The sequence below is a fragment of the Lolium rigidum genome, chromosome 6 (genome assembly GCF_022539505.1).
Source record: "Lolium rigidum isolate FL_2022 chromosome 6, APGP_CSIRO_Lrig_0.1, whole genome shotgun sequence".
Classification (NCBI taxonomy): domain Eukaryota; kingdom Viridiplantae; phylum Streptophyta; class Magnoliopsida; order Poales; family Poaceae; genus Lolium; species Lolium rigidum.
The window spans coordinates 149,043,255-149,187,433 of NC_061513.1; the positions used below are offsets into that span (position 1 = coordinate 149,043,255).

The 144,179-nt window shown below is 43.7% G+C and overlaps 8 protein-coding genes and 1 non-coding gene across 9 annotated transcripts; 4 read left to right on the top strand and 5 right to left on the bottom strand.

Annotated features, from left to right (window-relative positions):
- The first annotated feature begins 57,877 nt into the window (after positions 1 to 57,877).
- Positions 57,878 to 58,507, top strand: LOC124663411. The gene has a single exon (XM_047201116.1). It carries the CDS (start codon positions 57,878 to 57,880, stop codon positions 58,505 to 58,507), a length of 630 nt encoding a protein of 209 aa, XP_047057072.1.
- A 16,732-nt stretch (positions 58,508 to 75,239) lies between these two features.
- LOC124668098 lies at positions 75,240 to 76,325 on the top strand. The gene has a single exon (XM_047205295.1). It carries the CDS (start codon positions 75,348 to 75,350, stop codon positions 76,074 to 76,076), a length of 729 nt encoding a protein of 242 aa, XP_047061251.1. The 5' UTR covers positions 75,240 to 75,347; the 3' UTR covers positions 76,077 to 76,325.
- A 17,971-nt stretch (positions 76,326 to 94,296) lies between these two features.
- On the top strand, positions 94,297 to 97,894 carry LOC124661684 (C-type lectin receptor-like tyrosine-protein kinase At1g52310). The gene is made up of 4 exons (XM_047199561.1): positions 94,297 to 94,456; positions 95,064 to 95,492; positions 95,614 to 96,184; positions 96,972 to 97,894. Exons 1-4 carry the CDS (start codon positions 94,366 to 94,368, stop codon positions 97,552 to 97,554), a joined length of 1,674 nt encoding a protein of 557 aa, XP_047055517.1. The 5' UTR covers positions 94,297 to 94,365; the 3' UTR covers positions 97,555 to 97,894.
- Positions 97,895 to 98,515: 621 nt separating this feature from the next.
- LOC124661685 (phosphatidylinositol-glycan biosynthesis class X protein-like) lies at positions 98,516 to 101,625 on the bottom strand. The gene is made up of 4 exons (XM_047199562.1): positions 101,496 to 101,625; positions 100,764 to 101,130; positions 100,530 to 100,684; positions 98,516 to 98,848 (listed from the first exon to the last, which is right to left on the bottom strand). The coding sequence occupies exons 1-4, from the start codon at positions 101,580 to 101,582 to the stop codon at positions 98,594 to 98,596; spliced, it is 864 nt and encodes a 287-aa protein (XP_047055518.1). The 5' UTR covers positions 101,583 to 101,625; the 3' UTR covers positions 98,516 to 98,593.
- Positions 101,626 to 101,997: 372 nt separating this feature from the next.
- Positions 101,998 to 102,071, top strand: TRNAE-UUC. The gene has a single exon. It is a non-coding gene; the product is annotated as a tRNA-Glu (tRNA).
- Positions 102,072 to 104,509: 2,438 nt separating this feature from the next.
- Positions 104,510 to 107,453, bottom strand: LOC124667295 (AMSH-like ubiquitin thioesterase 2). Its single transcript, XM_047204599.1, has 7 exons — positions 107,172 to 107,453; positions 106,985 to 107,074; positions 106,828 to 106,890; positions 106,623 to 106,697; positions 105,907 to 105,969; positions 105,042 to 105,094; positions 104,510 to 104,828 (listed from the first exon to the last, which is right to left on the bottom strand). Exons 1-7 carry the CDS (start codon positions 107,421 to 107,423, stop codon positions 104,645 to 104,647), a joined length of 780 nt encoding a protein of 259 aa, XP_047060555.1. The 5' UTR covers positions 107,424 to 107,453; the 3' UTR covers positions 104,510 to 104,644.
- Positions 107,454 to 110,155: 2,702 nt separating this feature from the next.
- On the bottom strand, positions 110,156 to 113,648 carry LOC124667096 (putative exosome complex component rrp40). The gene is made up of 10 exons (XM_047204423.1): positions 113,548 to 113,648; positions 113,370 to 113,444; positions 113,165 to 113,251; positions 112,487 to 112,543; positions 112,101 to 112,193; positions 111,304 to 111,376; positions 111,078 to 111,153; positions 110,906 to 110,996; positions 110,674 to 110,795; positions 110,156 to 110,416 (listed from the first exon to the last, which is right to left on the bottom strand). Exons 1-9 carry the CDS (start codon positions 113,593 to 113,595, stop codon positions 110,676 to 110,678), a joined length of 720 nt encoding a protein of 239 aa, XP_047060379.1. The 5' UTR covers positions 113,596 to 113,648; the 3' UTR covers positions 110,156 to 110,416; positions 110,674 to 110,675.
- Positions 113,649 to 115,117: 1,469 nt separating this feature from the next.
- Positions 115,118 to 117,374, bottom strand: LOC124665972 (vegetative cell wall protein gp1-like). The gene is made up of 3 exons (XM_047203331.1): positions 116,356 to 117,374; positions 116,112 to 116,247; positions 115,118 to 115,433 (listed from the first exon to the last, which is right to left on the bottom strand). The coding sequence occupies exons 1-3, from the start codon at positions 117,342 to 117,344 to the stop codon at positions 115,242 to 115,244; spliced, it is 1,317 nt and encodes a 438-aa protein (XP_047059287.1). The 5' UTR covers positions 117,345 to 117,374; the 3' UTR covers positions 115,118 to 115,241.
- Positions 117,375 to 125,883: 8,509 nt separating this feature from the next.
- On the bottom strand, positions 125,884 to 127,841 carry LOC124665507. Its single transcript, XM_047202913.1, has 4 exons — positions 127,384 to 127,841; positions 127,198 to 127,279; positions 126,361 to 126,575; positions 125,884 to 126,189 (listed from the first exon to the last, which is right to left on the bottom strand). The coding sequence occupies exons 1-4, from the start codon at positions 127,824 to 127,826 to the stop codon at positions 126,069 to 126,071; spliced, it is 861 nt and encodes a 286-aa protein (XP_047058869.1). The 5' UTR covers positions 127,827 to 127,841; the 3' UTR covers positions 125,884 to 126,068.
- Between the last annotated feature and the right edge of the window lie 16,338 nt (positions 127,842 to 144,179).

Genomic DNA, 144,179 nt, shown 5'->3' on the forward strand with positions numbered 1-144,179 from the left:
CTGCTGGGATTCAGGAATGAGCCGATTGCCTACAATCGGCAACTGCCTAGAATGTAGATAGAAGAAGAAGGGTCCAGGAGACGTGTCAGTGTTCAAACGTCTAGGGCCTCTCCCATCTCGGAACAAGCCAGCTGAGTCCTCTCGGGTGGAAGATCTCGAGGAGTTGGAAGACGACGATGAAGAAGAAGAAGATAAGTACCACCAGCCAAGGTGGTGCCCTGGTGGACTCAGCCGTTCCCAAAAGCGTAGGGTTCAGCGACTACGTGGTTTGGAGGAAGCTGAAAGGTTATACCTGCACACGTTAAGGAAGGCACGGCCTGATCTGGCCGCGAAAATTCAGCGAACTCTGGACGAAGAAGGTCGGCCACAAAAGAAAGAGTGGCGCCCCGAGACAAAGGAAAGCCGATGATGAGACATCGGCTGGCACAAACATGGTGTTCATCCTTCCGGTGGAGTTTAGTGCTCCGAGATTAGACGAAGCACCTGTGGCACAACTTGGCTGCGGCCCACGGCCGGTTATCTTTGAGAAGCCGCGAGAAAGAAGCTACATACACACTGAAGGCCCTGTACTTGCGAGGTTATATCAATGGGCAGCCTGTCAACAAGATGCTTTGGTGGACACCGGAGCGGCGATCAACATTATGCCATACTCCATGCTACGTCGGTTGGGACGCTCTAGCTCGGATCTGATCAAGACCAACGTTACACTAAGCGATTTCAATGGCCAAGCATACGAAGCACAAGGTGTTACGAACGTGGATCCGACCGTAGGAAGAAAAACCATCCCTACGACGTTCTTTATTGTCGATAGCAAGAGCACCTATGCTTTGTCCTGCTAGGGAGAGATTGGATCTACGCCAAGCTGTTGCATTCCATCCACGATGCACCAATGTTTAATACGATGGGATGGAGATGAAGTAGAGGTCGTCCACGCGAGATGACTCAGCCGAGATTTCAACGGCTGGCATGAACGTTTGGGAGACGACAGGCCAAGAGCCACTCTCAGGCATCACTTTGGACGACTGCGAGCGCATCGACGTGACAAAAGACGGGGTGAGGCTGGTCTTATCCACCGGCCTGACCGTATAATAAGAGCAAAATCTATGGACGTACGTGGCAAGGCCGATCCTTGTGATCGGCCCCAAAAAATAAAAAGGGATAATCTTGTCTCAAGCATGTCACGTGGTTATAGTAAAGCAAGACCAAGATGTAAATCTTCATTGAGCAATTCAATCAACATGGAGGCCGATTCCAGCAATCGGCCAAAATTATCCTCGCCATACGTCCTGCCTGTGTTCAACGTCGATCTAACGGGCGACGGAAAGCTGGGATACGGGTTTACGTCGGCTGATGAGCTGGAAGAAGTCAACATTGGTCCTGACGGAGCCGATGTTCAAGTACAGTGCCTTGGCTAACTACAGAGCCGATATCTGCAGTTACCTGGCAGATTCGGCTCGGGGGCACCTAACCAGATGAACATGTGCGATAAACATGCGCGATACATGGGCAGTGAAATATTGGGGGCCGATAGAAAAATTGGCCAGTAAAAAAAAATTCATGATGTACAGCCGATGCACAGACATCGACTTTAGAACTAAGAAACAAAGCCGATGCACAGCCATCGACTCTAGTACAAATTATACAGGGAGACTCTACTAAAGGAACATTTCGAGGGCATGGAGGGCATCGGCACGAACACGGTCTACCTCCGCGATTTCCAGAGGGCCCGAAGGGCGTCACAAGCCACCGACCAGTGAAAAAGCAACAAGAAAACGTCAGGAGACAGCAAGGGAGTAAGGTAGAGCTAAATGGAAGGATCGCACCTCTCCTAAGACCAGAGGAACAACCGATGAAGAGGTGATCGGCTCTGGTGTTTCTGCTGTCGGTTTGGCCAAGTTGGCCCGACTTCCCCACTGGAGGTATCATCAGTCTACAAAGGGAAAGGTTAGCCGATGCGAATGACAAGGGGTCGACATGCAAAATGAGCCGAGGAGAGGATGGAGTTACGTTTGATATCTCCTGGTTTGATGGAGAGGCTTGCGCTTCCTTGCGAGCTCTCTGGATGCATCGGCTCTTTGTGCGTAGGCTGCCCTGCCCCGCTTTGATGGAAGTTTGGGAAACGGCAGGTTCAGGGGCTGACCTTTTCTGGGAAGCCGACGGTGGCAAGTCTGGCTGGCTTTGCGTGGTGATTTTCTCAGAATTGCCCGAGCTCGAGTCCCTTCGACTGGGCTGTGTGTCCTCACTAGAGTTTTCTTTAGTAAAGGTTTGTAGAAGAAATACAAGTATGCTGCAGAAGCCTAGAAGGATGAATGGAATCAGCCAAAGCGCGGGCGAAACTTACGTGCGAGCCTTCTTCCCCTGGAGTATGGCTTTGGTGTTTCAGAGCCTTCCTGGCAGCTACTTGCCTCACCGCTGTTCTCGCCTTGACTGAGGCTCGGGGGGCAGCTGACCTAGTAGACACTCTGCTTTTTGAAGCCGATTGGGGTGTCATCGGCTGGCCCTGCATCACAACCTTCTTCAAAGGTGGTGAGTTGTTGCAGAAGAGGACCACCGGAGCTGCCGGGAGGAATGCGAAAGGGGAGCCGTCATCATCTACGGGGTCGGGACCGTCCTGTTGCTGCGAAAAGATAGAGCAAGGTTATAAAGGGAATTCTATTTGCCTCGCATGAAATCAGATGGGCAGGACTCTCGGTAGAACGAGGGCCAAGACAGGGAGAATTCGGAAGAGAAGGATGGGCAGTAGAATGTCTGATACCTAGAAACTAATGATGGAACGAAGCATTAATTCAGATGTTTATTGTTGATTCTGGCGCTATGTTCGGACAGCGAGGAGCGGTTAAGGATTACCTTCAGGCCGGAGACCATAGCGTTGACATTGGATGATTCCGCCATTGGGTCCGTTGCAGGTGCGAACCTGCGCGATTGAGATCTGAGGTTCGTATGGCCGTGGGTTGGATCTGTTCGAGCGGCGATTTGGGGATCTGAGTGTTGCTCTTTCGGATAAGTCGCAGGTTACCATTTGAATAGACAATAGAGCTGGCCTTGCTCGCGTTTTATGGCAAGGGCCGATGCGCTGCCATCGGCTCTTGCTGTGTTGACTTACTTTAACAATCGGCAAAACTGGAAAAAGGACAGAATCGGCTTAGAGATGTTTTCTTCATTAATAAAAGTGCTTTTACAGAGAGGAGCCGATTGCTCAAAGAAGAAAGAACAAAAGAAAGGTCTATTGACCAATCTGCCACTACTACTACTAGTCCTATGCTGGTAGTCCCTGATCTACGGGCCGTTGCTGCCCTCGTCGTCGTCGTCGCTGCCGCCGGCGCAGCTGCTGGTGGGCTCCTCGTCGCTGCTCCCGTAGCCCTCTACGGGAGCCTCGTCCTCCTCGTCGTCGTCGGAGTCGTCGTCGTCCCACCAGGCGCGGAGGCGCTTCGCCGGCGGGTAACCCTCGAGGGAGTTGTCGTCATCGTCTTCCTCCTCCTCTGTAATATCCTAGGTTTAGAGGCCATAAAATGAGAGAACACCAAAGTGTGCATTGCATTCATGCATAGAAAATCCGGGGAATTTTCGCGCTTTCAAACAAAACTTACCACGATGATCGAAGTTTCACTTGACTTGCTTGGGACCGAAGTAGATCATCAAGTCAAGTGCTATAAACTTCACTGTGATCTTTGTTAAAACCTTGTTTATCCAAACCTTAGAGTAACCCTAGCTAGCCAATAAAACATAATCAAAGCTTATGTTCATATCTTAATTATTGGTTGTGTATCAATTGAGTAATCACAACTAAAACCCTAGATCACCTTTGCATTTCAATCCAAGTATCACTTTGGATTATAAGTAAAACCCTGCCATGCCTCATGCCTATTTTATACTTCAATTAATGAAGCATCATCAAATTCTTAAACCCTAAGAACCATTATTCACATAAAATCATGAACCAATCACATTTCCTTTACCATTTGCTAAACCCTAGTCATAATTAAAATATGTAAACAATTCATATTACTAAGTATTAGTAAAACCTAATCATGAGTTTATCATGCAGAGGTTGTAAATTTTCAAACCATTGGAATATATTTGGTTTCTAAATAAAAGTAATTGAGACAAACACTTAACCAATATAAACTTGAAATATTGAATACCTTTCACAACAACACAAATTAAATCCTAAACTAAATATTTGTTTAAACAACAAGACTATGCAGATAGGCATTATCATCAAGTTATATTGACAATCAAATATTTTAGAAACTGCAAAATAGAACAAATTCAAATTTGAATTCAACTAGCAAATTCAAATCATAAAAATAAAACAGAAAATAAATAGAAAAGAGAAGAGAGAGAGGACTTAGCTTACTTGGACCGCAGCAGCCCACACAGCAGCCCAAGTCGAAGCCCAGCCCACGAAGCAAATCGACCCACGACCACCGTACCGTTTCGGGTGCATCAAAATTCGTGCGAAGAGATACACTCTTTTCTTCTTCTTCTCCGCAGACGACACGGCGACGGCGAGCCACTGCCACCTCCTCTCCGCGGATAGGGATGATCCCGGACGCCAGAGATCATCTCAGAGCCTCGCCAAATCTTCTCGCGTCCGTCTCATCCACTTCTCGCCAAGATTCGCGCCCAGAGACCTCCATTGTCGGCGAGGCATCCCGGCCATTGCCGCCGGTGAAATGCCGATACGGACCTCGCCCTAGGCTATAAATAGGAGCTAAAGAACCGCCGTGATCTCCTTGTTCCTCGCCGCCCTTCGGTTATCTCTCTAGCCCTCTCTATCTCTCACTAGAACCACTCGCATGTCCGGCCAGTTCTCCGGCTAACCGTCGACTGGAGCCACCCCGGAGGCTATCGCATGGACGTGGAGAAGCGCATCGTCGAGGAGAGCATCTGGGCGAAGCCGAGCATCCAAGGGAGGTCTGAGTGCGGCCAATTTCAAGATCTTCTTCTGCTGCACATCGCCGGAATCGGCGAAGTTGAAGTCGATTCCGTCTCCAATCGACATCGGCGACCATCTAGGAAGCACCAGGGTGAGCATGCACATCTCCTAAGCCCTTTAGATCATCCTCGCATGCCCTGTAACTCGCGTTCGATTCTTCACCGGAGTGCGCCGCCGCAGCACATGGTTGCCGGCGATGCTCCGACGAGTTTCTCGCCAAACCAACACCACCATCGTGTCCGGTAGCTCGAGGGGAGTCGGAATATCCTAGTCGCGCGTCCGGGAAGTCATAAATCGGCGGCGTCGTCCTCGGCGAGCCGCCGGCGGTTAAGCGCCGGTGAGGTCAAACCCGTGGTCAAGGTTGACCGGACCTTGCCGCGTGGCTGCTGAGGTGGACACACAGGTCCCACCAGTCAGTCTCTGCGGGTTAGGACCGAACGGGTATGTTTAGTGTTTTCGTTTTATTTCAAATTCCAGTAAAATACTAAAACTTTGAAAAATTATATCAAATCCATTTCAACTCAGAAAATTATGAATAATATATCAAAATTCTCACAAAAACAAACTCTACCCAAATAAAATATAAAACAAAAATGTGTGTCAAAATAAAAATTCACTTATTTTTATCTTTATTAATTATGTCTTTCTAATTGTTTAAAATGCAAATTGAATTCAATAAATAATTAAGTTCCAAACTTAAATTTTAACTATTCAGTTACTAAGTAAAATGTTAAGATTAATTTTATTTACCATATTTGCATTAACTTAATTATTAGTGGTAATTCATAAACCCTAATTTGCAAATTACTATTTTCTATTTTCTTTAAATAGTAATAACTCAAGAAAATATTATAAGTCAATATTATTTTGGTAAATCAAAACTTATTTACTTAAACATCTTTAGTTAACAAGTTAATTATTTTAAACCCTAATAACAATTATTAAACCCTGATTCATAATTAAACCAAAATAGGAGTACTCTAATTATTAAATCTTGTGAAGAGTAATAAAATATCAAACCATCACTAATTTTGATTCGAAGTAATTAGTAACCACAACTCTATTACCAATCATCATTTTAGGAGTTATACCATAGCTTAGAATCCCTAGTTTCAATTTGAGTAAGACCTTGATCCCATTATTTCATGTGATCATTCCACCTTAGAACCAACTCTAAAACCCTAGATATGTGTCACATATGATCATGGGAGATTTACTTGACATATAGAACCCTAATTAACAACAATTGAATACATGCTTAGGATCCACTAGCATAAACCAAGTCACATGAGATTATCAATTCATGTTCTTATTCTTAATTAAAACCTATATGATTCACTAGTATCATTCAGGAGCAAACCCTAACGTGTTAATTAGAGTAGTTTAATTGATGACCACTCCTATATACCATACCATTAAGATCAACCTCAATCATTAAACCCTAGTAGAACCATAATGATAAACCCTAGTATCAACTTTGTGTAGCAAATCACATCACATGTTCCTATCCAACTAAACCTTACTTAGGAAATGATAAACCACTTAGCTTAGAAACTATTAGAGATTATTTGGGAAAGAAAATATGAAGTCATAGTAAACCCTAACTCATAGCAACACCTTGATAACCATCCTTTGATATGATGCTTAGGAGAAACCATAGTAATAAACCTACTAATACTTGCTACATGTAGATCACTTCTACTTAAGCACCAACCAGTCCTATTAGTAAACCCTAATAGCACTTAGCTCCTATGTATAGTAGTTCATATTCTTATTTAACCTGTTCTTCAAAAGTTATTCTTTTGAAGTACAAATGTCAATCAAACCATAGAAGCCATAGTTCTTATTTGGAATACTTCTTATTTCTTAAACAACATGTTCTTGAAAAGTTATTCTTTTGAAGTATAGTATAAGTACTCATCAACCATGTTCTGCAGAACTTAAAATTGACAACTGTTCTTTACATACTATTCCATTACTATTCTTTATGTGTATGATTGTTATGATGTCTTATATCACTTGATTATGATGCTAATATAACCAAACCCTAATAAGAACCTTGTTTGAGAACCATTCTAAAAGTGCAACCAACCCTAAAGAAATCTTTACAACTCATACATCCTAAATCATCGAGGTTAGGTTACGCTCGGGACGATTGCATCTCATATTATGCATTATAGCATCTTTGCCAGTTCTTTAAACATTGTCCTTACCGGACGATGATGGTATTTCAGCATTTGGAGTTATCACGTATCGAAGCTTTTGCCCGCATAATCTTGCAGTCAAGAAAGGCAAGTTCATCGCTTGCTCATGTCATTTGATTATTTGTATCAAACTATATGCAAAGTACTATACTTATCACTCATGCATTGAAAAGCAAAGTATTATTTTACAATTATGAATATGACTATGTGGTGGGCAATGGAACCATGGTATGTGTTGATATGGTGGAGGTTCCATTGCATGGGTACTACTCATCTAGGACTAAGTACCAATGCCGTTCGGTGATTCTAGCGCCGTACATATCGCGTTATCCATAAGATCTATAATGGCTGCGGGAAGTCAGCTGTATCTTTTCCCTTCGCACGCCAACGGATCCGTAGAGCCGGTGGGGTGCTTGGAGGCACTGCCGCAATAGGTTGGGATATCCTTTTAAATCCCCATCCATTAGTGATGATAAGCTCTACGATCTATGATGGATTGTCCGGAGTACACCGTGAGTAAAGCCGTATTATCGGGAGAAGTCTACTGGGGGTGTACGGTCGGACAAAAGGGTGGGTTTGCAGGGTCGCGGAGAAGGCAGTGATTGGCTTGGATCTTATATTGGGCCTCACACCCAAGGAAGTGTGGACGGGGACATACTCTCGGCCGGCAACAAAGTTAAGATCTCTTGTGGGGTAAAGTAACGCACCTCTGCAGAGGGTATCAAGAATTGTGACTCGTCACTCCCTGTTCCGGGAAGGGAACTGCGAACGCGGCAGGAAAGGAACTCCACGAAGTTCTAGTCAACTCGTGAAGACTGACGGGCATAGTTTTCAGAATAAAATAAACCTTTTGAAGAAATGTTTACAAAAACTTGCATTGGCCTATGACTTTCTGGTCTGTGGCTGTAGCTAGTGCATGATACACCTATTTCCTAATATGAACTTGCTGAGTACGCTCGTACTCATTCTATCCCATTTGAACCCCCTTCTTAGATCAAGGCACCAAAGGAGAAACTACCGTGGAACTCGAAGACAAAGGAGTCAACTGCAACAAGATGAAGAATCCAATCAAAGAAGTCAATGGAGTCAACTTCTGCATCAGCTATAATGGAAACCTAGACTAGTAATAGAAGGGAACATTTCCCTAATCATAGCACCTAAGTAGCTAGATTTCTATAGCAAGCCAAGTAGCTCTTGAACTTGAGTTAGCAATAAGATAGACTACGAGTCGTTCTTCTGGAGCTTTATTGAAGTTTTACCTCACTGTAAAGTAGGAGGTTGTGTTGATCTTATGTAAACGAGCTCGTGTGTACTTCTATAGACATACCTTGGACTCGCATATGTTTCTGTTGTACCACTCTGATAGATGTAATATGAGTGGAACGGTGTTTCACTTGTGTTATGTCGACGACTTGTGTACTACACCATGCAGTGGTACGCTGGGTCACCACAGCTAGTATCAGAGCAAATGCTTTGACCCTAGGATTAAAACCCTTTAAAGGAGAACTATAGGTTTGGTAGTGTCTATAGGAAGTATCTTAGTTAAGCCAACTATGCTAAACCAACTATTCTTTTGACTGGAGATGGGTATTCACTTGAGAATAATCCTGACACACTTGAGTCAATCTTTCTTATCTATCTTTCTTTAGTAAAGTGAATTAGTTATCTTGCTTCATTCCAAAATAAATAGAACACCATTGAAGCTTAAGATAATGGGTGGTAGTAGACCACCGTTGGTATACAATACATGGTAGTCCAAAGAGAGGATACAACCATAAGGAAGATATCCTATTGGAAGAAGTATACCAATACAAGTATGGTTAAGTAAGAGTCATTTAAAATGTCAAATGACTGATGTTAAGTAAGGGAGATAAGTTATATAATGTAGTATATGTCTATGATAAGTCAATCATAGAAGGTAAGGAAGAGTGATAGGAGTATTTAAGTCTACTTTTCATGGTAGAGTTGGTAATCATATATGATTCACTTGAGAATCATGATGTGAGGGAGTAGAACATCACAAGTGAATTACAAGAGTGTGATAAGGAGTAGGATTTAGGGAATAGTTCGAAAGCTTAGGCCTTAAAATCCTAATCACTGTACCAAGTATGTTAGAACCATAGTCCTTAATTTGAGGAAGGCTTATTTAGAGCATATCACATAGAGAAATCCTAGAGTTATAGGTGGTATATTCTAAACAATCATGTATTTAGAATAGACATGTTAGAATAAATTGTATTATACGAAGTAGTCCTCAATAGCACATATATATGGTATACTATTCTGTTAGTACTTCTAAAGAAAACTAGGTTAACTTCAACTATCCCAGGCCATTTTGTTTCAAGTTTGTCTCATTGCAAATGTGCAATTAAGATAAATGTTGAGACAAATAGTAGAAATTCACGTATTCGTGCTAAGTATCACGACCTAAACCTATCTTATGTGGTGTTATATACTACACATCTGAACCTGATGTTTAGGGATGTCTTACCCAACTATTCTATTCAGGCATATCAGGATGTGTATTATGAACACAAAGCTGAATCTTCTTGGATTTTATTGGATTTTCATTGTTTGACTAGATCTATACATGAAGTTTGACTTTGATATGCAAATGCATGTTGCAATATCAAGCTCTTACTTGATGTTATAGGTCTAGAGGGTAAAGGTATTCGTGTGAGGAAGTGACGAATTCTGGAGATTTTGAAGAAAAGATGAAGGTTCACTGGAAGAAAGAAGTCAAATTGTGGGAAGCAACCACAATACTCTAAAGGAAAGACCAATCAAAACTCACTTTTATCCTTAACCAAGGAGTACTTCAACATGAAGTACCATGAAAGTGAGAAAAATAGTGAATATGGAGCAGTAGAAGTAGAGCCATATTCATTATGGAAGAAGGGAATGCAAGTGAAGTCACTTACAATACTATTTTCATAGTGTCAACAAGTGGTTATCTTGTAAAACAGACCTTAGAAGAAGGAAAATAGACAAGTGAAGTCGCAATTGGTATCATCGGACCGCGACTGATATAGGATAACCATGAAGAGAAAGAATGTAAAGTGAGGTATATCTTAACTAAAGCTATGTAAGTAGCCACAGCTGGTAGGGAGATATTGACAACCACAACATAGCCACAGTTGGTATCCAATAAGCTACATCTGGTACTAGGTAGTCTGCAACTGGTACCAGATAGCCACAGCCTGAACATTTCTTTACCTAAAATAAAGAGGGATTCCGCAGCTAGTATTTCACAGCTGGTATCTAGTAGCTGGTAAAAAAAAAATTGGAGGATTCATAATGGATACCCACAACTGAGTGGATACACAACAAAGAATTCTTCGTGAGACTCTAGAAAAGTACAAACTACAAGTTAGACCAAGATGAAACTTCTAACCTTGGAGTTTAATGATTAGAAGAAAGGAAGTTTGAAGATCATTAGTAAACTCCAAGGGGGAGAGGAAGGTTGAAGGAGAAGTATTAAAATATGATTTGGAGTATGATAGACGGAGAAAAAGGTCTAAACTGAGAGGAAGTCCGATCTTATTTTTATAAGGTTGTTGGGAAGTACCCATATAACAGTACTCTCAGGAGATTGTCAGACCAGAAGCCGAGGTTTATATCTCGAAGAAGTAAGGGTTGGACCTTAACTTAAGTGGGTAATTGTAATTACTCAAAACCAAGAGAACTTAAGTAAGTATTAGAAAATGAAGTTGGATGAAGAAGATATCGGAGGACAATCAAAGCCTAAGAAAACAAAAGATCGAAGGGTTTGACTATACCAAAACTAATGATTATTAGACAGATTCCTTTCATGGAACCTAAAGAACCCAAAAGGAAGATAACAAGCTTAAAACTAGAAGCCATGATTGGATGGACTAAATGAGTCTAATCCATTCGTAGGACTAAACAACCAGGACCATGCCTATCGTAATACCTTACCAAGTACCATTACTTTCGTTATGGTAGTAAGGGAAAACAATACCCTACCTTCAATAAATCTTTTAAAATTAAGGTTTGAGTATCGCAGCTGGTAAATCGTAGTGCCATATTACACAGCAGCTGGATTACCGCAGCTGGTAGAACCAAGCTTTGAGTACCCAAATAGGAGGATGTCACCACCACCATTAGGAAAGTCCATTAACACAATAAGATGTCCTAATCCAAGAATCTTTGGAGAGTAAGCCTATAAGCTTAGAGTGGGTTGGAAGAAATCATAGAATTGAAGAAACTATCAGTGCCAGACATCAGAAGACTTCATAAAGGATCTGGACAAGGGATATATTCAATTATATCTAATGAGATCACTAGGGAGTTTGAAAGGATGGTGATCTGTTCAAGACATTTCCACGTTCCGAAACATGAGAGCGTTCGAACTTCGGGACGAAGTTCAGTTTAAGGGGGAGAGGCTGTAATATCCCAGGTTTAGAGGCCATAAAATGAGAGAACACCAAAGTGTGCATTGCATTCATGCATAGAAAATCCGGGGAATTTTCGCGCTTTCAAACAAAACTTACCACAGTAACTGAAGTTTCACTTGACTTGCTGGAACTGAAGTAGATCATCAAGTCAAGTGCTATAAACTTCACTGTGATCTTTGTTAAAACCTTGTTTATCCAAACCTTAGAGTAACCCTAGCTAGCCAATAAAACATAATCAAAGCTTATGTTCATATCTTAATTATTGGTTGTGTATCAATTGAGTAATCACAACTAAAACCCTAGATCACCTTTGCATTTCAATCCAAGTATCACTTTGGATTATAAGTAAAACCCTGCCATGCCTCATGCCTATTCTATACTTCAATTAATGAAGCATCATCAAATTCTTAAACCCTAAGAACCATTATTCACATAAAATCATGAACCAATCACATTTCCTTTACCATTTGCTAAACCCTAGTCATAATTAAAATATGTAAACAATTCATATTACTAAGTATTAGTAAAACCTAATCATGAGTTTATCATGCAGAGGTTGTAAATTTTCAAACCATTGGAATATATTTGGTTTCTAAATAAAAGTAATTGAGACAAACACTTAACCAATATAAACTTGAAATATTGAATACCTTTCACAACAACACAAATTAAATCCTAAACTAAATATTTGTTTAAACAACAAGACTATGCAGTAGGCATTATCATCAAGTTATATTGACAATCAAATATTTTAGAAACTGCAAAATAGAACAAATTCAAATTTGAATTCAACTAGCAAATTCAAATCAGAAAAATAAAACAGAAAATAAATAGAAAAGAGAAGAGAGAGAGGACTTAGCTTACCTGGACCGCAGCAACCCACACAGCAGCCCAAGTCGAAGCCCAGCCCACGAAGCAAATCGACCCACGACCACCGTACCGTTTCGGGTGCATCAAAATTCGTGCGAAGAGATACACTCTTTTCTTCTTCTTCTCCGCAGACGACACGGCGACGGCGAGCCACTGCCACCTCCTCTCTCGCGGATAGGGATGATCCCGGACGCCAGAGATCATCTCAGAGCCTCGCCAAATCTTCTCGCGTCCGTCTCATACACTTCTCGCCAAGATTCGCGCCCCAGAGACCTCCATTGTCGGCGAGGCATCCCGGCCATTGCCGCCGGTGAAATGCCGATACGGACCTCGCCCTAGGCTATAAATAGGAGCTAAAGAACCGCCGTGATCTCCTTGTTCCTCGCCGCCCTTCGGTTATCTCTCTAGCCCTCTCTATCTCTCACTAGAACCACTCGCATGTCCGGCCAGTTCTCCGGCTAACCGTCGACTGGAGCCACCCCGGAGGCTATCGCATGGACGTGGAGAAGCGCATCGTCGAGGAGAGCATCTGGGCGAAGCCGAGCATCCAAGGGAGGTCTGAGTAAGGCCAATTTCAAGATCTTCTTCCGCTGCACATCGCCGGAATCAGCGAAGTTGAAGTCGATTCCATCTCCAATCGACATCGGCGACCATCTAGGAAGCACCAGGGTGAGCATGCGCATCTCCTAAGCCCTTTAGATCATCCTCGCATGCCCTGTAACTCGCGTTTGATTCTTCACCGGAGTGCGCCGCCGCAGCACATGGTTGCCGGCGATGCTCCGACGAGTTTCTCGCCAAACCAACACCACCATCGTGTCCAGTAGCTCGAGGGGAGTCGGAATATCCTAGTCGCGCTTCCCGGGAAGTCATAAATCGGCGGCGTCGTCCTCAGCAGGCCGCCGGCGGTTAAACGCCGGTGAGGTCAAACCCGTGGTCAAGGTTGACCGGACCTTGCCGCGTGGCTGCTGAGGTGGACACACAGGTCCCACCAGTCAGTCTCTGCGGGTTAGGACCGAACGGGTATGTTTAGTGTTTTCGTTTTATTTCAAATTCCCAGTAAAATACTAAAACTTTGAAAAATTATATCAAATCCATTTCAACTCAGAAAATTATGAATAATATATCAAAATTCTCACAAAAATAAACTCTACCCAAATAAAATATAAAACAAAAATGTGTGTCAAAATAAAAATTCACTTATTTTTATCTTTATTAATTATGTCTTTCTAATTGTTTAAAATGCAAATTGAATTCAATAAATAATTAAGTTCCAAACTTAAATTTTAACTATTCAGTTACTAAGTAAAATGTTAAGATTAATTTTATTTACCATATTTGCATTAACTTAATTATTAGTGGTAATTCATAAACCCTAATTTGCAAATTACTATTTTCTATTTTCTTTAAATAGTAATAACTCAAGAAAATATTATAAGTCAATATTATTTTGGTAAATCAAAACTTATTTACTTAAACATCTTTAGTTAACAAGTTAATTATTTTAAACCCTAATAACAATTATTAAACCCTGATTCATAATTAAACCAAAATAGGAGTACTCTAATTATTAAATCTTGTGAAGAGTAATAAAATATCAAACCATCACTAATTTTGATTCGAAGTAATTAGTAACCACAACTCTATTACCAATCATCATTTTAGGATTTATACAATAGCTTAGAATCCCTAGTTTCAATTTGAGTAAGACCTTGATCCCATTATTTCATGTGATCATTCCACCTTAGAACCAACTCTAAAACCCTAGATATGTGTCACATATGATCATGGGAGATTTACTTGACATATAGAACCCTAATTAACAACAATTGAATACATGCTTAGGATCCACTAGCATAAACCAAGTCACATGAGATTATCAATTCATGTTCTTATTCTTAATTAAAACCTATATGATTCACTAGTATCATTCAGGAGCAAACCCTAACGTGTTAATTAGAGTAGTTTAATTGATGACCACTCCTATATACCATACCATTAAGATCAACCTCAATCATTAAACCCTAGTAGAACCATAATGATAAACCCTAGTATCAACTTTGTGTAGCAAATCACATCACATGTTCCTATCCAACTAAACCTTACTTAGGAAATGATAAACCACTTAGCTTAGAAACTATTGGAGATTATTTGGGAAAGCAAATATGAAGTCATAGTAAACCCTAACTCATAGCAACACCTTGATAACCATCCTTTGATATGATGCTTAGGAGAAACCATAGTAATAAACCTACTAATACTTGCTACATGTAGATCACTTCTACTTAAGCACCAACCGGTCCTATTAGTAAACCCTAATAGCACTTAGCTCCTATGTATAGTAGTTCATATTCTTATTTAACCTCGTTCTTCAAAAGTTATTCTTTTGAAGTACAAATGTCAATCAAACCATAGAAGCCATAGTTCTTATTTGGAATACTTCTTATTTCTTAAACAACATGTTCTTCAAAAGTTATTCTTTTGAAGTATAGTATAAGTACTCATCAACCATGTTCTGCAGAACTTAAAATTGACAACTGTTCTTTACATACTATTCCATTACTATTCTTTATGTGTATGATTGTTATGATGTCTTATATCACTTGATTATGATGCTAATATAACCAAACCCTAATAAGAACCTTGTTTGAGAACCATTCTAAAAGTGCAACCAACCCTAAAGAAATCTTTACAACTCATACATCCTAAATCATCGAGGTTAGGTTACGCTCGGGACGATTGCATCTCATATTATGCATTATAGCATCTTTGCCAGTTCTTTAAACATTGTCCTTACCGGACGATGATGGTATTTCAGCATTTGGAGTTATCACGTATCGAAGCTTTTGCCTGCATAATCTTGCAGTCAAGAAAGGCAAGTTCATCGCTTGCTCATGTCATTTGATTATTTGTATCAAACTATATGCAAAGTACTATACTTATCACTCATGCATTGAAAAGCAAAGTATTATTTTACAATTATGAATATGACTATGTGGTGGGCAATGGAACCATGGTATGTGTTGATATGGTGGAGGTTCCATTGCATGGGTACTACTCATCTAGGACTAAGTACCAATGCCGTTCAGTGATTCTAGCGCCGTACATATCGCGTTATCCATAAGATCTATAATGGCTCTGGGGAAGTCAGCCGTATCAAGAATTGTGACTGTCACTCCCTGTTCCGGGAAGGGAACTGCGAACGCGGCAGGAAAGGAACTCCACGAAGTTCTAGTCAACCTGTGAAGACTGACGGGCATAGTTTTCAGAATAAAATAAACCTTTTGAAGAAATGTTTACAAAAACTTGCATTGGCCTATGACTTTCCGGTACGTAGGCTGTAGCTAGTGCATGATACACCTATTTCCTAATATGAACTTGCTGAGTACGCTCGTACTCATTCTATCCCATTTGAACCCCCTTCTTAGATCAAGGCACCGAAGGAGAAACTACCGTGGAACTCGAAGACAAAGGAGTCAACTGCAACAAGATGAAGAATCCAATCAAAGAAGTCAATGGAGTCAACTTCTGCATCAGCTATAATGGAAACCTAGATTAGTAATAGAAGGGAACATTTCCCTAATCATAGCACCTAAGTAGCTAGATTTCTATAGCAAGCCAAGTAGCTCTTGAACTTGAGTTAGCAATAAGATAGACTACGAGTCGTTCTTCTGGAGCTTTATTGAAGTTTTACCTCACTGTAAAGTAGGAGGTTGTGTTGATCTTATGTAAACAGCTCGTGTGTACTTCTATAGACATACCTTGGACTCGCATATGTTTCTGTTGTACCACTCTGATAGATGTAATATGAGTGGAACGGTGTTTCACTTGTGTTATGTCGACGACTTGTGTACTACACCATGCAGTGGTACGCTGGGTCACCACATCCTCCTCTTCCTCGGAGAAGGTGTAATCGTCCCAGGAGAATGAGTCGTCCTCGCTCTCCGGTTCCAGTTCCCCATCAGCAAGGAACTGGAGGTCTTCATCTCCGCTGGTCAAGGATTGGTCGTCCTCGGACCGGCACGGAGGAGGCGTGGTCCTCCTGGTCCCACTCCTCTGGGGCGTGCTCGTCGTGCGCCGCCATCAGAGCCGCCATTGGGTCCCACTCTGGCGTGGGTTCGCGGGAGGAGGAGGAGGAGGAGGAGAAGGACTGCGAGGAGAGATCCGACGAGGCGGAGGAGGAAGAGGAGGAAGACATTGCTCTGAGATTGGGGTTTCTTGGTGCCGATGGCTAGAACAGAGCAAGGGGATGAAGTGGCGAACTGTTTGGAGCGGTTAAATAAAAGGGGATATAGTGGAGATTCAATGCCACAGCAGTTTCCGAGGAGGTGGTGCCCAAAGAAAAAAAAATTGCCAGGTCACGCGGAGAAGTTGAGAAGGCAAGTCATCATGATGAAGGGTACTGTGACGGTTCTGCTCTGCCACGACATGACCCGACGAAGAAAAAACAGAGTGATTTTGGAATTATCATTTCCAAAACCAGGGGGGCATGTGTTATCACCAGAATTTGACCGGATCAGAGGTGGGCCGCGATTAAGATGGGCTTGAAGGATATACATGGAACGAATACATGAATCGGCCTTGTATACAAAGTTTGGGCTAGTTTGCCCGTGTATCTGTAAATATAGTAGGATACGTGTCGGTTAGATAGAATTTGGCTCGTGCACGGTTGGGATTATTCCCACGTTAGAAAGTCTACGGACTATAAATATGTATCTAGGGTTATTGACAAAAACAACAATCACGTTCATCACAAACCAATCTAGGCGCATCGCCAACCCCTTGTTTCGAGGGTTTCTTCCGGGTAAGCATCATGTTGCCTAGATCGCATCTTGCGATCTAGGCAGTATACGTTTATTCGTTGTTCATGCGTTGCTCGTGCTGAAGCCTTGTTGATGGCAAGCAACATAGTTATCATAGATGTGTTAGGGTTAGCATTGTTTCATCATGTCACATGCTTTTGTCCATGCAACCCTTAGACGTCTAGCCGCCCTTACACCTATCTTAGGTGTAAGGGCGGCACCTTGCTTGATCATTGTTTAGTAGATCCGATCTGTTATGATTGCTCCTTGTTCTTCAAGGATTAGTTTAATATCTGCATAGTTAGGCCTTGCAAACGGGTTGAAGGATCCAGTAGCACGTAGGGTGTAGTTTGCTAGCCCTAGATAAGATGTTCCGGGGATCAACTTCATGTTGGTTTTTAGGCCTTGTCTAGGGTCGGTTTATTATCACCGTGCGTGGCTGCCAGGCTCAATCACGCGTAGGATGTTCCGATTATGTGGTGAAAACCCTAAATCATCGTAGGTCGTTTTAGCTTTATATTGATCAAGCAGGACCACCATGTGATCGTAGACCTCATACGAACCATGGGTGGATCGGCTCCTTGAGCCGATTCACGAGACAACTCGAGAGCCGATCGAGGCTCGTATTTAATGTTTACGTGTATGCCATGCATGAAACTAAGCGAAGCAAATCCATCACCTTCCTGACTAGGTATAGGTCAGGTGGCACGCCCTTGCACCAGCATCGGACGTGCGTGCCGAGGCTTTGCGGGCCGTCGCTCGAGGGACCAGGGCCAGCCGCAGTCCTGGGAGCCTCCCGGCTCTACTGTGTTGCCCGTCGTTGCTCGCCGGTGGGTTTCTGACCGCAACACATATGCCAAGAATCTGGATTTCATTTCTTTAATCGAAAGGTTAGAGTCGTCATCCAGACCCTCGAATAGTTTTTCCATCTCACTCTTAAGGCTGTGAAGCCCTTAATAAGAGTCCAGGCTCTGATACCAATTGAAAGTTCAGAGATGGTAAACCTAGAGGGGGGGGTGAATAGGTTTCTACAGATTTTGAGATGTCACGTGTTACACACCCACAAATTTATTTCATTAAAAAGTTGACTTATGGTGCGGCATGTGTAAAAAAATCATGCTAAAAATAAGGTTTTTCACAACATAGACCTTCTCTTTTTCACATAGATCATAAATAGTATCGTTTTTTCGCGAAATTTGACGAACACACATATTGTGCTGATGTATATGTAGAATTTTTTGTCATAAATTTTTGACGCTTCAACATATGTGTTTTTCTTGGTAGAGCGAGCATATGCTCATAAATTTTAAAAAAATATGTGGTTCCTTTATAAAAACGGAAATTACCACTAAAGACGATTTGCTGAAGCAAAATTGGCATGGATGTATTAAGTGTTGCTTTTTGTGTTGAGATTAAACAATACATGTCCTTTTGCTAAGATTTGACGGTGCAAATAATTTCCAACATAAACCCACCAGGAAACCTAACAAATTTATTTGGCAATTGGATGAATGGTGTGCACAAGAAAGAAAAGGCTCACACTAGTGTAGGTGTATGTGCATTGTTATGGGCCATTTGGGGAATGCGGAATGATTTTATCTTTAGCGAGCTTCCCATCATTTATGCAGATTATTCTATGGCTATCTACTGAATCTATATGTGGTCCTATCTTCAACCGCCAGATGAACACCGAGGCATGGATTTTATGTGCAACCATTTGACAACGGTAGCATGGGATATGTACAGCCAATACGGATGGCGGCTTAATCGAAGGATAACATGTTGATGCACATGTGCATCGTGTTATTGCAGTTCTTTAGATGGTGCATCCATGTCTATAGTCTAGCTGGTCCATGTTTTGTAATAATCTTTGATACTATTTACCTCTTCTTCTAAGATTTTGAATATTTTCGATTGATGTAGAAGTTAGGGCTGCCACATTTCAAAAGAGGGGGGCGGGGGTCATAGGGGCAATTGTATGCGTGCATTTGTGAGTCTGTGTGGAAGTTCAGAGATGGTAAACCTAGAGGGGGGGTGAATAGGTTTCTACACATTTTAATTCTTTCTTTGCAATATTAGGCTTTGCGGAATATAAAGATGAGCCTAATGCAAACTAGGTGAAACAACCTATATGAGGATACAAGTAACTCAAGCACAAAGGCTCTCACAGGCAGTTATATCACAAGTAAGGAGTTCGGTTAGAGATAATCGATAGCACGCGGAGACGAGGATGTATTCTGATGTCTACGCACGCTTCTATTCCTGTAGACAGTGTTGGGCCTCCAAGAGCAGAGGTTTGTAGAACAGCAACAAGTTTCCCTTAAGTGAATCACCCAAGGTTTATCGAACTCAGGGAGGTAGAGGTCAAAGATATCCCTCTCAAGCAACCCTGCAATTAAGATAGAAGAAGTCTCTTGTGTCCCCAACACACCTAATACACTTGTCAGATGTATAGGTGCACTAGTTCGGCGAAGAGATAGTGAAATACAAGTGATATGGATGAATATGAGTGGCAATAACAATCTGAATAAAATATGGCAGCAAGTAAACATGTAACAGAACTTGTTGGAAACGGTGTTTCAATGCTTAGAAACAAGGCCCAGGGATCATACTTTCACTAGTGGACACTCTCAACATTGATCACATAACTGAATAAATATATGCTACTTCCTACACTCTCTTGTTGGATAACAAACACCATTCATTGTGTAGGGCTACAAGAGCTCCCTCAAGCCGGAGAGATACTGGGCGTTGATTTCGTCCAATTCCGAGAATATTTCCTTTGTAGGATTTCTGAAACCAAAAACAGCAGAAAACAGGAACTGGCACTTCGGCATCTTGTTAATAGGTTAGTTCCGAAAAATGCATATAAATGATGTAAAGTGTGTATAAAACATATGTGTATCATCATAAAAGTAGCATGGAACATAAGAAATTATAGATACGTTGGAGACGTATCAGCATCCCCAAGCTTAGTTCCTACTCGCCCTCGAGTAGGTAAATGATAACAAAGATAATTTCTTAAGTGACATGCTATCATAATCTTGATCAATACTATTGTAAAGCATATGAGATGAATGAAGTGATTCAAAGCAATGGTAAAGACAATGAGTAAACAACTGAATCATATAGCAAAGACTTTTCATGAATAGTACATTCAAGACAAGCATCAATAAGTCTTGCATAGGAGTTAACTCATAAAGCAATAAATTCAAAGTAAAAGTTTTGAAGCAACACAAAGGATGATTAAGTTTCAGCAATTGCTTTCAACTTGTAACATGTATATCTCATGGATAGTTGTCATCATAAAGCAATATAACAAGTGCAATAGGTAAACATGTAAGAATCAATGCACGCAATTGACACAAGTGTTTGCTTCTAAGATAGAAAGAAGTAGGTAAACTGACTCAACATAAAGTAAAAGAATGGCCCTTCGAAGAGGGAAGCATGGATTGCTATATTTGTGCTAGAGCTTTTATTTTGAAAACAAGAAATAATTTTGTCAACGGTAGTAATAAAGCATATGTGTTATGTATAAGATATCCTATAAGTTGCAAGCCTCATGCATAGTATACCAATAGTGCCCGCACCTTGTCCTAATTAGCTTGGATTTACATGGATTATCATTGCATAACATATGTTTCAACCAAGTGTCACAAAGGGGTACCTCTATGCCGCCTGTACAAAGGTCTAAGGAGAAAGCTCGCATTGGATTTCTCGCTTTTGATTATTCTCAACTTAGACATCCATACCGGGACAACATAGACAACAGATAATGGACTCCTCTTTAATGCATAAGCATTCAGCAACAGATAATATTCTCATAAGAGATTGAGGATTGTTGTCCAAACTGAAACTTCCACCATGGATCATGGCTTTAGTTAGCGGCCCAATGTTCTTCTCTAACAATATGCATACTCAAACCATTTGATCATGATAAATCACCCTTACTTCGGACAAGACGAACATGCATAGCAACTCACATGATATTCAACAAAGGTGAAATAGTTGATGGCGTCCCCAGGAACATGGTTATCGCTCAACAAGCAACTTATAAGAAATAAGATACATAAGTACATATTCAATACCACAATAGTTTTTAAGCTATTTTTCCCATGAGCTATGTATTGCAAAGACAAAGAATGGAATTTTAAAGGTAGAACTCAAGCAATTTACTTTGGAATGGCAGAAAAATACCATGTAGTAGGTAGGTATGGTGGACACAAATGGCATAGTTTTTGGCTCAAGGATTTTGGATGCACGAGAAGTAATCCCTCTCAATACAAGGCTTAGGCTAGCAAGGTTGTTTGAAGCAAACACAAGTATGAACCGGTACAGAAAAACTTACATAAGAACATATTGCAAGCATTATAAGACTCTACACTGTCTTCCTTGTTGTTCAAACCCTCACCAGAAATATCTAGACTTTAGAGAGACCAATCATGCAAACCAAATGTCAACAAGCTCTACAGTATTTCTTCATTAATAGGTGCAAAGCACATGATGTAAGAGCTTAAACATGATCTATATGAGCAAAACAATTGCCAAGTATCAAATTATTCAAGACATTATACCAATTACCACATGCAGCATTTTCTGTTTCCAACCATATAACAATTAACGAAGCAGTTTCAACCTTCGCCATGAACATTAAGAGTAAAGCTAAGAACACCAGTGTTCATATGAACGAGCAGAGCGTGTCTCTCTCCCACACAAGCATGAATTTATTTAGAGAAAATGAAAATAAAAGCACACAGACGCTCCAAGTAAAGCACATAAGATGTGACGGAATAAAAATATAGTTTCACTAGAGGTGACCTGATAAGTTGTCGATGAAGAAGGGGATGCCTTGGGCATCCCCAAGCTTAGATGCTTGAGTATTCTTGAAATATGCGGGGATGAACCACGGGGGCATCCCCAAGCTTAGACTTTTCACTCTTCTTGATCATATTGTATCATCCTCCTCTCTTGATCCTTGAAAACTTCCTCCACACCAAACTCAAAACAAACTCATTAGAGGGTTAGTGCATAATCAAAAATTCACATATTCAGAGGTGACACAATCATTCTTAACACTTCTGGACATTGCTCAAAGCTACTGAAAGTTAATGGAACAAAGAAATCCATCAAACATAGCAAAACAGGCAATGCGAAATAAAAGGCAGAATCTGTCAAAACAGAACAGTCCGTAAAGACGAATTTTTCAGGGGCACTTAACTTGCTCAGATGAAAAAGCTCAAATTGAATGAAAGTTGCGTACATATCTGATAATCACGCACGTAAATTGGCAGATTTTTCTAAATTACCTACAGAAGGGGCTGCTCAATTTCGTGACAGTAAGAAATCTGTTTCAGCGCAGTAATCCAAATCTAGTATTGACTTTACTATCAAAGACTTTACTTGGCACAACAATGCAATAAAATAAAGATAAGGAGAGGTTGCTACAGTAATAACAACTTCCAAGACACAACAAAACAGTATCAAAATAAAGACATGGGTTATCTCCCAAGAAGTGCTTTCTTTATAGCCATTAAGATGGGCTCAACAATTTTAATGATGCACTCGCAAGAAATAAGAGTTGAAGCAAAGAGAGCATCAAAAAGCAAGTTCAAAACTCATTTAAGTCTAACCCACTTCCTATGCATAGGAATCTTGTACACAAATAAATTCATGAGGAGCAAAGTGACAAGCATAGGAAGATAAAACACAAGTAACTTCAAAATTTTCAGCATATAGAGAGGTGTTTTAGTACCATGAAAATTTCTACAACCATATTTTCCTCTCTCATAATAATTTCCAGTAGCATCATGAACAAACTCAACAATATAACTATCACATAAAGCATTCTTATCATGAGTCTCATGCATAAAATAATTACTACTCCCAACATAAGCATAGTCATTCTTATTAATTGTAGTGGGAGCAAATTCAACAAAGTAGCTATCATTATTATTCTCATCATCAAATATAGGAGGCATAGTATAATCATAATAAACTTTATCCTCCATAGTAGGTGGCACCAAAATACCACCATCATTATAATCATCATAAATGGGAGGCAAAGTATCATCAAAGAAAATTTTCTCCTCCATGCTTGGGGGACTAAAAATATCATGCTCATCAAAACCAGCTTCCCCAAGCTTAAAATTTTCCATAGCATTAGCAACAATGGTGTTCAAAGCATTCATACTAATAACATTGGCATTAGCATGCAAATAAGGTTCCATAGGTTTTTAATTTTCGCATCACACAATTTATGTCTTAACTCAGGAAATAGATAAAAAAGCTCACTGTTATTTTCCATTATGCCTAACTAGTGAACAAGAAACAAAAAGATGCAATTGCAGGATCTAAAGGAAATAGCTTCGAGCACTCACACACCGGCAACAATGCTAGGAGATAGCTTAGTAGTCGGAGGATGTGAATACCTTTTACCTTACCTCCCCGGCAACGGCGCCGTGAAAATAGCTTGATGTCTACACACGCTTCTATTCATGTAGACGGTGTTGGGCCTCCAAGAGCGAGAGGTTTGTAGAACAGCATCAAGTTTCCCTTAAGTGAATCACCCAAGGTTTATCGAACTCAGGGAGGTAGAGGTCAAAGATATCCCTCTCAAGCAACCCTGCAATTAAGATGCAAGAAGTCTCTTGTGTCCCCAATACACCTAATACACTTGTCAGATGTATAGGTGCACTAGTTCGGCGAAGAGATAGTGAAATACAGGTGATATGGATGAATATGAGTGGTAATAACAATCTGAATAAAATATGGCAGCAAGTAAACATGTAACAGAACTTGTTGGAAACGGTGTTTCAATGCTTAGAAACAAGGCCTAGGGATCATACTTTCACTAGTGGACACTCTCAACATTGATCACATAACTGAATAAATAAATGCTACTTCCTACACTCTCTTGTTGGATAACAAACACCATTCATTGTGTAGGGCTACAAGAGCTCCCTCAAGCCGGAGTTAACAAGCTCCACAACATTCGGTGTTCATATTTAAGTAACCTTAGAGTGCATAATAGACCATTGCAATTATACCGAGTACTAACATAGCATGCACACTTGTCACCGTCAGGCTATGAAAGGGGGAATAGATCGCATCAATACTATCATAGTAATAGTTAACTTCATAATCTACAAGAGATCACAATCATAGCTTATACCAAGTACCACATGATGCACACACTGTCAACATTACATCATGGAGGAGGAATAGACTACTTTAATAACATCACTAGAGTAGCACATAGATTATATTCAACTAGATCACAAAGCTCATGATCACATAAAGATCACATGGGAGAGAGAGATGAACCACATAGCTACGGTACAGCCCTTAGCCTCGGGGGAGAACTACTCCCTCCTCATCATAGGAGACAACAGCGTCGATGAAGATGGCGGTGGTGTCGATGGAGATGTCTTCCGGGGCACTTCCCCGTCCCGGCGGCGTGCCGGAACGGAGACTTCTGTCCCCCGAATCTTGGCTTCGCGATGGCGGCGGCTCTGGAACTTTTCTCGTATCGTGGCTTATTCTTTTAGGGTTTTCGCGACGGAGGCTTTAAGTAGGCGGAAGGGCAGCCTCGGAGGAGTTCTGGTGCAGCCACACCATAGGGGGGCGCGCCCCCCTTGGCCGCGCCGCCTTGTGGGGTGGGGCCCCCCTTGCTCCCCTCTGGCGCCTCTTCGGTGCTCTGGAAGCTTCCGGGAAAAATAAGATACTGGGCGTTGATTTTGTCCAATTCCGAGAATATTTCCTTTGTAGGATTTCTGAAACCAAAAACAGCAGAAAACGAGAACCGGCACTTCGGCATCTTGTTAATAGGTTAGTTCCGGAAAATGCATATAAATGATGTAAAGTGTGTATAAAACATATGTGTATCATCATAAAAGTAGCATGGAACATAAGAAATTATAGATACGTTGGAGACGTATCATATTCCCGTGTTCCCTTCCTTTGCAAGAAGGTACGTCATGTTTGGAGGGGTGGAGGTCCCACGAAGGATTCCCCACGCCACGAAGGCTCACCCTATTCTCCGGAGCCTATCCCGCGAAGGAATAGCTCTCTCACTTGTGGTAGACTTTGAGGTAGCCTCCAAACCTTCACAATCTTGTCAGGAGCAAATCCACAGCCCGGATGCTTCCGGACCACTCTTGCCCACCTAGGGTTTTCAAGGAACCCTAGAGAGCAAACATCTTGATGAATACAAGGTGGAATGAGATTTGGCTTGGTAGAACAGTAGATCGGGTCCTCCTCTATCGTTTCCCCGGAGGGATTTGAGTTTGGGTGGAGGAGGAGGGAGATCTGAGGCTTTTGGTGTTTCTAGCAATGGAGTATGAGAGAGAGAGCTCAAGAACAGCTTGTAGTGTAGTGCCTACCCCTTCAGAGGTAGGAGAAGGGGTATTTATAGTGTTTCTTGAATTCTGGCCGTTGCTCACTTGCCATGTCAGCAGATTCCCCGAGAAACCCGGTCAACCGGATTTGGCGCCGGACAGGCCGGCGCACGGGCCAGCGACCGGACCGGCCGGTTTCAACCGGAGCTGGGATCGGGTCTCGACCGGGCGGGCTTCTGAGGCGTACTGGACTACGCCCGGTTGGCTCAAGCGCGGAGGCCGGTTGGTCGCCGGGGCGCCCGGTCCGGAACCCGGTCTAACCGGGCAAGGGATCGGATCGGCCGGTCCAAACCGGGTTGGCGACCGGACATTGACCGGGTGCGCTCCCACCTTTACTGGACTCTGCCCAGTTGGCACAAGCGCTGGGACCGGCCAAACACTGAAAATCCTTTGTTGATTTTTCATCGAAGTGGGGGGTCTCCCATTGCCTTCTTGTTCCATTGATACACCATTATACCTCTTTGGCTAATACCTGGGAATCATCTTGTAGACATGTATTAGTCCAAATACTCTAGCACGGTGTCATAGTTACCAAAATAATGGATAAGGGTAAAATACCCTTACACTGTGACGTATTGTGTGTCACAATAAAAAATAACCTAGAACGAAACTAGAATTTTTATTAATTTGAAACAGAGCCAATATTTCTCTTGAAAAAAGAGAGTATACATATGTGGTAATGGATTGTGCCAGTGACCAGCCCACTGATATAGTGCTTCAGACCATGTTGCGTTCCCTCCCACATCTATGGGGGCTCTTATTCCCAGCTTTAAGGGTATGTACAGTGGTGATATCTTAGCAGTGTCACGTAGGATAAATGCTTAGGTGAAGAAGAGAGAATGTTAGAAAAAAGGTCTCTCTCAGCACAAATATAGGATATCTGATCACTATATATAAGACTAAAAAATAACCTATTGTACATCATGTTTGTTGTTATATCTAAATTACGTAGCGACGCTAAGATAAGACAGTCTTATCAACCATTGCAATTGCCCTAAGTGGGCTCGGTAATGGTTGCAGTGATTTCAACCCGGTAACATGTAAGGATTCTCCTTTTCTCTTCTTTTCGTTTAGATTAAATAAAATAAAATTATAATGTTTAAAATTCAAACATAAAAATAGGTTACAGTAAAAATGCTCATATTTGTAAAAAATGGTGATATTTGAAAAAAATTCAAAATAAAAAAATGTTGAAAATAAAAAATATTCAAATATTTAATAAGTTGAATAAAACTTAAATCTAAAAAAATCAAACGTGAAAAAATCTGAATTGAACAATATTCCAAATTTTCAAATTTTAAAAAACTGACTCGCAAAAAGGAAAAATCAGCAGAAACATAAGAAAACCCGAAAGAAACGAAAAAAAAAAACAGCAGTAAACCCCAAAACACAGCTGAAAACCGGTCAAACCGCACCAAAAACAAAAAATAGAAAGTGCCCCAGTTCCCGCTCATGGGCCTGGCCCAGCCGGTGTTTGTTTCAGGCGGCCCCGATCATTGGGGCCGTAACGAGCGGCAAATAAGTTCCACCCATCTATGCATGGACTACGAGATATATCATCCGCGCGAGAGGCCCGTGCCGTCCTGCGCAGTTCATCAGCAGCGCGAGCCCAACAATTATCATCACGCACTGGCAAGCAGCCCAGCTTCACGGAAGGAGCGCCATGTACCAACGAACGAGCCCATGGGGTGGAAACAAAAAACCGAGGTGGGCACCAGGTCCCGATCCCAAGATCATTGTGAGCTCGTGGCCGTGCCATGGCTCTTCTCAGTGGCGGTGCGCGAGCGGCGGTGGCGGTGTTGCCATGGCTCTTCTCAGTGTTGCACGAGCATCTTCGCCACACGAGCTCTGGCAATGGCAAGGCCGTCGCCGGAGGCCCGAATGCTCGAACTCAACCGCTCGCACCTGCTGTCCAGATTCCGCCGGCACGTCTCCCCATCAAATCAAACCCATAATCTAAGCTCCGTGGTCTTGCGCCCTTACCGATCAGGAACGGCCAAGCTAACGTCTTTACCGATCTGCAGCAGCCAAGTATAGGTACGTAGCTTCATTTTTATATGGTCGACTTGGGAAGATTAGCTCATCTAGCTCCGATCGATCGGTCCAGCGTCGCTTTCTGCTCAGAGTTCACGCGCGGTGCTTCACGGATACATACACATAGGGCCCTCGGTTCGTTCTCCACCATTACAATACTGAGCTCGCGACATGACCTGTAGTCTAAACAGACAACACGCTCCACCTGCAGGCGTGGAGTCGGTGCACGTACCTACGTGTTATATTCTGCCCTGACGTCTACGTTCTTGTCTCCACGTCGTTTAGGTGCAACAAAAACCGACACCGTCAGCGAGACGTAGTGTGTAACAATATAAGATGGGGGCGTCGCTTAGTTGTGACGAGCGAGCAGTCATCGTGTTTTGGTGCATAAGTCCAGATATGCACACAAAGTTTTACGGAAAAATAACATTTTATGTGGCGGTGTGACAAAAACAAAATCTCGTGAAGAGGTACCGTTCAGCACCACAAATTATCCTTTTTACATAGGCCAGAATTTTTTTTTCTTTTCGTGAAATTTCGCGAGTGAACATACAATGTCTAGATTTACACCCAAATAATTTTTTATGAAATGTTTAGACATATTTTTTGAAGTGGTTGCATCTACACCTATATGAGTCAAAATGGATTTGCGTGAGCAACCATATTTTGGTCCTTTCTTCATGGATAATCTACCTCCACTTCTAATCCGTGTTTAATCATATATTGTCCAATGATCATTCAGTTCTCTATTGGCCAGCTGGTTTTTCTAATTTCTGTCTCCCACGTAATCCTAATAGTTGTGTAATGACTTCCTTGAATAAGGGAATGATTCTCGTTATCCAGTTTGTTCTTTTGCCACCGATGCTGACCTATGAACTAACTGACTAATGAACTATGCATGTATTGTACTTGTTTCTTTCGAGAGTGAATTAATGTGTACGAATTCTTACAATGATATATATTCCTATCCACTTATAAAAAGATCTTTCTTGCGTGCCCGAGCTACAGTTTTTGCAAATACAAGTGTACTCTATTGTGTTGCTTTAGTAGAAGACGATCGCCTTTATAAAATTGACAAACAGGTATACTTCTTTGCTCTTTGCCCTTTCATCGACTGCGACAGCCAGACACTCTCTTGATATCCTGTCATTATCTTCTTGAGTTTAAAAATGAAAGAGCAACCAATCTCCGAGCCTGCTCGATTTGAGTATCACTCAATTGAGTATATATCAAAAGGGCAAATGACGGTTTCGTGCGTGTCTAACGCCATACGATCTGGAACAGAAGAAGACAAAATAATCTTTGTACAGGACATTAAACTATTTTTAGTTGATGACGTACATGTTCAAAGTTGACTTCACCATTATTGTGGATCAATCAACAACTTCACCAAGTTCTAGTTACGCTCTTGCTCGCAGCTACTAACGGGTCTCGGTTGTTTTTCTTTCCTTTAGGCTTTAGCTACTCATATGTTTTAGTTCTCTATGTTTAAAAAGTCTTGGACAATCGTGTTCAAAAAGCGCCTTGGATACGGTTTCCGTGGAATGCCGGAATCCCAAGTTTTGTGACCATGCGTGTTGTTTACTTTCAGTGTTTGTTTATTATGAACAGCTAGATCGAGCTCAGTTGAGAGTGTCATGCTCTGTCAATAAGTTGTCGTTCTCTGTTACTGGAGTGTTACTGTAGTTGTCAATCTCAGATGGAGTAGTTGTTTTAGCCATTCTCGCTGTGTCAAAGCCTGTGACTTGAGTTGTATATCACTCTTCACACTGGCTGATAGAAATGCAGAGCTGTAGCTAGTAAAACTAGAGCTGGTGTGGTAATTGTTAATGTAGGTCAACATATATGCTTCTCGGGGTGACATACACCACATGGTGTACCATACCAATCATACATAAACAAGAAAGTGGGTCAAGGAGAAGATAAACTGCCTGCTGGACACCTCAGCTAAATAATCATCTGAAATCACGCACACATATCCTAGCGAAACCCACGTGGTGCTGCCGCGGCAACCTCTAGCAGAACACATTGGATTAACTCAAAGTCGGAGAGGTTCACACCCCCTGCACTGTAGTTCACTGTGCAGCCAGCCCAGCAGCATTTGACCATGTTTCTAGCTGCGCCTGCGCACATGAACTGCAGTCCGCAAACCTTTCCGTCGATCTGTCAGACAGTACCACACCTGGAATCTGAGATCTGGGAGCTCATGAAACCAACAAAGGCAATCTATCTGTCTAACCCGTAACTGAATTCCACCGTTTCCGGTTAGTAGAATCTCTCGCTGGCTGATCCTAATGGCAACATTACCAAAGCAGATTCTGAAGTTACTCCAGGTAGATTGCGTGAAGAAATTTAAATGGGGAAACTGTCTGCCCTGTCTCATGGTCTCATCTTCCTCGTCGTCCATTCTTCACTGAACCTCTTCGCAGAGGGCAGTGGGCAGAGGCCGAGCGCACGAACACACAGTGCACAACATACTCGCGGGCGCGCACATGCCAGCATACGACAAGGTGACCTGCTGCTATAAACAACTCGTGCAGCGCGTTAAAGACGAAGCGATGTGATGTGATCGCTGAGAAGATGTGCACTGCACAGCCACGTACTGAAAGGAAAACTGCTACTACGCCGTAGGTCCACGCTGATTGATCCTTTTGTTTGTACCGACAAGCCCTGACTAGACGTGATCTTTTTTATACTCGTAGAAATCTTTATGAAAGATAAGGGGATTTATTTAACCGCATTGCGGACGTCGAAATTGTCCGTTCGTGTCCGTTTCCGTCACCTGGCGGACGCTAAAAAAACCGCGAGACGAAATGTCCGTTTGCGTGGGGGTTACCTCCAGCGGTCCGACGCATTTTGGACATGCAAGTGTTTTTTTTTTGTGCTACTTCTTTTCAATTTTGTTGAATGATCAAGTTTTAAACGCGGAAAAGTTGTACTCATAATGTCATGTTGGTCCAATAGAATAGATTAACCGGATACTTCAATCGACTAGATTCAAACATATTTAACATACTAAGAAGAAGAAATTTAAAAACATATAAATTAAAACTATTTTTTGGCCTTCTTGTTAGAAGGCCCTTCCTCGCCGTCGTCGTCGAAACTCCTGCATCTTTTGCTTGTCACCTCCTCGTCGGAACTGGAGGACGACGCGCTCGTCGAGGAGTTGAAACCGGAAGAAATGGCGTCTTCGTCGTCGTCGTCGGTGAACGGACGACGACGCGCCGCCCGCGCCAGCGCCCTGGACTTCTTCCTTGCCGCCGCCTTGTCGTCCGCCGCCTCCTGCGCCTCCAACCGGGCAAACTTGTTGTCGGAGTCCTCCTCCTGGCCCTCCTCCTCGTCCTCGGCGTCGCAGGCAGCGCCGCCTCCGTCCTCCTCCTGGCCTTCGCTGCCATTGCCGCCTCCGTCCTTCTCGTCCTCACTCGGCGTGGAGGCAGGGTAGCTGGGCGTGGAGCCCGGATCGCTTGGCGTCGCAGGGGATTCCCACCAATGCAGAAATCCGGGAGACTTGCCCTCGCTCTCCGAGTCGGACGGCAGCGTGTAGTCGCTCATGACGTGCCGGTGTTGGAGAAGAAGAAGAAGAGGAAGAAGAAGGAGGCGGTTGAACTTGAATTACCGTAGACGCGGGGGTCATAATGTGCGCGGATTAACGGTGGCGCGTATAACGAAGAGGTCGGCGGTTGCTCTTCCGTGGCGGTTCGGCGCTCCATTGCGGCGGTTGGTCGCCGCGGTTGCCACACCGGCGCGCGTTGTGAATTCGAGGCCGATCGAACCTAGGTCGCTGCCATGAGGGCCCGTGGGGACGCGAGCGGACGCTCCGCGTGACCGCCGAGCGTCCGCGGAGACGCAAACCTGGCGCATATTTGGGCCAGGTTTGCGTCTCCGCGGATGGCCCGGTCACTTTGCGTCGCCCCACTGGAGGTGGTGCCAAACGCATTTCCGATCCTCGCGGACGCAAACGGTCGCTCAGCGTCCGTTTGCGTCGCGCCGCTGGAGATGCCCTAACCTATGAAGAACTATTTCAAATGTTATAATCCTTAATAACTCATGCTACGACATAAAACCCATAATAACTTGTTTTACTTCCTCCAGTGTATAGTAAGTGTCAGTTTTTTTTTTGCGCAAACATAACTGATATGATTAACCAAGAGTTTTACAAATAAAAATAAGCCCAAAAATAAAGAAAATTACAACAAGGTATCTTAGTCCCAGTGTCGTCTTCGTCGAGCATCACGTCACGCTAGCGAATCCCGCCGCCACTCCTCCAATTATTATAAATCACACAGAGTAGCTTGTTGTTTCTCGCCATTGTATATAGGGATTTCTAGTTTCGTGCCCCTGCTTCGTTAGTTGTACTCAGTTTTCCCCAGCTCGTTAGTTTTTCCTCAGTTTTCCCCTCCCTCTAGTTTGAAACCCCTCGAAGACGCGGGTTGCCGTCAGGTCGAGGCCTTACCGTTACCGTGAGGTCGGTTCCTCGCCGACCGTCTCGTGCCGACGGGTGGATCCATCTACCGCCGACGCGTGGGCCGTTTTATTTCCTCGATTGTATACGCGGTGTCGCCAATGACAAATGGGGCCGCTCTATGGGGCTGCCGCAGCCAATGACCGGTGGGTCGTCTATTTATTTATAGAAAATTATATATTGCCGCTCCGTGGGGCCTCCGCAGCCAATGACCACTGTGGTCGTCTATTTTATTTAGAGAATATAATATAGAGCCGCTCTGTAGGGGTCGCCTCAGCCCATGGCACGTGACTATTTTCGCAGCTTAATCTAAAGTGACTCTTATGCTAAACATTGTGCATCCCGACGTTGACTTAGCAGTGGCGGCGAGCATAGCCGTTCTGACCATGCCGATATCGGCATCGGCATCGGCATCGTTTGGAGGATGTGGTGCTCGAATAATAGTGGAAAGGGATGCGATATTATTTTTTACATGCATAATATATAGAAAATAGCTAGATCTCTAAATCGATGCATATGAAGCTACATATATATTCTTGGTCATAATCCCCTTAATTATCTAAAGGGGATGGATGCATGGCTTCACGTCGTCGTCGCTTTCATCGTCGGCATCTTCGTCGTCTGAGTAGTAGTACCTCCTGCACATTGTTCCGTCGAACACCTTCACTGTGAGCACATCATCGCCTTCATATTTGAACTGTACGAACCATCCGAAATCCACACCGTGCGCGATGGCGAATTTCTCCCAGCCCTTGTCGAGGTACATCCGGCCTTGTCCGTCAAATAGGACCTCCACGGTCCAGAGACGAGGACCGCAGATCGGCTGCTCGCAGATACACCTTAGCCGGCTCCTTGCCGTCAAGATAGTCCGCAATTTTTTTTGGGAGTTCCTGCAAAGAGATCGAGCGCCGATCGTTTGAAATTAGGGAACCCTTGAAATTAAAGGTTTTTTAGAACATGCCCATAATTAATCACATGCATCATATATGTGGGAACGCGTACGTACCTTCTTGACCAAAGGGTCTTCATAGACGACGATGAAGAACTCCTCTATGATCAATGGCAGTGTTGACGGTGGTGGTGGCAATGATGATGATCCACTTCCCCTTCCCCTTCCCCTTCCCCTTCCGGTCCGCGTCCGAGACGTGGAAGCCATGGCAATGGATAAAGTGTATGTGAACGAAAAGAAGAGAGAGGCGAGAACCTATTGACACAAGGGATGGTCGTGTGGGTGTTTATAAGGGAGAGATGACCGTTGTAGGGTTTACACAATAAAATAAGGAGGAGATGACCGTTGTGGGGGTTTATACACAATAAATTAAGGAGGAGACGACCGTTGTGGGGGTATAGTTTATCATTTTACCGTGAAAAGTAATGCCTAAAAGGAAAGTAATGGCTACAAGAAATCGGTGATGGTTTATCGTTTTTTGTGTGAAAAGTAATGGGTACAAGAAATGGGTGATGGTGTATCATTTTTTGCGTGAAAAGTAATGGCTACACGAAATGGGTGATGGTGTATCATTTTTGTGCGTGAAAAGTAATGGCTACAACAAATCGGTGATGGTTTATCATTTTTGTGCGTGAAAAGTAATGGCTACAACAAAATCGGTGATGGTTTATCATTTTTTGCGTGAAAAGTAATGGGTACACGAAATGGGTGATGGTGTATCATTTTTGTGCGTGAAAAGTAATGGCTACAACAAATCGGTGATGGTTTATCGTTTTTTGCGTGAAAAGTAATGGCTACAAGAAATGGGTGATGGTGTATCATTTTTTGCGTGAAAAGTAATGGCTACAACAAATCGGTGATGATTTATCGTTTTTTGCGTGAAAAGTAATGGGTACAAGAAATGGGTGATGGTGTATCATTTTTTTTGCGTGAAAAGTAATGGCTACAACAAATCGGTGATGGTTTATCATTTTTTGCGTGAAAAGTAATGCCTAAAAAGAGTTTATAATTTAGCTCGTGAAAAATAATGCAGAAAACCAAACTTTGCGTGAAGCTAACCGAAGACAGAGAGAGAGAGGGTGGTGGCCCCGACCAGAGAGAGAGATAGGGGTTATCCTGCCCATTAGATCATACGATCAACGGTCGTCGGGCACGATCCGCGTGACATGGGCTAGACCAATCAGGGCAATGTTGGGCGTCTGTGAGAGTTTGTGAAGGGAGAGGGCAAAACCGAGTAGTATCAAGAAACCAAGGGCAAGTGAGTAGTAAACGGACTAAGGGATTCAAATATGAGATTTAAAAAATGGAAAATGCGTGTTTTGTACAATGAAACCCATCTTGGCCTACCTCAAACTATTTGCAATACAAATCTACATGAGTGTGAAAATTATGGTCTCATTCAGACAAAGTATGTTTTGGGGAAAGCTGTTTTGGGTAGGGCTTATTATGGAAAACCATGCACCTTCATAGCTACTAGGTGATTTGAGAAGTGGAAATTTGTGGTGAAACTTGATTTATCTACGATTTATCTATGATTTGAGAAGTGGAAATTTGTGGTAAAGACTCCATGAGTAAGTGCCACTCTTTTTCGGAATTTTTGCACATTAAATAACTCATTTAACTAGTTAATCCCATTTGTTGACTCTCTCGTTGACCAGCCACTTGAGGGTAAAACCGAGTATATTGCACTAGCCAGTATTAGCACTCAAGGTGAAAACCGAGCATACAAAAAATGCTAGTATATGACTCGAGGGTATACCTGAGTATATCTAAATTTCCGGGGTTAGACTCGAGGACGCGTGTTGCGGTGCGAAGTGGAAGACGTGCCATTGTTGACGCGTGTCGCGGTGCGGACGTGGAAGACGTGCCATTGTTGATGCGGGTCGCATTTAGGACGCGTAAGCCCCTCTCTCCCTCCCTCTCGCACACGATACGTCTCATTATCGCTCACGCACGAAACCACCCCTCTCACGTCCCATCAACTTCTCCAAAAAACCCCAACCGCCGTACGAGCCCTCCCCCGCCGGCGATGGAGAAGAAGAATGCGCCGGCGGCCATCGCCCCGAGCCCGTCGCCTCCGAGCCCGTCGCCGCCGAGCCCGTCGCCGCCGAGCCCGTCGCCTCCGAGGGCGGCGCATCCGAGGGCGGCGCATCCAAGCGCGGCGCCTCCGTGAACCGGGCCGGTCTCACGGCCGACGGACCACTTCACAAGATCGGCGAATGCTTATTGGCGAAAGAGGAGTACGTGGACAGCTACTCGCTATGAGGCAAGTCCGTAGAAATTGGCGCTCGGGTTTACCCGATCCCGACGTGCACCCGCACGAATGGATCATGCTACACCACGCCCTTCCACGCGCCGCTGAGTTCACCTTCCTCCATCTCGGCACATCCCGCTACGTCACCATAGATCTATCTCGCAGTTCGTGCAAGGTTCAAATTCCTCGGCTTTTCCCGTGGCGTCACCATAGATCTTATTTTCAATCTTAGTGCTGAATGTTATCTTTTCAATATATTTTAGATTCTACTTCGTCGGCTTTTCCCGTGGCGTCATCGTGCTTGTCCAGAAGAACCCGCCGCACAAGATACGGCTGCTGAACCCACTCACAAAGAAATCGAACACTATGTTTGAGGCGCAGATGCCATCTCGTTTTTCTGAAATCGGCCGTCGTTATCAAATCCCCGACTATGGTCTTCGTTGCCGCACATTACCCGCCGGAAATTGGTTGGGTCGATGAGAGCACTCCAACTAAGGATATAAATGAAGATGGGGATTGGGGAGAAGGAAGATTTTCGATCAAGAACCATTGTTTGCGTTGCATTACCCCGTTCAATGGTGAACCGTATGCGATAGCTGCGGACAATTTTGAGATCGGAAGAATAGTGTGCACCAATGTACGAGTTGCAGCAGCGCGCGAGCACCTGTCAAGATGGAGACACTAATTTCATTTCCGAACTTGGACGTCGAAGTTCTACCTTGTGAAGTCGGATGGTGATCCGCTGCTTGTGTTGTTGGTCGGCGCGGCTTTGGCGGGCAAACCATTGGTGTACCGTGTGGACACTCGGAGCCGCTCTCTCCATCCGGTCGGTAACATTGGCAGTAATGCCTTCTTCGTGAATTATATCCGGTGTATCTCCGTCGACACCGTGAGTGTACCCGACACTTCAACCCGGCAGACATCTACTACACGGATTTGGGTTATATCAGAGAGTACTCTCATGATACAAATGCCTGGGATGAGTGGCCACTACGTGTGGATAGAATATGACTCTACGGTTTGAGAAATGAACACATGCCATACCGTTTGGAGGATGTATTGGCCTCACACTCGCGGACGGAAGGAGTTCAATGAATATTTCCTTGGGGAAATGCACGAATGGAGCGACGAAGAAATATATGGGGAGGAATGAAGAACAAATTCATTCATCCTAATCTTCTTGTTGTCCATACATTGCGTGCGTGATCTTGTATATTTTTGCAGCTTAGTTTGTCGTGAACATTAACAATGTTATTGGCTGCTTTTGGCTGCTGTATGCAGTTTACCTATGTATTATACTTAGTTTTCTCGATTATGCTGTCGTGAATTTATCATATAATAGCTTCTAGATTTGCTACTAGATTTGCTGCCATATTGGGCAAAAAACGAGGGCCAAAAGGCATAAATTACCCCAGAGATTTGCTACTAGATTTGCTCCATATTGAAGAAAGACAGAAATAGAAGCTTCTCTAGATTTGATACTAATTTGGTGAAAAAGACAGAGAGAGAAAGAGGGGAAAAGGTGCTCTTAAAAATGCCAATTTGGGCCGAGAGAGACAAAACCCGGCTCCCGCTCACGTGCAACCAAACGCTTCTCGTCCCGTCCCACACGGTCCCTTTCTACCAGCCCCACGCGACGCGGCCCCACACGACGCGGCCCCACGTACGACGCGGCGCAACACGTCGGCACGTAACGTCCAAATAAACGGATTCCTTCCGTCTGAGCTCCTTCTGCAGGTCTTCAGACAAAGGCTAGGGTAAAACTGAGGAAAAACTAAGGGGCTGGGGAAAACTGAGCACAACTAAGGAACCGAGGGCACGAAAATAGAAATCCCTTGTATATATGCTCATGCTTATGCTTGGGCTATCACTTTTCTCCGAAGAAACATAATGTTCTCTTCCTGACCTACTAAGAGCATCTCGAAAATGGCTCGAACCGGCACGCCTCAAACGGAGTAGGCAAATTTTTGAGCTCAATAGAAGCGCCGGCAACCCCGTGCCGACCGCTTAGCCAAGGACGCGAATCGGGCGCGCCGGTGCCTTGCGAGGCTGAAAATTTTGGGCGTGGGAGCCACCTGTCAGCCACACATCGACAAAATATACATCTTCTCCCCCAAAACCCCGTCCCCTCCGCCGCTCATTTCTCCCGCCAGCCGCTCCATCTCCCATCCAGCCTCCAACCCGAAAAACCCTCGCCGCCGTGCCATGCCATCAAAGAGAAAGGCTCCGGTGAAGGCAGCGAAGCCGCCGACGAATGCGCTGCCGAAGACGCGCACCGTCGCGCTGAAGGAGAATCCGGCGACCATGTCGCAGGAGGAGTGGGACAAGGAGATGGAATGCCGCTCCTTCATCACGCCCGACCGCAGAAGGCGCCGCATCGCCGCCCTCGATGCAGCGAAAGCGGTGGCCACTGCGGAAGCGTGCCTCAGTTTGGGCGGCATCCTCAACACCATCTCGAGCTCACCTTCCTCGCCGAGTTACTACGCGGGGTACAACGCCGACGCACCATCGATCTCGCAGATGCGGCTGTCACAGATGGACGGCCGCGCCCGCTACTCCCCCGAATACGGGGACATCAACATGACCGTCGACAACAACGCGTCGTTCTCGCCGGATTCAGCGGCGAGGGGCAGCGGCGCCTTTCGCTTCCCTGACCTGAACTCGTCGCCTGACCTGCGCCGCACCGAGGGCCACGTGACAGACGACACCGACATTCCCTGCCACCTCTTCCCCGATGACGGCAGGCACACCCACCAGGTGTTCGGCAGCGCGTCCGGCGTGTCCATAGGCGAGAATGAGGTGTGTTTCCTTACTTTTTATGTGTTGTGTGCATCGTAGATACCGGCGGCGACTGAAAGTAGGTAACTTTATGGGAAACGACTAGGACGCGCGCGCTCTGCGCTACGCGTCAGCGTGCGGGATGCGGGATAGCACGCAGGGCCGCTCCGCGCTTGACACGTGGTTGCGCAGCAAACAACATGTCCCCCCATCCAACTACCCACCATTTAAACAGTCTCCACGTCTACCTACCCCCGTCATTAAAAAAGAGAAAAAATAGTGCACCGCGAAATAACATTGCGTGAACATCGCACGGTGCAAAAAACGTCCAAGTCAGTCCATCGTGATAAAAAAGACAGCGGGTGAGCAATACACTGCCAGGATACCCCGCGGTGCAAAAATAATCCAAGGCAGTGCAAAACCGTACAAAAAGGCAGTGCACAGGCGGGGAACTCCGAGAACCATGTGCGGTGCAAAGCGATCCAAGGCAGTGCAAGACCGTACAACAAGGCAGTGTACGGGCGGTGCAGTTCAACACACAGTGCAACAACGATCCAAGGCAGTGCAACGCTGTTGAATAAGGCAGTGCACGCATGGTGCACTGCCAGGATACCGCGCGGTGCAAAAACGGCTCAAGGTAGTGCAACGTGGTACAAAAAAGAAAATGCACGGGCGATGCACTGCCAGGACACCGCGCGGTGCAATATGATCCAAGGCAGCGCAACATGGTACAACAAAGCAGTGCACGGTGGTGCATTTCCACGACACTGTACGGTGCAACAGCGACCTAAGGTAGTGCGACACCATACAGCAAGGCAGTGCACGGTTGGTGCACTACCAGGACACCACGCGGTGTAAAAGCGACTCAAGGCAGTACAAAAATGGTACAAAAAAGCAAATGCACGGGTGATGAATTGCTAGGACACCGGACGGTGCAAAGCGATCCAAGGCAGTGCAAATTGGTACAACAAAGCTGTGCACGACGGTGCACTTCCACGACACTGTGCGGTGCAAAAGCGACCCAAGATAGTGCAATTGAGGCATGAAAGGCAGTCCAAAAAAGGTTCGTCCAAACCTATCAAGATGGGATCTAATTTTGTAGATCTCGACGCGACTAGCACATATATGAAAACGAAACTTTATTTGGATACTCGTTTTGCTAGATATTTCAGTTTTCGTATTCGAATCTACGGAAAAAAAAGGGAAAAGCCACGCAGCGACCTACTCCGCGCCCGCCATGTGTCGCGCTGGGAATGATCCGCGTGGAGCTACAAACGAAGCTGAGCGCTCTCCCCTAGAGGGCGCCCTTGTTCTAGTAAAAATGAACTTTATGCGTATATTGCCGCCGAGGAGGAGATCCTCAACGACATCATACGCGGCCATGCCTGCGAACCCCCCATCGATGAATATGAAGAAGAGGCCGACGAGGACTAAGGTGAGGAGGAGGTCCAGGAGGAGATGATCGACGCCGACACCGGCGTGACCACGACGACGACGCGCAGGCGTTCCGCTGGCTCTCGTGGTCCGAGGTGGAGGTCTTTGGAGGATGAATGTATCATCCAGGCGTGGAAGCAATTGAGCTTTTGCCCCATCACCGGCGCAAACCAAACCGGAGGCAAGTACTACAAGCGCATCCTCAATTGCTTCATGTGGTGACACAGCGTACCACTGCATGGTGTAGTACACAAGTCGTTGATATAACACAAGTGAAACACCGTTCCACTCATATTACATCCCTCAGAGTGGTACAACGGAAACATATGCGAGTCCAAGGTATGTCTATGGAAGTACACACAAACTGTTTACATAAGATCAACACAGCCTCCTACTTTACAGTGAGGTAAAACTTCAAATAAAGCTCCAGAAGAACGACTCGTAGTCTGTCTTATAGCTATCACTATCTCTAGAGATGCTAGGCTGGCTATAGAATTCTAGCTACTTAGGTGCTAGGATTAGGGAAAAGTTCCCTTCTATTACTAGTATAAGCTTCCACTCTAACTGATGCAGAAGTTGACTCCATTGACTTCTTTGATTGGATTCTTCATCTTGTTGCACTTGACTCCTTTGTCTTCGAGTTCCACGGTAGTTTCTCCTTCGGTGCCTTGATCTAAGAAGGGGGTTCAAATGGGAGGGAATGAGTACGAGCGTACTCAGCAAGTTCATATTAGGAAATATGTGTATCATGCACTAGCTAAAGTCATAGGCAAATGCAAGTTTTCATAAACATTTCTTCAAAAGGTTTATTTTATTCTGAAAACTATGCCCGTCAGTCTTCACAGGTTGAACAGAACTTCGTGGAGTTCCTTTCCTGCCGCGTTCGTAGTTCCCTTCCCGGAACAGGGAGTGACAGCCACAATTTCATACCCTCTGCAGAGGTGCGTTACTTTACCTCATAAGAGAACTTATCCTTGTTGCCGGCCAGGAGTATATCCCCGTCCACACTTCCTTTGGTGTGAGGCCCAGTATAAGAACCAAGCCAATCACTGCCTTTTCCGCGACCTTGCATACCCACCCTTTTGTCCACCCATACATCCCCGGTAGACATCTCCCGATCATACGGCTTTACCCCCGATGTACGTCGGACAATCCATCATAGACGATAGAGCCTCTCATCCACACGGATGGGGATTTTAAAGGATTTCCCAACCTACTGCAGTGTTATCTCCAACACCCAGCCAGGCTCCACCGAGTCCGTTGATATGCAAGAGGGAAAAGATACGACTGACTTCCCGCGAGCATTTATAGATCTTATGGTTAACGCGATATGTACGGCGCTAGAATCACTGGACGACATTGGTACTTAGTCCTAGATGAGTAGTACCCATGCAATGGAACCTCCACCAATCAACACATACCATGGTTCCATTGCCCACCACATAGTCATATTCATAATTATAAAATAATACTTTGCTTTTCAATGCAAGAGTGATAAGTATAGTACTTTGCATATAGATTGATAAAAATAATCAAATGACATGAGCAAGCGATGAACTTGCCTTTCTTGACTGCAAGATTATGCAGGCAAAAGCTTCGATACGTGAGAACTCCAAATTCTGAAATACCATCATCGTCCGGTAAGGACAATGTTTAAAGAACTGGCAAAGATGCTATAATGCATAGTATGAGATGCAATCGTCTCGAGCGTAACCTAACCTCGATGATTTAGGATGGATGAGTTGTAAAGATTTCTTTAGGGTGTGTTGCACTTTTAGGGTGGTTCTCAAACAAGGTTCTTATTAGGGTTTGGTTATATTAGCATCATAACCAAGTGATATAAGACATCATAATAATCATACACACAAAGGATAGTAGTGGAATAATATGTAAAGAACAGTTGTCAGTTTTAAGTCCTATAGTGCATGGTTGATGATATTTGTTTTGTACTTCAAAAGAATAACTTTTGAAGAACAAGTTAATTAAGAAATGAGTAGTTTCAATAAGAAATATTACTTGCATGGTTTACTTGTGCAATTGCTTCAAAAGAATAACTTTTGAAGAACAGGTTATATAAAGAACAAGAATTACTACAAATAGGAGCTAAGTAATTATAGGGTTTACTATTGGATTCATTTAGTTTCACTAATAGGAACTAGTTGGTTCTTAACTTGGAATGGGTTTCTATATAGTAAGTATTGGTAGGTTTATTGCTATGGTTTCTTCTAAGCATCATATCAAAGGATGGTTGTCAAGATGGTTCTATAAGTTAGCTATTAGGGTTTACTATGGTTTCACATTTGCTTCACTAAGTAACCTCTAATGGCTTCTAAACTAGATGGTTTATTATTTCTTCAATAGGGTTTAGTTGGATAGGAGCATGTGTTGTGAATTTCTACACATGGTTGGCACTAGGGTTCATCATTATGGTTCTACTAGGGTTTGATGGTTGAGGTTGATTCTAATGGTGTGGTATATAGGAGTGGTGATCAATAGCACTACTCTAATTAACAAGCTAGGGTTTGCATCTAGGTGGCACTAGTGGATCCTATAGGTGTTAACCAAAAATAAAGACATGAAATGATGGTATCATGTGAATTGTACCTAGTTTTATTTTAGTGGATCATGAGTATGCACTCATTGGTTGTTTATTAAGGTTCTACATGTAAAGTTGAAGTGGATATGATCACATGGGCTAAACCCCTAGGGTTTTAGGGTTGCACTAATTTAGGGTGATCACATGAAATAATGAGATCAAGGTCCATGTTTATGTTAGAATTAGCGTTTCTAAATTATGGTACAACTCTTAAAATGATAATTGAAAATAGAGATGTGGTCACTAATTACTTTGAAACAAAATTAATAATGGTTTTAGCATTTATTAACTTTCACAAGAATTAATAATTAGGGCAACTCTTATTTAGGTTTAATTAAGAATTAGGGTTTAACAGTTTCTATTAGGTTTTAAAATACTTAACTTGTTAACTAAAGATGTTTAAATAAACAAGTTTTGAATTACCAAAATAATATTAGCCTTTAGTATTTTCTTACTTAATTATCAATTAAAGAAAAAATGGAAGATAGTAATTTGTAAATTAGGGTTTATGAAATACCACTAATATTTAAGTGGATACAATTATGATACAGCAAATTAATCTTAACATTTTACTTAGTTGCTGAATAGTTAAAATTTAATTTTTGATATTTAACTATTTGTTGAATTCAAATTGTATTTAAAACAAATGGAAACACATAATTAATAGGGTTTTCTATTTTCGTGCCCTCGGTTCCTTAGTTGTGCTCAGTTTTCCCCAGCTCCTTAGTTTTTCCTCAGTTTTCGCCAAGTCCTTGTTTGAAACCCGCAGAAGCAGCTCAGACGGCAGGAATCCGTTAAGTTGACCGTTCCGTGCTGACGAGTGGGGTCGTGTCGTTTGTGGGGTCGCGTCGTGTGGGGCTGGTAGGAAGGAACCGCGTGGGACAGGACGAGACCATGTTTGTGTGGCCGTAGCGTGTGGAGCCGTGTGGGTCCGGGACGTGGGCACGAGTGGTTTCTGTCTCTTTCGCCCAGATTAGCGTTTTCAATGTACCTTTTTCCTCTCTCTCGCTCGATCTCATTCATATTTGATAGCCCAAATTGGTAGCAAATCTAGAGCAGCTTCTCCTTCTGTTTTTTAACGCCATTCATTTCTTTATGCCTTCGTTTTTACCCAATCAGGTATAAAATCTATGGCACAAATCCAGAGAAAATATAGGATAAGCTGCATACAGCAGCCAACATAGCATAGATATATTCACGACAGATCCAACAGTAGTACCGATAGAGCCCTACAACATAAGCTACATTTTACATGAATTTAAGCTGCTCTACGTATAGAGCGAGTCACATACGAGAGTGCAGTGTAGGCATGTTCAACGCCTCCGGGTTGCGCCCGTGACTCGCCTCGGAGGTTGCGCGAGTGAATCCCAAGTGCTTTGTGTTTGGCCATGAACGCATGCACGTTCACCGTCGTTCCAACTCTAGCGCCGCATCCGCCAATGGATTCAGCATGGTTCACCGAGCGAGTTGAAGTCGGTGGCGCGGAGCTTCTGTTGCGCGAAGGGGCACTTGTAAATGCCTCGAGCAAAGGGGCCATCGTAGTGGCCGGATTGCAGCCTCCCGAGGACGTGACGAGTCTTGGTGTGGAAGGACTCGTCGTCGTCGTCGACGTCGCTGCTCCGCACCTGTCACGTAGCACCAAATATCGTGCAAAAAACACGGAGTCAATTGCAACGATGATGGAACAGAGAGTGAACAAAGATCATGCATGATAATATGGGCTCGAAAAAAAGAGGTAGCCTCAGTTACATTGGACACACTTATATCCAGGATTTGAGTGAGTAAACAAAAGATCATGCACAACAAATTTGTACACACCAATTGTTTACTGACCATACCCTGAATCAATTTATGCCCAAATATTCATCATCACCGGCACAAATCTTAAACAAGAGCAAATCACAAGCACTAATAACGCAAGATCTAACACAAAAGGATTGAACTAGGAACAGACGCACCCTAATAACGCAAGATCTAACACAAATGGATTGAACTAGGAACAGACGAACCCTAATAACACTAGATCTAACACAAAAGGATTGAAATGGGATAAGAACAAGGGAGCAAAGGGTTACCTCCGGCTCGTCGTCGATGATACTGGTGTCGTAGGGGTTCTCCGGCCCGACGTACGACACTGGTTCGTACGGGTCCCAAGCGACGGGGGCCGGCCTGGACGAGGGCCTGGACGGTGGCGGCGGCCGATGCGCCGGCGGCTGATGCGCCGGCTGCTACGTTGGAAGCAGCGAAAGGGGCCTCGACGGGGGCAGCGGCCGATGCGCCGGCGGCCGATGCGCCGGCAATGGGCATCTCATTCTTGTCCATCGCCGGCGGTTTTCTTCGGGGTTTTTTCTTCGGTTGTGGAGAAGATGATGGGACAGGAGAGGCGGTTGCAGTGAGAACGTGCGTCGAGGGAGAGAAAGAGGGGCTCTATAAAGACGAAGGTGGCATGTACCGCAACACGTGTCCGCTATGCACGGCTGCAGCGTGCACCGCGACACGAGTCTAACCCTGGGACGTTTGGTGTACTCAGTTATAACCTCGGGCCTTATACAGAAATTTTATCTATACTCAGTTTTCCCCTCGAGTACTTAGACTGGCAAGTGCAATATACTCAGTTTTACCCTCAAGTAGCTGGTCAACAGAGAGTCAACAAATGAGATTAACATATCTAATTGAGTCATTTCATGCGAAAAAAAATCCAAAAAATAAAAACATAGTGGCACCTACTCATGGAGTCTTCCTACGCAAACTGCCACCTAGAAAACCTTAACAAACATATATAAATCAAGTTTTACCCCAAATTGCCACTTCTCAGAATCACTAGTGTAGCTATGAAGATGCATGGTTTTCCACTCAAACCCCTTTGCAAAACATCTTCCCCAAAAACATAGTTTGTCTAAATGATGCCATAATTGTCACACTCATGTATATTTGAATTGCAAATAATTTGATGTATCCCAATATGAATTATATTGTACAAAACACGCATTTTTCATTTTGTAATTCTTTTTGTTTGAATCCCTTAGTCTATTTACTATTTATGTGCCCTTGGATTGTTAGTACTACTCAGTTTTGCCCTCAAGTTCTGTCACAAATTCTCTCGAAGCCCAAACTTATCTCGATTGGTTGAGCCGTTGTCACACGGATCGACTCCACGAACCGTTGATCAACCGATCTAACAGGCGTATACCCCTCCCCGTCTCTTCGTGGCCACACCTCTCTCTCTCTCTTCGTGGCCACCCCTCTCTCTCTCGTCGGTGGATGCATTATTGTCACCCCTCTAACAATTATCAACTATCTTTCGCTTTCCTTTTCTTTTAGGGGATATAGTTTGGGATATAGTTTCGGTAATTTGAAACGGCCCAAAAGTGGTATAATTTTGGTACAAACATGAGGCATACATATTTGCGGATTTCGGTGAATGCATTATTGTCACCCCTCTAACAATTATCAACTATCTTTCGCTTTCCTTTTCTTTTAGGGGATATAGTTTTGGCATATAGTTTTGGTAATTTGAAACGGCCCAAAAGTGGTATAATTTTGGTATAAACATGAGGCATACATATTTGCGGATTACGGTGAATGCATTATTGTCACCCCTCTAACAATTATCAACTATCTTTCGCTTTCCTTTTCTTTTAGGGGATATAGTTTTGGCATATAGTTTTGGTAATTTGAAACGGCCCAAAAGTGGTATAATTTTGGTATAAACATGAGGCATACATATTTGCGGATTTCGGTGAATGCATTATTGTCACCCCTCTAACAATTATCAACTATCTTTCGCTTTCCTTTTCTTTTAGGGGATATAGTTTTGGCATATAGTTTTGGTAATTTGAAATGGCCCAAAAGTGGTATAATTTTGGTATAAACATGAGGCATACATATTTGCGGATTTCGGTGAATGCATTATTGTCACCCCTCTAACAATTATCAACTATCTTTCGCTTTCCTTTTCTTTTAGGGGATATAGTTTTGGCATATTTGGGGGATTTCGGTGAATAAATTATTGGGATTATTTGTCACCCCTCTAACAATTATCAACTTTCTTTAGCATTCCAATATAGTTGGTAATTTCGGTGAAAGCACACACTAACTATTAAAACAACTACAAGTACATGTAACTGAATAATGGATTTGTTACAAGGTATCCATTGTAACAACTTCTAGCGCCTGGTGAGCAATGATAAGAATCCGATCGCAATTATACAACAGAAAAAACAACCAGCCATCAGATTAGCTTGCTTCTTCAACTCGATCAGCTGCCTTAACTGCTTGTTCATTTTCTTCAGTTCTCCCTTCACTTCCACCAGTCCTGCATTGGGAGCATTAGGCATAATCGGAACGACTCCTCTCTCCGCCGCATTCTCTACAACAAGCCTCCCCCTCCCAAATTGCGCTCCCCAATAGCGCCAATTGATTCTTGCAATTGAAGCCTCTGAACGTACACATCGATCCACTCGAAATGCCTGCATTTCTCCAGGATCTGAAAACAACAACGTGAACCCTAAATCCCAAATTCGAGGGAATAACAAGAAAATCGAGAGAAAACAGAGAAATTGGAGCGAGATCTAACCTTATCCCCCTCTCTATATGGCAAGCTCTCGCATGCAAGGAACTCACGTCCACGGTTGCCGTTATCGTCCGTCTTACAGATCGACCGCTTCAGAGGCTCCTGGCGTGGGCAGTCAGGGCATCTTGTCAAAGGCACGGGTCCATACTACGGCCATGAAGAACGGGAGTTCGAAGAGAAACTAGACATCACCCGCCTGCCGGAGAAAGGTTGCCGTTGGCGGAGAAGAAGAACAATGGGGCGCGGGGAAAGAAAGGGGAAGCAATGGCACGGGCACGGGCGCGGGGCTGGCTCGGGCTCCCATTTTGCAACGGTCACCTGGGTAAGCTGTGGGTCCGGCGCACTAACGAGGACAGAGTTGTGGGTCCCACGATGATCTGGATAAGTGAAGACGTGTCCACTGCGGGGCACCAACAGCGGCCCCACTTGCCAGCACCAACCAACGTCAACTAAACGGGAATCCTCCGTCCGAGCTCCTTCTGCGGGTTTCAGCCAAGGTCTTGGGGGAAACTGAGGAAAAACTAAGGGGCTGGGGAAAACTGAGCACAACTAAGGAGCCAAGGGCAGGAAAATAGAAATCCCTAATTAATAAAGTTAAAAATAAGTGAATTTTTATTTTGACACACATTTTTATTTTATATTTTATTTGATAGAGTTTATTTTTGTGAGCATTTTGATTTATTATTTATATTTTTCTGAGTTAAAATGAATTTTATATGATTTTGCAAAGTTTTAGCTATTTACTAGTTTTTGAAATAAATGGAAAACACTAAACACACCGATCTGGATCTAACCCTAGGGACCGACAGGTGGGTCATTTGACAAGGTCAAATGCCACGAGGGCAAAGACCAGTCAAAGCAGCTGAGGTGGCGGTGCCACGTTGATCTCGCCGGAGAGGACGCCGGTGATGCTCCGGCGAGCGACGGAAATGGTGCTAGAAACCCCCAGAGACTACCTAACCTAGCGCGTTCGAACCAGGGTTCGATACTGAGCACGCGAGCATCAACGCCACCACCCAAAGGTCACCGGAGCATCGCCGGTGAACTCGTCTGCGGCGGCACGACTCGGCCAAAATGGAAAACGAGGCTAGGATGCATGCTAGGAAGCGAGAGCTGGCCCTACAGACGCGCAAACTCACCCTGAATATGATGGAGTGGTCGGCGACGATGATTGCTGACAGAGACGAGCTCGATTTCACCATTACCGGCGAGGTACTGCAAAAGGGAATCTTCAAATTTGCGATTGCTCGACCTCCCCTTGATGCTGGGCTCCTCCCAGATGATCTACACGCCAAGGCGCACCTCCTCGACCATGCGCCGGAGGCTGAGGTGGCTCCTACCGCCGTGTTCTTGCTCGACGCCGGCGACAGAGAGTGGAAGATTGCGAGAGATAGAGGATGACTGAGAGAACGAGAAGTGGCGGAGGGGTTCTAGGGTTTCACTGCGAAGCTCCAAGCATACTTATAGAGTTCGGCGAGGCTTGTATCGTAACTTCACCGGCGGCAGTGGCTCGGATGCGTTGTCGACGGTGAGGTGTTCTAGGGCACGAATCTTAGTGCTAATGGATAGGACGGACGCGAGAGGTATAGGGGAGGGTTCTGGAAGCTTCTGCGGCTTCCGAGGCCATCCCAATCCTTGATGAGGGACGTGGCCAGCGAGCTCGTCGCGCTGTCGCCTGGGAAGAAGAAGACGACGACCTCCTTTTGTTTCCTGCCAGCGACGAAACGGTACGTGGTGGTGGGCTGGTTTGCTCGTGGGATGGGCTTCGACGTGGGCTAGACTTCTGGGCTGCTGCGGTCCACCAGGTAAGTCCTCTCTCTCTTCTCTTTTCTATTTTATTTTTTGTTTTCTATTTGTGATTTGAATTCAAATTTTGATTCTGGTTTTGCTTTACAGGTTCAAAAATATTTGAATTATAAGTATAACTTGATAATCATACTTACTGCATAGCTTTGTTGTTTAAACAAATACTTAATATGTGATTAACTTGGTGTTCTTGTGAGGTGCATTTAAAGGTTAAAATGGATATGTACTTAAGGGTTTATCTCAATTCCTATTTAATTTAGGAATCAAATTTGTTTGATTATTTGAATATTATAACAGATGCATGGTAAACATAACATTTTATTTTGCTAATACTTAACAATATGGATTGTTCACAGATAATCTTCATTATGATTAGAGTTTCATATAATTGGTCATGAGGTTGGAATTGTGTTATGATTTTATGTGGATAGTTATTTCCAAGGGTTTAGAGTTTTGCATACTCTTCATTAAGTTGCAATATAAGTAGGCATGAGGCAAGGCAGGGTTCTACTTATCATCCCAATGGGACTTGGATTGAAATTCAAATATGATCTAGGGTTTTAATAGTGATCACCCATGTGATACACAACTAGGATTAGGATATGGGCATAAGCTTTGATCATGTTTTATTGGCTAGCTAGGGTTACTCCTCCATACAAGGCATGAGGATTGGTCTGGGGTTAACGACTAGTGATATACTTATTATTTTATGTGGTAGATGATATCTATTAATCATATAGGTTTATCTTATCATGTATATCTACAAAGCATGATCGTGCATTAGACATGATCAACTTATTCCACACTAATCTCTCTTTATTATTCCTCTAATAACACTCCTCCTAGATCCTTAGGGTTTATAAATAATACCAAGTTGTGATGATTATGGAATTTGTTTCCTAAGGTATTGCTATTGGAATAGGGTTCTCACCTCCAAGATTAAATATTGACTTGAACAACTAGGATTAGTACTTCTCTAATATTTTTGTATGAACATGGCTATGGTTAGTATTATAACTTCTCTCACTTCTCAATGTCCTGAAATATCCTAAGGTTCTACTTAAGAGATGATGATATGATCCTCTAAATATATGGTTTGCCTAGGAATTCTACCTTGATATCTTATGTAGCTTGTTCTTCAGGAAATCTGATAAACCTGCATCTTGCGGTATGCCTCCACCTCCTAGCTTCTTCACCTTGATCCTAGCTAATGTATGGAGTGGCTCTATGTGTGTGTTTCCTTGTATCATATGCTACAAGATGACCAAATGGATGGAGAGTGTGGCTCTATTTATAGGCTTGGGCAAGCTCTAGCATCATGACACATAGGTGGTGACTCTTGTGTTGGTTTGATGAGTAAGGTGCTTATAATTTAAATAAGAATGTGTGGCTTTTATGCACTTAGACCCTGTGATTTACCTTATTTGGTAATAAGTTTGGAAGTGAATTAAATTACACACAAAGGTAGTTGCTAACCTTTAAGTGTTGTGTAATAGTTCTAGTTCCTTTTGATCCAACATATGGATCAAATTATGTCTACCCAAAATAAGGTTTTAGCGAAGATCACAGTGAAGTTTATAGCGCTTGACTTGATGATCTACTTCAATTCCAGCAAGTCAATTGAAACTTCAGTTACTGTGGTAAGTTTTATTTGAAAGCGCGAAAATTCCCCAGATTTTCTATGCATGAATGCAATGCACACTTTGGTTTTCTCTCATTTTATAGCCTCTAAACCTGGGATATTACACTTCAACGAGAAGAAGAACTATGGTGAGTACGCCAACATGTAGATGAACCGGAACGAGGGCGCCCTCTCTCACCGTTGGAACTTGATCAAGGCGGAGTGTAGCAAGTTCCATGGCTACTATGAGAAGATCAAGGCACATAAGGAGAGCGGCAAGACGATGGTGGACTGGGTATGATCTACGCCCATCTTATTTGATGATCCATCTTGTTACATATCTATTTGATGATCCATCTTGTTACATATCAAATGATGATCCAACTTGTTCTATATCTATTTAATGATCGATCTTGTTACATATCTATTTTATGATCCATCTTGTTACATATGAAATGATGATCCATCTATCTATTGTTAGATGCTCCAAACCCTCGATATGTACAAGCACCAACACGAGGACAAAGACTTTCCCTTCATGCATTGCTACAACAAGCTACAAGGTTGCAAGAAATGGGACAACCTCCTCCACACTCTATTGAAGGACGGGGTAGATGGGCCGGTCATCCAGCCGGTGCCTCCACCGTGCGCCCCATTGGCAACAAGAAAGCCAAGGCCGATAGGAATGCGGTGCCGCTATTGGCAGCCATGGACGCCTCCATCGAGAAGATGATCACCTCATTCTCGGTGGAGAACAAGGAAGCAGCGGATAGGGCCGCTGTCGTGTGGAAGGCAATCCTCGACAAGCAAGACATGAATATCGAGTTGGAGAGGGAGAGGGTGGAGGCGGCAAAGATGGAAGCTCACGCCGCTGCCATGAAGGCCACCAACGAAGAGACGCAGCTATCGTTGGCCAAGATGTCTCAAGAATCCAAGATCTTGATGGCCGACATGAAGAAGATGCACCCGTTGACGCGGGCATGGCACGAGATGTACCGCGAGCGCATCTGCCAAGAGGTGATGGCGGCGCGAGCTGCGTCGGCGTCTCCCCCGGCACCCTCCATGTTCATGTCTCCCCCGGCACCGTCGATGTTCATGCCTCCTCCGGCGACCGTGGATCCTGTTGCAGCGACGGAGCTGCCGCCGGGGCTCGCCGCCGATGAGGAAGTCGTCGAGGTTTAGCCGCCCGTGACCTCGTTCATCTGATCATCTGGCTTGGAAGCCTTTTTTTCCGCACCGGAGATGACGATCTGGTGGCCGTGTGTTGGCCTAAACTTCATATTCGAAACCTATTCGAATTTGGTGGCCGTATGTTGGCTCAAACTTTAAATTCGTAAACTTATTCGAATTTCTATGCTTTTGTTTGAGTTTTCAAATTCAAATTATCTATTGGGGCTGTCATATGAGGCGCGCCGGTGTGGGAGCAGCTCCCCCAAATGGACGATGTTGTGCCGGAGTCCCCCATACGACAGTGCCGGTGCCCCTGCCGACGACTATTTGGGGGCGCCGGTGGAGATGCTCTAACTCCAACGTTGAGCAATACTAGCAAACTGGCATGCTGGCCATGACCCTGTATGCCCGTTGTGCCTCCATGCGCCGGAAACAGCTGCCGACTCTACAAAGACTTTCCTTTCACCATTGCTATATGGCAGTTGGCGAAATCATGTGACAATGACCACACGGCGTCCTCTGGTTAGAATTTCCAATCCACCTCCGATTGGTGGGACTCCTTGATCGCTGGAAAGCCTAACAAGGAGCAAAGGCGCATCAGGGGTCGCTTCCTTTATGTTCTTTGGAACACTTGGAAGGAACGAAATCGCCAGATCTTAACGAGACAAAGGCTAACTTAACTTGAGGTGGTAGGCAGTGCGAGAGAAGACATCCTGCAACGCGAGCGTGCTTTCTCCTGCGGGGGGCCAGCCATCCCTGTTATGGTGATTTCTGGCATATTTTACTTTAATATAAATATGTCATCTATGTACAGTTTGATCGGGGTTTTCCCTCTTACTTAATGAAAAGGAAGTGCTCCTGTCGGCTGCTCTAAAAACACGATAGATAGAACATGAACATGACATGCATTTGGTTGGCGTTCAAGATTGATGCTGGATGTTGTGTTGCTGCTATATATGGCATGGCATTTCGTTTCAACGGTTCCTTACATAAGTTGGTTGCGTGTATATTGAACTAGCTCTTGATGTTACCTTGTTGCAAAGCTGTAATTAACAATTTCCTGTTAGCTTGATGTATTACCATAGGTTTTCTAGCAGAAACATGCAATGCAACATGGACGTTGCATCGACCGTGGCCATGGGATGTGCTGATCCTGTGAGACTTAGTGCTTTCGCAACGAAGAATGCAAGGACAGCCCTTTTGATCTTGATCCAAGAGTCCAGAAGTTCAGGTGATTTGCATTTATGCCGTCTTTGTTTGAAGCAAACACACCTCGTTCTCTAAGAAAAAGCAGGAAAATTAGACAAACCATTGTGGCCTGGCATAATTTCATAATATTCCCCATCCAAACAAAACTATTCAATCAATCTTATAATCTTCCAGAACGGTTTCACTTGGACCGTTTGACCGTGCAAAAATTAAAACAAATTGCCTCCAGTTTGGAATTTTCCCGGGCTGCCGTTACTGCATTTGACTTGTTTGTCGTTCACGGTATCACCGCGAGGAGATCGCACATGGATCTTGTGCAAGCTGAAATAAAATAAGGAAAGAGATGATACGTGGCGCCTAGTTTCCCTGAGATGATGTGCCTCCTAGTTAAAAAGAAGGCCAGCTCCTGACCGGCCCGAGGAGGAGAGAGGTCAAACAAGATTCTCCATTTCTCCCTGTTTTGGTAATGAAATACGTATAGTCCTTTCACTCGCATCCTCCAGCTCCACAGATTCTCAGTCCAGGCCTGGCCACGAGTAGTTGGTGACGGTATCGGCAAAAGATTAGTCTTTGGTCCCAGCTCCCAAGCCGAACTGAGATGCTGATACATTTTGCACGGTGGTGAAATTATAGTCTTCTGCATGCACTTGAGCTGGTAGAATGACTGCCCGCAAAACGCCATCGCTTTCTTCCCCGCTAACATTTCCGATGCAGCGCAACACCAGTCGCCGCTACCTAGCGTAGTTAGTTGGCTGCAGTATATAAAGTCCCGAGGGTGTGAGCCGCGGGGCAACGGAGCCCTCCTGTTTCCCTAGCTCCGCTCAAATCAAGTGGCCACCACCCACACCAGCCACGCCGCCAGCTCAAACTCCAGTCCGCCGGCCCGCGCGCCGGAGAAGCTCCTTCCCACCCGCCGCTGCTTCGATCGATCTATCGCCATGTCTGCCGTGGAGGTCGCCGCATCCGGGGCGCGGGTGGTAGGTCGTCACTGACCCGCCCAACGCCGGCTCACACCGTCACACCTTCACCGCAAGTAAGCTTTGCTGCCCTTCCCCCTCCACGGTTAACCGTTGAACATGGCGCTCTAGTCCTTGGTTGACGTTGCTTTTCTCCCTAGATTGGCCGCAATCGATCCGCTCATACGCTTTGCTAGCTTGCTAGTAGTTCATTCTTTCTGATGCTCCATTTCGTGTTCATCCGTTCCTGAATCATATCGTACTACGGGATGCCATGCCATCCGTGCCCATTTTTTTCTTAGGATCGAGTGTTTTGACGGTGCTTTTATCGGTAGACTGGCCGCGAAACGCAGCTCTTGAGAATCGCATGGCAGTAAATTTACAGCGGCGAAAACACGAGAGATGACAGGTTTGATCAGCGCGCCAAGCACACTACTACCATGGCTGCCGAAAACTCCAAAACACAATGTAGCTGCAGTTTTCACATCGGAAAAAAGAGGTAGATGCACATGCAGCTCTTTAAATGCGTGCTACGAACAATACAGCAGTAAGCCAGCACCAACTGCAGGTCTGCAGTACAAGTAGTCAAGTCAAGTAGCTATAGCACATTATCATTGTATATATGCAGGGGTGAAAATAAAAATAAAAATAAAGATAAAAACAAAAGCTTATGGGCGATGCTCCTCGGCAAGGGTGGCATCCTAGGAAACCTAGCCGCTACTCTGCAGACTGCAGCGATGCCAGGGCTGCTGCACACACCCATGCACGAAGAAGTCAGGAAACCTCGGCTAGCTCCGTAGCGCTGACACCACCTACGCAATCATCGCTTGTGCTGTCGCAAAAATATATTTCTCCTGGTTAAAACTACTCCTTGTAGCATGAATACGTTTTTGTCCTCTTTCGATCTCTAGGGAATGGTTGAGCCCGAGCTTTTGACTTCCACGACCGGTCATGCTTGCGTACGTAGCCTTGCCTATTTTCTATATGCCGCCAGGAATCTTTCCATGTCTTCGTTCATGGCAAGAGGCCAACGCATATACGGATAATTCCACTAGACCATTGAAATTCTTGAAATGAAACTTTAGAGCCATGTCATTTTTATGTGTATGTGTGTCTGCATTGCTTTTAGCCAAAGCACGCCCATAAAAATACGAGGCATGTAGCTTGTTGCGGCGGTGCGGTGCCAACAAATATCCAATCTATTGCTGAGATCACTCGGATGGCAAAGCACTTAAAAAATCCAGACGGCGAAGCTTTCGCCGCTTCCTAATCATGCCAACTTTTACACGGCAGATTATGCACAAAATTATAATATAGTAGACCTGTTCCCGTTCATCTATGTCATAGTATAGAGGGATTGGATCAGTGGAGAGTTTCATGATGGAGACAGTTTCTTTCCACACACGAAAAAGCTACCGATCAACGATTGTTTTAACTGAAATTAAGAATTCAGACAGGGTGATGTGGACCAAAGCTATGCAAGTACTGCTGAAACTAAACCGATGGCATTAAAATTCAGCTTGCTTTGCTTAACCACCGGATGTAGTACATTAAACATGAACGGAGCGTGCAACTCGGTCGTCTCTCTCGCAATAATCATCGTGTACCACCTGCAATGATTTGGGGACAAGGACACGGCAGGTTTTTTTCTCTGCATCTTATTTAATTGTCGTATGATGTGAAGCACAGTGGGTTGATGGCGACCCTTGTAAAGCTTTAGGTGAACTTAAGTTTAATGAAATCGAGTTGGTACTATTATTCCTAGACTAGATTATCGATTGAGCTGCTTTTCTTCTCCGAAAAGGACCCTCTATCTATTATTAATCATTAATATCAGTATAAAGAACATCGACGGTAGTAAAAAATATAGATAGGTTTTTGAGTTATCTAACAACGATACAAGCGTTGAAGTGAGTCGAAGGCGCGCCGCCATCCTCGTGCCTCCATCAACGTAGCCGGACGGAGCTTGTCAAAGAAGAGATTATTGTAATACACAGAAGAAAAGTCATCGTGCTAAGGCCAAAAAAAAATCCTGCGCACCAGAGAGCAGCAACAATCGTCAATGATGAATACGGTACATCGAAAGAACCAAACTTGTAACCACACCGACAAATATGAAGACAAACAAAATCCCAGAAAATCCGCCTGGCACACAATTCCACGTGCCCTTCGTTGGGGCTAGCTGCACCACCCCAGAAGCGAGGATAACACCGAAAAGACTGTATTCTGCCTTCAGAATTTCGCTCTTATTTCGCCATCCCAAAGAAGACGCTAGAACTACCTAAAAGAACAGAAACCCACCCGTAGTCGAGGGGTCATGGTCCGCTGAAGGCGGGACAGACCACCTGCGTCCATGGTGAGGTGGATCGTGCCAAGTGCTCATGTGTTTCTAGGAACAATTACGACGAAAAAGTAAAGAAAATTATAGTGAGCTAACCGTCAAATTTTAGCACTTCAAGCGAACGAGTTGTCACAGATTGAAATTTTCGACCGATGGTGAATGTTAAGTGTCAGGCTGGACCATTGCAATTTCGACCGATGGTGAATGTTAAGTGTCAGGCTGGACCATTGCCACGTGGCTACTCCTAGATGCGTTCGTTCCATAGACACAATTGTAGATCGGGAGAACCAAACCTATAACTGCACCGACGAAGATGAACCAAATCCTAGGAAATCGGTCGGACACACAATTACACGCGTCCTCTGTTGATGCTAGGCAGACCACCATAGTGATGATGAGGCAATGAGGACCTTATTCTATTTTCATCATGTCGCCACCGCCTCACCTCTCCAAAAAGCATACGGTACAAATGTATGAAAACACGAAAACCCACCTGTCATTGAGGGACCGTGATCCACCAGAGGTGAGACAGATTGCTGACAACGCCGACGAGGGGGGGGGATGTCAAATGCTTATGTGTTTATGGAAACAATTAAGAAAATATAAATAAATAAATATCGAGCATGTCAGTCATTAAATTTTTTGACCGTCGGTGAACGTAGCATGCTGGACATGTGGCAACTCGTGGATACGTTCGCTCCACAAGACGTCCAAACCACAACAAAATAATACAGTAGCAGCATATACCATGTGTATATGTGTTGAGATTCCTCCTATCCCGACATGTTCCATCGAATGGCCACTCACACGCCTGTCGCTCCCCAGCTCAGCTGAAGCCTCGTCGTCCAATGATGAAAGAAATGAAAAGCCAGGAAGAAAAAAACATAGAAACCTGGTGCATTATTGTCCTTTTCATCATCGATCTCTGGTGGTGTACTTGTCACGAGCAGAGCAATGTATCCAATCCAACCCAAGGAGAGGGAGGGGCCGACCGACCCCGTGCCTTTGAATGGCCAAGTTATTTGAAGTTAAACGTCGGGAAAGGCCGGCAGTTACTGCGGGGCGGCCCCCCCACGGCACGGCGCTGCAGGCAGAAATCGGGCAAGAGATCCACGGCGCGTCGGGCGGTGATGGCTGCTACAGTTTCCGGCTGTACCCGTCCGACGTGGTTGCACAGTAGCTTCACCCCCACACCACGCACTTGCCTCTGCCTTCCTCCCCGCCTAAAAGCAGGCACCTCACCACAGGTAGGGAATTCATTTTGAAAACTGACCAGGCACTTCTTGTTTCCTTTCACGCCCGTACCCATAGGCCATAGGCGTATTTGCCTTGCCTAGACTAGGTATCTTCCTCTTCCTTCTGTCCTCGCCGATCAACTTCTGCCTGCCCTCCCTCACTTGCCTTCTTCATCATCCTGGTTTCTCTAAAGATTATTAGGCTGGTGTTAGTATCATGCATCCTAGCCCCATCAAAAATGCTGATATGACAGGTAATTATGGATGAGAGAGGAGATTACAGTATCATAGGTAGATACTGTATCACACATCGCGAGAAAAGTTCGTATCAAATAAATCTTGTACACAAATTTGTATTAGGATTCTACAAATCAATTAATATAGCAAAACTATGATATTATGCATTATGGATCTAGTATCGTAGAAAAGTATCATATACATGATACTACTATATGATACTACCCACTATGGCATTGTTAAGCCATTTTTGATTTCTCTTTTATTTTATTTGGCGAGATTAGAATAGGCCATTTGTTTGGTTTCCTTGCCAGCCGCCAAACCTTCCATATCAGGGTGGTGCTTGTGCATTTACTGGCATGTGTCCATGTCCACACGGCTCCCTTAATTTACAGCCGCATCTGCTCTCTCTACATTTGCCTCTTTGCTCGCTGCCTTTTTATTTCTTCCCAAACGCCACCGCTAGCTTCTCCTCTCTCCGCTACCTCCGTCGTCTAGTCTCGCGCAAAAACTCGGCTTTGAATCAATTGCAGCGAGCGAGTAAACCTCTGTGATGCCATGACAATTTCTCCACACAGTCTAGCTGACCTCTCGCAATGGACAGGCTGCAGCAGCGCCCGCATGACGCGTTGACCGGCCGTCGGAGCGGCGGCGGCGGCGGCGGCGGCTCCTCGATGTCGCGGCGCCACGGCCGGTTCCACCACGGCGGCACCGACAGCGACGACGACGGCGGCAGCGGCCCGTCTTCGTCGTCCTCTTCCGCGCCGGTGGTCGACCACGCGGAGTGCACGGCGCGGTCGTGCCGGTCGTGCGTGGCTGTCTCCCTCGCGGACTGCATCGCGCTGGGCTGCTGCCCGTGCGCGGTCGTCAGCCTGCTGGGGCTGGCGCTCGTCAAGGCCCCGCTCGCCCTCGGCCGACGCTGCGTGCGGCGCCTGCTCCGGCGGCGCGGGAGGCTGCGGCAGAAGAAGCGCGTGCGCGACGACATGGTGGACCACCTGGCGCTCGCGGCGGACGGCAAGCGCGCGGGCCACGCGGCGCCTGCCGGCGAGGACGACGACGTGGCGGTTGCAGCGGCGGCGGCGGCGGAGGCTGCGGCCGCGAGCGACGCGGACAGGGTGTGGCTGGAGATGTACCAGGTGGGGCAGTGGGGGTTCGGCCGCTTGTCTTTCTCCGTGAACCCGCCCCCGAAGAACGGCGACGGCGACGGCTGCGAGAGCCACGTGTGACGACGAGCTGGCCAAACTGCCAGGGCTCGTGCGAGTCCCGTTTGGTCTGTACTGTCTGTCGCTGCCACGGCAGCACGGACGGCGGCGACAATTCACAATTCAGTTGTCCCGGCAGCTCACCGGGGCGGGAGATGTTTCTCAAGGCTCGCGGAACCCCAGCACATGATCCAATGCCAAATTGGTTGGGGATGCTCGGGAGAAGCGGCATCGTCTTGACTGCTTGGAAAGCCTCGTGTTCATGTGCCCCCAAACTAGAACACCTCAATGCGCAATGGAGAAACCAGGAGCTGGCCTGATGTTCGTCTCTCTTCTTCTTTGTTCACTGGTTTGGGGGAGTACTGTAGCCAATTGTACATAATTTATGCCTTCGAGGTCCCTGGATTCCTCTTCTGGGAATCTGTGTATATATTTCCCCCTGGGCATGATTAACAGGTTTGGCTCGTAGCATCTCAGATTTCTGCGGCATTGCCGCTACGTGATTCACCGGGAAATGTTGTGGTTACGGAGAAACAGGAACTGAATCCGCCAAGAACTCGACGGAATCCGATGCACCGCCGTCTGTTCACCGCTGCTGAACCTGAAATGGTTCAGGGTTCATGGAAGTCTGTAGGCGCTGCATGCATGCGCCGGCACTGCGCAACGCGCACGACCCGGTCAACTTGGATGGTGGCACTCTCCTGCACCTGCAGCCCAGCAGGCTTTAGTAACCATCAAATTGAACGGCTTCGGCATTCAGAGATTAGTGCTATGTTCAGTTTGGAAATTGCAGCAGTGGAATTTATAATCATGCGGAGTAGTACCAAAAGTGTAACTCTTGATTTATATATCCTGTCAAATGCCTCTCACGAGTATTAGCAGTACAAGTCAGCAATTAGAATACATGACAGTCCGTCCTGTATTGCTGGCTTGTTGATGAGCAACCTTTTTTTCGCTAGCAAAAAGGAAAAAAAAAACGATGATAAATACAGAGTAGAAACCATGTCGTGAAGCTAATTTTGAGGTCTGCTTAAGAAAAAACTAATTTTGAGGAAAATGTGAGGCCGGTGTTCTGGCAACTCTCCATATATTGGCCTTGTAATAAAGAAGGCCCAAAGGCTTTTCGACAAACACGTTAGTTTGTGGCCCACGATAAATGAACGTTTGTTTTTTCTCTTTTCCTGTAAAGAAGAAAAATAAAAGGCAAAACCTATACACCGACCAGGTCGGTGGCTACCGGCCACCGCACACCCCCTGGTCGGGTATGGGCCAAGCCCATTTGTGTCTGTTTAGCTTGTAGTAGTTCGATTTTCTTTTTTTCTTTTCTGGTTTCTTTTTCTGTTTTTTTTTCTATTTTCTGTTTTCGGTTTTGTTTATATTTTTTCAGATTCGAAAATTTTAATTTTTAAAATTGTTCAAATTGAGAAAATGTTTAAATTCAAAAAATGTTCTAATTTGAAAACCGTTCAAATCTGAAAACCGTTCAAATTTGAAAACCGTTTAAATTTGAAAATCGTTCAAATTTGAAATTTGTTCAAAATATTTTCAAATGCGAAAATATTTAAATTCGAAAAATATTCAGATTCTAAATTTTTTCAAATTTTTAGAAAGTTTAGATTCAAATTTTGTTCATATTCAGTAAAACATAAATGAAATAGCAGAAGAAAAAAGAAATAAAGGACAGAAAAGTTACTGGGCCGGCCCAGTGCCACCCGCCTGGGATGTGCGGACGATCAAACTTAATGGGCCGAGCCCATATACGCCCGGGGCGGGTGTGCGGTGGGTTCGCTCCCACCGACCCGGTGAATAGGAGCCCCCAAAATAAAACGTTTCATGTTAGACTTTCCCCTCCGTGAAGCATCATATAGATTTTCATAAACAGAGAAGTTTGAGGAATACAAAGGGCGTACATCACATCGTGATTCTTGACGGTCACAACGGGATCAAGAACCGATTCGTGTAGTACTGATTCTCGTCAAGTGGATGCAACAACTGCTGAGTTCCGCAGAAGAAAACAAAAAATTCCTAATTAAACGTGAACCCTAATATGCTCAAGAGACCAAGATCTATCCATGTAGTAATGCAGTAATGGGATGATATCGGTGACGTACCCTCGTAGACCTATAGAGGCTAACGTTCCGCTATAAGAGCATCTCCACTCGTCCCCCCGAACAGGCCCCCGGCGAGCGTTTTTTACATCCGGACGGCGTAAATCGGCCCAGTCGCGCCCCCGGTCCCTCGTTTTCGTCCGGATTTGGCCCTTCATCCATCCAGCGAGCCCACGCTACCCCCGGCCCCCCGGGGAGCGCTCGGGGACTCCGGACGAAACGAAAGCGCGCGAAACGTTCCCGCGCGTCTGGTGGCCCCAACTTGTCGGCGAGAGACACCGATCGTCGTCCTCATCGCATCGTCTTCCGCGCGCCGTAAAGCCTGCCGCCGGTCGGCATTCGCCGGACGCGTAGCTTCCACGCGGCGAGTTAATGCCGTCGCCTCGGTTTCATGCGCGCCTACCGCTATTTATCGCCGAACTACCCCGGCTGCCCCGCATTCACCTCCTCGCTCGTCTTCCCCAAATCATCCCCGAACTCGAAGGAACCGGCAATGGCGAACGACGGTGCGGCCAACAACGGCTTCGGCCGCCGCTCTCTCCACCAATGGGAGGGGCGACTCCTGCACGCGGCGGGGTACCCTGCGCCGCCGGACTTCCGCGCGCCGGGAGGCCGGAGGCCGAGCGCGGCGGCGTGCCGATCCCGCCGCCGCCAACGGGTGGCGGCGCACTCGAAGCGGCGATCGACGAGGTGCTCGTCACTCTCAGTGACGAGCAGCGCGCGGATCCGCGCTTCTTCCCCGACAACCACGAAGCGTGGATCGCGTTCTTCCGGCGAAGGTACGAACGCGAACTCGCCTCTTACGACGGCCCTCCTCCTCCTCCGGCAAGGAACAACGCCGCCGGCCGCCGCCGATGGTGGAGCGCGCCCAACCGCACCCTCGAGAATGTGCTCGCGCACATCGAGGACGGGAACTCCCTGTCCCGGGGATGCCGCCGCCGGTGGCGGCTACCGTGTCGCGCCGGCACGGTAGTTCCCGGATACCGAGGAGGATGGCGCCGTCCTCTTCGTCGTCGGGCTCGAGATCGGCGTCCGGGTCCGGCGGGTCGACGCCGGCCACCGTCAAGAAGGAGTGGGCGACCGTCAAGAAGGAGCCGGCGTCGCCACCGCCGACCGGAGGGCGCAGCAGCCGGCGCCCTCGTCATCCGCGACCAGCCTTCCGCTCCGCAGAGCGGGCGGAAGAAGACGAAGAAAGAGGCCGGCGCAAACAAGCTCGCCGCAAACCAGCTCGCCGAGGAGGAGGCGAGGCGCGCGGAGGAGGCCGCGGTGGCGGAGGCGATCGCAAGATCGCTGAAGGACATGGAGGAGGTGAAGCGCGCGGACGACGCCGCACTGGACTGGTCCAGGCGCGACTGGGAGCGCCAGGAGGCTGAGCAGCGGCGGCGGCTACTGGATCTGGCCGCCGCGCGTCAACTCGCCGCTCACGCCGCCACACCATCCGCCGCTAGGAACGCCGCGCCCAGGGAGGTGGTGAAGCTCGAGGAGAGCAGCGACGACGACATGTACCTTCCGTCGCCGCCACGCACCGGCGACGCTGGCCAGGGCACGAGCCGTTGGTACGAGGCTCCGCCGCCCCAGGACAACGCCGACTCGAGCGACGACGACGACGACGACGGCGACTACACGTCATTCTACCGCCATTTCGGCATGTAGTAGGCCGCTATTTAGTTTAAGTTTAGTTTGCCAATCGCCGAATTCAAATATATGTACGAATTCGGCCTATTTATGTACGAACTCGCCTCTATATGTTAAATATCATTAAATTTCGCTTATGTTTGAACGAATTCGCCTATTTTGTCCGAATTCGTCGTATTACGTTGCATCCATCCTGGGCTCGCGGCTGGGAAAATGGGCCTCCCCACGCTAAATCTTCCTCCAATCCGGACGAAAATATCGCCGGATTTGGGCGTGGGGAGCCCAAACGAGTGGGGATGCTCTAACATGGTTGATGTAGACGATAGGTCATTGCCGACCTCAGGGTCGTGAAGAAGTCCTCTGCCCGATGTCGAGTGTCGTAGGTGCAACACGTCAAAGTTTCGCAGACGTTCGGTGCTCAACAACACTCCCGGCTCCGATCCAGCGAAGTTGCGGAAGTACATCTTTTCGACAAAATAAATGAGGGGGAGTTGGGGAGCCGACCGGCCTAGCCAGGCACGCGCAGAGCACCCATCCCCCACCCGATTGGCCCAAGTGGTCCGACCGGCCTCCTCCCCTAATGGGCCCATTGGCACATGGCCCCCAATAGAGGTGGGACTTGGGAGTGCTTTTTAATTAAATAAAAATCATATTTTTATTAAATTAAATATATTTTAATATATTAATTCATTTAATTAACATATTAAATCTTTTAATTGCCATTTTTCCGAGAAACCTCCCGAACTATTCCGAACAACTTTCGGATATCTCCAGAACCCTATTCCGAATATATATCTCAACTCCAATAAATGCAAAACTATCTCGAGTTTCGATGAACCCTTAAGTGTGTTACCCTACGGTTTGGGAATAAAATAGCCATGATCCGGGACTGGTTCTCTGGCCATAATGATCACTAGGGGGGTCTCGATAACCATTGCGATCGCTATGTATTCCATGAAGATATGATCGTCATTTGAACCTTTGCATTGAGTCTTATTCCTCTTGATCATTAGATACCAGCACTCATATGAGACCTGATCATCGGTATCTTGATACCTAGTTCGGTCTCGCTACCGACAATGCTATTTCGGTCGTTCACATTTGATTACATCCCCATGACCTATTCATACGCTGTGCAGCTATCATGGATGTAATCTCACCGAGTGGGCCCTTATATGTATCTTTCCGTCACGTGGATGAACAAATCCCACTCTTGATCCATATGCTTCAATCCTTCCATTGATATACCTAACTACACATTTATGATCACCATGTTACAGAATCACGTTTGATGCAGCCAAGGTAACCTCCGGAGACGATGATTAGATATGATCTCATGGTCCAAGGATTAAGTCCCTATACACTAATAATAAACATTGTAACATTGAACTTGATGTGACTTGAACGTGTTACAAACTTACAATACTTATGTTATGGGTATGTTCATTATACCATTCATCCAATCGATATGATCTCATTGTCAATGACATGTGTGTCCATGATCGGGAAAACCTCGATCAACGATTGACCTCAATGAATTAGCTATGCACTTGTGTGCTTACTAGGGACTCATGTTTGTTTATAATACCACACGTGTATTAATATTTTCCTCTTAATACGGTTATAGCATGGCATGAAACTAATTATGAACATTTTGAAAAATAATAAATATTATTATTATTTGTCTCTAGAGCACTATCTCCAACAACAACATAGGGTCACTTTGTTTTTGTGGTACTACTTAAGTACCGAGTTTCAGTTTCGGTATGCAATTTCGAGTTTTGAACCTAAATTTTGGTAGTAGAAATGAATGGCTGAAAGAGGCAAACACTAAGTTTCAAAATCGTGGATGTTTTGATGTATGAGGACTTCAAGTTGAACATGTGTATATCTATATCGTGATGTAGGCTGGTTTGTAACGATGAACTTGATATTGGACCGTGATGTAATATTTTGGTACCGTTGGATTATGTTTCCATTATTATAATGACCGGTACTTGATGATGTATTTATTGTGGAATCTGTTTTGTTTTGTTTCATATGCTCTTAGATGAAATATTTACACTTCATATTCTTTGCTAGAAAATCGTACCACTCACTTACATTTGACAAAGATGACAGTTCATAAAATGACGAGAATATGCCACACGGTTACTATTGTTTGAAATTGAATACACACCTATGTTAATGGTCGGGAAATGAAACTTTGACCCATCTAAACAGACAATACAAGAGTGACTTGTCAGTGTAATTTTCATTCTTATTTGTTGGACAATTTTTTTAGCACACCATGCATCATATATATTTTCATTGTTCTCTCTACTCTCTATTTTTTATCCCACCTGTAGGTCGCGCCACCAGGTGTCTTTCCGCCCTCCGGACTCCGTTGCACCTCCATTTCAACTCCAACTATTCGTCTTACCCTAAAAATCATCAATATATACCCATTCTGCCGATCTAGTCTCGCACAGAGTCTTTTTGAGTCAAACATTGTTTTTACGTCCTGACCTTTCAGCTTTTAGCCATGGCAAGCTCTAGACCCAACCTAGGAGGAGATGACTCCAAGAAGAAGGGCGTGGTATAATACCTCAACTATGTGGTGTATCCTTTGAAGACCTTAAGTTTCAAGGACGGGGTTCTGCTCGTGGAGGAAGTGAATGCCCCGAAGACTAGAGGCACCATGGAAGAGAGGCTGCAGGCTTTGGAGGACACCACTTTCAGGTATGGTACTATGGTTGAGCGCAGTCTTGATGCTCACCACTTCATGAATCTTGAGCTGGAGAAAAAGGTTGAGTCTTATGAGGCAAGGATGAAGGATTTGGAGGAGAAGTATACACAAACCCTCTCACAGCTGGATACGTTCCAAGCCCTCATGTGGGATGTGGAGAACCAAAACTATGAGTATTAAGAAGTATGAAGATCGTTTCAAGAAGATTGTTGGAGCTGCATCCACCAAGTTCAACGATCCACCTCTGTCCTTGTATAATGGGAGGCCATATCCCTGGAAGCTCAAGGAGTGGTAAGCTCACTATGAGGAAAGCGGACCTAAAGAGGAAGAGAAGAAGGGAAGATCTACACCAACAACTTAAACTTGGGGGAGTTTCACCTAATGTTTAATGCTTTTTAGTTTATCATATTGCATCTAGTCATGTTTTCTTAGGTTCGGTATGCTTCTATATGTTAGTCATCAATTATCATAGTGCTTGAAAAGCTTTTAGAGCATCAACATGTATCCCTTATCGAGTGCTTTTTCAATGAATATAAATATGGTGCCATCCATGGTTCTCTTGTTTGGATATTTATGGGTAACACTCATGTATATGAACGCGTCATATCTAGAAGTTTTAGTTACATCTTGCTTTGAAATAAATTAACTTGAGCATTTTGGACAATAATAGAGTATATCTCAATAATCAAGAATGGCAATAAACAAAGAAAGGAAGAAGATCAAGGTAAATGGTTAATTAATATGGAGTTTGGAATAGAGATGTGGTTCTGTAGGATAAAGAGTTAGGAACTGATGATAACAAGGGGACATGAGATACTCTTGGTCAACTTAGTAATCAATGAGTAAACTGACGAGGATCATGGATATTTGAATACATATGCTCTACTAAAAATTGATTGAAAGGTAGGCACCTGAACATTCGGTTAGCCATGGAAAGTGTGAGATAAAGGTTGAGTAGACCATGTAACATGATTGAAAGATTCATGAATAAAGTTTACACTGGTTAGCCTTCAATAAAAAAATTTACACTCATTAATAAGAAACAAGAACGTTAACTGATACCATCAAAAGTGGTGAAAGTGTTCAACAGTATTGAACTTCATGTTTATCTTGTCATTAAAACTCTCTTCTTTTAACTAGTAATCCCATGGGAGTTTATCTCTTTTGTGAATTCAATAATAACATCAAGATAATTATAATGGATAAATGCAAAACCGAGGATGGTTCAATTGTCCAACGTACATTAGTTGCTAGAGCATTTATGTATGTTTTCCTCATTTGCATGGTTGATACTTTATAAATATCTTAAGATAAGTGAACATGCATAAGTTGATGATACAATGCTCGTATTTAGTTGATAAACCATAAGCTCATTGATGCATGATATCACCTATTCGTTTTTTTTTTTTGCTCGAGGACGAGCAAATGTTTGAACTTGGGGGATTTGATACGTGTATTTTGTATCATCATAATAGCAACATCTATAATCACTTTAGAATGATATTTTCATTAATATACCATTTTTATGCATTTTTAGATGATTTACGAGACTTTTCTACAAAGTCCCCTTCATCGTTATTTACTTTATGAGAGGGAGGAAACCTCATTTTTCGTATTTTGTTGTTTCAGGGACCTTCTAGAATCCAAATAATTCGAGGAAAATACCACAAAAGTTTTCCATCAGGAGAAGGACCGTAGACAAAAGAAGCACGTGAGAGGAGCCATGAGGGCCAAAAGAGACCAGATGGCGCGTCAACCTTGCTAGGCCGTGCCACCTAGGCCCGTACGGGCCTCGAGCATCGTGTCGGCTCAAAGCCTCCCTTTCGCCAGAAAACCTACACCATATATTTCCCATGAATAACAGAGGCGGCGGCGGATGCGAAAGTCCTCTGGGAGAAGGCAGATTCTGCTGCTCTGGAGCCTCGGAGAAGGAGAATTGAAGCCATCACCATCACCACTCCTCCTTGGTGTAGAGGGGTGCCTCTCCATCAACATCAGCACCATATCCATCTCCAAGATCCACCTCGACCCCCTCATAGTTTGTGATTGATTGAACTCCAAATATTGTTTGAGTGCTTGTTGCATGATTGTGATTGGAAACTTGTCTTTATTTGGTGGAGATATTATATTTTTAGATTGTGTTGTAATTCATATGCCACTGATACTACCATGTTTCATCGTTTTTATTAGATCCCCATGTTCCCGATGGCAGAGGATGAATTGTCAATGATTTCTATATAATATGCAATAAGTATTTGGCCAAATTTTCATCTTAATATGTGGTTCTATGATGGTGGTATGCGAACTTCGACTGTATACTACTTCACCAATTTAGGCTCATAGGGCTGCACTTTAATGCAATGAAGAGGGTTGAAAGGGGAAGAATGATAGAAACTATATTCCAATAATTTAAGTTGCATTGGAGGAATTAATATCAGGGACCCATTGGTGAGACATTTATGTCTTAATGATTCCTATGTTTGCTCCTGTAAATGACCATAGGACCCATTATAAGGGGTTTAATTGCTTATTTATTTGGATGCACCTAATTTAGGCTATGTCCAATAAGAACAAGACTTGACAAGATACTTACCATATTGTTAGAAATCTTCTTGCTAAGTAATCCATGCCGCCCTTGGAAATGCTTGTCACATATAAGAACACAAACACTTGAGCTTGTCCTCTTGTTGCATTAAGGATTGAGCTTTCTCTGAAAAGAGCATTTACTTTATTGCAATTTACTTTCAGTAATTTACTTTTCTTGCAAACAATACACCCAAAATACAAAACCACGACATATTTAATTGTTTTACATGTCAAACTTGCTAATCAATACCTTCAACTCCTCTTGGGTTAGAAAACCTTTTCTTATGGAACGGTAGCACAATTGATCTACTGCACTTGGCAGATATCAGGCGCGACCTAGTTTTCAAGCGGAGCTGGTGTAGCTGGAGCGATCATTCACAATGACCACGGCTAGGCCATTGCCGGCGGTGCAGAAACTATGAAATATGCTTGATTTGGAAAGAACATAAATTTAAAAAAACATGATGCTCACATATATTTATTAAAGACAATAATACAAAATTACATATTAGTGTCATGTTAACGTCGGTCTTGCTACATTTTACACTTTTTAGGGTGTAGTGGAATGAGACATAGAAACCTTTTTTGTGCGAGGCTACGACTCTTGAGCTGAGACACCACTTAGGAGAGATAGGGGTGCGATCTATGGCTCTTGGTGGATACAACGGAGTGTTGCGAGATCTAGGGTTCGTCGATAGAGGGTGTTGAGAGATCTAAATTGTGTAGTGAAAAGAGGGAAGTACGCAGCATGGTTAGACAAATTGTTCTCCGTACTATTTTAAGATGTTGTAACAACATCTAGGATTAATTTTATGGGCTCTTGATTAATTGACCGACAACTATTGGACAAGCTTCGCTTGGTCAAACGTCTCATAGAAGCGGAGGGAGGCTTTAGAAAGTTAGCTGCGTTGATTAATTGCGACAAGAGGAGTAGGAAATACTAGCAAATTCGTTAAAACCTTGATTGATCCAATATTTTTTTTATAACTCGGATGCATGAGATATGTACTAGATGGACCATGCGCGTCTTGCCGCGCCGACTTCCGATCCCGCGATTAGATTATTTGCCGTGGTTTTAGATCTGATTCAGCCATCTCGTCCACCATTGGCGAGAAGTTTAAGCATATTGCACATTTATTGATTTATTGCAAAAGTATCGAGCCGATAACATAGTAAGCATGCATGTTGTATCATTTGAATGCAGGAGACCATCCTTGACCTCACCGTACCTTATAAGCAGACACATTACAGATAGACCGTCTACATTGGCGTTGCTTCTGCAACCTCAAAATTCTTTTTGAGTTAAATGGCATCTGATTGAGGGAGTACAACCCTGGGCGAGATATCTTCAGTGGTGAGGAGTGAGTGCGCCAAGACTGAGTTTTTGGCTGGTGCATTTACGCACGTGTAGCTTTTGTGTTGTTCCTGCAGTTTTGTGAAAGAGGAGGTGGTGCACAGCTGTTTGTAATGTGTTTATTTGTACGTGTAGCTCTTGCTGGTGGGCGCGCGTATATTTGGTTTTTGTGTTTTAGTTAATTTCTGGATGCGGGTGTTGAGTTTGGCCCGTCCAAGAAATAAGTTGCGCTTTTTTCAAAATGTGATAACCTAATGCTTTAGGATTTTCTTCGTTTACGGAGGTAATCACAGAATATATACAGAAGTGATTATATAGCAGGTTCTTCTGCAATGGATACACACTTTGCGTGCGGTCCCATTGACTTGGAGTGGCGGCTTTGATCCTTTTTAAGTATGAAAATACATTGACAGTGCACTAAAATCTAATGAATGGCTTTGGAATGCACTTCAATCAACTCATCATAGTATATGAATACCATTTAACCCAAAAAGAATTGGATTTGCATCCAAAATATGTCCATCATACATATTGACTGCTAAAGAAAATGCAGGTATGAAACAACTTTTGGTAATTAGGCACAAAACATTTAACTGCCTACAAAATGTATCGAGTAACTTTAGTACGATAGCGGTGGTTTGAGCTCCTCGTGATAGGCGAGATAAAGCACTCATATTTACCAATTTGCATATCATGTAAGTGATGTTTTTTGAAAGAGAAGTGATAATCCAACAAAAAGAACATACATAGGTGACCTACATAAGTCCATAAAACAAATTGTTGTTGTTATAAAACAAAGTAGCAAATTGCATGGGAAAGTAAAAAAAATGTAATTGGAATCAGTCAGAGGGGGCTACAAAAGGCTACAGTGGTCTAGCATAAAATTAAACAGACTAATTTAATAGGCAACAAACTGGTTCAAGTGTGTTATCAGCAAAACTAACCAATGACATAAGTTGAAACGAAAATAAAGATGTGGAGTGTAATATATTGCTTAAAAGGTGCACAACACATTTAAACAGAATTTCACTGGCAAGTAATAGTGTTGGGAACTTGGATCGAGCACCCGGAACCTTGATACCAGATCTTAGTGCTTATATTCATGGGCCTATCCAAAATCCTGAGGAACATATCGTCACTAAGATTAACCAGGAATATATGCACCTATTAATTCGTACTTCACATGCCTTGGTTGAAATTAAAGAAATACCTTTTCCTTTGTGCATTCTTCATTTAACAAAATGAAAATAGTTTCAACTTAAATATACTACTAAGTAAGAGGTTCCTTAACAAATGATCTACAAAGTATTACATAGTTGCAATGGTTAGGTCATCATATATAGCCAAGAACAGGGATCAATGCTACTGTATGTTGATTTCTACATGATACATAGTAGGACACACAATTTACCATTATTCTTATAAATAAAAACGCGGAAGAAACCCACTAAATACTTCCGTATGTTGATTTTCTACATGATCCATGTGTCTGATTAAGCAAAGACTTATGTGTAAAGCCCTCAGTTCAACTTTCCTACCATGTGGAGCTGAAATCTACCCTTTCAAATGACGAACATTGAGTATATTCGAAGTTTTCACCCTCTACAACTTAACAATACAACTCATGAGTACCATATGAGCAAGAGCTTTTCATATATCCAGACGGTAAAGGTAGATAGTGTGCACATTCGTTATTATCACCACATTGTTAGAAGTTTTAACTTTTCTTGTATTCTATTACCCTCACCCTTGATGGTAATTTTCTTATCAAAGAAAGGGTTCATTTCCTCTTGAGTTGCACTTTAAAAAAATATTGAAGAATAACTTGGTAGTCTTCCTATTTAATATTCTCAGAAACATCTGGCTCTGAACCTAGGTGTTCTTTCGTTTGAAGTAACAATATTTGCTAGTGTAGCTGGAGTACCCCACATTCTCTCGCGAGAAGCTACATTTTTAGTCACTGAGATAGCACGGACCACATGTGGAGGCATCTAAAAATCATACATAGTCCCTGGGAAGAATATATATAACTCATTTTAGTTCAATCAAACAAGCATAAATATTGATATTGCACAGTTGCACTTATATCCATGTCATCTGAACTTCTAAGAGTGAGTTCAAAAAAAAAAAGATGTCACCTCTCCTATGCTAGAGTTCTTAATTTCTTGTGTGTATATTGAATCTAACATGGATGAATGAATTATAAGTTTAGTGCAAAACAAAAAAACATCACTATGCCTATTGTTGGCAAGTAAAAAAAGGCAGGTACATACGGATATGGCATATCAAAATCTGTCTAAACTTGCCTAAATAAGTTTTATGGAGTAAACTTATGAAGGTACAGCAAGTAGATATCTGTCTTGAAGCATATTTACTTTTCTTTTTGAGAGACAAAAACTTGCTCACATAAACAGATAGATTACAATTCTCATACGCTTGAGAGGTTATTCAATGAAAACTAAAACTAATAGTTCTGCCGGTCCAGAAGAGGCAAGATAACATTTAGCATTACTTAAGTACTGGTCATAGAACCACTTGCCAACACGGTCTGAATCTGAGCATCAAACCAAAGAAATACCAACACTAAATCATACCAAACATCCTCTCAGCTGCCCAGAACATAGTAGATGCAATATCCCTCATCTGACGAACTGTAGATGTGTGGATGATTGAAAGAACATTGAGAGCTACATGGTACAAATTAGAGGAAGGTACACCTGATCGAAAAATATATTCAGCAAGCATCTCATGTCACTCCGAATGGTGCCATTGGATCCATAGGATATAAATATTCACCAGTGCGTAGAAAAAGACACCCATCAGATCCCTGTTCGCTAGAGATAATTTTTAAGATGAGTTGGTTCGTAAAAGTTAAAATAATATGTTAAACTATGATCTTATGTGGCACATCCGTTTTATTGATAGTATCCTTTTACTTCTGGATGGTTCTGTCAAAATCTAGTATGTTGTCCATCCACTTGATCACTATCTGATTTTATTTTGCTTCAACTATAAATTTCCTAGGTTCCCATTGTTTCTTCTGTTCTAGGCTAACCAAATTTATGCGTCACAAATTTCTTCTTGTATCGGACTTGAAGGCTGTATTGGTCATCAGAGTAAATCTATGGTCTGCAGGTAAGTAATTTTTTTAGATTGGTTAATATCAATGTTGGATAATCTCCCTAGAAGAAAACATTATCTATCTGAACTTCATGGACAAATTAATAGCAACAACGTATATATGCCTTCGTGTGATAGTTCTCGGCGTTTTCTCTCTGGCTACTGGAAGTTGCTTCATCACTGCAAAGATTCCTCTACGGAGGATATTGTCAAAGGAAAGAAACTGATGGTTGAAGATGGGGCATTGCCTTCTCCTCAGGTGGTAAAAATGGGACCTGATAAACCTTGGATCAAGCCCCCAGTAGGCTGGGTGAAACTCTCCATTGATGGATCCTTCAGTGCTGCTGATCATAGCGCCGGGGCTGGCATGGTGCTTCGCGATACTACTGGAACAACGATCTTCACTGCATGCAAATTCATGGATGATTGTGATGGTCCTTTTGAGGCAGAAATTCGAGCTTGTGTGGAGGGTTTGGACCTGGCGATTCACCGCAGTCCCTATCCTATAATAGTAGAGACTGACTGCGCCCAGTTGGTAGAGGCCATTAATTCTTCTGTGCAGGATAGATCACCCTTTCTTCATTGGGTGTCGGAGATTAGAACTTTTTGTAATCAAGAGCATGAGTGTGTTTTTGTAAAAGTGGAACGATCACAGGTTAGGGTTAGTCATGATCTTGCAAATTATGCAAGATTGGAACGCATTACTGATCTTTGGTTAGGTTCGGGTCCTGATGTTGTGCTACAGGCCCTAGAACATGATCAACTTGTAACCCCACCTGCTTAATAAAGTTCCTTTTTACTCGCAAAAAAAAAACAACGTATATATGCTTTTCCCTATTGTTTTCATTAGACCAAAAAAAATACTTTTACTTATGACAACCCTAAATAAAAAATTATTGCGCACTCTGCGACTTATAAAAGGAAGTAACTTCTTCTAAATAAATTGGTGAAGAAAAAAATATCAAAATGTAGGAGAAAGAAACTGGGCCTTGGTCCCACAAAAGCAAGTAAAAGATAGAAGGATAAAAGGCCAACATACCCGTACATCGAAGCCCACCAGCGTGATCCGCCCGCACAAGTTCTGAGGCCACCCAACCACTCAACAAGATGTCGATGACACCCCAGCGGCACACGCAGCCACCACCCGCCACGCTGCTCGCCAATTCCACCCACTGACCAATCTCACAGAAGAAAGAAAATTCATAAAATGTTTCATTAGACCGACACATAGGATCTAGCTACTCCTGAACTACAGAAATTTTGAACTGAAGCTTCTAATATTGAAAGAACAGAATAATAATAATATTGTACATAACTGCTAAATAATTCCAATGATGCACAAGAAGTCATGTACAGTTAAATTCATAAGTTAATTGGTAAGTTTCTACTAAAGGTTCAAAACTTTTGTGATTCAAACATTAGAAAACTTGGAAGAAACTAAAGAGTGCTTACTTTGCCACAAACCAAACGAACTGCAGAATGTTGTTTGAGATATTGCGGCCATAGGAATACAAAGTTTACCACATCTATTCTTGCACAAGTAGCACATATTCAAATATAAAAGCATGTATCACCAATTAAGTCTTTCCACAAGGACTATGAACCCCAACATGTGGTGCACCTCTAATTTTCATTCAGTATCAAGGCGTGAGGCACTTCCCTTTAATATCTTAAACATCAGTAGACGTTCAGCGAATGGATAGAGAATTAGTGTACATAAGAGTCAGAAAACTGAACATAATTTCCAACCAAAGAATCGCCTTTGGAAAGAAGTAAATCATTACAATTATATGATCTCTACATGAGCAAAAGTATATTTTCTTCCGCATTATGATCAGTACAGTTAAACAGGTTTAGAAGCTACAAGGTAGTCAGATTCTATGATCCCAAATTCATCTTGAGGATAAGCAATCGAGTGTATATGCACACATAAGTAGGTACATGCTCTAGCTTAAGAGAAGATCATGGAAAAATTGTCAGGCTACCATACTTGCTTGATATCATGTGAATCAGAGTCCAGATGTACTTATTTTTGTGATTTAATTTCTCTGATGCCATACACAAGAAATTCTCTCTAATGTTTGCTCAGTTTTTTTTAGAATGCTACGGGAGTACTTCAGAAATACAAAATTCACCAAAACAATTACATCAAAATCGAGACAGTGATAGAACAATTTTGTAAGTTACTTACAAAGCAAAAACATAGGCAAGCATAGCCAAAGAAAGAGAACACAATCCTTAAAACACAAACAACCATGCAGCTTCACCAGGCGGTGATACAAATGAGAGCAGGAGCATACATTTCAGACATCCACGGAGCAGCAGCAGAAACGGTGTAGATACATTTCAGACATCCATGATGCACACAAGAAACAAAGCAGATCGCCAACTGTCAATAAAAAATACGAACAGGAATAGCCACCATGCCTTCCGTTGGATCCCACCGCCCGCCTTGACCCCTCAGTCCCCCAGCTGCTCACCACGGTGGAGATGCCACCCGCAGTGCCGCCTGAAGCCACCAGTCCCCAGATTACCTGACACCCAAATAGATGCGGCGAAGTTCACCGACGATGCTGTCGTCGATTCAGCCCACTGAGACCGCCCACCTCTGACCTCTCGCCTAGCCACCGGGGCCGCCCGCCACAAATCATGCCTCAGTTGGCCAAATCTGCGGCTGCCGCCGCTCGCCGTAGACGGCCGGCCGCTACCGGCGACCAGTTGGGGACGAAGACAGTGAGACGCGGGATCTGGTGCCTAGGGATAAGAGGAGGAACTACGATGGAGCAGCGAATCAAGAATTCTCTTTAGTCTTTATACATCGGCTGATTGGCCCGCTTGACCCAGGAACCGCCTTAGCGCCCAGTCCACGAACCGTCATGCAAAGTGGGCCCAGCGAAAGGGACCTGCCGATCGACCAGAAGGGCTGGGAACCCTGGGAGCTTAGAGCTCTTTAGGGATGGCTTCAACTTCCATTCACTTTGCGTTTCTCCTTTTAGAACTCGCTCACTCACACCTTACCGCGCGGCGACACGTGTCCCACGCCGCCAACCAAACGCAGAGTCCAGGCTAGCTACCGCCTCAACCATCCGTTCGGGTCCTGCGCACTGACGCGTGGTCACCAAAGCGCGGTACGGCCCACCAGTCAGCTTCCAGCTGCGCTCCCTCTTATCTGCATCGCGCGCAGCTGCCACATCGCCCTCCGCTCACTTCCCGCCGCCGCCGGCTCAGGCCGATACAAACAACGAACCCCGACCCAGGCCAGCCAAGTAAAAGGAAAGCCACCGATCAAATTATCTAGCCATCCTTCAAACCGCAAAAGGCGAGGAGAGAGTCATGGAGGACAGAGACCACCAGAACCTCCCGGAATCTTGGGATGACTACGTCGCCGTCGTCGACGAGGAGGAGGGAGATGAAGACGGCGGCGGGTTCACCTTCCCGGCCCTGCCGTTCGCGGCGGACGGGAGCATCGTGCCCGTGTACCCCATCTTCGGCCGGCCCCCGTCCCCGCCGTCCCCGCCGGCGCCGGAGACGGCCACCGTGCGGCTGCCGCTGGGGCGGCTCCTGCTGGAGGAGCGCGACTTCCGCGCGAGGCAGAGGGACGCGGAACGGCCGCCGCCGGCGCCGCCGGACGAGGAGGGCGGCGAGCTGGAGGGCGTGGCGCCGGAGAGCTACTGCCTCTGGGCGCCCGGGCAGTCCGCTCCGGCGTCCCCACGGGTGTGCCGGAAGAGCGGCTCCACGGGGTCGGTCCTCCGGTGGCGCAGCATCAGCGACCGCTTCGTGGGCCGGAGCCACAGCGACGGCAAGGAGAAATTCGTCTTCTTGAGCGCTGGCTCAGGGTCAGGGCCTCCCAAGCAGGACGAGAAAGGAGATAGCGGCAGGAAAGACGACGGCGCTGTCAGCGTCGGTGACCGTGGACGGAGTTATTACAGCAAAGGTGCAGGAGGAGGAGGCGGCGGCGGCGGCGCTGCTGGCCGGAGGAGATCGTATCTACCGTACAAGCAAGAACTTGTCGGGCTGTTCGCCAACGTCAGTGGGTTACGGCGGAGCTATCCCCCGTTTTAATGCGTTTCTTTCCTTTTTCTTCTTCTCTCTTGTCCGTACTGTCTTGTCTGTTTTCGTGTGCATAGTGGATACTGTGTTTCCGTAGGGCTAGAAATATATTTTGTGTGTTTATAAATTATAGAATGGCATAGTATTTGAAACGAACTTTGGCATCTCAAATAGTACTGATAGTAGGAGAGAATATAGTTATAGGTTGTCTGATTGCTTCATGCTTCAGTCAGAGCTGCCGTTCTTTTAGGCTGTTCTAACAACAATGTTTCTATTCCCGCAAAAAAAAACAACAACAATGTTTCTAGTACATGTTCAAATAATGATTATATCGAGAGAATTTTGTATGTCGTTAGGGCATGCCCAATGCATAGCCCCAGGGGTGCTGCCTCATAGCTTTATCTTGGTTCGGGTGGTCCAAATTAGGTTCGGATAAGGAGGCAGCCTCTTCATCAGGAGGCAACCTCTTCAGCCATAAAGTAAAAAATGTGAGAGAGAAAGAGAAAACCCAAATCAGCTTTTGAGAAAAAGACATATTAATGGGACCATAACATGGCATGCATATGTCAAAAGTTTTATCCAAGCCTAGTTGGACAGCTGCCTCCATTGCTCATGCCCTTAGATTTCGGTGAATCCAGATCCTCTTGTTTTGTGTCAGCGTGTTACTTTGGGCAAATCTCTGGGTGACAGCGAAAGGTGTGCAGTATTTGATACCATGATGTCGCACTAGTTTTTTTAAATATTCATAATAAGTGTATAAATAATTTCATGCCTCGATGTCTCGTGATTCTTCATCTTCATGTCGTGAAGAGAAGAGCGTCTCTACATCGACCGAAATGGTCAAAATCAACCATGCGTCTGATGGCTCCAGCGGCACGATGTATTTTTTGCTCGAATTATTTTTTTATAACATGAAAACATAATTTATATAGTCTAACACATGAAAATAAACTCTAAACCCCTGCGCCTACTGCTTCTCCTCATCGTTGTCGAGTACTGTACGATGAGCTCTGGTACCGTCCACGGCCAGTTGGGAACCGGCAGAACGTACGTCGGGCGCGCCGACGGTGCTGGAGGTGGAGGCGCCCAGGGTTGTGGTTGTGGCGGAGGTGGAGGCGCCCAGGGCTGTGGCGGCGGTGGAGGCGCCCAGGGATTTGGCGGTGGTGGAGGAGCCCAGGGGTTGTACGGCGGCGGTTGTAGCGCCAGTCGTAGGGCTTCATCCTCCGACAGTCCCGGCGGCATGAAGCCGATGGCGTACCGGGGCAGCGGCGACTGCACAGGTGGGTCGTTCTCGGAGACGAGGACGCCGAGCTTCGCCATCTCGTCGTCTGTCATGTTGTCCGGGAACTCAAACTTGCGGCCCTCCACCATGGCCAGCTGCCAATCCTGGAAGACGACCGCGACGTAGTCGTCACTGTCGTCCTTGACCTCCTCGTTGTGATACGCCAGCGCCTCGATGTAGTCATCGGCGTCGTCGTATTCGTCGTCGTCGTCGCCATACTGCACAAACGTCGGCACCTGCTGCGCACACGTCGACGCCTGCTGTCTTCGAGGACGAGGCGCCGGTGGACGGTCGAAAGGGAAGTCCTTGTCGCCCACGAAGCCCGCCCTCCTCCTCCGATCCATCTCGGTCACGAGATACGTGCGCCAGCTATCGGAGTCGATGGCGTACGCCGGATCGGTACAGAGGTCCGGCGGCAGGTACCGCCTCCTTCGTCGGATCTCGGCGGTCCTATCTAGCTCGCGCGCAGGCACCGGAGGGACAGGCACCCGGCGGTAACTGAGCCGCCAGCCGCCAGACATGTGCACGTCCCTCCAGGTGTCGCACGGCGTCCAGTGCGCGTGCATCAGCCTCCCCATGCTGACGGGCAGTGGCACCCTGCCCCGCCGCTCCTCCTTCTTGGTGCCGCTGCCGGACGCCTCGAAGTCGTTCTTCTTCTTCCCCGTGGTGCTGCGGCGGTGGTGGTGCGAGTGGAGGCGTGGGCGATGGAGGAACGGTGCCGCTGGATTTTTAAGGCCGGCCACGCGCGGGAAACAATGCCATTGAAGACGGCGCAGAAGCCCAGCCGCCGCCCGCCAGTGCGCGGCAGGCGCGACATTAATGACGAAGGCTGCGGCGCAGACGCGGAAGCGCTGACCGCGGAAGCGATGGCCGCGGTAGCGATGCCCTCCATACAGGCTCGCTGCTAGGCGGGCCCAGTGGAGAGCAAGCGAACATTTTGCGCGTCCGCGTCCGCCGCGACGCATTTCAGACACAAATATGCGCCGGGTTTGCGTCACAGCGAACGGCCCGGTCACGATGCGTCGCGTTGCTGGAGGTGGTACCAGACGCATTTTTCGATCCGGCGAACGTAAACAAAAGCTCGCGCCACTGGAGATGCTCTAAGGTTGAGACCGTTTCAGTGATGTCCACGAAAATCCGTAGTAGTACGATATAGTATGAAGTATAGAACAGTTCATCCCGTTTACGTGTACAACACTACAAACGTGCGATTCTCCGTTTCTTTATATTACTATACTTCAACTAATGCACCTACGATAAGAGAGAATTTTGCTGGTGTATCCAAATACCCGGTCGCCTCTACGTGCTACGTACTTGAGTTCCCCAAATTTCACTCTTTGGAGCTGGGTTTGATGGGTTTCCTTGTCACGGCTCCCATCCATCCGTCAAGTAGGCCAACAAGCAGGGCAACGCGTAGCAGCTCTCGAATGCGACTGCCGCTGCGCGCGCTAGGCTGCTAACCGAACCCAACCAGCAAAAACATACGTAGAGATGAGGTCACTGCCACTCGTACCTAACTTCAGTTTGGGCGATTTGATTCCTTTTGATTTCAATTTTAAGAATCAAAACAGATGTAACCATCTACCCTGATTCCCAAAGGTTAAAAGAAGTTGCACTTTCGGACGGCAAAGCTAGCTAGCGCGAGCACCGGCACGACACTTATTGCTGCTATGCTAAGCAACACTCTATCTTTGCTAAGCTAGGACGCACAAAAGGCCACTACGAGCATTTAGCTGGTGCGTGCGTCTAGTGCGGTGGCCACGTCATGATGCGCGCGCTAGGCTAGCTGGGCAAAATTAAGCCGACTAGCCATACGTGAACGTGATCCGTCGAGTCGGTCGGCCGTGGAAGAAGAGGAGTGGCGACACAAGGCGCGGCGGAGGTCTCTTCGGTTCCACGACATGTCCTTTGCCGGCCGCGCGTGCGCGAGGCAGCCATGATTGGGGATTGTCTGGGCTGGCCAATTCGTGTCAAATAGGGGACTAGTGCTTTGATCGAAGTTGACATGTGGAGTAATTTGAAATCAGGACAGTAGAGAGTGGTGATAGATTTTCTTTGAGGGGAAGAGCAGCGATAGATTTGATTTTAACCAATATCACGATTTTAGAATCGGTTGTTGGGACAATTGACGAGGCAATTGAGAGAGAGAGAGAGAGAGAGAGAGAGGTGTGTGTGATTAGCTAGGCATTGGTGGCCCGATTGGAGATCCAAAATTGGTTGTCCTCTACGCCATCTGATCCCCATCCAAGGGCCAGAATTAGACGCAACATACTTTTGCATTTTTAGGTCCTAGTATTTGAAAAAATCAAATTGTTGCCGTAACCTTCTCCATTTAAACGAAAAGGGTATCTCCCTCCCCCCCCCTCTAACATTTGTACTATTTATAGCAAAATGCCACCGTAGGTCAGGCAAGTGTAAGTCATCCGGAGTATTGCAACAAAATAAGTCACTCCGCTTGCAAAAAGATATACTATTGCATCAAATCGTCGCACAATTTTTTTCAAATTGCTACAAAAAGTGGTTAGACAACAAAAAAATTAGTTGACACTAAAATCACCAATAAATAGGAAAAAGTCAATAACCTTTACAACAACTAAAAACATGTGTTTGTTGCAAGTAAAAAGTTGGTAAGCAAATTTTTTCTTTGCGGGTTAATTTGCAACAATAGTAACCATCTATTTCAATTAAAATCACGCCTGCAACATTTTGAAGTTTTTGAGAAAACACAACTTCTAGGAAACGCCCGGATAAACATCGCAACATCTCACCTCTACTTTCACAAAACTCACACAATTTCGTTACATTTTGAAACCACTAAAATAAAACTAAGAAAAATAAAACTTGTAGTAAACACATATATAACATTGTAACATCTCTCACATGTACTTTCACAATAAAATGCATATGAGTTTGTTACAATTTAGCGTGCATATGCAACATAGAAATTTTCATGAGAAAACTTACATGCATCATCGTCCATAGCGACCTAGTCTCACTAATTCTTCACCGCCAACCATGAATTTGTCTCGTTGTAGCACTATAGAGAAGGCGACCCCAAACTCGTGCACACTCTTCACATGGATTTCGTGGTTGAAGACCTCCAATTTGTAAGCTCCACTGTCTCTATGGACATGGCTTCCATACAGTAGAAAAGGCAGTAGTAGTAGAGGGCTCCACTGTCTCTGTGGTGGTAGCACTCACATAACTCTATTTCTAGAGGGTCCAAGCCACCAAAATGATCAAAGTGTCTAGCCTTCTTCTATCTGATCTCTTGACCCTTTTCCGTGCTTCAGTCCATCCCCTCTCCACATTTGCATTTTGTTGAGTTGCAAGTCGACTCTTCTCAAGCACCAAAACCAAACATGCGTGGCATATGAGCTTTGGGCCAGGATGTGATCAACCCTCCTCTTGAAGACACGTGAAGCAAACATCTGGATGGTCTTGTAGCCCGTGTCTCGCCCTGTGATATGAGGTCCATAGTTTGTACCGAATCGCAAGCCAACTAAAGATTTTGCATTTCAACGGCGCAAAGGAATCCCATATTGGGTTGTACATACTCCAATCTGCTACCATGACATAACATCTAACTTTTGTTTTAGCAGAATATTCCCAGGATGCAGATCATTTCCAAGTTATGCGATTTGGGGCATGCACATCTCTGTTTACTCCACCAATTTCCTCCCAAAGACGTATGCATATAGTTATCATATAGTAGTATCATGCATATGATACTTGTGTATGATACTATCCCTATAGTGCGCAGTATCATGGAGTAGTATCATAGTTATGCTATATTTATTGCTATTTAGAATCTCAGTGCAAATTGATGTACAAGATTTGTTTGGCATTAATTTTTCTCGTGATATGCGCTATGATACAGTATCTACCTATGATACTCTAAACTCATCTCTCCTCCTTAATTAGCTGCCACATCAGCATTTCTGTGAGACCAATGTGCATGATACTAGCTAAAATACTACCACTATGGCTAGCCTAAGAGTTTTCCTAGTAGTGGCATGATGAATACGAGTACCCGGGACACGATTGACCAATACTCTTGTGTTTGCCATGTACAGTAGCAAGGTAATCCACTTGATAAACCTCTCTCCAATACCCCATGCTTCTCAGCACCTCAAACAAAAATCCCTAAGAGATCGAGCCAAACACGTGCATGAGGTCGAGTTTCAATAACATACATGTCCGCCTCCTTAGATTAATCTTCCTTGCAACGTGTCTGATTAGTACAAAATTATCATGAAAGCTCCTTTTCTTCACGAACACCGATTGGTCTGTACTAACCAACTCTACCAGTCTTGCTCTCAAGCAATTTTCCACCAACTTAGAAGACAGTTTTGTGAAACCGTGAACCAGACCAATGGGCGTTATTACTTAATTTCTAAAGCATCCTACTTCTTGGGTATAAGTGTAATGAGAGTGCGGTTCAACCTTGCGAAACATCTGCCATATCCTACTTCAAGATTCATCAAGGCCTTCCATCATATGTAGCTTGATAACAACCCATGCACGCTGATAAGAGGCTCTGATAAATCCATCAGGCCTCGGTGCCCTGTCCAGATGCAAATGTTTGATAGTGCTCCAGACTTCCTCCTCTGAGAAGATATTTTTTAACTCCTGCAGTTGTGCCCTAGGCATATACAGTGCATGCAAATAAATGTTATGCTCTCTAACTTGGATGTTCCCTAGCAAGTTTGAAATGGCTTGCGTGAAAACCTCGTTTTTCCTCTCTTGATCAGTCACTATTTGACTACCCACTTTAACTGAAGGGGTGAAGTTCTTGGTTCTTCTTTCGTTGGCTATCGCATGGAAGAACTTGATTTTGGCATCTCCCTCCTTGAGCCATCGAACTCAAGAATATTTAATTTTGAAAAGAAAGAAACTGTGCATTCTCATGTTACTATTAGGCGCTACACACTTTATGAAGAAAATGAAGACAATTGAGTGATTTGGAGCAAACCAAGCAACTTCCTAAATTAAAGAAACTCCACGAGGCACAGATGATAACTTAAGGACCACTAGTACGATCGAAAGTGACCATATCAGCTAGCCGTGTCGTGTGCCTCCTCCTGATCAAATAGATCAAATTTTGTGAAGAGGCAGGGATGTAAAAACATTCACAGTCACTGCCACACACTGTAGAACAAAGCAGAGAGATCTAGAGAATAATACCCCATCTTAGATCCATTCCAAATCCCCTGCAGCAAGATCCTTAAATCCGCCATCACCATCACCGCCGAGAGAAGAGAGAGATTCATTCTTGTAAGATCAGGGTTGTATACTCTATTCGTACTTGGATCTAAGGATTTTATTTTGCTAATTTTATTATTGTGGATTTTGTAGTGAGCTGAATTAATTGAAGGTACAACTTTTTATAAAATATATAATCAAACACACAAACAACGTACTTGTTCAACCAGATAAACAACAAGTACACATAGAATGTTCAAACACACAAACAACATAACACATACCATGATCACAACAGACAACCACTTTTGGTGCACATCTTTGCCTATAATTTAAAGGAATCTAAAGGTATAATAGATGCCCCCCCATGGGGAGCTCACATCGATTTCAGCTTCTTAACCACAGGATATTGTCAACTGAAGCATCTCATCCGTCCATTTCAGTTAAGATTTTTTCACAGCCCACTAGATCAAGACATGAAATGGTGAGGTTCTACCCACCTGTCACTGCACGCGGGCCCTTCTTCTAAATGGACCATCTTGTCAGTTGCCTGGGTGGATGCAGTGAGGACACATCCCTGTGGGTGAAAATCCTAGCTGGCCCTGATTGGGCAGTACCACACCCAATCCCACGATCTCATCTCTTCCCCTCACTCTTTCCTCTCCCCAATCCTCTCCTCTCTCATCTCCCCCAACCCCCTCCTCTCTCTCCTCTCCCCAATCCCTACGCATCCTCCTCCAAATCCCATAGCGCCTCCAGCGGATCTTGCGCTCGGCCTCGCCGGCGAGTAGCCCATCGCGCCGCCTGCGGGTCTCCTCCACATGCCGGCCGCCTCGCTGGGCGAGCAGCAGAAGAACGCCATGGGGTGAGCGCTTGACGAGCGGGAGCTCCTGGTGAGCAGCGGCCGCTGCATCTGGTCGGCGGCGCGGCTGCACCGGCGGGTGAAAACCCTAGCGCGCCGCCTCACAATCCCGAACATCCATCCTCGTCACCTTTGTCCTCAGCATCCAGTGTGCAAGTGGAAGATGAGGCGGAGACCAAGAAGTAGAACCCGACTGCAGGATAAAGAGGAGACAAAAAGTGAGAGCTCTCCAACATCTGTACTAGATAATTGGTTGTTTGATATTTCAAAGCTAAATCAAATTATTGGTATACTTATACAGGTGACTTCGAAGCTAATCAATTTCAGCCAGAAGAAACTCAAAAATAGTGTTGGCAGGGGATATTACCATAATGCAAAAATATGCTGCAAGTCAATTCAGGTTTTCCAGGTCATTTATAATTTACAAACCAGGTAAGAAATAGTGACTGTGTGTCCTTTAGTAGCATCGTATGATATCTTCAACATAGGAATACTTGTAGATTCTCCCATACTCTGTCAAAAGATGTATGGTTCCATTTTACTTATTAACTGTATTTCAGATTCCGGTAGTATTAAATATGGCAGAAGACATAGCAGGAGAAGACCTTTGTCTGAAGAAAAAGATGAAAACCGATGGGCATGGCCAACATTTTCCTACAAAGAAAACAAATAAGGTTGTGGTGCAAGGTGCAGAGGTCCCCTGCAGCGTGTGGAGGTGGTTGGCCTTGGCCAGGTCAAGTTGTCGATGCCGGTGACCTCTCTATATCCACTCCGTAGGTATATGAGATCCTTACCTTGCCTCTTCACCATCAGCTTTGAACTACATATCTTTTAAACTCCACATTTCTATCTTGATGTATGATTCTCTATGTTTTTATTGTCAGAGTTGGTGTTCCTCGTTCCCTTATCTGAAAATTCATTTAGAATAAGGCCACTTGCGCATCCAAGTAAACCTCCTGGTTCACATTTTATCTCTTTACACTTTCTTGACGCAGTTTACTGCTATTTCTATACGAAAAGTTTGTTATAACTGATTTGTTTCAGTGGTTTGCTAAATAGCGTGTTTAGTTATTCACAAAACAGAGACATATGGACATTTTTCCATAATGTACTTGGTATTTCAATCCACCTAGAACTACTGTATGTCATGAGCCTGTAAATATCCTCGCAAGGTCTACTTTGCTTATGGTGCTTATAAAATCTAGAAAGTAATATGTTAAATACCATAGGAAAACTGAAATTCCACCCAGAGATAACATCATCCAACTATTTTATTTTAGCAATTGATACTGATTTTGAACTCTGAATTTGAAATCTACATGTTTACATGTATGCCCACATGGCCTTTTGTAGTCTGGCCTGTCTACTGGTTCACGTTGTCCACAAAGAGGGTTTGCCTTATTAGCCGACTTCAGTTATGAGAAAATGGCAGCTTATCTGGAGTTAACAGGGTGATAGTTGTGTTTAATGTACATACCCTGCTTTTTTCCTCGCTTCCATATGTCAACTAATGGTTTTCATACTTATGCGCTGATATTAAGTGGATCACTCTTTATGCTTTAACATGATTGGTAGCTCTGGACACTGATGTGTACTGTTTACCACCGTTCTCCTTTTCTTTATAGTTTTATGAAGGATTGTCAAGCTAAAAATAAAGGATGGAGGCCATGGATATCTCTACTAAAAGTATTGCATGGCGTCATGACATCTTCCTCTTCTCGTATGGCACCTGCAGATGGCGTAACCTTCAGGTGAGATCCTCCTCCACTTGAAGTGTTCGCTATTTTCTCATGAAAACATTCACATTTCGAGTAGTTTTTCATCCCTTTTATTATAAATCACGGAGATGGAGATACATATTAGGGAGTAAATTTGTTAATATACTTCTGAAGGTTGCAGCATGCACAAAAGAATTCGGTGGTAAGCTTCCATAGTTTTTTTTATAGAAGAACAATATTTAGTTATATCATCCTACTGGCATAATGATATGTTGTGTGTGTTGATGGAATTGATCATCAAGCTGGAGAGGCTCTTTAACCAGCAATACATATATCGCCTGACACCATGGGGTATATCTATTTTTATTCCTGATTTATTTGTGGTTGCAGCAAGGTAGATTATGTCTTCCTGGTCTACCTATTAATCTTTGCCTACTACCACTGTTGTGGATTGGAAGTCCATTTTTCTTACACTGAAGCCTAATTGTGTGAGATTTAAGAGATTGATTAATGACATATGATGTGCACTTTTGTAGCTGTGAGGGAGGATTGAAGTGAAGTTACATCATTAAACTTCGCAATGCTTCTAAATATCTGCTAATTATCACCCTTTATTGGTTGCTTTTCTTGATGAATAGCTTCAACGATGACAATTTGATTTATAAATGACAAGTCAGTGCTTAATTTTGAAAACCGTAATTTCTTACTTACCTTCTTGATCATTACAGGGCACCTGCAAGCAAGCTCCACCAGAATCTCTGTTTCCATTACAGGTCGGTCACCTTCTCCAAAGTATTGAAATGTTATGGTGATGTGAGTGGCTCAACAGGCCATTGCGATGTTCTTGCATTGGTTTATTATTTTATATACCTCTAGCAAATTAACTCAATTCGATGTGCTCTGCAGTTGTAGGCGAAGTCTAAAATAGCTTCGAGGCATTCTGCTCTATATGAGTATTGCAAAGCACTCCAAGAGGTCTTTGTTTTCTTTGCTGGAGTTATTCTTTGCTAAATTTAGCAAATATGTATCATTTAAAATAAATTTAGGATGATTGGAATGCAAAAGTGGTTCTTCTGGCTATAGTTCCTACTTGTGCTGGTATGGAGTTCAGTTCACCATTATTTTGTTCATTTGAATGACCACAGAGTGTACTATTTTACCATCTCTGATAAATCAAAATAGTCTCTATAATTCTCCTATATGCTTTTCCCATTTCGGCTGTCAGGTTGCAGGCTTGCAGCTTTTTTTTTGTTACTTTGTCATCGTAATTGGAGAGGTTTCCTGTGTAGCTCATTAAAACAAGATATCCCATGCCTTTTTTCATTAATGTTTCTATGGTTTGGGAAAGTCCAGTCTTTGGCTTTGGCTTTGGCTTTGGCTTTGCCTTGCATGCCACATTGAATCTCTATTTTCTCTATATCTCATTATCGTCAATCGATTTCTTATCATTAATTTCTGATGTGTACAGTTGGTTTAATCTCGGTGATGAAAACTAAAAAAGAACTACCTTTTGCAATACATGCATGTTTGCTAGAAAGGGTACAAATCACTGCTTCGCTCTTGAGTTATTCGTTTCATTGTATACTCTGTTTCATGGCTGCTGCATATTTTTAATTGAAGCTTCCAATTATTTGACAGTAAAGTAATGTTTCATCTAATTTCATAAATACTAGAAACATTGTTTCTAAGCGGCAAATTCTTAATTGATCTATTTTCATCGCTCATCACAATTATATCTTATATTCATACTGGGCCTTTGGCACCCATGTCAGGGTCAAAGCTACATACAAGACTGTTTACCCCCGCGGGAGACCGAATATCTTAGAAACAACATCCTAAAAATTTGGCGCCCATGTTGTACCAACAACCGGTAGAAGCTTTCCCTGGCAGGGCCTGTACGTAGCTGAGACCCTGTGTGCTTTACTCAGGTTACCCCAAGTTGTGAACCAAAGGAAGACGATATAGGGTTATTTCTTGGTCCTTTGTGGGCATGATTTAGTTTAGTTTTTGTGGTACATGCTTGGGACTTGGACAAAAAATCTGGAGCTAATAGTTTACCCAAGCTACTTCATTAACGCCTTTTCTTTTGTTAGATTCAGATTTACTATATGATTTATGTAAGTGTGCTGTCATGTTGCAGGTTTGCAAAGAGGAATTTAGATGAGTATGTATTTCTTGGCAATCAGCTGCAGGTGTATATGCACCTTAGTTTGAGAGATTTTTGGATACCAAGAAGAAACTGAAGGTCGGGAGAAATGAAGTCCTCAACTAAATAAGATGTATGGTTTCACCATTCTAAAAAATATCTGCATCTTATAATTTAGTGTTGTGATGATAAGAATAAGAAGAATTTGCAGTTAGGGAAGGAGGTCCAGGTTGAAGGACAATAAAAAATGATGTAGTGTAGCATGTCTAATTTTTCAATTCAAAGCATTTAAATGTAGATTCATTTGTATTGTTTCCTTATCATTGTTTTAAAGAAATTCCAATGGTACTTGAGCACTCCTTGATATTTTTTACCATACACCCTCATATGTCTATATCTTTTTTGTATCCTTCTGTGACGTGGATGTTGATACAAAACATGGATAAATTGGTGGCAGCCATATATCGTACTGCACATGATTAGCTCCAAAGTTGAGTTACTCAACTATATTTACCTGTATGGAAAACAATATCGAGCAAATTTTTTAAAAAATAATTTTCATGTGTTATGTTATTTGTCAACATAACCCCTGATATTGCGTCGTCGTCCTCACCGGAAGCAGCACCGCCTCCGCCCCGTGCGGCGTTGTCGTCCCCATCAAGCCGCACCAGAGGGAGATGCTTAGCTGTGGCCACACAAACGGATGGGGACGTCAAGCCAAGCTGGTGGCTGGCGGCCTACCATCGCGTCAACTTACACAGGATAGGAGAGCCCTCGAAAAAAAAACACAGGATAGGAGCAGAGGAATCTTGAGCGCGGCGTCCAGACCTGGAGTGGAGGACATGGGTCGCCATGAAGGTTGCAGGCCACAATACTGATTTTTTGTGCTTTTTTCCCTCACATCCTTCCTTGAACATCTCTTTCTGACTCCAACCTCGATCTGCAGCAATTGCCCCTTCGTTGTGAAGTTACAGGTGTGTATAGAAGCTTTTTGTGTAAATGCCTACGAGCAAAGACCGCTCCTGGAAGAATGCTCACAACTCAGCTTGAATTTGTAAGTTAATTGTCCTCTCAGATGCACCCCTCTTGATGCTTTATATGTTTCAACATGGATTCTTGGTTCCTATAAATTTACAGGTTATGATGTTGTGATGAACTTGCAGCAATGAAGTGATTTGGGTAACATCTTGCTTTTTAAAATGACTTTCATTTACTTCTGTGGCATTGAAGGAGCGACGCAATTCCTCCCAACTACATAATTTGCAGCAGCTGAAGATGCTAGAAGTACAGGTTATATTGTCTTATGAATTGTCTAAGGAAGTCTTAAATCATTTATCTGTTGCTTGACCAATGGTTTGTCGAACTGAAACAGTATGGCCATGTGCCCATGTTATTTCTTTGTTTGCCAAAATAAATTTAACTTCCGATCACAAAATAAAAGAATGTCCACGGATATCTCTTCGCATTGGTTTAATTCGGTATCCTGAAACAACTACTGACAATGACTATTGATAAAGCTGTTATGAACACCCTCTTAGTTACAATCATATTTTGTGAAACTGCTTTTACACCAACTTTCCTAGAACTGATAATGAGTATATATTCTTAACACTTAATGCAATGCAGATTTGTAGGGTATCAAAAAAGAAAGGTATTGTTAGTTGTATTCTGTTTGTAGTAATGTAGTGCCCGGAATTAGATGTATCATATTCTCATTAGCTTTGCCCTAAATAAGAACTATTAGAAAGGTTTGGGTGTTACTTCAGTTACAATTTACACTGTCTTCCTTTATTAAATAGGTATCTTATGTCTTGCACTATTGTTCCTTTCTTCAGAGATAAAATGCTTCATGTGATGAGTGGTGTAATTAAATTGGAGAGAAACATGAAGAAGTTTGATGGCACCCATTCTTAGGTTGAAAATTGAATGTCCGATCCATTATTTGCTCTTTTTTTGCTTTATCACTTTATTATGTAGTTCCTGATTTTGGAAGATGTAGTATCTGGTCATCGCTTGCATTTGACTACATTTGTGCGATTTGTAATGTAATTCATCCAGTATACGGGTTATACATTTGGTAGCAAATTTGAATTTTCTCGGATATACATATATTTTATTTATTCATTTGGTTTAGAGTCCAATCGTGCTATATGGGATGTACTTAAACACCCAAAAGGGTCTTATGTTGGTGGGCTGGTGGCCGACAATCTGTTCTTGTACTTGTGAGTATTGTAGAGTGCTACAGGTGTGCCCTCAGATTAATAGTATACATTCAGTATATTTAGCTTTCTTTCAAATTGCGCATATATTTAGCTTTCTTTCAAATTGCGCATTTGTTTCAGTGCTCAATAGGTACACCAATGTAACACGATACCTGAATATTGTACTAACGATGTGGCCTGCCTGCCTAACACCAACCAATAATGATACTAGAATCGTGTTGTAGTGTAGTAGGAGATATTTCGTACAAGTTTAACTAACCCAAGAGGGTATAAAAACAATAGCCAAAAGTTGAAAAGCTGGAAAATACATTCTGCATGTTTAGAAATTCTTCTGGAATCTTTCTTTTTCTAGAAGTGCCTTCTGAAATGAACAGAAAATTTCAGGAATTCTTCAGAAAATACTTTTGCATGCCATGGTGAAGGGATCTTTTTACAGGCTCGTTTTACCAATTTCAGTATTCCGGTCAGCCTGAATTTCACTCCGATGAAGGAAGCAAGCTGGACCGCATCACTATCACTTCCGTGCACAGCGAACATAGCCAAGTGCGTGCGCACACTCACAGCAGCAGCATTAACTAATTAAGCTAAGGTAGGAATCAGTCACTGACCTGTGCATTCCTCTGGCGAGCTCGAGCAGCGCCCTGACCGCGGCCGTCCGCGCGCCTCCTCCACCCTCCCCCGCGCGTTCACAAGCATGGACAGAGCATCGGTACGACACCGATCTCCAGGAGCACCTGCTTCGTCCGCTCTTGGAGCACGCCAGCCTCCCGATCTCCGCCGCCGCCTCCTCCTTGTCGTCCCACGACCCCCCGAAAGTTCAGCCGCCTCACCGCCCTCCTCCTCGTCGCCCCATCGCTTCCTGCCGCGGAAGCCATCACTAACGTGCGTGATGAGATGTTGGCACCAATCGATCAAGGAGGTGAACGAGTTTGGGGGCCGAGGGTTGTGGTGTTGGGTAATGATTTCTTTGGCTTGAAGAACGATGTGTTGGGTTAGGTTCGTGTCATTTCCGTCGACGTGTAGACACCTAGGCTAGGCACGAGATTACCTGTACGCGGCCGTGTTTGTCGTTCTCGATAAGGGACGAATCTGTTTGCGTCGGCCCGACGCATAATGATCGGGTCGTTCGCGGAGACGGAAACGCGGTGTATATTTGCGCTTTAGATATGTCGCGGCGGACGTTATGCAGACGTGCCAAGTGACCGCTCGTTTTTCTAACGGGCAAGTGACCGCTCGTTTTTCTAACGGGCCCGCCTGACAGCGAGTCATAGGGCTATACCGAGCGCATCGCTTTCGCGGCCACCGCTTCGGGTTATCACTTCCGCGTCTGCACCACAGCCTTCGCCATCAATGTCACGGCTTCCTCTTCTGCACGCGTACTGGCGGGCGGTGGCTGGACTTCTACGCCGCCATCAATGGCATCGTGACTCGCGCGCGCCCGGCCTTTAAAAGTCGATCATCATCGTCCCTGCCATCGCCCACACCACCGACACCTCCGCTCCCACCCTACCACCGCGCGCAGCCGCACCGCCATGGGGACGAAGAAGCATGACTCCGAGGCGTCCGACAGCGACACCAAAAAGGCCATCGCCGCCTCGTTGTCGAACACTACAGCCGCCTCCACAGGACGACGACTACGACGCGCTGGCCTACCACAACGAGGAAGACAAGGACGAGCCAGATGACCTTTTCGCATGCATCTTCCACGAATGGCAGGCGGCCAAGACGGAGGTCCGCCAGTTCGACCTCCCGCCGGCGATAACTGACGAGGAGATCGAGAAGCTCGGTCTCCTCGTGTCGCAGGTGGACCAACCGGTTCGCCACCGACATCATGTCGCCGGACCTCACGGAGGAAGAGGCCCTACAACGGGTGCTGCATAACTCAGCCCTGCAACCGCCACCTCCACCTCCATCGTTCAGCCCGTGGGCTGCTCCACCTCCACCACCGGCGTTCAATCAGTGGGCTGATCCACCTCCACATCCACAGCCGGTGGCACATGCGTTCAACCCGTGGGCTGCTCCACCCCCACCGCTGGCGGCACCGGCGTATGTTCCACCGGTAGCCAACTGGTTGTGGCAGATACTGGAGTTCGTTGTGCTCAACGACGACGAGGAGGAGTAGGCGCAGGCGTTACATGCGCCTTTTAGTTTATATTTTTATTTTCCTTTATTCACTATTTAAATTATGTTTTATGTTGAAAAAAGTCAAAATCAAAAAAAGGTACATGAGTGCATCTTTATTGTATTGAACTTGAGTCAATCTTCAACTTTTTTCATTTCTTTTATTTGTTAATTTATCTTTTTATTTGCGGTGGTGTTCACTCTAAGTGATGCAAGCCCTAATTAGATTTACATTTTCTTTGTTCTATCATCATATTGACTATTGGTTAATTTATCTTTTCATTTTTAGTGGTGTTGATATAAGTCTAATTAGATTTACATTTCCTTTGTGTCGTCACTTTGAAATACCATGATGGCATACCGCACTGTGTATGTCGACGCTGATTTTGGCGTCACTTCCTTGCTTTATTTGCTCTTAGGCTCTCAGCAGGATCAATAACTATAAGTTGCTATACTATATTTTCCCGAGTGTATATAAATGTTTGTAATTTTACTATGATTTGCTAATTTTGTAAATTCTAAAAAGATTAGTATCATTTTCATATCTATACATGAGTCTCACGGGGTCGTGCGCCAAGGCGCACATCTAAATCTAGTTTACATAAACTTCACGAGGACAAGAAAGTCTTGTAGGTAGCAGACCCAACATTACCTATTTCTCTTTGTTCACGTGAGGGGTTTCATACCCATTTTCTCCTCCATGGTCCATTACTTTAATCATGCATGCATGTAGAGTTAGGAAAATCCTATTGAACTTAGGAACTTCATATTCATCAAACTCTTCATGCACACCTTCAGTAAGATCTTCTAGAGTTTTAGGGCTCCTTGTATATGTTAAAGATTGTATAGAGATGATAACCCCTAGATCAAGCGCATTCAAATCTAGACTGTTTGCTAATTGTTGAATCAGATTTTGATGACCAATCCAATATTGGCAACAACTTCTACAAATGCTTGGTCATTAGGAAGAATGTGATGCCTAGAGTTGCCTTGATGGATGAGAATTGTTGGTCCATCATTTTCTACATGACAAACAACTTGAATAGCTGGCAGAACCTTGTTAATGAGAAACTCTCTCACGATATCCCTTTTATCTTTGATAAACTTTCTCCAATATCTCTTTTGGTCTATTTTCACTTCTTGCAACTGGAATATCCTTGACAAACCGCCATACACCTATTTTTCATGAAAATGTAATTCTTTGCACTATCAAACCTTGGTCTACCAATTACAGTTAGGAACATAACTTTTTCAATACATTTTTTTTGCTTTGAAGTTTGAACAACTCTTATAAGACCATCTTCTTCTGGTACCTGGTAATAATTCCATTTTTTCTCGTCATGTTGAACCATTTTCATCAATATGCACAATATTGTGCATATTTCTGAAACGTGGAGCTGCATCTCTTGTAATCGTCTCAGAATTAAAGCATTGAGATGTAAAATTGTATCATGGCCCTGGAATTTGAGTGCCTACTTATGTACTTGAGTTTGCATCGTCTATACAGTTAGGGCTTATTCCTAATTGTCAAGAAAGGGATCTTATAGTTTATCTCTTGTACAGTGGGATAGCGGGAATAATGGAAAGATCAACATTAATTTGCTTTCCACATCGTCCTTTCTTCTTGTTAGAAACATCCACCTCCAAACCATCGACAATTTTTTTCATAGTAGTATTCCATATTCTTTCTATAATTTGTCTCATATAAGAAGAAAGATGTCGAGTCAAAGGGTAGCCCCTCCACCATCATCATCTCGTCGGACTATGAGTTGTTGGACTCAGTCTTCTGGAATAGGTTTGGCACCTCCGACAACGACTGCGATGATCTAGTGTAGGGTGTGTAGTGTGTTGGAGTCAAGGATTAGTCTTCATCAAAGTCGATGATTAGTGTTCATAGGAGTCTAGGTCTAATGTTTGTTAGAGTCGATGATTAGTGTTCATCGGAGTCTAGGAAATGTATGTCAATCTATGTATCGTTGGAGTCAAGTTTCAGTGAAATGGAATTTTGAATTGTTGAATTCGAAGTTTGAAGTGTCGAAAAAGGTTCGAAGTGGTGCACAAGTCATGTTGTAAACCAAAAAACTACATAGTGAGTAGAAGCCACTGTTTAATAATGTATAATTTATGCATCACATGTATTTTTAGAGTGGCTAAACGGAGGTCAAGCTACATGTAGCCCTTTATTTTTAAAAAAGATTAAAAATATAGTATTTCACAATTTTAGAAAATTCTGAAAAAATCGTAGTGATAGCCAATAATGTATACAAAGGTGAAATCTCAATACTAACTATTTTATAGATTTTGTTATTTTTGTGTAGCCTAGAATACAAATAGGTTCGCATTGAGATTTTGCATGTATGTATTAGGGAGTACATGTCATTGGCTACCACTAGAATTTTGTTTCAGATTTTTTAAAATTTTGAAATACGAATTATAAGTGTTTGAAGATAAATGACCACATGTAACTCGTCCTCTGTTTAAGTTTCTCTTTTTTCCGCTGTTATAGTTCATCGGTTGAGATGCTCTTGCAGAGTAGATATTCGGAATTCTAAAGCACAAAAAAAAATGTTGAAAACTAGAGGTAGGCACAAGAATTAATGGCGAGTAGTCAAGGCGGTGGGCCCGCCCCTCTGTCTTCCTCCTCCTTCCCCATCCATCCCAGACTCCCAGTGAGAACAGAACAGGAAGAAACGCCACTAGTGACCGACGAGACCTGAGCAGAGCAGAGCAAGGGAGGCGGCGGCCATGGCCATGGCACTCGCCCTCGCCGTCTTCCCCCTCGCCTCCCTGCTCCTCTTGGCCGCCGCCGCCGCCGCGCCCGCTCTGGCTCAAACCCGTGAGTATCCAACCTTCTCCCTTCCCCTCTTCCCTCGCTCGCTCCTCGAGATAGATAGATCCATGTCTCCCGCAGGAATGCGCTCCTGCTTGTGGCCCGTTTGGAATCAAAATGTTCTCATCTCGTCTGTATGGCCCCGATTGGTATTGCCTGGCATGATAGTATCTCTGCTGCAACGGCCACCATAGAAACAGCAAAACTTTGACGCTTTGTTACAGGCCCTCTTTGATATGCTGGTTGTGCTGTAGCTACCGGTCGACCAACTATGAAGTGTCACCGTGCTCTCCTTTCGCTTCACCTGCACATCCATAGATAGTATAATGTTTCCTAATCGTTTATTTTGTAGTGCTGCATCTCGCACAGAACTTACACTGTAGATTCTTGTTATCAAGGCAGCTACAGCCCCAGTATGGTAAAGCCTTTTGAGAGGATAAGTTGGTCATGCCTTGCAAAAGAAAGAAAGAGAGATTTGGTAAATAGTATTTCAGACTTGTATGTTGCACCCCCAACATGTAATCTAACTGTCCAAAGTGCCTCTAGAATCTAGATGCCAACCCAATCATGTTCCCCAATAGGTAATTAACATCAATAATTCCCATTCCTGCAGCGTCATGCCCCAACGGCTGGCAGATCACTCCGGACAATGCCAAATGCTTCAGGCACATACCGAGCTCCCTTTCGTGGGATGGATCCGAAGCCCTCTGCCGCAACTTCAGCGCCCACCTGGCCGCGCTATCATCAGCTCAGGACCTAAACTTCGCAAAGTCTCTCTGTGGAGCCGGCTCCTCCTGGGGGTGCTGGGTTGGAGGGCGTCGCTACAACACCAGCAGTGTCGCGGGCTGGAAATGGTCTGATGGTTCGTCTTCTTGGAACGAGACTGTCTTTCCTGGTGAGCCGTCGCGTGCCAACTGCAGCGGTGCTCGGTGCGGTGAGGCCACCAGCGGCGATATGTGCTCTTTGGTGACTAGTAAGCATGCCGCGCTTGCTGGGAAGAAGTGTGGTGAGTCCCATGGACTGATCTGCATGATCAATCACGGTGAGTCTTCTTTTGGTTATACTATTGTAGTCGGGTTTTTTTTTTTTGCGGGGAGTAGTTTGTTTTTAAGGTATGCAAATCTAGTTGCACTAACGGTCTCGCACCCGCTGCTTTGTATCAGAGGATAGATGCTACCACGATCACTGCCACAAGGAGTATTTCATAGTCCTTATTGTTGTGAGCGGCTTGATCCTTTCAACCACTCTAGCTGTCGTGGTCTGGCTGCTTGTCTTCAGGCGAAGCAAGAAAAGGAAAAGATCGCGGGAAGCTTCCGGCACTTCAGCCACCGCATTAGTGCCACCGCTTTGGAAAGTGTTCACCAGTGAAGAACTTCGATCAATCACAAAGAACTTCAGTGAGGGAAACCGGCTTCCTGGAAATGCAAAGACGGGTGGCACCTACAGTGGGATCTTGCCAGATGGATCCAAATTGGCAATTAAGAGATTAAAGAGATCCAGCCTACAGAGGAAGAAGGATTTCTACTCTGAGATTAGTAGAGTCGCAAAGCTTTATCACCCTAATTTAGTGGCTGTAAAAGGGTGTTGTTATGATCATGGTGATCGCTTTATTGTCTATGAGTTTGTCGCCAATGGGCCGTTGGACGTGTGGCTGCATCATATTCCCAGAGGAGGGCGGAGCCTTGATTGGGCAACGAGAATGATAGTTGCCACAACGCTTGCTCAGGGGATTGCGTAAGTCATCCTAGACACACATACACGTATTTAGTGTCTTATCTGTTCCACTCTTGAAAACATTATTTCTTAATTATTTTGGGAGTAATAATTGGTAAAGCATAAAGCTCGTATGGTCTAAGCTGCAAGTGTTTTTGCTAATTCAGATTCTTCTTTCATAATATCGATGCATGTTGTTGTGCTTGCCAAACTAGGCTTAGCTAAAAGAGCAAATCGACAGTCAATGTCTGAAATTTACACGGAAACATGCATAAACTTGTTCTGGCTATGGACTGGTGTGCATGCAGAAAAGATATATCACATGGATTCCAAAGTAGATATTAGAAGTTCCAATGTATTTATTTATCATTTGCAGCTTAAGAGATATGATCGTATTTTTGGGTCCTCATTAAGTGCCAGCTGTACTGCAACAGTGCAAATGTTCTATGGGTGGGAAACTATTTGGAGCGCTTATGCTTTAGTTAGGTTATAAATAAAGCATAAAAATTGCATAAGTCAACAGGGTTCTACCCTTCTAATGTTGGAAGTTCTCTCAGATTAATTTATTAATTTCAGATTCGTTAGAATGATTGTTAAAGCCTTATATAGATTGCAGCAATATTGATTGCCATGTGTTTTTTGTCGAGAGAATGTGTTTTTTGTGTTGTGCTAAAACATGATGACTTCAAATTGTATCCTAACGTTAATTCTAAGACATTTTTTCCGTGTTACCCTTGCCCCTTACAGCCTTATATTTAATTCGCTACCATTAATTATTAAAAACTTACTGGTGCTGTTTTCGTTCCAGATTTTTGCATGACAAGGTGAAGCCCCAGGTAGTCCACCGTGATATCCGTGCATGCAATGTGCTTCTTGACGAGGAATTCGGTTCCCATCTGATGGGAGTTGGCCTGTCCAAGTTTGTGCCATGGGAAGTAATGCACGAGAGGACTGTCAAGGCCGCCACATATGGATACCTTGCTCCTGAGTTCATCTACAGGAATGAGCTCACAACAAAGAGTGACGTCTACAGCTTTGGCGTGCTGCTTCTAGAAATCATCAGTGGTCGCCGGCCAGCGCAGTCTGTAGAATCTGTTGGATGGCAGACCATATTCGAATGGGCTACGCCTCTAGTCCAATCACACCGGCATCTAGAGCTGCTAGACCCGCTCATCAATGACTTACCAGAGATAGGGGTGATCCAGAAAGTGGTGGACCTTGTCTATGCCTGCACCCAGCATGTCCCCTCGGTGCGGCCAAGGATGTCTCATGTCGTTCATCAACTACAGCAGCTTGAGCTGAAGTCAGCAGCATCCGAGCAACTGAGAAGCGGGACCAGCACCAGCGCTACATCTCCAATGCTACCATTGGAGGTACGAACACCTCGCTGAAACCATCCGCCATCAGAAGTCAAGAACCACTGTTGTTCTTCTCATCATCAGCTTTTAAGTAGGACATTCCTTGAACCGTGGAGTGACCCAAAGAGCCTCCTGTAACTGTAAGCGCGACGGTTCCCTCTGCGCAAGTACTTAGGGAGAGAATTAGATTCCTGGAGGCCTAAGCTTTGTAGTGTCATTAGAAGTTCTTGACATCGTCGTCACTAGCCATTTGTACCTCAGCTGATTTCTGCTTTAGATCTCAATATGTCAGTTTACTGAGCAACATTGTTCGATGTCTGTACTATGTCAAAGCTGCTTATCTATGTATTACCTGGATGCTGATCTTCATATTTACAGTTGAGAACAAAGTTGTGTTGGGATCATCGGGCTTGAGATTTATTCATGAACAACTAGTGGAGTAGAAGTGGTTCTTGAGCTGCACGGCACAGCTTACTGAAGCTAACCACTGGGCTTTCGCCTTAGCCTATTGAAGGTAGATTTCAATGGCTAGCTAGCGCTGGGTTCAAATGGAATCAGCAACTTCTTGATCTGCGTGCTACTGGCACCACCACTGTTGGACGCTGACGCCGTCATGGTTTTGGCCTTTTGGGTGGACCTCTGCTTCTTGGCTTTCGGGGCTTCTTGGTTCGGGAGCTTTTTCTCCTCAGGTTGGCTTGGAACCTTGTCTCTCCGAGCTCGAAACGATGATGTATGTGGCTCGCTAAACTCATGAATATGGTCAGCATCTCCAGCCTTCTCCTTTTGGCTCGTGAACATAGTTTCCCTGGACCCTGCAGTGCTGGTACTTGTGGTTCACCGAACAAGTCTGAGATGGCTAACATCCTTCTCCACATAGGCAATCGACCTGCAAAAATTGTTATCACAGTGCAGTGCAGTTTCTGATCCAGATCACCTCTCGAATATGAAAAAACCGTGACTGTTTTCGCATACACAATGGCTTGTAAAAACCTGCTAGGAATAATTCAATTATCGCCGATTTCTGAAGTAGATACCAGTACATTGTGTCTCGTGTTAAGTTTCAGTACTTGCATCAGGAAATTAGGGAGGCTGCTAGGACTACAGACATGGAGCAAACCAAGGCCGAAATGAAAGTGAGGCTAGATACAAATCCTGCATGGGCTCCGTCTCCACAGGGTACGCGCCACACGGCTTTATCCACAGGCTCAGCGTCGAGATTCTTCAAGACCCATATGCAGGAATCAGGATGGGTGTCCTTTTTCCGGTAACGGAGAAGCAGGTCTGGGCTGCCAAACTCAACTGTGGCGTAACCGCTGGAATCGAGAGGCTGCAAATAAAAATGGCAGTCAGTAGTCCGCTAGGAGTTTCTTCAATAGTGTTATGAAAATTGCTTAGACCAAGTATACACATGTGAAATTGACCATAAAGACATGGTATTTTTAAAATAGGACTAGATTATAGAATATTAAACACAATGATTAATACTAATTTGCTAAGAGTGGGTTTACGAAATGACCTGCTACGAATTATATCAGAAACATAATGATAAAACAGCAAATACTAAGATCCACATTTTTTTAACAAACCCTGCAATGGTTTATGCTAAATCTACATATGAGAAGTTGACCATGATAAGACCTAAAAAGGACTAGATATAGATCTAAAACTACAAGTCCCACTGCCGTTTAAATCCATCCACCTTCCAGAACAAGTGAGGAGCATCAGAAGATAAACAACCATGTCATCCTTCATAGCACCATGTGCATTTTAGGCATGCCTGCAGCAAATACCCACCAAATTTTCAAGTGAAACGGATTTAGATTTCTTCATTATTCTCTGGTTATTGCAGAAAATAACCACCAATTTTTCCAACAGACAAGAGCATTTCAGGTGCAAGATTCCATTACATATCTACTCTGCCAATGAGATCGACCCCCTGATGCTGTTGGACTGAAGCTGATTAGTGTCAGGTGGCTTGTGTTAAGGCCTCTGACGGTTTCTTAAGCTTAGGTGTTGTTTTTTTTTTGGCAAAGCTGTAGGCCTCAGCAGTTGTATCGCTAAACTATGTTGAATCTCTCCAGGCTTTATTAATTTAAAGTCGGGCACTTCGATGCCTTTTATCTAAAAAAAAGATTCCATTACATATCTAAAGTTAGCATTTCCTAGAAAATTAAATCAAACACACTCCTATAACTTTCCTTTTCACCATAAGCATGCAGTGTCCCTTGTTTCACTCAATCTGTTGATACATAACTTTGTGAAATTTCATAAAATCATGTAAAATTTAGGTAACCAGGGATCCAGTCTGGGAAAATCTAGAATCCAAACTACAGAGGTGGCTTTAAACACACAAATATACAATAAACAGTAATTTTATGCAATTTAGTTATTAGCATTCATCTTAAGGTTTGTCTTTCTGATTTCCAAGTCTCTTGATTGACTGTCCAGTTGAAGAGTTGTTTTTGCATGGCTTGGTTCATCACAAATTTCAGTTCGCTACATGTAGCCCATCTCCTATACTGTTCACTAGCTTCAATATTATTCTCGACTCTTTTAGAAACCTTTAGTGGTAGGATGCTCTACCATAAATAAAAGGATACAAGTGAGATGTGACCTAAAGCGAAACTAGACAGATATTACTAATTTGCAAGATTTTTTGCTGATCTCTACTCAATATTTATTAGTTACATATTCTGCAAACAATCATGCTAACCATGTATTATTTGTCATTTTGTGCATCAAGTCGCTAACCTGACCTGCAATAAGTGTTTCCTGTGTTATCAGGATGCATTGTTCAATACCCAACAGGGGTCAATAATATGCATGTAACCACCAAAACGTTGATTCACATAGCTCATATCTCAAATTGAGAAGGCAAACTTGAGTGATATCACTCTTATTAACACTTCCTATATAATAAGCATGTATATCAGCAGACCGCATGAACTAAATAAATCAAGTTGACAGTCTGTTACCACACATGGTTTATTTCAAAATTAGAAACTTACCGGGTATCTAGCATGGAGAGGAAGCTCTACTACAAGGTTCCAGCCCATTGTTGTGCTTGGCTTGAAATCAAAATGAATCTCAACAGCTGACCGGTTGGACAGAGCCGAGGGTAGTTCAAGGTTTGTGTCTCCAAAAACAGCAACATCGAGAAAAACTGCAAGATAAAAAGGAAATAAACATAACGCTAATGAGTGCTGATATAGTTAACTGGCCAGCTCAGAGTTCGGTTTCACCTTTCCGCTCAACAAAGTGCTGTAGCTCAAATGGGTCAGCAAATACCCCACTCGGGAGCTTTTCAATTATCACCAGGTTGGCATCATAGCCATCAAGGAATTTTACTGCATCATCTTCACAGTTACCAAATTTCACAGAATAGACTAAGCGTCGGTGGGAACCTTCACCAACCAGTTGCCGATGCACTTCTGAAAGCACAGGCACATCAAGGTCATCATCAAGTCCTTTACACAAGTCAGCAGTCTCAGGTACTTCAGTTAAGTCACGATGTTGAGCAAGCTGTCCCGTCAACGCGTCGAGATATGCATCAGCAACGTATGTTGTAGAGCAACGCATACAATTGAAAGATTTCTGGCTGTTGTCTACCTTTTCAGAACCGGAATTAAAACTTGTTAGCAAAATATCAAACAAACTGTTAAGGAAACAGTAGCATACTAAAATTCAAAGTAGTGCCTAAATGTATGGCATATCCTAATGCGCAAACAATTTTACGTAAAAGAAGTGAAAAAAAAAGGTGCAGTGAGTTAATTACAACCAGAACACTGAGCTCACAGACAGCAAACTTAGTCTAACCTTACCGAGTTTTGTGAATTATTACCACTAACCTTACCGGTGATTTTTCTGCATTCTATCTGAATTACTCATAGCATGGAAGCAACAACAGTATGAACTTTTTTTAACCGAAAAACAACAAATGCCTACAGAAAGAAATCAAGTCCACCAACACGCACCTTCTGAGGCACCGAAGACGCACCGGAGACCCAAGAGACGGCGAAGAATGCCACGGCGAGCAAGCACGGCCGGATCCTCACGGCCATGGGTTCCAACAGCGGCGCGCCCGGTCTCCACTCGTCACTTTGCCGCCGTTCGGCTGGTCGGCGGTGGAGCCGCGCAGCGCCGGCCCGTGTGTAGTCAGTAGTCACCGCCCGTGGTCACCGGAGAGATGCGCCGCCCGTGGTCGGGATTTGATCTGATCGATCGATTGGGTTGGTTCGGTCCAGACAGGTAGAGAGAAGTGTTGAGAAATATGGGCCACCAACGGTCCACGTGGAAAATTTGGGCAAGAAATATGGCTGATGATAATAAATAAATGAACCAATATACGGAGTGACATACGCCAAATGATCAAATTTCCCATTGCAAACAAAGATCTATGAGTAGGGCAAATTAAACATGAAGAAGCAAGCAGTTCTTACATGTATAAATTACCAAAGTATGAATAGCAGTCAACAATCCATCATCGTCCAGCCCGGTTAGGATACCTGGCTTTCACCCAGGCGACCCGGGTTCAAATCCCGGTGATGGAGATTTTTGCTCTATTTTTCTTTTGCTCTCCCCTCTGTCCCGCGGTATGCCCTCCTTGTATTTGTTATTTTGGTGCGGGTTTCATGGTTGATGCTCTGGAAAAATATATCTACAAACCGTGAAACAGCAGAAACCTGAAATAAACTATGAATGATACATGGAGCGCTTTAGTGTCATATGTACATAGATGCATGAAAAAAAACTCTGAATTTGGACCCTTAACATATGTTTTCGCCAATACGCAAAAGCCTTAATTTTCGATGCATTGATAGAAAAAGAAAGTTATAGTACAAGTTTAAACAAGGACCAACACTGCGTCATACAACTCGACCCAAAAGACCTAATCTAGAGGAGTAGTTGGCGAAGACATGTAGCCCCGCAACGAGAATGCACTTATGCGGTTGGCGAGGGCCGGTCCGCACCGCCAGCGACCACCACTCCGCGAATTCACTTGCAACTGTTGGTGGCCCTGAGGACACCGAGCATAATGACATATGTTACATGGAAACATCAAAAAAAAAAAAAATAACAAGCTCTTGTGATTATGCTACAGTAAAATGCTTTCGAGATCTGGTCAGCCATATGATGACGATTTCTTGTTGCCACAATAGTATGAGAAGGGATATGAGCAGAGGAGTAGTTCTTCAGTTATTCAGGTCCTAGTACAAGCTCCTCATTCCAGCAGCAGCTGTTCTAACTTCTAACTCATCAAAGCCCTCATTTTCTTCATGGAATTCTCCTGATTCGTTGTCCCCAACGACCGCCAGTTCATCATCGGGAGATACACCAGTTATTTGGTAGAACTCTTCCTTGTGGGCATTCCACTCTTTTTACGATCTCCTCTACCTTGTCACCCAGCAGTTTGTCATTCTGAAGGATGTGCTTGACATCTTTCACATCAACACTTTGGCTTGCCTCTGTCAAGAAAAAAAGGACAGAAGCATGGCGGTTTGGTCAATGATAAATTCAGGGCTGATATATTTCCAGATAATATAAGATGATGCAAATAGATAAGCACCTGTGAGCGCTAATTCTTTTACTTTAGCGTAGTCCATCTATAATTTCTTGATGTTATCAAGTTCAAGCTCCACACCCTAGATGCAGATTGATGTGTCAGTAGCAGAAAAGAATATGAGTATCATTGCTAACAACACAGCAGTTTGAGGATATGCACGGAGGTGAAACAAAATAAATGATAACATTAACCCTATCTGGTAATGTCCCAAGTATGTGTGTATAAATGAAACTAAAAATACGGCTTGAAACGAATAGAAGTAATGATATATGTAAAGCGACTAAAGTCACCAAGTATGTGTGTATAACTGCCTTCATAAATATAAGAGAACTTCTTGGTCATCCACACTCTCTTAAAGTCGGTGAATGACGTGCAATTTCCCTGCCAAATAGAGCAAGGATGGTACTTAACATTAATGAATATGAAACAGCTAGATGAACTGCATGAAAGATAAAAGTTACCTTGGTATAACCATCTAGCAGCTCGTCATTATCCAGCTTGAAAGGAGCAATGCTGGTTTAGACCAAATGTCAATCCGAAACCAGAAACAGCTATTCAACAAAGAACAAAATATGTAATATACTGAAGCAGGCATTGTCTGTCATAGAATACCGCGGCAAGATAGAAAGAGCCTAAATCATGCAGCTACCTTTCTGCAGTTTGGCTGTTCTCTACCTATTGCCACTACATTTCTTTCTTATCAATCCAGCGGCATCATCCGCTCTTTTTTGGCATTCCGGGGGCTTTCAAAAAGAGAGGCAATTTACTAGAAACTGCATTATGCTCCTTTTGATTATAGGGTAGGAAAAGCATACGAATATGAGAGACATAGGATTGGGATGCCATGTGTAGTTGAATCTGGTTCGCTAGAAATGGTGGCTTCGGAGATATTAGGCTGGTTACAAGCAGTGGTGTAGCCACACTTGAGCTGTGTAGTCATATTACTACACAGTTTTTCGACAATACAAAGTAAAAACGTGCAAACATTTATTAAAAATTATAAAAAATACATGTATTTGGTCACACAACATTACTCTGACAACACAGGATTGTTGTCCTGGCTCCGCCACTGGTTACAAGATGCATTCAAGTATTCGTTAGAAATTATTCAAGTGAAACGGTGCATTTTACATACTAGACGTTTTGTACAAACTGATAAGAGAACTCCATAGTACTGAAGCTTGAGAAAGAGCCTCGTGGAATCAACTCTAGTTGCATATTGTTGCTCAGAAGGTGATCTCATTTTGTCCACAGAAAGCATCACATTCCGGTAACCGTCTACTTGTTCTACTCATTCAAAAGTACAATTAAGAAAGCACAGTTGTATTCTAACATACATATAGTTAAGTTTGTAAAAATAAAGTTGTGCTAGTACAGTAGTATTCTAAAAGTTCAGTTGACACTACAAGTCAGTGTAACCCAAACTTTGCAACTAGGCATCAAACTGATAAACAGTAACCTGTAACAACTATCATCTAGTCTATATGTGTCATATTTACATAGTATGCTCGAAAGGAGGAGTCCATACGAGTCACAAGCAGGTACACCCCATTACATTGCTCATGCACCAGAACGCAGATCGACTATCTCAAACCGCAAATTAGGATTGAAGTGCACCCTGGAGCAGGTTTCATATATTGGACCCCCGTCCGCTGTCTCTCGGTGAGTATGGAACCCGCTTTCACTGCACTCCCTGAGGACATCCATTCCTCCTGGGTCTGTCAACCTGAATATTCCATAGCTCCTGAAGTATTTGAAAACAGCAGCAAGATGTTCAGATTTCAGTCTACAATGTATTGTAACTGTTAGCCGACCGGTATGTTTCTTTCAAAAAAGAAGATATTGTTAGCTACTAGGTCGTATCACCGAAAGCAACTATGTACAATAAAAAAAATTAAAATACATGGATGCATAGTTTGTTTTTAACTACCATAATGTTCAGCAAAAAAACACCTACCTAGTAGGATCTGTCGGAGCAGCAACAATTGCAACGGCTTCTGGTAACATAACCTGCATAAAGTTCATATTTTCATGTACCAACATTAAACTGGCAAAGTAGGTCACGTAAAATACATCGTTGTATCAAGTATGAGTTACAGAAGGCCAGCAATTCTGAGGTAGACAGGTTTTATCAGTTCCCTTTTAGAGAAGTTGAATTGTTCGTAGCACAAACAAGGAAGGAGAACACAATTGTATTGACTTTCCCTGAGAAAAACTAGATGCATTAACTCAGTTTGGTCATGCTTCTGCAGTTTTGCTGATCTGCATCAATTTGGCTGATCAATCCTGTTATGAAGTTCAGAAACTAGGTATTACCAAGCGTAACTTCCCGAAAACTGAAGCATCACTGCAACCTAAACCCCCTAATGGCCTTCCTTTGCCCTTATGTGTACTGGGCTATCAGCTCTCAGGCCTAACAGGTAACAAGAATTCAACAAGTGTGCAGCCAAGGATGGACCATGTGTTCAGATGCAACAAAGATAGTTTATTTTAGAGTTAATATTAGCAAACTTTCTATTTAATTCATTTAACGCACTAGCAGCTTATGGTACAGCATATTAATAATTCAGGAACTCCCCATGCACGCTATTGCATACGAACTAAAAATATCTGTGTTAGCTACTCAATTGAAAATTGGAGGCTTCAACGAATAAATGTTTAACATACTCCTTCTGATTCAAATTGATTGACTCAACTTTGTCAAGATACGGATGTATCTAGAGTAGTTTTTACATGGAGGATATCTGATTAATGATTTTTATATAAAAAAGGATTAATAAAGCCAAATATCCCTAATTCAGAACGTCAACAGAACTTATTACCTGGTAAGAATACTGAGTGTGCAAATCGATCGATGATAGAAAGCATGTTTGTGAAGGGTGAGTCTGGAAAAGACAAAAAAGAATTTCAGAAATAGAGAAATTGCGGTGATCGCTGCATCCTAGAACTGATAAAGCATGTACTAATTAAGACTATTTGCATCGCACATTAAGTAAAAAAATAATGTTCCGTCTAGAGACATGATGCTATGTTCAGTGTGTGTACTCAAAGATAAAGGAAAATAAAAGGTGTCAATCTTTATGCCATTCTTACAATAGTTATATATTGGATGCAACAAAGGCCACAATCGTGGTATATCATTAAGTAGTGAAAATAACAAGGACAGTGTTAATTAAGCGGGTGAATGCAATGGCATGTTTGAGGCTGCATTCAAGTATTTAGTAACAGCAATAGTTCAATGCAATCATTCTGAATATCATCATCTTCAGAGATCTATGCTATTTACCTTATGTGATAATAAAATCTATTCTGTTATAAGTTTGTAAAGAATAATGCAAAACACTACTTTTAAGTCAGAGGACAAGCAAGTGAAACTACACAACCTAAATCATCATACTATCTTCGGTGGCCATGTGAGGCAGGTTACTGGTATGTGTTTGTTCATTCGAAAGTATGAACCAGTAATTGAATTCGATAAAGTACAGAAATATTTCCAGTAATTAAATTCGATAAAGTACAGAAATATTTGAATATATACATGTATCCAGCCTGCAGGGTAAAGTGACTGCTCTGATAGTATAGCATGTATCTCCTCCTCATTAGAAGCTTGGCACTGCAAAGAAACAGGCACATCATCAGCATGTCAAACTAAGACAAATGGAAACAATATATATTAAAACGAACGGCGATAAAGTAGGTTAATAAACAAATTATTTTCTCAAACCATTCAGTTACTGACATACTGAGTGAGCAGTTGCTTCTTGCTTTGGAATGACCAGCGTTGTCACATAGTAAGCTCCATCCCTCTACAAACGAACGTAAAATAATTCAAGATCCAAATCTGGACATAGCATGATTATGAGCGGCACAATCGTAAATTATTCTCGCAACCGCACGTACAAATGAAGCACCGAGAATTCCGCAGGTCTCTAGATTATTGCTCGTGTTCTCCTTTGCCAGTTCCATGAATTCATCTGTCAATCTCACCGACTGAAAAATACAGAGAATACAGTTGTTTTAACAAAAACTTCAATGTCTTCAGATGCCCCTAGAAAGAGCACATATTCAGGGATCAAACAAAACGTACTATTTGCATGTCACGCAAATTGCTAGATGCAGAAGACTGCCCGACCGAAGGCCTTGACTGCTCATCCACATACTCAGTTTCATGACTAAAAGGAGCACTGCCAAAGCTCGAAAGGTCCTCTATCCAAGAAACTATAGGCGATGGGTAGTGATGCTTCACGGCGCAGGAACCACCGACATCGTGATCTATCGTTGTTGGGTGAATAACCTGGCAGTGGGTGATCTTCTGAACATCGGCAGTACCTAGATACATCGTTGTACCTCCTGCCGAATGTGTCCCACATTTTCTTTGACCGTTTTCAAATCTGCCATTCAGCATCATCATACGTTAAGATGTCATGAACTCAAGATCAGTAGCAGATATTACAGTAGAAATGCAGAAAGGAAACGAGGCTGCAACAGTACAGTATACCTTCTGTTGCTCATGGCTGGTGGCGCTCAGAAGACCCAACTTCAACCTGAAATCTAACCAAATTAGAAACGAGCATTTTTTACTGAAGCATTGTCAGCAGAGCTGAATAACACCATTAGTCCAGCACGCGGCAGTACTAATGATAGGTTGGGCAAAGAAAGATTTTATTTCCCAATCCCAATAAAGGATGATCAGCATCTAGACATAGTACCGACATAATAAGCCCATAACCCCCCTGTCATCTTTGCTCCACTACTCAAAGCCTCAATCTCGTGATCAATGGGATAATGATGGTAGTACCGAGTTGGCTCAGAGAAGGAAAAAAAAACTTGACCATCAACGGTGATCAAACAAGCATCGCGGACTCTAGGGACGAATTAAAGATCGTCTCAGCTCAACACACCAGCAACCAACGAACTACCTACCAGTCTAAGACAGGACACCACCTTGGGGTACAGTAAACTGTAAACCATTCCCCATCTTCCCCAGCTGGGGCTGAGAGATTTTCCAGGTAATAAATCACAGAAGCGCAATCTAATCCCCCGTACAGCCGAGCCACTGCCCACTGGCCCGAAGTCTGAAAATTTACCAGGGAGGGGGGAGAGTGAAAGGGGGGAGCTCACCGGGGGAAATCTTGGAGGAGTTGAGCCGTCCGCCTGAGCTGCTGCAGCGAAGGAGCGCGAAGGAGAAGAAGAGGGGAGGGGAAAGGCAAGCGAGCGATGGGCGTGTGTGCAGTGCTGCTGTTATTCTCCTCCGACGCGAACCGAAATCAGCGGCCCAGCTTGAGATTCTGCGTGCACACACACACGTCGCCGTCAGGGGCCGTGCATGCCAGACACATCGCCGCGCAGAAAGAGTGGAGTTTAAAGCGAGATGGGGAATTTGGGATAAGGACGAAAGGTCGGAGCTGACGACGGGCGACGAGGGCCGGACGGGGAAAACTCGGAAAGAGAGCGTCGTGTGTGTGCGAGCTTGCCGACGTGCCCGGTGCGAAGCGCAGGAAGGAGAGGGCGGACAGTTTCGTAGGGAATCGGGAGCGGGCACGTTTGTGAGCCGTCGACCCACGCGCGGCATGGGAACAGGGAACGCATGTCGGCCCAGGCGGGCTTCACCTATGGCTATGTGTTCGCTTGTGGATTTTTTGGGGAGAAATACCCAAATCTATTCTATGAATTCTTCTTAATGAGAATCACACGTCATCCTAGACACACTAAAATTACATAAAGTTTTTAGACCACCAAATGACTACTACTGCTGCCAAAGCGTGCCGCTGTTGCCGCTCCTTTACTGGAGCCGGCCGGCCAGGCCTTGTTGATGACAGTCAGAAAGCCTAGAACTAGCACCGTAGAGACAAGGCCAACGCCATTAGACCTTGAATTGTTTCGAAGCTTGTAACACCAAATCTATCACACACGTAGATTGGACGAGATCCACCACTTCATGAAACCAACAACTAGATGAGTCCCTACCATCGGCGAGATAGCCGCCGACGAGGTGGAAAACGAGGCGGATATACTTTACTCTTGTCCTGCAAAACATCAACATAGCCGCCATAACGATGATGCCAGACTCTGACTTTAGGAATCTTTCTACAACGCCAAGCACGAGTCCAAGATCCCAACCTCCTCTAGCCACCGGAGCGCCGAACACGGGTCCAAAATCCCCACCTCTCTAGCCACGGGAGTGGCAAGCAGCAGAGGCGGCGACCCGTCAACTCACAAAGATGGCGATTGCTAGGGTTTTCACCCTAGCCGCCACCCCCAAATTTCGTCAAAGGAGGTTACGTCTAATAAATTCAGGGTTTATGGTGTTAGAATTGGGTTTCACGAGTCCGCTCTGGGATTTGTGCCATCAAGATGCCATTACGAGCACAGTATGCATGAGCAGTGACACGCTCCATACTATTCCCTCCATCAGCATAAGTGTAATTTTTTCTTTTTTGAAAATTAAGTACTTATAAATTTAACCATATTTTTACACAAAAATAGCAACATAACATCAAATTACTGTATTATTATTGAACTGAGATGCCCTCACCACGTCCTGAGGAGACGAGCAGCCTCCCGCCACCGCAGCAAATTACTATAGTATTACTGAATTACATATCCAGGCAGATGACGACATCAATACGGGGAGAGACGTCGAAGGGAGAATATCAATTAGTTTGGACAATCTTACTTCTACAAGAAAGCAAATGATGACTCTAGTAGATCAGCAAGGTTGCAAAAAGAACCCATAGAAAACAGCTCTAGAAGCTGATGCCTGAATATTTTCCACACCTGTTGCCACGAATAGACGCCGCCGGACAAAGCCAGGAAACGTGGCGTCGGGAACTAAAGCGAAGCTCTCCCTGCTGTCAGATAGAAGTATCATCCAGAGTCCATTGCCGGATCAGTACAAGCCAATTCTGCTACGTTTGTCGTGTGAATAATGTAAAACACCGCGTCATCTCATTGAGCAGGAGTTCAGCTGATCTTTGCTTGCAGTGTTGAGTGTAACAGTTTCACACGCTACGGATCTGAAATATAATATCACCAACCATCTTTCCACTGAGTAGCAAACATTTTACAAACCATCTTTCCACTGAGTAGCAAACATTTTACAAAGCCAACTAACCATGTATCCGAAAGTACAAAGTACACACTCGAGTTTCCAATGTTTACCAGTCTACCGGTTACTTTGGCCCTACATCATCAAAACAGCCAACTCCTTCAATGCACCGATTCCATCTACTATTCCCTGCTAAGGTACATGATAATGACTACCCATCTTTTCGGTTGCAGAATCGTCCTGATGTTCACCATACGCAGTTAGCGGATGCATCACAACAACAACTGGGAAATCAAGGAACAAAAAGATGCATTATTGACTTTGTGGGAGAAAGCAAACGCAGAAGGCTCAGTATGAACTGCAGCAGTTAAAGCATTTAGCACTTTGTGGCACACTTTTCAACGAGAAAGAACCGGTTAGTAAATATTTGCCAATACATACTACCGACGAGAATGGCGTGCCACACCACATTACAAGTAGGGAACATGCATCATGGAGTTATCTTTCTACTTTAAGTTTGAACCAAAATGTGCTGACGTACCATCATGCCAGCTTAGCCAGGAGTTTTTCCACCATGCTTCTTTGTTGTATGCGGTTAAAAGATTCCGACTGTTTAATTGCTTCTGATACAAGAATGACATTACTTGGCGATGGAGCATTCACCTGCAGGATATAAATAGAGTATTTAACAAATAGCAAGCGCAGCATGCATTAGTATTTTCCAAGTAATGAAGAAACTATAAACGAACTAATGGTACAGATCAGAAGCATACCCATACACGACCGTTCAGTCCAACAGCTATCTCAAATGATAATTTCTTCCCAAGGGCTTCTAGAAGTGGACATGTTGGGGAGCTTAAGAGCCTATAAGCAACCAACATAAGTATGGAAGGGAGAATTAACACTACTACATTACTGAAAATTTATGGCATGCATTCTTCTCACATTCTTGCCAGGCCAGTTGATGTTTCAAATGTATAACCATTTTTCAGTTGACCGAATTCAGCGGCTTTACCAATTGCTGCAAAAGATACTCCTTAATGAGCAAAGATTCCCAAGGAAACATGATCTTACAGCCAATGTGTTAGTGGAGATTCACAATATGATATATTTTTAACTTATAATATTTAAAACAAATAAGAACACTGCAATATAAACTTAAAAAAGTTACCATCCATGCATGAAAGCTCTGGATTCATGATGCTATTTGCTTTCACTACTCGGGCATATATTAATGTACCAATCTGCAGGAGAAAACACACCGTAAGTCCATACAATAACCATACATCAAGCTCAAGGGAGGAAACTGAATATTAGGCGCTGACACTGCAAGCTATTGGAATCATGACAAGCTGGGAACACATTTAATATACTCTCTAACATGAGAAATAACACCCAGGTCCAGTATTTGACAAATTCATTGTAATGCAAACGCTGTTGAGTACCAGGTTACTGAATCTGAAACTAAATCAGGAAGGTCTACTGACTATTTCACTAAAACGACTGAGGACAGATCAGACTCAACGAAACTAGTGAATTGACAGATCAAAATGGTGAAAATGTATCACAAACAAAATTCAACACTTCCAGAAATTTAATGATAACACTATAGTTTGCATAGAGTCAATTAAAAATGTATTCACTCCATACAAGATAGACAAAAACTGTAAAGTACCCTGTAAATATTTAGTATCTAGTAAGGTATTAGATAATTTGATCCAATGAATGAATTATCATGAAATCATGTAAATTTCATGAACAGGGTCAATAAACAAATGATATGCTGAATAGCTACTCAAAGCAAGATAATTGTATATTAAATGCCTAACAGAAAAAAATGGTGGATAACTAATAATAATGGTTCCTTCTTTGATGAAGAATAATTGCCAAACACCACTGTGTGCTTCATCAAAACAACCTATAATGGGATCCCAAATATTTGACAACCATTGATGACCCAATGCATACCTCAAACTTCGGTATGTTCCTCCTGGTACCACCTTCGAATGAAAGAACTGGTAAAAAGGCCACACTGGGTCCCTTTATGTCCACCAAGAAGTTCTGGAATAAGCAAATTCAGCTTAGCAAAAAGGAAAGAATCCTTAAGAACACATCATGTAGGTGTAGAACACATCATATAGGTGCAGAACACATTCATTAATCTAAATTTTAAAATTAAGCTTTTAATTAGTCCTCTATGGTGAAATTTGTGAACGCTCATTTTGAGTTCAGATATATAATTCAACTGTACAAACAGGGGAGATATCATCAGAACTACATAAAGATGGTTATAAGAGAGATCATATGACTAAATGTAAGCTAGATAGTACTTCTAAAGGTGAATGTAGACTTACATCTGGTTTGGTGTCAACTACAATTCCAAGAACTGTATCTTCTACCGAAGGTATATACTGCCAAAAGGTAACAAACATTGCATGAGGCAGCCATTGAAACAAAACGCAAGCAGAGTGAACACTGAAGAAAGTACTATGCACAATCTCATATACAGATATACTGCAATTTAGCAGATATATGAAGGTAACGATTTGAAGTTCACCAAACTGGTTAGTTGTGCTTGGAAGAGCTGAAGAGAAACCAACATGTTCAAGCAATGAAGAACCGAAACTTGATTCAAAACAAAGTCCAAAACAACGAGTAGGGTGTTGCAATATGCAAAGCATGCATCAGCACCAGAAATATCATTGCATCAACGTAGCCAATCGGCAATAGTAGCACCTTAAGCTTACACGCTAGTTTAGTAATACCGGTAGCAAGGATCGCACATAGGAATAGCAACAGAAGTATCCTTCAGTTCAACCATGAAGTGTGAAAAAAAATTAAGCTCGCGGCAGCTACAACACGTGAAGTGAGCATACCAGATCAAGGGTTTCACATTCTGATCATAGCAACAGTCTACAAATCGCAAAAGGATATGTTTCAAGCAAGATAAAATTCACATATAGGATCTCCAGACAGAGTAACACAATGTCTACGATGTTAAAGCATATATGAGGGCAAAGCAGAGGACTCACCCTCTTCTGGGAGTTCTCCACCCAGTACTTGTTGGGCTTGGACAGCCGAAGCCTCCCAGCACTGGTCACCTGGATGGTATCACAATCCTGCGAGCCGCACCGCATAAATCGTAAGCCTCGTGACCCAAATGAACCCCAGTTAAACCCTAATCCCTAAATCTCAAGCAGAACAGCCGTCCCCACTTCACAACAGCGGATGATTTACCTGGCGCAGGCCGGCGCCGAGCTTGATGGTCTGGTTGGTCATATCGGCGAGGTCCAGGATGACGTCGCCGGGGACCTGCGCGCCGACGGCGAGGCGAGGCGGGGGAGTTAGCCGAAATCCCAGAGGTAGCGAGCGAGATGCTTGGGGGGATAACCAAGGAAGGGATGGGGGGCCTCACCACGTAGTCGTCGACGAAGGCGGAGCGCAGCGGCTTCTTCGACTCCATTGCTCAGGGACGGCGGACGGCGGGACGGCGGGGAGGCTGGAGAAAGGTGCTGTGTGCGCGGCGCGGCTGCGGCTTCTTCGTTCCGGTGTGCGTGCCGTCTAGAGGAGTAAGATGGGCCTGGGCCTCAAAATGTTGGCGCTGTTTTGGTTTGGTGGCCTTTGGACCCAAGTTCGCTTTAAACAGCGAGGTCTCGTCCCCTAGAAAAAAAAATGTGAAGATGAACTGTCGCTGAACGGCTGAAGCGTGGAATGTTCGAGGAGTTTCTGAGTTCTGGTACTAGCTAGCTTGGGCACGAGAAGTGCGAGTTCAATTCTGAATTTCTGATGCATCCTCTGGAAATTATATGTATTCTTATGAATGTTAGTACAATGCTCCATTTTACACTTTCAAAAAGTGTTGAATGTATCACCACACAGGGAGAAGATTGACACTTATTAGTCAAATGGACACAGAAAGTTCAGAGATGAACCTGACAAATTTGATATTTTTGGAATCCAAAAACTGAAAAACCATGAACGATAGTTCTCTTAGTGGAACCATGAATGATAGCTCAGGGAACATGTGAGCAGTTTCCTCTCTTTCCTCTCTTTTTTGGGCGCAAAAGCCAAGCCAAAGTTTGCAAGACTGATATTTCTTACTGAAGTTTTGGTATTTAATCTGAACTATGTATACAACTTCACCATGGAATACTCCTCTTCCAAACAGGCTCTGAAGGTGAAGAGATTTAAGTTTCCAGATGGTGTTACAATGTATTGTACCTCTAACCCTAAGTAACATAACTTTCAGCACTTAACCTCGACAAAAAGGTCACAATGCTTCGGAAATTCAATTCGGCTCCCGGGTGCATATGCTCCCTCTGTCAAAAAGTTATATTTCGAAATGTCGAAAAATTTTGATAAAAAATTCTACATGTACATCTCCACAATATACGTACGTTCGTTAAGTTTCGCGGGGAATAAATATGTTTTGTGGTCTGTGTAAAAAAGAGAAAATTTATCTCTTGAAAAGCCTTATTTTCAGCATTGAATTTTGTCTTTTTTACACACGTCACACGACAAATCGGATTTTTATGAAACAACTTTGTGAGCGTGTAGCACGTGAAGATGTAAGTTCGAATTTTTCGTTTCAATTTTTTGAAATTTCAAAATATATGTAACATGCATTTCAAAATAAAGGGAGCATATGCTCCCATGTGCCAAAACACCATTCCCACAATGCTTTGCTTATAATTCCCTCTTTAGTACCGCAGCCTCCGCACCAACCTGAGCTGCAGCTTACTGAACATACATATTCACATAGACAACTTCACCACATATAGGAACATATTACTGGCACCCAATTTCCACCCCAAAATGCATTTTAATACCGCATATGCCTTTATAACAGTGTTATTATTACATAATCTTAGGTCCTCAACCTCAGGTTGCTATTTTCCACGTTAAAAATGACCTGCTTGTATAATTGGTACATCCAACAGTGTTCAAGGAGCCTGTGTTGAGTACTGTTGCAACATAACCGGAACACAAGCTGCTGAGAATACGAGTGGAACAAGTGACAAGCCACAGAGGAAAAAAAATCAAGGCTGCCAATGCCAGACGTTCATCTAGACCATAATATTTACATCAGCTAATGCATATCATCAGGTTCTAAGAGGCTGAGCTAAAGACACGATGAGCAGAGATGATGGAGCTGAGACCAAGAGCGATAAAAGCCAGGAACGCCATCGAGGCTGAGGAGTTGATAAGTTTAGCGAACTGATCCACGCCAAATCTAGACACCCAAACATCACTGCGGGAAAGCGCTGCTGAAGAGGCTGACAGCAGCAGGTAAGCCAGTATCTGCATTAGGACGAGTCATCAACCACATTGTCTCATTTGACTGCAGGTGTTTGTTGATTAATCTAACACTACAACCTTAAATTTGTACATGTAAGTGATAACTGAATGTTAAAGGCATGTTTATAAGCAGGAATCAAAGAACAACCGCGACAAGTATATACAACTAAGCACTGGATGGCAACAGAGTAAGAACTGAAGAATATTAAGTGTACGAACTAATCTAGTATATACAATTGATGCAGAGGCTGGGGTGATATCCCCCATTTCGAAAAAAAAGGGGTGAATGTTTTTCACTTCACAAATAACATCAGTAATAGCTTGATTAGTCCGAGGCATTGACGTGTCATCCATTTTTCAAAAGGTTCTCCTAAGATGACAATTTACAGCTGACTGAAATTGGAGGATCTCTTATCATGAACAGAGCAATAAAACTTAGCTATGAGCACATATATTTTAGATAAATGAATGGTTACCACTACTACTATGCAGCTTGTTTTACTTCCCAAAGGTTTAATACTGTTTTGCCAAAAACAACCTCTGAACTGTCACAAACTTGCAACATAATGCTACGGGTTCGTTATGCTCTGTACACTAAACAAACAACCAAATAGACCTAATAAATACCATGAAATTCAGTATACTACAACACATTCAGAAGTGGAGTTTGCTCATTCTTGCCTGATCCATTGCAAGACTGAAGTAGTTGCCCCAGGGGCCTCCAATTATGCGCCTCCCCGTGACAAGGTAGTTCACTTCTGCAACTAATTGGAACCCCGAGTATGTAAAAGCCATCACGCTCGCAGCAAGCATGTACCTGCATTTTGCACAGACACATCAATCTACGCCTACATCAAGCTCGCAACAGATGCGGTACCTAGAATGGGGAAATTTTGAGCCTGTGCTTCAGAGTTCAGAGCGCAACCTGTACTCGTTGTAGCGGCGGAAGGAGTCGCCAGCCCAGCCCGGAGTAGTACCAGCAGACATGACGGAGAGCGAGACCAGGCAGAAGACGGCTGCTGAAACCCTAAACCCTAGCTCGGCCTTCTGCAGCTCCGTGCGCCGCCCTTTCCCTGAGACCCCGCGCAGGAGCCATCTCTTGGAACCCACTCCGCCGCCACCGCCGCCGCCACCGCCGGCGACTGGCTCGGTGACCACAGCAGGCGCTACCTTGTCGGTCGCCGTCTTCGCCTCCTTTGCTGCGGGGTCCTCGCCCGAGAGGAGCTTCGCGATGGTCAGGGCTGATTCCTTCTGCGGCGATCCGGCCGGGGATTCAGCGGCCGCCGCCTTCTGCGGCACCACCTCTTCGGCTTGGGTTAGCGCAAGGGCTAGCGTCGTGTTCTCCGATTCGCCGGCCGATTCATCTGCCTCCTGGTCCGATTTGGCCTTCGGAGACGCCGGCGCTGGTGGAGGTGGTGGTGGTGGGCGAGACGGAGGAGGAGGAGGGGGCCTCAGCGGCGGTGCTGGTGCTTGGTTCAAAGTAGGGAGGGGAGGAGAAAGATCGGTGGTGGGAAGTGGTGGCGGCGGTGCTGGTGCTTGGTTCCCAGTAGGAAGGGGAGGAGAAAGATCGGTGGTGGGAAGTGGTGGCGGCGGTGCTGGTGCTTGGTTCCCAGTAGGGAGGGGAGGAGAAAGATCGGTGGTGGCAAGTGGTGGCGGCGTTGGGGCCTTCGGAGGCGAGGGAGACGACGCCGGAGAGGAATCGCCGGCGCCATCCGGCGGCGGGGCAGTAATTGTAGGTGCAGCAGGAAGGGGAGGAGCTGGGGTTGGGTTATCCGGCGAAAGGCGAGAGGGGTCGAAATCCGGAAGCTGTGATGGGGGAGGGGGAGGAGGACGAGGTGCCTGTGCTTCGGGCGCCGGCTCCGGCGGCGGTGAGGGGGTTGGGGAGGCTAGAGCGGAGCTGCCCGTTTGGTCCATGGCTGCGGGAGCTGCTGGCTGTGGAACGCGTGCCAGTGTGGGCTCTTGTGCTCTAGTGGGACTGTGGGAGTGTGGCGACTGGAGGGTAGTGCAAGGCAACAACAGGTTGAAGGGGAAGGGGTGAGTTAAGTATGAGTCCACTACATCGGAATCGATTTTGAGTCGACTGAGAAAGCTAAAGGAGGCAATAGCACCGGTAGTACAACAACTTGTGATCCGGGCTCCTCTAGCTAGCGAACGATTGCTAGGGAGAGAATGAGCGATCGGTTTCTAACCAATTTTTTTCTTTTCATTTTTGGCAAATTTTGGACTGTAGTGGAGGCTATTGAGGGAAAGTTCTGCATGCATGTAGAAACAGATCGAATCTAGCGATGTCAGTGGAATCTTTTCCAAATTTCAAAATTCAAAACGTTTTAACTTTCAAACGACAACTCCAAATTAAGATCCGCTTTCACCAATAAATCCGTCTCGACGAGGTCTTCAAAACTAGCACACATGTTGATATGTTTCGAGAAACATTTCTTCTGGCTAAAAGTTATCAACCCTCTCCTATTCGAATAATCAACCCCTCCGTACTTGAGTGATCAACGGTGAATGTATAAAATTATCAACGCAGTGCGGGTATTGAGGGAAAGTTCGCGTGCGTACGCGAAATAGACGAATCTGTCGATGTCGACGGAATCTTTTCCAAATTTCAAAATTCAAAACGTTTTAACTTTCAAACGACAACTCCAAATTAAGATCCGCTTTCACCAATAAATCCGTCTCGACGAGATCTTTAAAACTAGCACCCATGTTGATATGTTTCGAGAAACTTTTTTTCTGGCTAAAAGTTATCAACTCTCTCCTATTCGAATAATCAACCCCTCCGTACTTAAGTGATCAACGGTAAATGTATAAAATTATCAACCTGGTGCAGGGTATTGAGGGAAAGTTCTGCATGCATGTAGAAACAGACGAATCTGCTGATGTCGGCGGAATCTTTTCCAAATTTCAAAATTCAAAACGTTTTAACTTTCAAACGACAACTCCAAATTAAGATCCGCTTTCACCAATAAATCCGTCTCGACGAGATCTTCAAAACTAGCACCCATGTTGATATGTTTCGAGAAACTTTTTTACGGCAAAAAGTTATCAACCCTCTCCTATTCGAATAATCAACCCCTCCGTACTTGAGTGATCAACGGTAAATGTATAAAATTATCAACCTGGTGCGAGGTATTGAGGGAAAGTTACGCATGCATGCACAAATGGACGAATCTGCGATGTCAGTGGAATCTTTTCCAAATTTCAAAATTCAAAACGTTTTAACTTTCAAACGACAACTCCAAATTAAGATCCGCTTTCACCAATAAATTCGTCTCGACGAGATCTTCAAAACTAGCACCCATGTTGATATGTTTCGAGAAACTTTTTTACGGCTAAAAGTTATCAACCCTCTCCTATTCGAATAATCAACCCCTCCGTACTTGAGTGATCAATGGTAAATGTATAAAATTATCAACCCGAAAGTTAATTTTATTTTAAACATTTTACCGAATATTTTTTAGTTTAGAAGCTATCAACCCGGTGTCCTGTTATTTATCAACGGTAAATGTAAATAACTACCAACCCTAAAAAAATAACTTCATTTCGAATATTTTGGCGACTCTTTTTAGTTTACAAGTTATCAACCCGGTGCTCCGTTATTTATCAATGATAATTATAACAAAAACTACCAACCCTAAAAATTATTTCATTTAGAATATTTTAGCGAACATTTTTTATTTTACAAGCTATCAACCCGGTGCCTCGTTATTTATCAACTGTAAATATAAATAAATAATAACCCTAAAAAGTATTTCATTTAGAATATTTTAGCGACTCTCTTTTAATTTACAAGCTATCAACCCGGTGACCCGCTATTTATCAATGGTAAATATAAGTAAATATCAACCCTAAAAATTTAATTTAATTTAAAATATGTAGCGCCTCTTTTTTTTGTTTACAAGTTATCAACCCGGTGCCCCGTTATTTATCAACGGTAAATATAAATACCTAGCAACCCTAAAAAGTAAATTTCATTTAGAATATTTTAGCAAATTTTTGTTAGCTTACAACTTAAAAACAGTACTTAATTTGAGTAGCAAGTGGTAGTTCATTTGAGTTGCAAGTGGATCTTCCCACCCGTTATTTTCCCCCTTAAAAACCACTGGCCCGAAAAAGGGAATTGCAAAAGGACCCCCTTAAACATGAATTACCGTACGAAAAATAAAACCCAAAAAGGGAATTGCAAAAAGGGAATTGCAAAAAGAGAATTGAGAGTCTGTCTCGTGCTGAAGAAAAAGAGTGAGATGCTATGTGTATGCATGCAACAATATATGAAAGCGTGCTGAAAAGTTGGCTCATTAAATGCAAATCCATGAGATATGCTCTGTGCATGTGCATGCATGCAGTGTGAACGCTCTTGGTTGCATGCAACTTGCAAAGTAATAATACTAGCTGTTAGTGTGAACACGTGTGAACGCAATTAAAACACTACGTGACAAAAAGGAAATTGACTCGCTCCGCGAGCGCTTCCGCGCCACAAAAAGTGATTGCTCGAGCAATCGATTGCTAGGGAGGGGATTCGTTGTGATCCACGTGCAAATTCATACAACAAGTTGCAAATTGTGTTGGAGTGGTACACAAACTTGTCAACTTGGTGCAAAGTTGGTCCAAATGAACTTGACGTGGACACGTGGTGCTATTTCTTTTGCAAAAAAAAACACCCTATACATTTTTGTCTAACATAAAGTGACCTTTGTGCTGCCTTAAACGTGGACCCCAAACAACAATTAAAATTTAGGCGACATTGGTGATCGAACTCTTGACCTTCTTGGAAGATCAGCGCACAGTAGCATAATAGAGCTACTAAGCACTAATTCATATTGTAAAGCAAACCCCTTTATTATTATATAAACAATAATACAAATAATGAGGTCAACACTAATTCGATAGAGTCACTGGTCACAACGACCTCCATCTTAACCGGCACCGGCTGCGGTGGCACGCGCGAGGTCGACAACGAGGAGGCGATGCCGCGGCAGGAGAAGCTAGACTCCCGCCGGTAGAACGCAGGGCAGCGCCGCGAGACCGTACGTCGTGTACCTGTACGAGCTGCGTCCGACCGAGGCCTCCGATTTCTTGTAGGTGATGTCATTCCCGTCGCGCCCGCTCGAGCTCCCAGATCACCTACTCAAGCTTCCGCGGTGGCCAATCTGGCCGCCCCCGCGACCGCTCGACCCGTGTCCAGACACCATGGCGCCGCAGGAGGTTGGATCTATCGGCGGCACGATCGATTGGGGTCGCCGGCGTCGGAATATGGGTGGTCAGTGCGGCAGGCGGAGCGGCGGATGGTGTTTGTCCCACATCGACCTCTCTATGCGGAATATATGCATGCAGATCCATGTTTTGGGCAGTAGCCCGGATAAACTATCTAGGCCAGAACACATAATTGTGTCTAGGCTAACCGAAAAACCCGCATATCAACCCAAACTGCTATATGCGGGCTGATATGCGGTGTCTGTTAGAGTTCTCTAAGAACAGCTCATCCTCAGTAGTGTTTATTCTATATAATGTAATAATTTAGCAGTCTAAGAAATAACACTTGTTTGTGGGAGCTTAAGTGGTTGTTGTGTGGCGCTCTTAGTGCTTTGTTGTGTGTTCGAATTACGGTTTACTATTTTAGTTATTGTTTTTTTTCACCACTGACATGTGGGACTTGCATATAATTGAGCTCTTGTGGCAGATAAAATTGTGTAGGGTTCTTTTTGCAAAAGAATGACGCCCACTTGTCTACACACGGTTTATTTTGGACTAATTTTGCACTACGGGTACAAGTTTATGTACCACTCCACCACAGTTTACAACTTACTGTATGATTTTGCACATGCACTGCAAGTTGTTGTACTACCCATGCTATTACCTCAAAGCTAAAAGATGATAATCCATGCAGTACACAAAAACATTCACACAAATTGTTGATGTAATACAAATAAAAAAGATAACATCACTTTGAACGAGGATTAAGATTTTTTATTTAAATATAATTGAGAATTAAGTTAGTCGACTAAGAATTAGCCGCACCCATTGCCCATTGTCCATTGCAAACAATGGAAACCATATTGTTCAACTTAGAGCATGCACAATGCAATAAAAAAATCAGTGAAGTCTCTTTATAAAAAAAAACTAGCTCCTAACAGGAATTTTAGATATCTTTGGAAGGCTGAAATTTCTCCTAAAATTAAAGTTTGGCTTTGGATGATTTGGCACATTGTCATAGCTACTACTAAATTCAATATGAAAAAAAAAGGGGTTGGATTGAAGACACTAAATATAGATTCTGTGAGGATGAGAAGACAATACACCACTTCTTTTTCACTTGCCCGGCCAAATATATGTGGGGGATGTCTAGCTCTTCTCTAGGTGCTTTTGGTAGTGGTAACTTTACTCAATATTTTTGGTGGATTGCTAAAATTCTGCGTGGGAAGATTAATTTTCATGTAGGGGATGTGGCTGCTTTGTGAAAATTGAGAAACAGAGCATGCTTTGAAAAGAAGTGGATAAAATACCCTGCCAAAATAATCAACTATGCTTGTTCGTTCTTTAAATACTAGGCAGGGCTCCAAAATGAAGATGCCAAGTAGGAAATGATCCGAGGTGCTAAGATTCTCCAGACGACTATGCTGGGGGCACATCGCGCTTCTTCATCATGAAGGACACGTTGGATCGAAGCCGGTGTAGAAGGAGGAGCTGATCAAGAAGTTTACAAAAGCTTGTGTTGCTGCTTTGGCTCCGTTTATATAGATTATCTTGCTGGTATATGAGGTTTAGACTCGTAATCTTGGTTTGGTGTGTAGGCGATGGATTGTTCGTCTTTCGCATGCTAGTTTGCTTTTCAGACTCAAAACTATTGTTCCCTTATCTCATGCTAGTGGTACAAATCTTACCTCTTATAACTCTTTTGCTTTACTTGATGATGATATTATTCGTGCTAGGGCTATTCAAATGGGGGTCAATCCTAAAACTTTTTCTATGGAGAAAATAAATTACTTCAAAGATATGGAACAAGCCAGACATGTTATTGCTATTGCACAAACACAACAAGCACCAGTTGATGAGCTAGATGCAACAAATGTTCTGTTTCTGGGATATGGTGAGGATCAGGAGGATGAGGATGGTCTTATTCCTGTTGTCTCTAGAAGAAGTAGAAAGAAAAGAAAGAGTTTATGCAGAAGCAGCCATGAGAGAATCACCAGCAAAATCAGGTGGTTCCCTCAGAGGAGCACAAGCAAAATCATGTGATGCCTCGGTGAAAGCGCTTGATCACCCTTTGTGTGGCATTGTAGCTGGAACCAGAAGCAGGAAAAGGAATCCTAAGTATTTATGATAGGTGCATCTTTAAATTGCAGAGGTGTGGGCAAGAAAGATATGAGCACTTTCCTGGCAGATTTTATCAAGGAGCAGGATGTTGATTTTGTGGGACTCCAAGAAACCATAAAGAAATATTATTCTCCTTCTTTCTTCAGGAGCATTGATCCACATGGTAACTTTGCTTGGAAATGGATCAGTTCTATTAGCAGAAGTGGAGGAATTCTGGGTGGTTTTAGGCTATCCAGATTCTCTATCTGTGATACTGTTGTTGGAAAATTCTTCATCAAAGTTACTTTGATGGATTTGAAGCTCTGTTTGAAATGGTGTTTGGTGATTGTGTATGGAGCTGCACAAGCCGGTGACAAGGAAGATTTTTTGATTGAGCTTGGGATGGTGTGTAGGGATCAAAGTATTCCTTTGCTGGTGGGTGGGGATTTCAATCTGCCTAGATTCTCTTCTGAGAAAAATAAAAAGATGAGAGGTAACAGATGGTCTGATATGTTCAATTCGATTATTAATACTTATGCTTTGAGGGAAATTCAGTTATCTGGTGGACAGTTTACTTGGTCAAATAATCAGATATATCCCACTTTGGAGAAACTTGACAAATTCTTGATGAGTAGTTCCTGGGAAGATGTGTTCCCCCTTACAACTATCCACAAATTATCTAGGGAGATATCTGACCACAATCCTTTGATCCTGGATACCCTAGAAGCTAGAGGGAAGAAGAATAAAGATTTCGGGTTTGAGAAAAGGTGGTTCAAAGAAGATGATTTCCTTGGTAGAGTTGCTAGAACGTGGCAGCAAGAAGTTAGAGCTATTAACAGTTTGGACAGAATGAAGAAAAAGCTGAAAAATGTCAAAAATAATTTGAAAGGATGGGGTAGCAATTTGAGAGGAAGAGAAAAAAAGGAAGCAAGAAATATCTACAGAACTTGCTAAGTTAGAGATGCTGGAGGAATTTTCTCCCTGTCCCTGATGACTTTAGAAGGAAGGCTCATATTCAACAAGAGTTGCTTGATATTCTTGATAAAGAAGAAAGTTTCTGGCGTCAAAGATCAAGAGAAAATTGGCTGCTCCAAGGTGATAGCAATATTTCATATTTCCATAGGATTGCTAATGGTTATAAGAGAAAAAGCATGGTTTTCTCTCTCAAGCATGGGGATTCAGTGATTCTGGGTGATGAGGAACTCCTAAAGCATGCTAGTGATTTCTATAAGAATCTCTTTGGGCCTGTGGAGGACACTGGATTTAGACTAAATGGTGACATCTGGAATACTGACGAAAAATTAAATGATATTGATAGAGAGAATATGAGCGGGAGATTCACAGAAGAAGAAGTCAAGAGTGTGATTGACCAAATGCAGAAGAACAAAGCTGCAAGCCCTGATGGGATTCCCATTGAATTTTATCAAGTGTGTTGGGACATAATCAAACAAGATTTGATGGTTGTGCTTCATGATTTGTATGATCACAAAATTGACCTTGATAGAATCAATTATGGTCTTGATTCCAAAAGGGGATGAGGCAGACAGAATTCAAAATTTTAGACCCATATGTTTGCTGCAAGTGTTGTTCAAAATCTTCACAGAAACTCTCACTATCAGAGTTGTTCCTGTTATGGAGAAACTTTTGTCTCCATGTCAGACTGCTTTTGTCAAAGAAAGATTTATAACTAATGGGATTATGCTGCTTCAAGAAGTCTTGAGAGAGAGCAAATCCAGGAAACAACACTGGGTAGTTCTGGAAATTGTTTTTGAAAAAGCTTATGATAAAGTTAATTGGAATTTTTTGTTTGACTGCTGCTCACAAAAAGGATTCATTGATAATTGACTCATTTGGATTAAATAGGTGGTCACAAAAGTCACCTTGAGTGTGAAAGTCAATGATAATATCGGTCCATATTTTGCTAGCTGCAAAGGAGTTAAACAAGGTGACCCTTTTGCCCCTTTCCTTTTCAACATGGCAGCAAATAGTTTGGCCAAAATGATTTCTTTGGCACAACAGAAGGGGTTGATTACTGGATTGGCCAGTAACTTGGTGGATAAAGGGGTGGTTGTGCTTCAATATGCTGATGATACCATACTCCTGATTCAAGATAGGGAAGAGCAAGTTGTCAACTTGAAGCTCTTGCTATACATTTTTGTCCATGTCAGGGTTGAAGATTAATTTTGAAAAAAGTGAAGTGATGATGGTTCTGGAGGATGAGACAAGCTTTGTTTAATTTTCATCAAGGGGTTTGGTCCATAAAATACTTGGGTGCCCCTGTGTGTGCAAGGAAACCACTTCCTTGGTGAGAAAACAAAAAATAAGATGAGTAGTTGGGCTGGAAATTCTATGTCTATTAGTGGGAGAGTAATTAAAATTGATGCATGTCTATCTAGCATTGTTGTTTATCAGATGTCTATGAGATTGTTACATAAGACAAATATAGAAGAGATTGATAAACCCATCAGGTCCTTTTTCTAGGCTGGAAGTGCTGATAAAAAGAAATATCACTTTTTAAATTTTATTGGATATGTAAACAAAGAAAAAAGGAGGGTTGGGTTTGAAGAGTCTATACAAGTTCAATAGCAGCCTGATGTGCAAATGGTGGTGGAAATTTGAGAGTGGCTCTGGCCCTTGGCAAGATCTGATGAAACAAAAATATTTGAGGGATGGAGGTGTTTTTTATACAAAGACCAGGCCTGGTGATTCTCCTCTCTAGAAGGACATGCTACAGGTTAAGCACATTTATCTGAAGGGGAGAAGGATGCAGGTGGGTAATGGCAGAAACACCAGTTTCTGGGGAGATGCTTGGTGTGATCAATTTCATTTAAAGGATAGATTTTCTGATATTTATGATATCTGTATTGAACAAACTATCACAGAGGCAGCTGCTTTGAATTGGAGATTCTCTTTCACAGGAGATGGATGACACTAGATGTAGCTTTGCACATACTGGGTTGTCTCAAATTGTGTCCCAAAATAATCTCAATGAAGATCCAGACAAACCCTTCTGGAAATGGGCAAAAAGTGGCAAGTTTACTGTTAGTTCTATGTACAAACACTTGTGTGGCTATGGTTTGGATAGAACTTTCAAACATCTGTGGAAGAGTAAGATACCTCTCAAGATTAAAATTTGGTTGTGGCTTATTTGGCATGATGCAACCCTCCAATTTTGTTTTCCAAATAACAGCTATTTGAATTCACTGTACAATGATAGAAAACACTTGATTTGCTGGCTGTCAGATGTGCCGCAAGCAACATATTTTCAGCTATACACAGAGACTGAGCTATACAATGTCATGGGAATATTCTGATATGAAACGTGTAGTAGCAAGAAGTGAGTTATTTACAACTTGGTGGATTTGTACACTTAAACACACTAGAGGGTGGTTGCTTGTATTCAGGTATACTGGTCGGATCAACCGGTCGGACCTCACCAGGTTGAAAGAATAGGCTGCTATGCCTGCATAAGTGGCATCAATTGTCCATTAGTCAGCAACAATATATGGAGGGTATGTTTATGTGGGCTGCAAACGAATATCCAAATGATCTGATGCAAGTACTGTGTCTACAATATGTCTTTCAGATTAAAGCTTGCAAAATGAAGTGGAGTGAACAAGGATTAGTTTTTTACCTCCTAAGGTCAAGCCCAATCAGCCCGGCTTGAAGAATTGACAAGTTGTCTGAATCTGGTGAAACAATAACGACGGTATCCCCTGAGTACTGAGTTTCTAGTATTGACATGAGCTGTGTTACCCGAACAAATACGTCCGCCACGCTCTCGTTGGGTGTGCCATCACTAGTAGGAGGTGGTTTGATGTCTGGCGAGATATTATCGGATGCATACACCTAAATCCATGATAAGAAACAAAAACTCGGTCAGTACAGGAACAAAATTTATCCAGCAGAAGACTCATTACACCGAATTATTTTGAGCCACACTAGTGCACATCTACTTACACTACTAATTTCACTGGCTAGTTTACCAACAACCTCGAATAGACATGGAAACTTGTCTAGTGATTAAAATGGTAGAATGAGTATGTCAGGAAATTCTGTTCCTCCAAATCAATTCTCGGAATTGGGAATTCACATACTACTTTTAGTCCATGCTTCTAAATATTTCTATCTTGAATCTGAGTAGTATGTAATGGCTAACTAGATTAACGCTCCTTCATTAGGCAGATACTAGAACCAATGTCCTGCCTTATTGGGTAGCAGCCTCAAAGAGCCTTCGTGGTAAGCATAATTTCGCCAACTCCTTTATGAATTACAGTTATGCAATGCACTCCAATTTATTAAGTTTCTTTGTTGCAAGAAAAGAAGTATCTCCGGAAACTAAGGTACTGCTACAAGCATCTACAATTCACAATGTTGCATCTCTGCGATCGCTCAAGTCAGTTGTTCTACTAATACTCCATGTAAGTAAGTATAGTTTGTCAAAGAGATGGATCGATCGGATGAACAATACCTCAGGCAATGCTTCTAACCTCTTCCCCTCGTACGCACCCAATCCCCGCGCGTCCAAGAAGCTATACTCCGGCACGATTTTACTTCACATCAAGTAGCCAACAATTTCAGTACCGGTGATACTCATGTTATAATCAAGAAACAAAATCCCGTGAGGAAGTGTACAGACAGTGAGAGAGACAGGTACCTGCGGTTGATGCTGTTGGCGGCAGCGATGATCTCGGCGGCCTGATAGGCGCGCTGCGTGATGGAGGGCCATATCCAGCAGTCGTCGTCGCATGCACCGAGGCGGCGGAGCTCGAGCGCGGCGCGCGCGGCCTGGCGGAGGCCGGCGGGGGAGAGGCCGTTGTCGACGGAGGTCTTGGCGACGGGGTTGGTGCGGAGGAGCCCCTGCCCCTCGTACACCGACTCGCCCGCGCGCACCAGGAAGTAGCGGTTGGCCAGCGCCGGCGGCGGCATCCGGAACAGCCCGCGCGCCGGGGCGGACGCTGGGCAGAGCGCGAGCGGAAGAGGCGACGCTGAGAGCAGGAGGAGGTCTCGCCGGCGAAGGGACGGGAAGGAGAGGAGCGGGGACGGTGGCGCGGAGGGGAGCCGAGAGGACGGAGCGGAGGAGGCGGCGGTGGTTCGCATTTCCAAATGCCCGGAGGAGCGAGCACTTGCCGCCGGACTTGCGACTTTGGACAGTGCCGGTTGAGACGAGTGGAGTGAAATATCCAGCCTTTTCTCGCTCACCTCTCGCCAGTGGACGGACAGAAGGCAACGACTCGTAGGCGCTCGCTTGTTTGGATGAAATCGGTCGCCTCAAAGTCCCAAAGGCACGAAAAAATTGGCGATTTGCGCAAAAATAACCCAAAATTTAAAGAAAAGCACAGACTGACCCTCCGGTGAAACTATTTCACTCATCTAACCCTTTTGTGTGGCGGCCCACACATCGGCGCCACACATGCCAGTGTGGCGCCCCTCCTGCCGGCGCCACAAACCCAGCCGACGTGGCGCCATCGACGCTGAGCTGGTCCGCCGATCCGACGTGGCAGCATGTGTGGCGCCCCTCCCAACGGCGCCACACATGCCCTTACAATTGCCCAAAACATACTGTGAGACAATTCGTCTGGGACTTAGCCGTTTTGGCGAGGCTCTATGTGTGGCGCCGATGCCACGGGTGCCACACTAGCATGTGTGGCGCCGATGCCACGGGCGCCACACATCCAGTTAAGTGTGGCGCCCGCGCCCGCCCCCAGCCCGACCCTCTTCTTCTTCTCTGTTTCTTCAAGACTCCAAGGCGGGCGGCGGTTCCTCCTCCTCCCTCCCTCTCCCCCCAACAAATCGGCCACAAATTCGTCAGATCTGACCGGCCAATATCTTCCCCATCCATTCCTCAAGGTAATCCCCTTCGAATCCCTCACATTCATCCACTAATTTCATAGATCTTGCTAGATTTGTGCATGAACCCTAGACATGGAAACTAGATTTGAAATGGCTATGTATGTGTTGAATGTGTATGTGTAGGAACCCTAGATATGTAGGAACCCTAGATATGTAGGAACCCTAGATGTGTTGAATGAAATTTTACATGTATGTGTTGAAACCCTATGTATGTATGTGTTGAAATGTCTAATATTTGCCTAGCAAATGCATTCAAATTTGTTACATATGCCTATTATTTGTGATGGAATAACTCATATTTGAACCAAATATTTGTTGGAACCCTAGATATGAATGTATGTGTGTATGTACGGAACCTTATGTATGTATGTGGTGAAAGGCAAAATTGGAGCTTAGCAAATGCATTCTATTGTCTTACATATGTCTATTATGTGCCTAGGAATGGTATGTCTTACGAAATTCATATGTGTGATGTATTTGGATATGAATTCTCATGTATGTGTGATGTATAGGTGATTCGAAAGTTAGATATATTCTCATGTATGTGTTGCTCATTTTTGTTAGTGGAATGACTCATAATATGGTTGTGTAAACATGTAGGATGGTGTGGCTCCTAGATCAAGAGTATGACAGGGAACACCGGGCTGTTCATATGACGGAGAGGACAACGGATCTTTACCCTTTGAAGATTCGTTACCATGGCACGGTGGATATACCGTATGACGAGAGGTACACGGAGTTCATCCAGCCTACCGGTCTTCTCCCGTTCATATCCCTTGTAAGCCGTGGGGGGGCGAACATGAACGCCGCGGCACTCACCGCTCTTGTCGACCGGTAGAGGCCGGAGACGCACACCTTCCACTTGAGGGCCGGCGAGATGGCCCCTACTCTCCAGGATGTTTCCATGATCCTTGGACTACCTATTCAGGGCGAGCCACTATGTATGAACACAGCTTCTGATGGGTGGCGCCAGCAGATGGAGGTGCTTATTGGCAGGGCTCCTCCGGTGCCAGCAAATCCAAAGGAGAGAGTTCCCGCCGGCGCGTCTTTCTCTTGGATCAGGACTAACTTTGCACATTGCCCGGACGGGGCCAACAAGGACACCCGGAGGACGTACGCCCGCGTGTACTTATGGTACATGATTTCGAGGACTCTCTTTCCTGACAGTGGGGGAAGCTGGCCCATTGGTGTTGGCTGAAGGCGCTTACGGTGTTCGATAACCGGTGGAGTTGGGGAACAGCGGCACTTGCCTACCTCTATCGGCAGGTGATGATTTGTTCTATGTACTATTTTCCTATAGTACTGTGGTAGACAAAGTAGTAACCAAATGTCTTATGTACGCAGTTGGACGAAGCTTATCGCAGGACTGGGAGCAGGACTGGGAGCGGCGGTTGAAAGGATCGTATGCCGCACCTAGAGGGGGGGGGGTGAATAGGTGCTAACCAATTTTTAGTTCTTTTTCAATTTAGGCTTGACACAAAAGGTAAATTCTCTAGATATGCAACTAAGTGAATTTACCTATATGACAAGGATATCAACTAAGCAAGGTATAGCTACGCAATAGGAGATAGAGTGGGATAGAGGTAACCGAGAGTGGAGCACGCGATGACACGGAGATGATTCCCGTAGTTCCCTTCCTTTGCAAGAAGGTACGTCTACGTTTGGAGGAGTGTGGTTGCTACGCAAGCCAAACCAACAGCCACGAAGGCTTCACTCAGATCTCCTGTGAGCAACGCCACGAAGGCCTAGCCCACTTCCACTAAGGGATTTCCTCGAGGCGGAAACCGGGCCTTTACAAAGTTCTTGGGGCACACATCCACAACCAAATTGGAGGCTCCCAAATCTGTAATAATACAACAATCAACAACAACACATCAACAACAAATCAACTAGGGAACCAAATAGGAACACTAGCATGAGATCCCTCAAACAAGAGAGGGGGAAATGAAGAACGCTTCGGTGAGGATGTAGATCGGTGTCTTCTCCTTCGAATCTCCAAAGATCAAGAGCTTTGGTTGGGGGAGGAAGGAGATCTTGCAAATCTTGTGTTTCTTGAGGTGGCTCTAATGGAGGTGGCTTGGCAGATTTCTTGTATAATGATTGAGCAAGCAACCAAGGTAGAAGAAGGGGGGTATTTATACCCCCTCTCAAAAATGAGCCGTTGCAGCTTCCGGGGGGCCGGATAATCCGGCCTAAGTAAGGGCCGGATAATCCGCCCCCCCGGATAATCCGGCCTACGGAACAAAACCGTGACATTATCCGGCCAAATGTCCGGCCCTATGCCAGAGAAGCTTTTCTTCCAGTCCTTAGCCAAAATCGGGGGGGCCGGATATTTCCAAAATATCCGGCCCGGATATTCCGGCCCTGGTACAATACCGGGACAATATCCGGGCAAATGTCCGGCCCTATGCCAGAGAAGCTTTTCCTCGAAGACTTAGCCAAAAACAGGGGGCCGGATATTTCAACAATATCCGGCCCGGATTATCCGGCCTAGCCAACTTTTTCTGATAACTTTTGACAGACGATCAAATCCAACACACATGAATAAATATCTATGTAATCCCTGTACCACTTAAACAAACATTAGTGTATCACATATATTGACATCAAACACACAAAACATAATGTGAGAGATGTTCTTTCAATCTCCCCCTTTTTGGTGTTTGATGACAATATACAGATTTGCAAAGGAATCACTATAGAGACAAGCATGATGGCAAAACATAGAGGCACTCCCCCTACATGTGTGCATATAAGTAATTTGCATTTGAATACAAATACACAACACATAGGAGTATGGTGCCTCAACACAAGAGATATCCAACATGAGCTCTAACAATAGACATTGACACATATGAAGTTGAGATAGGATGCAAGAAATCATACCCATGTGTAGATATATAATGCGGAGATATAGCATCACACATAATGTAATATCCTTGATCTCAACAAATAGAAATCCGAAAACCATAACAATGTCTCACACCACATAGCTTTGAACGGCACACAAACAAACCAAATAGTTCAAATAAAGAGGGAACACAAGCACTATAAGAATGATAAACGCATATGCTTGTGCCCAAACCATGCAAATCCCCGAGAATCCTAATAGAACACTTCTCCCCCTTTGACATCGAGACGCCAAAAGGGGACAAGCGCGATGCTACACGTCCCATGGGAATCACTCGGAGGCATCATCATCATCGGACTCGTACGCCGCATCCTCTTCTTCCTCATCAGTGTCAGGTGCATCCGGAGAACGGCGAGAGGTGTTGGACCTTTGAAGGCAATCATCAAGATCACTCCATGGAACCCGTGCCGAGTGCCATCCACCGTAACCCTGGTGAGCCGGAGGCCGAGGCGGGGGTCCTTGATCACCACCGAGCTTGTGAAGAATAACCGCCTGAGTATGCTTAATCTCAGAACGCTCTCGGCTAGCTGCATAGTTCTCCTTATGGATCTCAATGTTCATGCAAAGGATGTGACGCTGGAACCAACTAAGCCGGGTCACTTGCTTCCTCATAGCCGGGACATCACGGTGACGAGCAGGAGCAAAACCACTAGAACGAGCATCACCCATGAAAGTGTCAGGAGCAGGTACAGCTGAAGAGACTGGCTTAACCTTGTAGGCCTTCTTGACATGGTGCTTCACCAGAGGGTACTGATACGTCTCCAACGTATCGATAATTTCTTGTGTTCCATGCCACATTATTGATGTTATCTACATGTTATATGCACACTTTATGTCATATTCGTGCATTTTCTGGAACTAACCTATTAACAAGATGCCGAAGTGCCGGTTCTGTTTTCGCTGTTTTTGGTTTCGTAAATCCTAGTAACGAAATATTCTCGAATCGGACGAAATCAACGCCAAAGATCTTAGAATCCCCGGAAGCATCCAGAACACACCGAGAGAGGTCGGAGGGGGCCACAGGCCCACCAAACCATAGGCCGGCGCGGCCGGAGGGGGCCGCGCCGCCCTATGGTGTGGCCCCCCGTCGGCCCTCCTGCGCCGCCTCTTCGCCTATATAAAGCCCCCGGATCGAAAATCCCGATGCGAAAAACCACGATACGGAAAACCTTGCCGAGACGCCGCCATCGCGAAGCCAAGATCCGGGGGACAGGAGTCTCCGTTCCGCGCACCCTGCCGGAGCGGGGAAGTGCCCCGAAGGCTTCTCCATCGACACCGCTGCCATCTCCACCGCCATCTTCATCACCGCTGCTGCTCCCATGAGGAGGGAGTAGTTCTCCATCGAGGCTCGGGGCTGTACCGTAGCTATGTGGTTCATCTCTCTCCTATGTGCTTCAATACAATAATCTCATGAGCTGCCCTACATGATTGAGATTCATATGATGATGCTTGTAATCTAGATGTCATTATGCTAGTCAAGTGAGTTTTACTTATGTGATCTCCGGAGACTCCTTGTCCCACGTGTGTAAAGGTGACAAGTGTGTGCACCGTGTGGGTCTCTTAGGCCATATTTCACGTAATACTTATTCACCGTTGAATGGCGTAGTGAAGTGCTTATTTATATCTCTTTATGATTGCAGCATGTTTTGTATCACAATTTATCTATGTGCTACTCTAGTGATTTGTTATTAAAGTAGTTTATTCCTCCCGCATGTGTGCAAAGGTGACAAGTGCGTGCACCGTGTTAGTACTTGGTTTATGCTATGATCATGATCTCTTGTAGATTGCGAAGTTAACTATTGCTATGATAATATTGATGTGATCTATTCCTCCTACATATGCATGAAGGTGACAAGTGTGCATGCTATGCTAGTACTTGGTTTAATCGTGTTGATCTATCTTACACTAAAGGTTACTTAAACATGAGCATTATTGTGGAGCTTGTTAACTCCGGCATTGAGGGTTCGTGTAATCCTACGCAATGTGTTCATCATCCAACAAGTGTAGAGTATGCATTTATCTATTCTGTTATGTGATCAATGTTGAGAGTGTCCACTAGTGAAAGTCTAATCCCTAGGCCTTGTTCCTAAATACTGTTGAGTTACTACTGCTTGTTTACTGTTTTACTGTGTTACTACTGCTGCATTACTACTGCTTGATTACTGTCCTGGGCAAAGCACTTCTGGTGCCGTTGCTACTACTTATTCATACCACCTGTATTTCACTATCTCTTCGCCGAACTAGTGCACCTATTAGGTGTGTTGGGGACACAAGAGACTTCTTGCTTTGTGGTTGCAGGGGTTGCATGAGAGGGATATCTTTGACCTCTTCCTCCCCGAGTTCGATAAACCTTGGGTATCCACTTAAGGGAAACTTGCTGCTGTTCTACAAACCTCTGCTCTTGGAGGCCCAACACCGTCTACAAGAATAGAAGCTCCCGTAGACATCAAGCACTTTTCCGGCGCCGTTGCCGGGGAGGAAAGGTAAAAGGCACTCATACTACGGTCTCGTGTAAAGTATTTTTCCGGCGCCGTCGTGTGTGTGCTCGAAGCTATTTCCTTTAGATCCCGCAATTGCATCTTGTTGTTTCTTGTTTACACTAGTTTGGCATAATGTACAAGAGTGAGCTTCTTATTCTATTTCCTGATTTAAAACATGGATTGTTTGATGCGAAAATTAAAAAACCTATGAAATCTTCTTTGCATGCTGGTAGTAATATTAGTATGAACACTTTGAACACCATTGTTGACAATAACTAGCACAGTGGCCCTCGCAATTGCGAGGGCATCGTCTTCAATATTTTGGATATATTTCTCAGCGTTTCACTTCGCAAATTTTGTGTATAATTATGTTTCTAATAATGAAAAGTCATAATTATGGATCATCATTCGAGTGTGTATCACACATGCGCTATAAAATCTCAAACAATTTAAATTAATGCAATTCAAAATAACTTTTTTTTGTAATGGCTCAGTGACCCGCGTATCTGTGCAGCTAGATTTGATGCATATTATTAGGTTTTTTTAATTTTATAGTATACCAGCCCCAATATGTCTTTTTTACATATTATTGTATTAGCACCGAGATGTTTGCGAGATATTAGGTACATACTAAAATTTCCGTTGGATGCTATATTTCTGATGTAGCACATGCCTAATTTTTTGATCTTATTTCTCACAAAGTTAGCTGACGATTCGATAATTTATATCTTGTTAGTCTCAAAAAAGTTGTAGTTGGTCACAATTATGTCTACCAGTATTGATCAAGACATAAATATTTTTTTAGCCCATTCTAGCATGTGTATAAAACATTATTGAACTATATGCAAATATTTCCACCAAATTGGTAAGGATCTTGATTGTAGCTAAACCGTGATATCGTAATAATTTCTTGCTTCTCGTCTTTCAGTCTGCCTCACTCGATGTCTATATCAGCATCACGCTTTACATTTTTTCCCATTATGTAAATAAAAATTGGCTTGTAGATGTAAATATATTTTTGTGTTCTTAGGCTCTACTTTCGTCATCATTTCTCGTGTATGGTTGTTCTTGTTCTATAAAATTTCAGGCTTAGGTATGCTTTATTTCATGCTCTTATTTCTATAATTATCTGTAACGTGTGGTTATATATCTATGATGTTGTAATTATTTTATATTCATGAACAATATTAAAATATTTATTCATACTCTTCAACATGTCAAATGGCTCATTATAGTTAATATTTACTACTGCATACACATAATCATTTTGGTTACTATTTATTCTTTAGCTTTTTTCACATCAATATGCTATGTATTTTCCAACCGGTCTTCATCAGCACACAAAATAAATTAATTTCATGTACTCTCATATAAGTTGATTGCTATTTCTTGTCTTAGCATATACATCTCTAGGTGCTCTTACGTTTGAACGGATGTGCTTTCATCTTTAGCTCACCCGCTCGAAATCGGATGGCCGCTGAATCAGTGGTCATATTGCTTAGTATATTTTCTAAACTATATTTGATCGATATGCCATACATATATTTGGTCAGACCTGCCTCCTCATGTCCATTATGCAAGGCCGTTTTATTACTGTGCATTCTTGTGTACGAAAGGTTAAGAAAAATCTAGAGATGAGTCTAAATTTTGCTAGCACAGAACTTATTGATTGAAGTTTAGACATTGCCGGGATGGCTAGCTCGCCAAGCAGAAAAACCTAGAGACATTCATAATTCATGTATGGCTATAATTTATTTGTAGATTCAAACAAAAATAAGTAAAGATATAGTGTTTTTATTAGATGGCATTTTAGGAATTATATTGCACAAACAGGTCACCGTGGGTAGAAAATCTGGGGACAAAAATAGAGTGATCAACGAAAGAAGCTCTTTGTATGTCAGAGGGCCGTGTGCCTTTGTTCATTGGTATCTGTAGTGGAGGTTTTTAGAACTCTTTAGTTTGCTGATTCTTGTATGAAGTTTACTATATAAAACAATTCAAAATAATAGGAACAAAATTCACTTCCCAGATTATGTACATACAAGAAGAATAAAGCAGTTTGATCAAATTAGCGTTTAGAAATATTTATTGATTGGTGGTCTCATGCATAATGTGATCATATGTACGCAAGGTTACATGTAGCATGGCTTCAGGACTCATCTAAAATAGGTGATAATTTAGTTTTGTATTGTCACGTCAAGTAGTCATATATATGTACATGTTTTTGTTGTACATAACACCTTTTATCTTTTAATCTTAGCGATTAAAATTAGGATCAACATAATATATATATTTGGCATATGTGTATAAACCTTGTTGGATTTTAGGTAAATGGAAATATGTATGTGCATGTTCTACACCCGTATCACACGAGACGTGATTTATTTACACATATAACACGTACATTATTAACAGTAGTAGTTCGGGACTCTAATAGAAATTGCACGTGCTCATCTACCTTTTCTTTTCTTTTGTGAGAAGTGCACGTAAGATCTATTTTGAGTCTTTAGTAGTAGCATAGGACTCTAATAGGATTTGCACATGCGTGTCTACTTTTTCTTTTCTTTTTAATGCTTGCCCGTATAGGATTTGCCAACGTGCCATGCACCTTATTTTAGACATGTTAGGTGTACGTAAATTAGTAATTTCTGGTAAAATCCTAGCCATAAATTTTAGATCTAACAATTAAAATAAATTAGGTGATGTGGTTTAATGTGGTGGCTCTATTAAACATTCATATTTTGCTTTTAGTATATAATAGATATAGAAAGTTCTAAGCTTGGGGAAGCTGGTTTGCATGATATTTTTAGTCCCCCAAGCATTGAGGAGAAAATTTTCTTTGATGATACTTTGCCTCCTATTTCTGATAATGATAATGATAGTGGACTTTTGGTGCCACCTACTATGGAGAGTAAATTTTATTGTGATTATACTATGCCTCCTACACTTGATGAGAATAATAATGATAGCTACTTTGTTGAATTTGCTCCCACTACAACTAATAAAATTGATTATGCCTATGTGGAGAGTAATAATTGTATGCATGAGACTCATGATAAGAATGCTTTATGTGATAGTTATATTGTTGAGTTTGCTCATGTTGCTACTGAAAGTTATTATGAGAGAGGAAAATATGGTGGTAGAAATTTTCATGTTACTAAAACACCTCTCTATGTGCTGAAATTTTTGAAGCTACACTTGTTCTATCTTCCTATGCTTGTTACTTTGCTCTTCATGAACTTGTTTATTTACAAGATTCCTATGCATAGGAAGCATGTTAGACTTAAATGTGTTTTGAATTTGCCTCTTGATGCTCTCTTTTGCTTCAAATACTATTTCTTGCGAGTGCATCATTAAAACTGCTGAGCCCATCTTAATGGCTAAAAAGAAAGAACTTCTTGGGAGATAACCCATGTGTTATTTTGCTACAGTACTTTGTTTTATATTTGTGTCTTGGAAGTTGTTTACTACTGTAGCAACCTCTCCTTATCTTAGTTTTGTGTTTTGTTGTGCCAAGTAAAGTCTTTGATAGTAAAGTAAGTACTAGATTTGGATTACTGCGCAGATACAGATTTCTTTGCTGTCACGAATCTGGGTCTAATTCTCTGTAGGTAACTCAGAAAATTATGCCAATTTACGTGAGTGATCCTCAGATATGTACGCAACTTTTATTCAATTTGAGCATTTTCATTTGAGCAAGTCTGGTGGCCTAATAAAATCCATCTTTACGGACTGTTCTGTTTTGACAGATTCTGCCTTTTATTTCGCATTGCCTCTTTTGCTATGTTGGATGAATTTCTTTGATCCATTAATGTCCAGTAGCTTTATGAAATGTCCAGAAGTGTTAAGAATGATTGTGTCACCTCTGAACATGTTAATTTTTATTGTCCACTAACCCTCTAATGAGTTGTTTCGAGTTTGGTGTGGAGGAAGTTTTCAAGGGTCAAGAGAGGAGGATGATATACTACGATCAAGAAGAGTGAAAAGTCTAAGCTTGGGGATGCCCCGGTGGTTCATCCCTGCATATATCAAGAAGACTCAAGCGTCTAAGCTTGGGGATGCCCAAGGCATCCCCTTCTTCATCGATAAATTATCAGGTTCCTTCTCTTGAAACTATATTTTTATTCGGCCACATCTTATGTGCTTTACTTGGAGCGTCTGTGTGCTTTTGTTTTTGTTTTTGTTTGAATAAATTGGATTACATCATGCTTGTGTGGGAGAGAGACACGCTCCGCTGGTTCATATGAACACATGTGTTCTTAGCTCATAATATTCATGGCGAAGTTTCCTCTTCGTTAAATTGTTATATGGTTGGAATTGGAAAATGATACATGTAGTAATTGCTATAATGTCTTGGGTAATGTGATACTTGGCAATTGTTGTGCTCATGTTTAAGCTCTTGCATCATATACTTTGCACCCATTAATGAAGAAATACATAGAGCATGCTAAAATTTGGTTTGCATAATTGGTCTCTCTAAAGTCTAGATAATTTCTAGTATTGAGTTTTGAACAACAAGGAAGACGGTGTAGAGTCTTATAATGTTTACAATATGTCTTTTATGTGAGTTTTGCTGCACCGGTTCATCCTTGTGTTTGTTTCAAATAACCTTGCTAGCCTAAGCCTTGTATCGAGAGGGAATACTTCTCATGCATCCAAAATCCTTGAGCCAACCACTATGCCATTTGTGTCCACCATACCTACCTACTACATGGTATTTCTCCGCCATTCCAAAGTAAATTGCTTGAGTGCTACCTTTAAATAATTCAAAATTTATTCACCTCTGCAATTTGTAGTCAATGGTTTATATAGCTCATGAGGAAGTATTGTGGTGTTGTATCTTTCGATCTTGTCACTTTATCTCTGATCAAGTTACTTGTTGCACGATGGACTAGTGGCACATCGACGCTTATCCAACTAATTTTGCAAATCATATGAGTTGGCAATGGGATGTCCCAGTCCCAAATTAATTAACAAAAATAGACACTCCTCCATGGTATGTGTATTGTTGGACGAAGCACCTTGAGGATCGCTAGCTAAGCCATGGCTATGTGTAAGTCAAAGGTTGGGAGGAGTGTCATCATAATAAAACTAAAATAAAAAGGCACTGCCTTCATGGTATGAGCATTGTTGGCCATGTGCACCCGAGGATTCGGTTAGCCATGGTTTGTGAAAGAAAGGTTGGAAGGAGTGCCATCCAAAAATAAAATATAAATGGGAGCCGCTCTTTGAAGGTTTAGTACGGACAAGGTGGGTTAGTAGTACCACGCTACCATTGCGACTTGACAACAACATACACCTCTCATAAACTTTATTTTTACCTGCTACAATCTTTCATGTTTTCAAAATCAAAGCTCTAGCACAAATATAGCAATCGATGCTTTCCTCTTTGAAGGACCATTCTTTTACTTTCATTGTTGAGTCGGTTCACCTATTTCTCTCCATCTCAAGAAGCAAACACTTGTGTGAACTGTGCATTGATTCTTACATATTTGCATATTGCATTTGTTATATTGCTTTGCATTGACAATTATCCATGAGATATACATGTTATAAGTTGAAAGCAACCGCTGAAACTTCATCTTCCTTTGTGTTGCTTCAATACCTTTACTTTGAATTATTGCTTTATGAGTTAACTCTTATGCAAGACTTATTGATGCTTGTCTTGAAGTGCTATTCATGAAAAGTCTTTGCTTTATGATTCACTTGTTTACCCATGTCATATACCATTGTTTTGATCGCTGCATTCATTACATATGCTTTACAAATAGTATGATCAAGTTTATGATGGCATGTCACTCTAGAAATTATCTTTGTTATCGTTTTACTCGCTCGGGACGAGCGGAACTAAGCTTAGGGATGCTGATACGTCTCCAACGTATCGATAATTTCTTGTGTTCCATGCCACATTATTGATGTTATCTACATGTTTTATGCACACTTTATGTCATATTCGTGCATTTTCTGGAACTAACCTATTAACAAGATGCCGAAGTGCCAGTTCCTATTTTCTGCTGTTTTTGGTTTCAGAAATCCTAGTAACGAAATATTCTCGGAATCGGACGAAATCAACGCCAAAGATCTTAGAATTCCCGGAAGCATCCAGAACACACCGAGAAGGTCGGAGAGGGGCCACGGGCCCACGAAACCATAGGCCGGCGCGGCCGGAGGGGGCCGCGCCGCCCTATGGTGTGGCCCCCTGTCGGCCCTCCTGCGCCGCCTCTTCGCCTATATAAAGCCCCTGGATCGAAAACCTCGATGCGAAAAACCACGATACGGAGAAACCTTCCGAGACGCCGCCATCGCGAAGCCAAGATCTGGGGGACAGGAGTCTCCGTTCCGGCACCCTGCCGGAGCGGGGAAGTGCCCCCGGAAGGCTTCTCCATCGACACCGCCGCCATCTCCACCGCCATCTTCATCACCGCTGCTGCTCCCATGAGGAGGGAGTAGTTCTCCATCGAGGCTCGGGGCTGTACCGGTAGCTATGTGGTTCATCTCTCTCCTATGTGCTTCAATACAATAATCTCATGAGCTGCCCTACATGATTGAGATTCATATGATGATGCTTGTAATCTAGATGTCATTATGCTAGTCAAGTGAGTTTTACTTATGTGATCTCCGGAGACTCCTTGTCCCACGTGTGTAAAGGTGACAGATGTGTGCACCGTGTGGGTCTCTTAGGCTATATTTCACGTAATACTTATTCACTGTTGAATGGCGTAGTGAAGTGCTTATTTATATCTCTTTATGATTGCAACATGTTTTGTATCACAATTTATCTATGTGCTACTCTAGTGATTGGTTATTAAAGTAGTTCTATTCCTCCTGCATGTGTGCAAAGGTGACAGTGCGTGCACCGTGTTAGTACTTGGTTTATGCTATGATCATGATCTCTTGTAGATTGTGAAGTTAACTATTGCTATGATAATATTGATGTGATCTATTCCTCCTACATATGCATGAAGGTGACAGTGTGCATGCTATGCTAGTACTTGGTTTAAGTCGTGTTGATCTATCTTACACTCAAGGTTACTTAAACATGAGCATTATTGTGGAGCTTGTTAACTCCGGCATTGAGGGTTCGTGTAATCCTACGCAATGTGTTCATCATCCAACAAAAGTGTAGAGTATGCATTTATCTATTCTGTTATGTGATCAATGTTGAGAGTGTCCACTAGTGAAAGTCTAATCCCTAGGCCTTGTTCCTAAATATCGTTGAGTTACTACTGCTTGTTTACTTGTTTCTATCGTGTTACTCTTGCTACTGCATTACCACGCATTGATTACACGTCCTGGGCAAAGCACTTCCGGTGCCGTTGCTACTACTATTCATTCATACCACCTGTATTTCACTATCTCTTCGCCGAACTAGTGCACCTATTAGGTGTGTTGGGGACACAAGAGACTTCTTGCTTTGTGGTTGCAGGGTTGCATGAGAGGGATATCTTTGACCTCTTCCTCACTGAGTTCGATAAACCTTGGGTATCCACTTAAGGGAAACTTGCTGCTGTTCTACAAACCTCTGCTCTTGGAGGCCCAACACTGTCTACAAGAATAGAAGCTCCCGTAGACATCAGGTACCCACTCAAGTCTTCACCAACCACAGCCACAGAGTTGTTGATGAGAAGCTGAATGTAGGGAGCATAGGGTATGGTGGTCCGGGATACCATGGCATCATGGATCTCATGGAAGATAAAGTCCATGACATCAAGAGTGTAGTTCCGTTCCTCAGACGCATCACGAGCACACTTATAGCTGAGGTGCATAAGGTTTTCACAAGGACTCCCCGGAGAGCATCATTGTTACCACCACTTGGGCAAATGGTTGCCCGAAAGAACCGAAGCAGCTGATTGTATATGGGAAGCAGCCCCTTAGCAAAACCAATTTTTCCCGCTGAGGTATAGAGATGCACAAGAGCATTCTTATCTGTCTGTTGTGGTCCATGAAGGCGACGACCCCCATCAACAGGAACTCCAAGAAAACCAGCAAATTGGCGCAGAGTGGCACTGCAGTGAGTGGAGCCAGATCATCCATTCCATAGTGCGTTCCTCATCTTTCTTGATTGCCAAAGTGGCAAAGAATTGCTTCACCAAATCTGGGCTATAGTCACATTGAATCTTCATGATATCATGCAAACCCAACCTTCCAGCTACCCGGATTGCATCTTCAAAGTAATTGTTTTCAGCCGAGAATGTCCACATCGATAGCTTGCATGGGTCTCAGATTCTTCATGGGCTCATAGATGTCCTTGTAGATGAACTCATGCTCCATGCACCAGTATCTCCTGCCCTCTATCTCTTCATCCCTTGGGACATCTTCATACCAGTTCTTCATGCGGATAGCGGAATAAGAGACTAGGTCCATGGCCTTGTAGTTCTCCCTCACTTCCTTGTTCTTCCGCCTAGAAGTGACGGACTTGCGAGGTGCATTGGGTGCATACTCGTCACTAGATCGATCATGCCTTGAGCGTCTCCGACCACCCCGAGAAGCACCACCTGCGAGAAGCAAAGCCGGGTAGCAAAGGAAAGGTAATGCTCATAAGTCATGTAAGATACAGTAATATACTCGAGAAACATGCTATAAGTCGGTACAAATCTAGACATGATAGATTGAAGCAAAAAACTGCAGCGGCGATGAAGCTCCAGGCCGGATAATCCGGTGTCCCACAGGGGCGGATAATCCGGCCCGGCCGGATAATCCGGCCTGCTCGGGGGGCGGATAATCCGGCCCTGCGAGATTTGCAGTTTTTCCAATCAAAAGCTTGTCTAAGACTAGATCGGCCTCATAGCATGCAAGAGGAGTACACTACAATTGATTTGGAGCAACTAGACACCAATTCCACCAAGAAAATAGCACATATAAAACACAACATCTAGGGTTAGAGATTGTGAATCATACCCACATCCATTGTGGAAACCGCTTGGAGGAGAAGGTAGCTAGGGAGGAGATGCACCCGATCCACCCAAGAACTCCGAGAGGGGGCGGACGGAGCGTCTCCGGCGAGGAGGAGGAGGTCCGGCGAACTTGAGAGGAGAAAGAGGAGAGAGAGGCACGTGGGGGTGGTGTGAACCGTTTCCCCCCCGCGGCCTCGTCCTCAACCCTTTCAAGTTCTGCCCAGGCCGGATAATCCAGCCCTAGCTTAGGGCGGATAATCCGGCCCGGCTGGATTATCCGGTGTCTCCTGGGGCCGGATTATCCGGGGTTCTGGAAAATTCCAGAATCACCGGGAATCCGGCCCATCTTTCGTTGGTTATTTGCATGACCCATATGTGATGCAATAATGTATCACGTCACATATAAGGTGCAAATTTACCAATAAGATGGAGCAACCTAGATCATCCGACCGAAACACCTCAAACTCCAAGTTTTTACCAAACATGACAAATGAGCAAGATGGAAATGGCTTATAGGAGACAGTAGGCTTAGGTTTTAGAAGATACAAACTGTTAATGGTACATGGTCACTCAAGTTTGCAAGATATGAGCAAATAAGGCCAAACTAGAGTGATTTCCCATAAGAACATGGAGTTGTCAAATAAAAGGCGATAAGATCCAAATAACTCCAACTCTTCACAAAGAAGAGTGTGGTGGCCTAGGCCACCATATATGAGTGTTGTGGCATGGCACCGCGAAGATATATCTTGGGTCCAAGCCACTACTCATCATTGAAGCTCACATATCAACATATTATATAAAGAGAATGATTTCTTAATGTTGGCATTATGGGGGAGGGATAGCTCAATAATTTAAACCGCACTCCCCTATTTCCATGCCCACATCTAAACCAAATAAAGTTTTGAGACGAAGGTGTGTTTGCAAGATGGTCAAGCTATACTCCTTGAATCAATGATATTTAGCTCATTCCTCAAATAAGAGAATCTTGCTTCATCGAGAGGCTTCGTGAATATATCGGCAAGTTGATCTTTGGTTGGAACATAGATAAGCTCAATATCACCACGGGCAACATGATCCCTAATGAAATGATTCCGGATCTCAATATGCTTCGTTCTTGAATGTTGCACCGGATTATAGGCAATCTTGATGGCACTTTCATTGTCACATAATAGAGGCACTTTGTCACAAATTGTTTGATGATATTTTGTACAAATATCTTCATCATATTTGGTACTAATATTTGCGAACGGAGCGACAAGCGCCCGCGAAATTATTATTCAAAATGCCACGTATATACGCGTGTGCAAAATGAATG

Coding starts and splice junctions, on each gene's coding strand:
- LOC124667295 (XM_047204599.1), bottom strand. CDS start 107,423: ATGTATCTAGGTACTGCCGATGTTCAGAAGATCACCCACTGCCAGGTT. Junction 107,075..107,171: donor ATTTGCGTGACATGCAAATA/GTACGTTTTGTT, acceptor TGTATTTTTCAG/TCGGTGAGATTGACAGATGA. Junction 105,970..106,622: donor ACCCTGCAGGCTGGATACAT/GTATATATTCAA, acceptor TGTCTTTTCCAG/ACTCACCCTTCACAAACATG.
- LOC124661685 (XM_047199562.1), bottom strand. CDS start 101,582: ATGGCCGTGAGGATCCGGCCGTGCTTGCTCGCCGTGGCATTCTTCGCC. Junction 101,131..101,495: donor CGTCTTCGGTGCCTCAGAAG/GTGCGTGTTGGT, acceptor GGTTCTGAAAAG/GTAGACAACAGCCAGAAATC. Junction 100,685..100,763: donor GCACTTTGTTGAGCGGAAAG/GTGAAACCGAAC, acceptor TTTATCTTGCAG/TTTTTCTCGATGTTGCTGTT.
- LOC124665507 (XM_047202913.1), bottom strand. CDS start 127,826: ATGCGAACCACCGCCGCCTCCTCCGCTCCGTCCTCTCGGCTCCCCTCC. Junction 126,576..127,197: donor GGTTAGAAGCATTGCCTGAG/GTATTGTTCATC, acceptor TCATGGATTTAG/GTGTATGCATCCGATAATAT. Junction 126,190..126,360: donor ATTGGGCTTGACCTTAGGAG/GTAAAAAACTAA, acceptor CCACTTATGCAG/GCATAGCAGCCTATTCTTTC.
- LOC124668098 (XM_047205295.1), top strand. CDS start 75,348: ATGGAGGACAGAGACCACCAGAACCTCCCGGAATCTTGGGATGACTAC.
- LOC124667096 (XM_047204423.1), bottom strand. CDS start 113,595: ATGGAGTCGAAGAAGCCGCTGCGCTCCGCCTTCGTCGACGACTACGTG. Junction 113,252..113,369: donor TCGGCGCCGGCCTGCGCCAG/GTAAATCATCCG, acceptor TGCGGCTCGCAG/GATTGTGATACCATCCAGGT. Junction 111,154..111,303: donor AGAGCTTTCATGCATGGATG/GTAACTTTTTTA, acceptor TATCTTTTGCAG/CAATTGGTAAAGCCGCTGAA.
- LOC124661684 (XM_047199561.1), top strand. CDS start 94,366: ATGGCCATGGCACTCGCCCTCGCCGTCTTCCCCCTCGCCTCCCTGCTC. Junction 95,493..95,613: donor GATCTGCATGATCAATCACG/GTGAGTCTTCTT, acceptor GCTTTGTATCAG/AGGATAGATGCTACCACGAT. Junction 96,185..96,971: donor ACGCTTGCTCAGGGGATTGC/GTAAGTCATCCT, acceptor TTTTCGTTCCAG/ATTTTTGCATGACAAGGTGA.
- LOC124665972 (XM_047203331.1), bottom strand. CDS start 117,344: ATGGACCAAACGGGCAGCTCCGCTCTAGCCTCCCCAACCCCCTCACCG. Junction 116,248..116,355: donor CGCCGCTACAACGAGTACAG/GTTGCGCTCTGA, acceptor TGCAAAATGCAG/GTACATGCTTGCTGCGAGCG. Junction 115,434..116,111: donor TCAGTCTTGCAATGGATCAG/GCAAGAATGAGC, acceptor GTCCTAATGCAG/ATACTGGCTTACCTGCTGCT.
- LOC124663411 (XM_047201116.1), top strand. CDS start 57,878: ATGGACAGGCTGCAGCAGCGCCCGCATGACGCGTTGACCGGCCGTCGG.